Raw genomic sequence first — 144,179 nt, 5'->3', positions numbered from 1 at the left:
TTTGTGTGTAGTTATTGGTATCAATGCAGACTCATTAAATTAATCAGGCATATTTGTAGAGTTATTAAGATTTAACACTCATGGGAATTTATTACATCCCAAACACATGGCTGGATGAGAACCTACGAAAAAGAAACATTACCCCCCAAAACTTACAAATAACTAAAATCAAACAAATAAACACTGTTTCATCAAACAAAAAGTAAATTTATTTTTTTAAACAAGATCAGGCATTGCAATGGCCCCCCTCCCCATAAAATAGTCCACATAGGATTGACGCACTGCACGTGCGGTTTGGGGGGCCAAGCCTCTATGGCTAGCCTGATGTCCCGGCTCCGGAGCCACAAGATCAGCCTCATCAGGCAATACCGTCAGGTACGTTTGAGAATTTCTTTTCAAAAAATTGTGCAAAATGCAACAAGATAGTATAATATAATTCCACTTGTATTCCGCCATGTTTATTGCTGTTAAAAACAATCTGAATCGGCTGGCCATGATTCCAAAGGCATTCTCTACCACACGTCTTGCCCTGGCCAGCCGATAATTAAAAACCCTCCTCTCATGGGTGAGGGTGCGTACGGGAAATGGCCTCATGAGGTGGGGACCCAAACCAAAAGCCTCATCTGCTACAAACACGAAGGGCAGACCCTCTTCGTTCTCCTCCGCAGGTGGCAATCCTAGGTCCTCCAACCGAAGCCGTTGTGCGAACTCCGTCTCCGCAAAGACACCGCCGTCCGACATCCGGCCATTTTTCCCAACATCCACGTACAAAAACTCGTAATTTGCTGAGACCACCGCCATCAAAACAACACTGTGGAATCCCTTATAATTGAAGAAATGGGATCCACTATGGGGTGGGGGCACAATGCGGATGTGCTTGCCATCAATGGCTCCTCCACAGTTCGGAAAGTTCCAACGCTGGGAGAAGTCCGCTGCCACAGTCTGCCATTCCTGTGGCGTGGTGGGGAACTGGATAGAAAGAAAAAATAAAAAACATTAGAACAAAGATTTTAAACAGAATATAGCTAAAATTACAAGGGATCCCACCAACAATTCAACAAAAAAGGTTAGTATTAAAAAAAAAAATGTGAACAATTAAGCATATTAATCACCCCCCTCTGATGTTTAAAAAATATATTTAGGGGGAGTGGGGCTCAAGATGAGATGAGAAACAACCCCCCAAAAAATATCTAAATAAGAAAAATAATTATTAGTATGTATTTCAAAAATCTAGGGGGGGGGGTTTGGACAATGGAGGCCACAAATAAACGGGGATATAGGGACACACAAAATGCAGCACTACAATGGAGGCCACAAATAAACGGGGATATAGGGACACACAAAATGCAGCACTACAATGGAGGCCACAAATAAACGGGGATATAGGGACACACAAAATGCAGCACTACAATGGAGGCCACAAATAAACGGGGATATAGGGACACACAAAATGCAGCACTACAATGGAGGCCACAAATAAACGGGGATATAGGGACACACAAAATGCAGCACTACAATGGAGGGCACAAATAAACGGGAAGATAGGGACTATGCTAGGTGGGTTTGCCCACAACATAGAATGATGGACAGGTTGGCTAAATTAAATAAACATGTAGGGCTTTACTAATTGTGTAGAACAGCATACATAGAGACAAAGTGAGCATTCTGAGCATATTAGAAAATTATTACTTTTTTTTTTTTTTTTTTGGGAATTAGTTTGACCATTGAAAGAACACCACTTACCTTAACATAGTCCTCCTGAAGAACCTGAATGATGGCCGAACAGGTCTCAGGGATTATGAGGCCCAGAGCCTGGGGGGAGATGCCCGTCGAGAACTTCAAGTCCTGCAGACTTCTCCCTGTTGCAAGGTAGCGCAACGTAGCAACTAGCCTCTGCTCAGCAGTGATGGCTTCCCGCATAACGGTGTCCTGCCTGGTGATATATGGCGACACCAAAGCCAAAAGCTGCTGAAATACGGGGTCAGACATCCTAAGAAAATTCCTGAAATCATCAGGGTTATTTTCTCGGATCTCCCGCAGCAGAGGCATATGAGAGAACTGGTCCCTGCGTAGCAACCAGTTCTTGGTCCACAACCTCCTCCTCACCCTGTTCATGGACCGTCGCTGGGATGCAGCACACATCCTAACAACAAGCACAGCACGATCTCGGCGACGAGTTCGTACCCGCAACATGGCTAGAAAACGGTCGTCAAATCAGATCAGACTAAAAATTACGCCCTGAAGTAAAGAATGGCCTTTGAAGAACGACCTGCTAAACAGCACCGTGCACACCAAACGTAATGCCTAAACAAATACGTCCTTAGTACAAGCACTGTATCACAGATCCGACAACAAATAGACAAACTGTACGACAGAAAACGAAATTTAAAGCACAGTCACTGAAAATCACGAATCGTATCTCACCAAACTTTTACTAACACGCAGCAACACGATATCAGCAAAAGAGGCCGTCTTCCGCATGGAAACGACCCTTTATAGTGACGTAGTGCGTGATTGACGGAACTGCGCTGTGCTAGAGCGTTGTGAAAAAGCGATGGTGTGTATGCTACGTCGTTGTTCAAATTGAAGTTTGAAAAATGACGTTTTTTTAAAGCACATAAAGCGTCGCTTTTTTCCATCGCAGAAAACGATGGTGTGTACGCGGCATTAGAGATAAAGAAAGAAAAAGCAATTAGAAGTTTAGTGACAGTATAGGGTGAAAGATGAGATCAGAGTAAGAGTGACGTCTCAATGCGTGGATCGGCCGCAAAGCGTGTATAGCGGATCCAGAGATGTAAATCGAACATCCTGTTACGATATGAGTTTAAGTGGGATTTACACCATCGCCAATCTGAGAGCCTGAGATTTCAGAGTAGGTGTCCGAGTATCTGAAAACAAGCCAAGGTCGCCATGTTTCATGAAACCTCTCTGCTGTTTCCTTGGACTGGGCAAGTGTGTCCTCCATTTCGTGGGTCTCTGATATTTTATGTAACCAATCTGAGATAGAGGGCAATCGGGTTGTGTTCCATTTGCATGGAATAAGGGATTTGGCAGCGTTTAATAAATGTTTTGTGAGTGAATTTTTATATTTTTTCAGGGACCAGTTAGAGATGTGCAGAAGACAGCATGCCGCGTCAAGTGGTAACATGGTCTCAGTGATCTTGATTATCAAATCTTTTACCTTAGCCCAAAATGGCTGTATAAGAGGACAATTCCACCATGGATCCCTTCTCTGTGTTGATTCTCCAGCATTTATCACTTTTTAGAGGGTTCCAAGTGTGTAATTTAGTAGCTGTTAGGTACCAGTGCGTTAACAACTTGTATGCCGTCTCCTGCATTCTCGCACTAATTGAGCATTTGTGTGTCAGGATGCATGAATTTCGCCATTGCATGGGTGATATGGTTACCTGCAAATCGTCCTCCCACTTCTTCCTGAGCCTGTCATCTGGGGCACCCCTGGCCTTCTGCAACCAGGCGTATGCGGTCGACGTTGCTCGAGGGAGACGCTCACCTGTATGACACACCGACTCAAATTCTGTTAGAGGTCTACTAAATGTATTAAGTTTGCCTTTGCATATGAAGGAAACTGCGTAGCTGCAGATAAGTCCAGAAAGGTAATGTAGGGAGACCGCTCTCTGTTTTGAGTGTACTCCATTCCTTGATTGTCGACTGTGCATAGCAGTCTTTTGCAAGGAAGTGGCCCTTTCCTGTGGTTGTTATAAAGTGGTTGTTACCCACTCCCGGGGTAAACTCAGGGTTATCTTTTAGCGGTGTCATTGGGCCAAGAGAAGTCGTAAGAATCGCTCCCCGGGCCACCTCGCGAATCGCCTTCATAGTGGAACCTGTGATGGGGTGACGTTTCATTTCTTTTGGAATCGAGGGCCAACTCATCCAAGGTGAAAATCTTGGAGGTATGGGGTGTAACTCAAACTCCAGGTCTACCCAATCCTTGGATTCTTGATGACAGTGCCAATCTATGACTCTCGTCACTTGGGCCGCTAGATAATAATCTCTAAAATTAGGTAATCCCAGCCCACCTTGTTCCTTTAACCTGAGTAAAGTGTTGTATTTTATTCTAGGTTTCCTGTGGGCCCACAGGAATTTACGTAGGATCTTGTGAAGGGTGGCAAAGAAGCTAAATGGAAGGTGTATTGGTAAAGCACGAACGAGGTAAAGGTATCTCGGAAGGATGGTCATCTTAATTATTGCCGTGCGGCCAAACCACGTGAAAAAGCCTTTATGCCATCTCTCGAGATCATTCTCGATAGATCTGCAGAGCGGGACAAAATTTTCGATAAAGATTGAAGCTAGTTTTGCTGTTAATTTGATACCTAGGTATTGTAGGCTTTTGGTGGTCCATCGAAAGGTGGAGTTCCTCTTAACATTTGAGAGATCATGTTTTGGTAGATTAATGTTCATTGCCTCAGATTTAGCGTAATTTATTTTTAGGTTGGAAATATAGCCAAATTGTGTGAACTTACTTATCAAATTGGGAATGGTGGTGTGGGGGTTAACGAGGAAGAACAGCAAATCATCCGCGAAAGCGGCAACTTTATATTCTCTGTCCTTGACCTTGAAACCATTAATTGCGCTTTCCGCATTGATAGTCCTAATGAAGGGTTCTAACGAGAGGATGAATAAGAGTGGGGAAAGCGGGCAGCCCTGTCTTGTTCCGTTTGATATTTGAACTTTTTCTGATAATGTACCGTTAATTTTTAGCCTAGCTGTTGGATTTTGATAAAGGGAGGATATCCAGGTTAGCATCTTGGGACCTAATCCAATATGTGAGCATGTAGCCAGCATGTAATCCCACGCTACGCGATCAAAGGCCTTCTCCGCGTCTGTGGACAGGAGAAGGCCTTTGATGTCCAGCGGGACTGCTGCATGTATTAAAAGCATAGCCTTGATAATATTGTCCCTCGCCTCCCTTCCCGGCATGAAGCCCACCTGTTCGGGACCTATGAGCGATTGAAGTAATGGTGTTAACCTATTGGCTATTATTTTGGAAAATATTTTTACGTCCAAGTTCAGCAATGATATGGGTCTGTAGCTTGTGCATTCGGTAGGATCTTTGTCTGGCTTTGGGAGTACTGTGATATGGGCTGAGAGCCAGTCCAGGGTCACCTCTCTGTGGTTTGACAGGGAATTCAGTGCTTTTGCTAGGGGTTCTGATAAAATTCCCGGTAGCGATCTGTAATATATGGCTGTAAAGCCCTCTGGGCCTGGGCTTTTGCCTGTTTTTAACTGTTTGATGACATCCTGAATCTCTGATGAAGTAATCTTATCCTCTAGGGTCCCGGTTTCAGTAGTGTCCAGAATGGGCAGGCCACTCTTAGTTAGAAAGTCCTGAATGACCTGGGTCCTGTTTCCTACCATCCCAGGGGGTCTATGTTGCTGAGGTAGATTGTACAGAGCTTTGTAGTAGGAGTGGAAATGTTCCGCTATTGCCTTATTGGACACATCCAACTTGCCATTTGCTCCCTTGATCCCCAAAATGGTGTTGCTGTGAATGTGTTCTCTTAAAGCTTTAGCCAGATACTTGCCTGTTTTATTACCTGATTCGTAATATATCTTTTTCCTAAAAAATAAAAAACGTTTGGCCCTATTATCAAGGATCTGTTGTAGTGCTTTCCTGGCGTCCAGCAACTCAGATGCTGTGCCTACTGAAAGGGACTGCTTGTGCAAGGTTTCTAGTTTGTGAATCCGATCAGAAATTTTCCTAATCTCCTTCTCTCTGTCCCTTTTACGTTTCGCACCTATTTTCATGAGTTCCCCTCTGATGGTGCACTTGTGGGCTTCCCAAATTGACAGTGGATCCATGCCAGGCGTGTCATTGCGTTCAAAAAAGCGCTTTAGAGACAACTTTATTTCCTCCAGTAATGCCGGGTCCGTCATCAAAGAGGAATTAAGTCTCCAGGTCTGAGATTTCGGCTTTTTTCTAAGTAGATCTAGGGCCAGAGCAATTGGGGCATGGTCTGATACTGAGCCTATGCCTATTTTCGCTTCGGTCAGAATCGAAAGGTCTTTTTGTGTGATAAAAAGATAGTCTATGCGCGTGTATTTCTCATGGGGAAATGAATAGAATGTGAAGTTACGTCCGTCTGGATTCATAAATCTCCATGTGTCAATCAATTGTAGTGAGTGCAAAAGGGATTTTATTTGTTTAAGGGTCCTGTACTTCATACTGGATTTACCGTTGGACGTGTCTACTAGGGGATTCAAGGGAATGTTGAAGTCCCCCCCCAACACTATACAACCTGAAGCAAAGCACTGTAATTGTTGAACTAGGTGTCTGCAAAATGACAGATGGGCCTTATTAGGGAAATATACGTTTGCTACAGTTAGAGGAGTGCCCCCGTAGAGCCCCTTGATAAATAAAAACCTGCCTTCAGGATCTACCTGCTGACCTGTAATCTCAAAGGGTGCCTCCTTGTGAATTAGAATGGAAGCTCCCTTAGATTTGGCAAGATCATTAGTGGCATGGAATGCCCTGGTGAATGTTGAGTCGGTGAGTCTAGGTACTTGGTGTGTTTTAAAGTGTGTCTCCTGTAAATATACAAAATGAGGTTTACCTTTTCGAAGTTCTCTGAGCAACGCCAAACGCTTTTCTGGTGAGTTTAGTCCCCATACATTGTGGGAAATCACCACCGGGGTGCGACCAAGCGAGGAGTACGCCATGAGACAGACCCAGAAGTGGACACTTAATTGCCCAGACCTGAAATAAAATTGAGAAGACAAATATCACTGAATTGCGGCCCCATGGCTTCACGACCGAGTCCACACAGGAGACAAGGAAGAAAAAATAGAGAAACAAGTTAGTTGAAGAAGAAAAATAGAAGAGTGTATGATCTACCTCACGATAGAGCCCTATCTTCTGAGGTCAAAGAAGTATAGTAGTGCCTTGTGGCTCAATAGAACCGTGCACTTTGTGAGGATGTGGGAGACGGCTACCTGGTTGGTGAGGTTATGTACCTCTATCACACCAAATTTCAGATGGCAACAGGTTTAGCAAGTGCCAATATATTTAAAGAAAAGTCAATAAAACTGTTACTACGCCTCCTAAACGCACACAGCCTACAAAATATCTGTTTGTAATTAAACAAATGTTAAGCATCATTTGGTTAACCCGACCAATTGGTGATGTGCTGCACCTCAAACAGTAATGAAAAATTTAGTAAATTTAAGGAACAGATAATGGTGCAGATCATCACCATTTCTCCTCATGTGCGCCAAACGTGGCGTCTCACGAGGAGAAATAATGAAAAGTGAAAATTGCTATAAGAAAAAAGAAAAAAAAAACAGCAGATTGCGACTTTCCAGAGCGATGACAGCCAGAAAATAAGTATATTTGGCGTTGGAACCACCCACTTTAGGTAACTACCCCCCCCTTGCAAAGCATATTTCCCCTTCTATGCCCGTGGATCAAAAAGCAACATTTGCTGTCTTATGTGGTATAAAACATTGAAGGACCCACTCTGTCTAATTCAAAAAAAGAAAAAATTTGAACTTCTGCAATACCTCCCCGTGTAGCCATATAACACAGGAAAAATAAAAAATAACACAGGAAAAATAAAAAAGGAGAAAAATAAGGGGGGGGGATGAAAAGTGGAGAGGGGCATGTGTCCCAAAAGAGAGTAGGGGTAGAATCATTCATTCATGGGTGTCTGGATAGTGCTGCCACAGGAAAAAGTCTGGTGTCTCATCAGTCGTCCCCTCTGTCCTGAGCTTGAGCGAACCCCCGTCCTGGGGTCCCGTTTCTGGATCCTCCGCTTTTGGCATGCTTTGGTTTTTTTGAATGTCTCTTCTCAGGAGATGAGAGCGGTGAGTGGGAAGGGCTCCTTTCGCGTGGAGGTAATGCAAATTCCGCATACCAGTCAGGGAGGGCTATCTCTCCCAACCCCAGACCTTCACAAAACTCCTGCAAGTCTGCGGGGACTCTCAGTACATGCTGGTGGCCATTTGCAGAGACAATGAGCGCAAAGGGGAAGCGCCAACTGTACTTTAAATCTTTTTCTCTCAATGCATCAAGCAGTGGACGCAGGGCCCTGCGGTTCCTTAAAGTGATCTGGGAGAGATCTTGAAATAGCATAATGGACTCCCCATTGAAAATAACACGCTCGTTTCTCCTTGCTTTCCGCATGATTTCTTCTTTGAGCTGGAAATTTTGGAGGCAGCAGATAATGTCTCTAGGCGGTGCCTTGTCAGAGCCCCTCGGCCTGAGGGCTCTATGAGCGCGTACAAAGTCTATCTCTATGTCCTCTTGTCTTTCCAGGAGACTATTGAAAAGTCTTTTCAGGGCAGGGATGATGTGGTCTGGCTCCACAGATTCTGGAATGCCTCTCACCCTAATGTTGGACCTACGTCCTCTATTGTCGAGGTCTTCTAGATGTCTGTTTATTTCTATGAAGTGATTTACATGAGACACTGTGATGTCCTCCAGCCGGTGTATGGCCTTGTCACGTAGCTTGCCAGCCTGTTCTGACGCTGCCAGCTTCTCTGTGAGCACCACTAAGTTGGTCTTCAGGTCTGTGATTGCAGCAGAGAAGGTGGACTTAATGTCTGCCGTGAAGCCTGACATATCATCGTAGGTTAGGGGCTTGTTAGAGCGGGAGGTGCCCCTACCTGTGTCCTCGGCAGCAGAATCAGAGTCTCCACTGATTTCCTCCGCATGTCGTGTCGGCGCCATCTTGGGCCCAGTGGCTCCGTACTTCGCCTGTGTCTGGGAGAAGTGTTCTGTGATGCTCCGCGTCGCGGGGGTCGACTGTCCTCGTCGGGAACGAGCCTGGGGCGTAAAAAATCGTTTTTTGCCCGGCATCTGAGCCTCGGTGGTCAGGTAACGAGCAGGTAGGCTGTGGGCTGACCGGAGCTCTTCTAGTGTGCTGCCATCCAAGCCGCGCGCCAAGCCGCGCGCCAAGCCACGCCCCCCCCCAAGGGCAGAACTTATCCACTGGACCACTTCTACAATTGTTCATCTAACTTTGTTGTATATGGTCTTACCTGCCCTTGTGGGTTGATTTATGTCGGACAAACTATTTGCCCTCTTAGGCAACGTTTTGGCCAACATCGACGACTTATCGAGGGTGGTAAGGATATGCACAGCGTCCCCCGGCATTTTGGCAATCACCATAAAAAATCTACCACTGGTCTTTCAGTCTGGGTCATCGAGCAAATTCCTAATACGATGACAGAGGCTGAACGCTTCAAAAAATTATTTGCCCGTGAGACATTTTGGATTTATTGCCTTGACGTTCTCTCGCCTGGTGGCCTAAACGAAGGGATAGAAATAGTGACTGTATTATAGCATTATGAACTAGTCATTACTACTCATAATTGGATTTTATATGGTATTACTGTTTTATCTATCGATTCACTTATTTATACATTTTTGTCATTTTTTTACTGCATGTCTACATATATATGATTTTTGTTTTTTTTCTTCACCCCATGTCCATAAATATTGCTCCTAATTTATAGCTCACCTACATAGTATTAATCTAGTTGATTAACTAATTAATTAATTCATGGATTTAATATGTCATTGGTTTACCTGAGATGCATTATCATCATTAATAACCTACCTCACAATGATACTGATTTATATTGAATCACTATCCTTCAAAATATATAGTATTTTTTATCATTTTCCCACCATCTAGTTTCCCTGCATTTATTTTGCTTCATACAACTTAAATTTTAGATGAACCCTTTTACCCAGCATTTTTTCATCATATTTATTTGCTTCATTTGCATTGTGTCTTCTAAATGTTAACTTCCCCCTGAATTTTTATACATTATTTTTCATTCTATGTTATATTCATTCCACTTGCATTGTGCCTGCTTAATGTTTTTTTTCCCTAGCTTTGCTGACCCCCTTTTTTTTTCTCCAAATCTCCATAATGGCCACGCCCCCTGTCAGCCTATAAATGCTGTGATGCTCCTCTAGTCTCACTTTGAATACACGCCCGTGTTTACTTTTCAATCTACAGAGACAGAGTGCACACCAAAGCCACAGTGCGGCTTGCCATAACCACTGACTCTTGTCACTCTCCACTACACTTTTTACCTGGAACCCATGGGCCAGATCCACAAAAGAGATACGACGGAGTAACTGCTGTTACTCCATCGTATCCCTTGTCCTAACTTTGGAACTGATCCACAGAAGCAGTTTTCCAAAGTTAGGCAGAAGATCCGGCATGTGTAATTGAATTACACTGCCGAATCTTAGGATGCAGTACCGCATCCGCCGCTGGGGGCATTTCGAGTCGAAATGCCGCTTCTAGTATGCAAATTAGCACTTAAGGCGATCCACAAAGCTTTTCAGCCTCGTTTTTTCGCCGTAAGTTTTAGTTTGCAAGTGTAAAACTAGGGCTGGTGTTACAAAGTGTAAACTAGTAACACCATGTAAAAGCCCATTCAAGCGACGGCATTTGGTATGCATTCCCGAGGGAGAACTCCACGGCAATTTGTAAAAACAAAACCGGCATGGGTTCCCCCCCAGGAGCATACCAGGCCCTTAGGTCTGGTATGGGTTGTAAGGAGACCCCCCCACGCCGAAAAATCGACGTAGGGGGTCCCCCTACAATCCATACCAGACCCGTATCCAAAGCACGCTACCCGGCCGGTCAGGAAAGGGAGTGGGGACGAGCGAGCGCCCCCCCCCTCCTGAGCCGTGCCAGGCCGCATGCCCTCAACATGGGGGGGTTGGGTGCTCTGGGGCAGGGGGGCGCACTGCGGGCCCCCCCACCCCAGAGCACCCTGTCCCCATGTTGATGAGGACAGGACCTCTTCCCGACAACCCTTGCCGTTGGTTGTCGGGGTCTGCGGGCGGGGGCTTATCGGAATCTGGGAGTCCCCTCAAATAAGGGGGCCCCCAGATACCGGCCCCCCACCCTAAGTGAATGGATATGGGGTACATCGTACCCCTACCCATTCACCTGGAGGCAAAAAGTAAAAGTTAGTAAACACACAACACAAGGGTTTTTAAAATAATTTATTATTCTGCTCCGGAGGCCCCCCCTGTCTTCTTTATTAGCTCTAATACCAGGGGGGCTTCTTCTTCCACTCTCCGGGGGTCTTCTTCCACTCTCTGGGGGGGTTTCTTCTTCTGCTCTCCGGGGGGGGGGGCTTCTCCGCTCTCCGGGGGTCTTCTTCTATCTCCGCCGCTCTCCGCTGTTGACTCGGCGAACCCCGGTTCTTCTGCAGCTGTCCGGTGCCTTCTCCTTCAGCGCTGGCTGCCTGCTATCTTCGTGTGTTAGCTCAATTACTAGCAGCCATCGCGGTCTTCTGTGATGTCAGGTTCTTCTTCTCCCTTCTTCCGATGTTGACTCGTCGCCTCTTGTCACTGTAATGATGGAAGCGCGCCTTGCATCCCATTTATATAGGCATCACTGTCCCATCATGCTCCGGCAGGTACCCACGTGGTGGGTGCCTACCCACGTGCACCCACCACGTGGGTACCTACCGGAGCATGATGGGACGGTGATGCCTATATAAATGGGATGCAAGGCGCGCTTCCATCATTACAGTGAGAAGAGGCAACGAGTCAACATCGGAAGAAGGGAGAAGAAGAACCTGACGTCACAGAAGACCGCGATGGCTGCCTGCTAGTAATTGAGCTAACACACGAAGATAGCAGGCAGCCAGCGCTGAAGGAGAAGGCACCGGACAGCTGCAGAAGAACCGGGGTTCGCCGAGTCAACAGCGGAGAGTGGCGGAGATAGAAGAAGACCCCCGGAGAGCGGAGAAGCCCCCCCCGGAGAGCGGAAGAAGAAACCCCCCCCGGAGAGTGGAAGAAGACCCCCGGAGAGTGGAAGAAGAAGCCCCCCCTGGTATTAGAGCTAATAAAGAAGACAGGGGGGGCCTCCGGAGCAGAATAATAAATTATTTTAAAAACCCTTGTGTTGTGTGTTTACTAACTTTTACTTTTTGCCTCCAGGTGAATGGGTAGGGGTACGATGTACCCCATATCCATTCACTTAGGGTGGGGGGCCGGTATCTGGGGGCCCCCTTATTTGAGGGGACTCCCAGATTCCGATAAGCCCCCGCCCGCAGACCCCGACAACCAACGGCAAGGGTTGTCGGGAAGAGGTCCTGTCCTCATCAACATGGGGACAGGGTGCTCTGGGGGGGGGGGGCCCGCAGTGCGCCCCCCTGCCCCAGAGCACCCAACCCCCCCATGTTGAGGGCATGCGGCCTGGCACGGCTCAGGAGGGGGGCGCTCGCTCGTCCCCACTCCCTTTACTGACCGGCCGGGTAGCGTGCTTTGGATATGGGTCTGGTATGGATTGTAGGGGGACCCCCTACGTCGATTTTTCGGCATAGGGGGGTCTCCTTACAACCCATACCAGACCTAAGGGCCTGGTATGCTCCTGGGGGGTGAACCCATGCCGGTTTTTTCTTTGAAAATTGGCATGGAGTTCTCCCTCAGGAATGCATGCCGAGCGACGCTGTCAATTTTTTTTCTTTTTCCCGACGCAACTTTTTTAAGCCGGCGCGATCCACAAAACTCGGCGTAACGTAACTTCGCGCATGCGCAGTACGGCCGGCGCGGGAGCGCGCCTCATTTAAATGGGACTCGCCCCATTTGAATAGGAACGCCTTGCGCCGGCGGAATTTTAGTTACACGCCCTGAAATTTCTAGATAAGTGCTTTGTGGATCGGGCACTTAGGTAGAAATTTTAAGGCAGTGTAACTTAAATGGGATTTTTTAAGTTGCGCCAGGTTTTTGTGGATCTGGCCCCATATTCTTATCAGATGGATTTTTCCTGATAGACTAGGATATGCCCAAGTCTGGATCACTGAAGAAAACCATGCTGTGCTCAGCCATCCCACTCCATCCTGCACGGATCTGATGTGGTGCCAGCTTTACAGGACTTGCTGTGACTTGCAGTCCCACTTTCATCTCTTCAGCCCAGCAACCGGATTTGAATGCAACTTACCTGTTCTCCATGTGAGTGGATGTTGTTGTTTATTAAATTATTCTTACGATACATACTCAGAGGCGCCCCTCTTCTTGTTTTTTTCCTAGTATACCGGAACCGGCTTTTGGTTTTCTTGGTGACTGCCCTGACTGATACCCTGCCATATAGTTCTATGTGTGCATATATATGTGTATATACACACCTTCTTACCTTTGCCCTTGGACTATTGGGTACCACTACTTGAGGTACCTGTGTTTTGCGCCTTTTTTTACTTGTTTAATATCTTTATTAATGGTTTATTGGGTCTGAGATCAAAAGTAAAATTTCTGTCTTTGCAGATGACACCAAGCTATGCAGTGGAATAACGTCTTTACAGGATGTCGCCAATTTACAAGCCAACCTCAATGCTCTGTCTAATTGGGCGACTAAGTGGCAGATGAGGTTTAATGTTGATAAAAGTAAAGTTATGCACTTGGGGGCTAAGAATATGCATGCAGCATACATACTAGGGGGAGTACAACTGGAGGGATCCATAGTGGAGAAGGATCTGGGGGTTTTGGTAGATCATAAGCTCAATAATGGCATGCAATGCCAAGCTGCGGTTTCCAAAGCGAGCAAAGTCCTTTCTTGTATTAAGAGAGTTATGGGCTCCAGAGAGAGAGATACTTTTGCCCCTGTACAAATCATTAGTAAGACCTCATCAGGAATATGCAGTTCAGTTTTGGGCCCCAGTTCTCAAAAAGGATATTGGGGAACTGGAGAAAGTGCAGAGAAGGGCAACCAAACTGATAAGAGGCATGGAGGAGCTCAGCTATGAGGAAAGATTAGAGTAACTGAGTTTATTTACTCTTGAGAAGAGGAGATTAAGGGGGGATATAATCAATATGTACAAATATATAAGGGGTCCATATAGAGAACTTGGTGTTGAGTTATTCACTTTACGGTCAACACTTAGGCCAAGGGGGCACTCTTTACGTCTAGAGGAAAAGAGATTTCACCTCCAAATACAGAAAGGTTTCTTCACAGTAAGAGCTGTGAAAATGTGAAATGTGGAATAGACTCCCTGCAGAGGTGGTTCTGGCCAGCTCAGTAGATTGCTTTAATAAAGGCCTGGATACTTTCCTAGATGTACATAATATAACTGGGTACTAACATTTATAGGTAAAGTTTCTTATGGTTGATCTTGATGGACTTGTGTCTTTTTTCAACCTTACTAACTATGTAATTATGTCTGGGAGGCCAACAAAGAGAGGCAGACATCGCATGCCATTCCTATCCCACACCAGCAGCGTCTGTGCCCACAGGCAAAGGTTGACATGGTCTGTTCTTAGGCAGGGAGCTTTTATCTCTGTTGAGTGATGTTGCCCATGCTATCCAGCCACAGCATTCAGAGGAGGTGGTGGATTTACTTACTAAACTATCCTCATCCTCTATCACCCAAGCTAAGACTAGTGCACAGTCCACTGCAGCTGCCAAGGCAGCTTATTCTGTCTTCTTGCCGAAAGCTGACTCCTGCCATAGTCCGAACATCATGCATGGGAGAGTCAGCTGAATTATTTGAACACAGCGTCAGCCACTTGCTTATTGACAATGCACATGCATTACTTGATTCTAATGTTGGTTCTGAGGGGTTATCATGCTTGTAAGCCACATCTCTCCTCCAGGCTTACAAGCATGAGATTGTGAAAAAAATTCACCTATCTCATGCCGACAGGGCCTCCGACGGTCATAGAGATGACTGGTGACCATCTTGTCACCAGTCATTTCTATGCTTCCCAGCCAGCGCCGGCCGATTCGCTTTCCGGGCCCCGGATGGCACGGGAGAGTCCGGAGAAGCACCAGATGGTGGCGGGAGGGGGGGAAATGTCCCCTCCCGCTGCCTATAAGAACGATCAAGCGGTGGAACTGCTGCTTTGATCATTCTTATCGTGCAGAGAATCGGCGGCTAAAGACGGTGATACCTGAATGATGCCTGTAGCTGCAGGCATCATTCAGATATCACCGCACAAAGTCGAGGACGTCCATGGACGTCCTCGGTCGTCAAGTGGTTAAGCAACAGACGGCATGGATTCATGAAAGACAGAAGTTGTCAGACAAACCTGATTTATTTTTATGAAGAGGTAAGTGAAACCTTGGACAGAGGGGTGGCGGTGGACGTGGTATAGTAGAAGGTCAGCCACTTGCTTATTGACAATGCACATGCATTACTTGATTCTAATGTTGGTTCTGACCTTGAGAAAGGGTCATCTGTGTTGGTACTACAGAGTACTTGATCTCCTGTATCACCTAGAGCTCCATCCACAGCAGTCCGCCGTAGGGTCCACTACCTTGCGGTGCACTTCAGACCCCAACAGGGCGCATCTGTCACCTGGACTCAGGTGACCTGACACAGTGCATGGGCTCCCTCATTCTTCAAAGCCTGTAAGAGGACTCAAGAATTTGTTGCATTAAGGTGAAGGATCATTATTGGTTGGCAACCCTCCCTGAACATCATTACAATAGGAAAGTCTCAGAACTCATCCAGCCCTCGCAGAGGGAGCACAGGATAAAATATCTTGAGGACGCCTTAAAGAGCAGTTTATGTAACACCTTTCTAGACTATGATAGGTTACAGTCTCATGGAAAAGCTAATTTTGAGGCTTCTGTTGGTCAAAAGAGAAGCGATGGAGAAGGGACAGCCTATGTGATGCATTTAAAAAATAAGTTGTCCTTGCCGCCCAGGGCTGTCAGCTTTTACATTCCATATGCAGCGTCTGCATCATATGGTGGAAGATTATCAAGGGGATTATCTGGAGAGCTTTCCAACAGACCGTCCACTGGGTCATGAGAATAGACCACTGGCCATAACTTGCTCAGTATGCAATTGGGTTGCCTTGCATCCAGCGTTCTTTCTGAACGGGCATGCTACTGGAGGTTTTGAGGTTTTGTGACAGTGCGTATGTCCACAGACTCCATTGACCGACTGACATTTGGCAAAATAAATCAGTCCTGGATTAGCAGTAGCTATCAAGTCCCTGATACTGATGTCACTGTTAAAATGGTTTTGGGATCTGTATTCTCTGTAAGGCTCTCTAGGCTGCTTAGCTTTGTGGATGTTGATTTTATCTTGAAGTAATTTTCTGGCACAGGTTTAATGAGCACAATTAATACCCAAAGACTAATGCACCTGTTTGACAGGTGCATGTAATATATATTTTTTTTAATGCAAGGCCAATTTTTTCTTTTATTAAGAGTACCTCGATAGGGTTACGTTGTGAAGGTACCATCGACACCCAATGTTTTCCACTAGTTTCCCAATTTGTTTTGCAAAAAGGCCAATTCTTGCTTTCATCAAGAGTACCTCTAGCTATTTCCTGCTCACTCACTGGCAGTGTGTTCTTGGAGCATTGAGCGGGGACATTTTTTCTTCCTTTCACTGGTTTATAGATCAGTGACAGCTTTAGTGGAAGAATGAGTTTGCCACTAAACCCCAAACCATTCATTAATGGCCTTACTGGTAAGCCATATATTGTGAAACCTAAGTGGGGTATGGAATACAAGGGATTCCTGGTCTCTGTGGATGGCTACATGAACATGCAGCTGCCAGTACAGAAAAGTATATTGATGGGACATTGTCTTAGAAAAGTTCTACTTCTCGTATATACAATACATTATAACACCTTATTAGAAGAGGAGGAAGAAGATGATTAGATGAGAGAATAAAGCAATTTCCAAATTAATTTTTGTAAATTTATTTTGAAACTTCTCTTTTGAGGTTATTGTTGGACATTATTTTTCTTAAAAAAACACACAAAACAAACAGATTTAAATTTAAATACATTTTCATTTTATTTTTCACAGAAAAGCCAATTCTTTGAAATAGAAAAAAGAGGGCGCACCAGCCTTGTGCTTTATCCTTTGATATATTTATTTAAAGAGAAAGTATTAAAAACTACTCACAGATATGGAAAGAAAACCACAATGTAATGTCTTTGGCTTATGACAATCCGTCTACTGATAGCAGTCTCCGGATCCTAGAGAGAGGATGTGCGAACCACTTCTGGCTGACGCGTTTCAAAGGATTACCTTCCTCAGAGCTTGATGAAGAAGGTAATCCTTCGAAACGTGTGAGCCAGCAGTAGTTTGCACGTCCTCTCTCTAGGATATGGAGACTGCTATCAATAGACGGATTGTCATAAGTCAAATACTGTTACATTGTGGTTTTCTTTCCATACTTGTGAGTAGTTTTTAATACTTTCTCTTTTAATAAATATATCAAAGGATAAAGCACAAGGCTGGTGCGCCCTCTTTTTTCTATTTTCTTTTTTACCTATGTTTGCTGCCTGTCTCCAACATCCCCAACACCCAAAAAGTCTCAGCCTTGACTTTTGACCAAGTTTCTACCCAACACCTTTGTGCTTTGCTGTCCACATGTAGCAAACCTGTTTTAGTTTCTGACTCTGATCCTGCCTATGATTCAGTGTCCTTTTGCAAGATATAACACCAACATGTAAAAAAAAACAGAATCACTGAGATTGGAAAAAGGATCACCCCCTCCTAAAAATAACTTCAGTCAGGTGTAGCTAATCACCTTCTCAATGGCACTCAAAGCCATTTGACTTTAAAATGGGATCAGCTGTGGTCATTCTGATTAGCTCAGCATGAAAAGAGCTTTCCATCTCTGGTAGTGCAACTGAAGCAAACAATCACCTATGGGTGCCAAGGCACTGTGATCGGGATCTCTAGGATAAAGTTGAGTACAGGCACAAGTCAGGAGATAAATACAAAAAATTATCGGAGGCTTTATCAATGCCTCAAAGCACAGTGAAGTATATTATTAAAGTGGAGTTCCACCCAAAAATTCAACTTCCGCTTTAAGGGGAGGTGACCCTCTGACATGCCACATTTGGCATGTAATTCCAGCTCCCACTTCCTCCCCGGGCTCTGCTGTGCTGGAAGGAAGTTTACCCCCATCCCCTACCTCTCTGCAGTCATCTGGGACACGTCACAGGTCCCAGATGATTGCCAGGCCAGTCACAGTGTGCAGCACGGCTCACACATGCACAGTGCGTGCCCTGCTGTGAAGCCACAGCCAGGCGCCCACAGTGACAATGCCGGTGCCATGGAGAGGATGAGGAGAGGAGTGGGGCTTCATTCCCTCACATCGCTGGACCCTGGGACAGGTAAGGCCCCTTTCACACGTGCGTTTGCGGATGAAAAAGGGACATACATTGGTCCCTATGAGATTGCGGGTGTCAGCGGATGAATATCCGCTGACACCCAATCTTGTCCGCCTCCGCAATGATCCGATTCTGCAGACGGAAGTAAACCCTATTTTTCCTTCCGTCTGCGGATCGGATGAACACGGACATACGGTCCGTGTTCATCCGATCCCCCCATAGGAGAGAGCGGAGAAAAGACAGGGCGGTCCCTGCACAGTGTGCGGGGACCGTCCTGTCATCCGACGGCTCAGCAGGGATCAACGGAGCGATCCACGCTGAGCATACAGAGCATACGGAAGCGGATCATTACTGATCTGCCCCCTGTGAAAGGGGCCTAAGTGTCCAATTATTAAAAGTCTGCAGCTGCAGCATTTGTAGCTGCTGACTTTTAATTGTTTGTTTAGTCGGATCTCCGCTTTAAGAAGTGAATGGTATTTGGTAGACCCTCACTGGAACTGTATGAAAGAGCCAGGAGAAAACTTGTCAGAGAAGCTACCAAGAAGCAGTTGCAGGAATTTATGACAAAGTGTGGCCATTGTGTGCATGTGACAACAATATCACAAATTCTCCACAAATGTGGCTTATATGTAAGGGTTGAAAAAAAAAGGCACTCCTCAACAAAGGCCACATGCAGTCATGACTGAGCTTTGCTTTGCTAAAACGCACCTTACAGATTCTAAGCCCACATGGAAAAAGTTGTTATAGTCAATTGAGAGTAAAATTTTATAATTTGGCCTCAACACCAAATGATATGTCTGACGGAAATTCAACACATGGGTAAGTATTGAAAAACACTAATGCCGGGGCGTGGCCTGCGGCGGAGCTGAATGGCGGCTTAGAACCGGAGCTCCGCATCCAGCTGAGAACTAACGGCTCGTATCGACCCTCCGGACCTGATTTTCGGCTGCTACACCTGGCGTTCCAGCTCTGGAGACCTCCGGGAGCATGTCTAGAAAGAGGAAGGAGCAGAGGAAGCCCCAGCGGTTAACGGACTTCTTCTCCCCTAATCAGCGTGGAGGTAGGCAAGATGGCGCCGCAGCAGCGTCCACACCAGATCACACAACACGTGCAGGCAGATCTTAGTTAACCTGTGGAGCCCAGGACAAGTCCCCCCCTGGCATCATGCAGACTCCCTCTCCCTCCTCAGCGTCGGGCAGCCCAGCCAAAGCCAGACCCATATTAGACAGAGAGGGATCCATGCTGACAGCTAGCCCTATGCCTGAATCAGGAGATGACACCCGGGAGCTGCCAGACTCCATTGAGTCCTTCCCCACCGCCCACCAACCTGTAATAGACACTGTAATGAAGGATATGCTGTTATCCCTGAGAAGTTCACTGCAATCAGACATGATGCAGTTTATGCACAGATTCCATTCAGATTTGCTGGCTGTGGAGACCAGGGTGGAACATATTGAGCACAAGATGGGGGAGTACGCTGTCACTATCAACGACTTGGTTGACTCGCATGAGGAGAGGGAGGGGGACACAGAATGGATCAAAGCCAAGCTAGCAGACATTGAAGACAGAAACAGACGCAATAACATGAAGGTAAGGGGGGTCCCCGAGTCTGTTTTGCAATCCGATCTGCGCTCTTTTGCCTCCTCCCTATTCAAGGAACTTCTCCCAGACCTTTCTGACCTAGAGCTTACAGTGGACAGGATACATAGACTGCCCAAACCAGCCTTCTTGCCTGAACAGGTTCCCAGGGACATCTTTCCGAGGTTCCATTTCTTCCATGCTAAAGAGCAGCTAATGGCGGTTATGCGCAAAAAAGAGAAGATCCCCTCGCAGTATCAGAATCTGCAGTTTTTTGCAGATCTATCCCAGTATACTCTGCAAAAGAGGAGGAATTTAAACACCATCACCAAGGCCCTCAGAAACCATAAAATCATTTACAGATGGGGTTACCCTGCTAAATTATCCGTCACCAGAGAGGGCCACACGCACAATGTGGACACCCTGGAAAAAGGCATATCTCTGCTGGAGGAGTGGGGAATTCTACCGGAAGAAGCGGATGCTCCAACACCCCCCTCCAGATCCAAGGCACGGTCTGATCCCGCATGGAAAACTGTTACCAACAGGAACGCCAGATCACACAACTGAATCCGGATGGGGTACCTACCTACATGTTCTCTCCTGGTAGGAGTCTCGGAGAGCCCTTAGGCCTGGACTTACCCCCACTTAATTTGTGCAGCTCGTTGCTGCTCTCAGGTATCCCTTCTAGGGATCGTAGGGTTCATACCCAGCTTATGTTGGCTACACGCCAATTGTTTGACTGTTTTTGTTATTTTTTTGTTTTCTTGTTCATCCTTTTTCCTTTTGTGTTCCTCCTTTTTTCTACACACCACCCTCAAGTGTTGCTTCAACGTTGCAATCACCGCCTACGGATGAAAAGACTCCCCCCACATGGAGACAGTGAGGATCCGGGACTCTTCTACTTACCTGCCATTGTACGGAACACCTTTACCTTATCAACTAAACGTGAGTGTTCTCTTGACCTCTTCTTGGTTCAAATAATTTCTCACTTGCCTTACTCGGAATGGCCACTGAAGGGAGACCTTCTCCTAACAATGAATCCCCGCAATAATTCACCACCAACCGTCCTATTGCTATTACAATGGGGGTAAAATTTCTATCGATCAACTCCAATGGTCTAAATCACCCTGTTAAGAGGAAGTCCATGTGGAAAGAGGCCACTTCCAACCGGGCAGACATTTTATGTGTGCAAGAAACACACTTTTCCTCACTGTCTCCCCCTCAGTGTTCACATGGTCGCTTTCCACACGTCTTTAAAGCCAATTCGCCTAACAAAACAAGAGGGGTCCTCACTGCCATAAGAGACACGGTTGCTTTTACACTACATGAGGTTATCCTTGATCCGGGGGGCCGTTACATTGTTTTGATATATGACATTAATACCACCACGTTCACCATTGTGAATGTCTACTCCCCAAATAAGCACCAAGTTTGTTTCTTCAATAGAGTAATGGCCAAGGTAGTGAAACACCGAAAGGGGAAGTTGGTCATATGTGGAGATTTCAATGCAACCCCAGACCCGAGTATTGACTCTTCCTCAGGAGCCAAACGCTCGAGCCCGTCTTTGACAACCTCAATACACAACCATGACTTATTTGACGCTTGGAGGTGCCTTCACGCTGGAGAACGGGATTTCACGTTTTTTTCATCGCCCCATGGGGCTTACTCCAGAATTGATCTCTTTTTAGTCGACCAGCTCACCCTCTCTAAAGTGTCAGACACTGCCATTAATTCGATAACGTGGTCGGACCACGCATCCATTACCCTCACCCTAGATGACGCCATGGCTGACAGTGCACCGTCTCTGTGGAGGGTCAACTCATTCTTGCTGCAGCAGGTTGAGGCTAGGAACCACATCGAAAGACACTTGAATGATTTTTTTAGTACCAATGATGGTTCTGTTCAGGATAATTTTGTATTATGGAACGCCCATAAGGCGTATATCAGAGGCATTCTCATTCAATTGGGGGCGAGGGCTAAAAGGCAGCGGCAGCAGAAATTAACAGACCTAACTAATGAAATATTCATGCTTGAAACATCTAACAAACAAAATCCTTCCCCGGTACTCTCCCAAAAAACTAAACTTACTGAGACATGACCTCAGGCTCCTGCTACTGGAATCATTCGAAAAATCGTCACGTAGACTGAAAATGACGTACTATGCAAACGGTAACAAGGCAGGCAAATTATTGTCCCACAAAGTAAAGGGGGTGAGACACAAATCCAAAATACCCTATATTATCCATCCCGTTAGCAAGTGTAAGCTCCACCATCCTCAGGATGTAGCAGAGGCTTTCAGCCACTACTATAGCTCCCTGTACAACTTAAAAAATGATGAAGATACCTTCCAACCTGAACCAGAAGCCATTGGCAAATTCTTGCAGGGCTTGAATATCCCATCTATATCTCCTGATCAACTACGATCACTAAATCTGCCCTTTAGCATAGAGGAAATCTGTAAGGTTATCGAGTCCCTCCCTAAAAACAAAGCCCCTGGCCCTGACGTGTTCACGGGAGATTACTACCAAACCTTCAATCAGATTTTGACCCCTTATTTGGAAGGTGTGTTTAATGCTGCTGCTGCCTCGGCCGCCTTCCCTACTGAAATGTTGTCCGCTGTTATTGTGACCTTGCCGAAGCCGGGGAAGGAACCTACGTCACCTTCAAATTTTAGGCCAATATCCCTACTTAACATAGATGTAAAAATGTATGCCAAGATCATTGCCACACGCTTATTAGATATTCTCCCTCTGATTATACATCCCGACCAGACAGGATTTACCAAGGGGCGGCAGACTTCGGACGCCACCCGCAGGTTGATAAATGTCATCCACTTGGCCAATCTGCACAAAAGGCCTTCTCTGTTTTTGGCCTTGGACGCAGAGAAGGCCTTTGATCGCATCCACTGGACCTATATGGCTCAAGTGCTGGAGAGATTCGGCTTTGTAGGCCCTATCCTGACCACGATCCTGGCCTTATATTCCAACCCCTCCGCCCGGGTGCTCGCGTCCGGAGTTTTGTCCAGTCCGTTTTTAATTTCCAATGGCACTAGGCAAGGGTGCCCACTATCCCCACTAATTTTTAACCTACTAATGGAACCCCTAGCTATATACTTTTGCTCACATCCTGACATTAAAGGTTTTCCTGCCCAAAACTCTACCCACACCATTATCTTGTTCGCAGATGATATCATCTTGATTCTCACAGACGTGGAATCCTCCCTGGCTTCGGCACATGCAGCTTTGGAAATGTTTAATAAACTGTCTTACTATAAAGTAAATGAAAGCAAGTCCTACCTTATGGGGGTGGGTATAGCCCCTCCACTGCGGAAAAGGCTTGCCGCTCGGTTCCCCTACACCTGGAAAGATAGCGGCCTGAAATATTTAGGTATATCGCTAACGGCAACTAATGGTGAATTGTTTGCAGCCAATTACTCCCCGCTTCTCTGCTCTATGAGTAAATCCTTACAAGATATATCCAAAATTGAACTGCTGTGGTCCGGCCGTTTAGCGGCATTTAAAATGATAGTCCTACCACAATTACTGTATCTCTTCAGGACGCTACCGATCCCTGTCCCCGCCTCCTTCTTTTCCAAACTACAATCCCAACTGAACAATTTTTTGTGGCAAGGTAGGAAAGCGAGATGTTCCTTTAAAAAACTAATAGCGAGTAGAAGAGTCGGGGGTATCGGCCATGTCCTCCTGAAGGTTCTATCGCAAGCTAGGCTATGGTTCGTGCAAACTCACACCCCTAGATGGTTAGAATTGGAATTATCGCAGGTCCAGGGTCATTGTTTATCTGACATCTTACTATCCAGTCGAATCCTTATGCCGGCCCTAACTCAACTCTCTCCCACGATAGTAGCCACTCTTCGCGCTTGGGAGAGGTTTGTCTCTCACACCTTTTTAGGCCAGGAAGTTAAACTTTTACCCCTCCCCATCTCCAGTTTACCATTGATCATATCAGGCCTATCCGTTGCGCACTGGTCAGTCAAAGGCATCAAAACGGTAGGAGACTTGTTGTCAGGCCCCACACTTAAGTCATTTCAGGCTCTACAGGGCGAATTTGGGTTAGCAGACACTGACTCGTATAGGTATCTCCAAATATCTCACTTCCTCAAAAAGTCACCTCAAACATCTACCGCACTTCCCTGGCGAGCTATGCTATATTTTACCAACCCCACGACTAACATTAAGGGGATATCACTATTTTATAATCTCTTAAACAATAAAAACATCTTTATCAAAACCTCGAATATGGATACGTGGGAGCGGGATATAGGTGCAACGTTCTCCGATGACCAATGGCAATCAGCTCTGCGGAGCACATTCTCTGCGACTAAGAGCGTGAATTTGTGGGAACTATCTCACAAAATTCTGGTAAGATGGTACTTAACGCCGTATCGCCTGTCTAAATTTGACCCCAAAATCTCCTCCTTGTGCTGGAGGAACTGCGGAGAGGTAGGGACGTTGCACCATACCCTGTGGTCCTGCCCTTCACTTAATCGACTGTGGGTGAGAGTATTTAGTCTAATATCCCAGTTTTCGGGGGCCCGGATTATCCCCTCGGCGGGGGCGGCGCTTCTGTCCCTGGGCCTAGAGAGCGTCCCGTTCTCCTCAAGAACCATAATCACCCATCTACTACTTAGTACTAGGTTGAGTATTGCACGACACTGGAGGGACGCGGACCCACCTCCGATGAGCGAAGTTGTGGAAACAACTAATACTCATGCCTCCTATGAACTTATGTTTGCCGCATCTCAGGGTAGAATGGCCAATATGGAGCGTAAGTGGTTTTGGTGGAATAGGTGGTATAACTCGGTTCATAAAAATTGAACAGACCCATGCTGAACACTTCTGTCTCTAAGATTTAAGGAGGAACAACACTTTACACTTTAATGTTTTAGTTATTTACTGTTCTATTTTATTTTATTAGTTTTCTTTAGTTTGCTCACTATTCCCGGCCATATCGTTTTTATATGCTGAGGTGCTCATGATATGCTGATTTTATTGCCATAAGGTGCAGGCCTCGGACGTCCGGGCCCATGGTCTGTGTCGACCTTGTGGGCTTTGGCGTCAGAGGGTGCACTAAAGATGGACATATGGTCGGGCCGCGGTCAGCTCTCCCGGCGCACAGAGTGCTCCCAGAGGGGTGCGTGGGGGAGAGGGCGGTGGGCCGGTCGGAGTTTTTGATTGCAGGGCCATGTTAAGACTGATCGAGCACTGTGATTATGTGATAATCAATGTTTCATAATCAATGTCTCATTGTTTCACTGTTCAATGCTTCAATATTCATCGTCTCATTCTTTCTTGTGTTTTGAATGTATACGGTGAAGCAATACGGACTTTCATATGCATATGGTCTATTTTGTTTTGTTTTGTTTTATCTTTATCCTTTTGTATGCATAAAACTTCAATAAAAAACGATTGAAATGAAAAACACTAATGCCGCGTACAGACGGTCGTTTTTTGTGATGAAAAAAAAACTTAGTTTTTGAAAACGTCATTTAAAATGACCGTCTTCTGAAAAACGACAAAAAAAAAAATCGAACATGCTTGAATTTTTTGTGTCGTTTTTCAAAACGTTGTTTTTGTTTCAATTAAAATGATAGTGTGTGGGCAAAACGACGTTTAAAACGACGTTTTTAAACCCGCGCATGCTCAGAAGCAAGTTATGAAGCGAGCTTCAATGGAAAAGAGTGCTGAACGTAACCGCGCTTTGCTAGAGCATTTTGAAAAAATTATGGTGTGTAGGCAACGTCGTTTTTGAAAATTAAGTTTCAAAAACGTTGTTTTATTTCATGATTTAAAACGTAATTTTTTTTCATCACAAAAAACGACCGTCTGTAAGGGTTTTTATTCTAGAAATTTTATAAAAACAAATATACATATAAAATTGTCTGTATCAACATTGCTAAATGGCCCACATATAGGTTATCGTAGCGTTTCCAACAGTACACATTTAAATTGAAAAAAACTCAATGAGTACAGTAAAATGATAAAGACACTAACAGAAATCCATAAAGATAATTTAATACAAAAAATATTACATATTAATGTTTGCTAATATGCGGTCTAATGACTAAAGAGAGTGCCCACATCCAGACCCTAGGAAGCAGAAAAGCAAAACCCCTCAGTTGAGACAATTCATATATAAAATGATGTATATATATAAATTGGTAATATGTCACCCATATATTAGCTTATCAGACATGTCAAAGGAGTAAAGAGTACTCACAAGAATGGCCGTGTTTAGCCAATGACAATGTGTTAAAACATACTGCCAGTCAGGGATGTGTGATCTGTGAGTAGGAGTAAAAAGGTTTGTTCCTATAAAGTGGCTAAATGTGGTGATGCAGCAAACCACATGTCCGTGTATAAACACAGCATATGTGAGACTAGCATAGTTGGTATAACATATGAAATTGGAGAAAACTGCTCACCATAATAATGCAGTCACAATGGTAAGGTATAAACAATTTTTGCTGGTAAGCAATGGGAAAATCCAGGAGGAGCTCAGCTAGCACAACGGGATTTGTGTATATACTGGTAGAGTAGACCAGTATATCTACGGTCTGCAGAAAAAAAATAATACTAAAGAGAAATCTTCTGCGCTAGCTAAGTGAATAATAAAGAATCAAAAATAGAAAATATGTGTAATAAATGAGATTGCTGCTCGAATCTATGAGTGTACAAATCACTGACAATAGGAATAAAAGAAAAGGTGATGAGCGCAATCCCTAACACACTAACGTGCAGATAGCTATAAATATGTGTAAATGTAAAACACACTTATAAAGCCACTAACAATGTACCAAAAAAAGTGCAACTAAAGTGCAAAAAACGACAATGGCTAATCAATAATAGACTGGGTAGATATTAATGCCAATATGTGCTGAAATCAAATAATGCCAATATGTGCTGAAATCAAATGACACTGTGCAAAATCCCAAACAGTGTGTAGTGAACAGTGCATAGAGTCCAATGGTATATGCTGCCAAATGAGTGCTTCAAATGGAGAAATAACTGTGGATCTTCTTATACAGTGGGCTCACAGAACGCTTACCTCCAACATGTCAATACTGGGCATATGACGCTGTAGGCAATCCTTGCTGAGCTGAGGAAAAACTTGAATCTTTGTTGTCTCAATACTCCTATTAGTGATGCTGGACTTCAAGAAGATGGTGGCTCGCAATAGGATGTAATGGTTTATCCAGAGGGAAAGAGCAAAAGGAAAGCTCCCATAGTGAAGTAAAATATAAAACAGGCGACTTTATTGTTAAAAATATTATGCTTACAGAAATGCAGCATCCAAACGCGGATATGTGGTGAATCTCCGGACAGACGGGCTGGCTCCACGTCACTTCCGGTCACGTGCTCCTTACGCGTTGCATTACATCACGTGACTTCATCAGAGGTCTGCAGATATGACTGTAACTCAAACTATACACATTGATTTATAACTAATTGTATCATGATTTATTCAAATATGACTGTACATGAACTTGTGCTATAATTCACTATCATTCTTCACAACCTCTTTCCTCCACTTTATCATTCACCAAGTCTGATGTTCAAGATACCTCCATTATTGCTTGCAATGAGCTCTCCTATTTGCCCCTTCTTCCAAAGCAAAAGGACATGTGCAACTAGATCAAGGCACATACACTGCAGTGAGAATAAGAGACAGAGAGAGAGAGGTGCACCAAGAGGAGGTTGTCGGGAGCAGTGTCCAATGGTGGTGGGTAGGAGTGGTGACCAAGTGTGGAGGACAGACTTTAAAATGACATGAATCTTCCGGTTCCGGCGCCACATGAGGCAGAGGTAGCTATTTACCGCTCCCGCTGCACTCCCTGTGAATCCAGGTAACTAAGTTAGAGCATCGGGGAGACCCCATCTGTCCTCACCACACTGAGGGATTACATGGACCGCTTTGTGGAGCGATCGTACACTCGAGCGGTGTCCTCCACAGCACCCCCTGTGAGAGACGCAGCAACAGGAGAAGCCAAAATGGCAGCCCCACAATGCCCTGCGGAGACACTACAGTCTCCCACACTGCCCGGAGTAAAGGCAATAGACCCTACATCTCCGGCAGGCATAGCACAAGCAGTAGTCACCCTGATGGGCCCCACGCTGACTGCCACTGTGGACGCTGCTGTGCACAGGGGATTAAAGCAGCCACACCTGGAAGTGCAGGCTCAGGCACATATCAGCACTGGAGGATAATGCCACTGCTAACTCTGCTGTCCTAGCTCACTCGCTACTGAAAATAGAGACATATGGGATAAGCTTGACGATTTTGAAAATCGTTTGAGGAGAAACAATTTGTGCATAATTGGCCTGCCAGAAACAGTTACCAAGACCCAGCTTACATATATATGCACTAAAATCATTCCTGAGCAACTGAGATATGCATACCCTGCACTATTTAACAAACTCACTGCTTTGTCAATACACAGAAAGTCGTGCTGTGGTGGAAGTGAAATAAAATGAATATTTTATTCTATTCAATTTTGTGTTACATATGCATGTGTGAAAATATACTGCAATATTGTTAATGTCATTACATGAAGAAACAGATAATGTTTTAAAGTTATAAGTACATCTTAAACTTGAGGACAAAGGACTAAAGTCGAGAGCAGATGCCATTTCCCCCTCATGTTACAGATGTGTTCAACCACCCCCCTTCTCCTCATTTCAATGAAGGAATTTTGTGTCTCGTGACCAGAGAACTGTTTCCAAATATGCTCCTTGTCCTCCGGCCCCTCCCTTCTACTGCATTCCTAAACAGCTCCTCCCATAGCCCCCACCATCGAAGGAGCAAGATGGCGAATGAGTCTGAATGAAAGACACGAGGGGATTTTTATGCCACATGACAAGAAGGATGTGTGTGCATGCCCAAAAATGGACTTGTAAGAAGAAACCACCTTTTATGGGAACTGACCTATGAGGGCTCCATGCCAAGTACAGACGTCACAGGGGGGTGTGTAAATGGGACTGTGCTGTATAGAATTAACCAATCTGTGTGTTCACATGTATAATGTTGTGTTGTTAATGAAAAGAACTGCTCAGGCACCAGCTAGCTCTCTCTTGCTGGTTGAACATTAAAAGGTGAGTTTGCAGTGTGTCTCTCAGCTCCCTGCATGTCTCACTATTATGAATTTGCGTCAAGCGGCAGAAATGGGGTTAAGCCCTGAGATTGTATCAGGAAATTAATCATTGTCAGTGCCAAACCCTGCCATGTCATTGTCAAATATCTCAACTATGCTGACAAGAATGCCATCATGCAGAAATTTCGCCGTACACCCTCCCTGTCAGTAGATGGCGCTAAACTGCTGCTCTTTGCAGATTAATGGAAGTGATGAAAAAATGCAAGGACTTCTCCGCAATCTGCTCAATGTTATATAACAACCAAGTGAGATTCTCCCTGGCTTAGCCAGCTATCCTACGTATTCAAACGCACGCAGGAGAACACCTCACTTTTACCTCACCAGAAGAAGCGGAATAGAAATCAAGCATCAACTCTGCAGAAGGTTCCTCCTCGACAGTGACTACTCCTCCCTCAGCACCCCACAAACAACAGTGCAGCCCAACTAAGTGGCCATACAAACGCAGTCGATTTACCCATCAGAATGATTGCTCCGGAAAACGCTGGAGTGCTTCAGAGACTTCATATCTGCAGCTCACTATGGGAGATGGGGAATATTACCTCCTTTTCTCTTTCTCGAGTCTAGCAAGGAGGGGAGTAAAGGAGCCAACCGAGATGCAATGAAAGTCCTTTATCGATTCTGCACTTCAGAGGTATGACTACTCCATCTACTACTAACTCGCACCTCATTACACATCAAACAGAAAAATACCATCTCAAACTATTCCAAATACCATATTTGGAATGGTTTGAGACAGTATTTTTCTTTATTTGATGACAATGACCTAACGGAGAATATCCTTGAATGATACAGATGTGTACACAAACTCACAATTTTGGAAACATGGCGGAAAACACAATTCAAGATTATACACAGAGCATACTACTCTTTTCGCATTAACAGGTAGAACCTACTCAAGAACAATGCTCCTGGTGCTCCCTACCGCAACCCATATTGCTTCAAGGTCTCTGGGAATGCCCATCTTTCACTGCGTATTGGGACTCTGTGCTGACCTTTACCTACAAGATCACTAAAATCCAGATACCAAAACACCATCTAATATGCCTGTTCGGCTGTGAACCACCCTTGTCCACATCATCAGCAAAGGGGCCACTCAACATTTTCCAATGGACTCATATATGTCTCCTGATTGCTCGCAGGACTATCATGTCACATACGATCAAATCTACGCCCCCCAACCTTCTAGCGGTTAAAAAAACCCTCTTATCACTCCTTTATCTGGAGAGACTAGACACCATTACATTGAACTTTCATTTAACACCTGTAACAGCACTGGAGAAACGGGAGTGAATCACAACCTCGGATACAAGGACCTCAATGCGCTTCTGTATGCGACAACTCAGTATTAGCCCCAGGCGTCACTCCTAGCAACAGGAGTTTGGGGGGTCTCTACATCATCTTCCTGTCACATATAGAAGGGCATTGATTTACTAAGGATGGAAGCATTACAACATGCGACCAGACCTTAGCGATTAAAATATATATTTAGCTTCAAGGTCTATATTCCAATACACCTCTTCATGCTTGTGACTATCAGTAGGGAACCCCAGGCGTCACTCCTAGCAACAGAAGTTTGGAGGTTCTCTACGTCATATCACCTGCAGCATGCAGGGATGTATTAGGTTACTAATGGAGATGCCACGTAATAGCATCAACCCTTAGCCAAGAAAAGTTTTAAGGAGAACAAGTTCAAACTATTAGGCCGAGGCCTATAAGACATTTATACTTATGCCAAGCTCATATTATGTGAGTGTTGTAGTAACAACTGGGTATTTGTATATCGCACGTACTATAGTAAACGTAGTAGCACCTGCGTATACGTAATAATGTAGTTTAGGTAATTATAGTAGCATACTTGAAGTAATTCCTATTGAGACATTAGTATTTCTTGAGAGAGCCAGTATAGCTCATTAGTAGTTGCATGAGAGAGGCTGTATAGCTAAAGTATGTATTATGCATAGATGAGGTATTTATAGCTGCATATATTAGATATACATAGCATTGGTATATTGTAGGTTGCTGAGCCTTTAAGTTAGTAATGAGCAAGCAAGATTTAGCATAGTAGTATCTCCCTTATAACATGTTGATAAGCAGACGGCATATGTAGTAACATTATGGTAGTAGTTGAAACACTAATAGTAGATCTTCTATAGGACTATAAATGTAGCAAAGGTTACTTATCCGTTTGTAGCTTCTAAAGATAGGAGACAAGTTCTCATGAAAGAGGATGGTTGCCAAATGCCCTGTAGCTGGTTTGCAGAGAGCTGTATTGCAGAGAAGACATCAGCAGCAAAGTAGTGGTTTCCAGGAACGGTGTTGCAGCATAGGGAGCTGAAGAAGCGGCTGGTGTAACAGGGCCTCAATGCTGACAAGCTGTAGATCACACTACCACTGCGCCACGACTGACATACAGCTGGTATACGGCTGGCAATAATAGAACAACACCTGTATCTCCTATGCATGCCTTTATAGGCAGGAGATCAGGTGTAATACATTGCAGTGAAATTCAATTAGAGCGTCGTATAAGACGCACTTCCACGTTCCAAGCTGGAACGCATCTTGGCGCCGGGCGATGACGTCATCGCACGAGATGGAACGCACTACGGCGCTGAATCGCCCACAGAGAGATGAGAGCAGTGGTGCAACGGCACCTGTTACAACACTACGCTTCTTCGCAAGATGGCTCAAGTATATAGAGCTTTCGTTCACTCAAAAGGAGTTACAGGAACTCATGCACCCATTTTGCTACACAAACTGGTATCTAAAACAAAATCTTGCAAATTCTCTAGGTAACCTCAAGCTATCCAACTTATCTGACCCCTCTGCTTTCCTACCGCCCTTATGATCAACCACAAACCCATGAAGCTCTTTGACGACCAAGATTATTTCCTATTTGCAACAAACAATCTCACCCACCCCCACTGTTATAACTAAGCCAATCCCTGAGATCACTAATTCAGTAACTCAAACGTTGCTTACACTCCTGAGGGTACTAAAGATTCAGTTGTCGTTTCCTTCTGAAACATTTTGTTGTATTATTGTTATTCAGGTAAATGTGTTCTCCTTGTCATCCTCCCCTTTCCCCATACCCCCCCCCCCTTGCTCAATCTCCAATTGTTTACTTTTAATATGATTGTACGAGTTTCAGAATCATTTGTTATATGCCAATGTATTGTGCAAAACTAAATAAACATGAAAAAAAATTACATGAATTTCCCAATGATGTCAGCACAAACAAGAGGCAGAGACATTCAATGCATTAATTTTGTGAAAATAGTGCAGCGCTGCGTATCTATAAATCTTATATAAACAAATAATTAAACATTCCTTTATGAAAAAAGAAATTAAATACATTATAAAAAACAGTTCATGTGTAGGTTTCCAAAGCTGTCACCGCTGTGAAAAGTCCTATTTAAATGGATCCAATATTCAGTGCACACCACCACCTGCTAAAATGCCTGCTCACCTCAAGGATGAGTATAAAACTCATGGACAGATCACTCCATGTGTCCACCACGATCAGTCCACTTTACCAATGGTAGCAATTCCTACAGTCTCCAGACTGCTCCTCTGTGTGGGTAATCAACGTATAAATTGTCTCCAAACACCACCTTCCTCCATTCGCTTTTTAATAATCAATTCTACTTATCCAGGGGTTAAGGACATGAAACAAAAAACACAAGTACCATAGTGTTCTCTGCTTTTGAATTTAAAAAGTTTACACTTTACAAATTTAAAAAGTTACACTTACAAGAAATAACAATAAAAACAGCATGTATCAAATCACCAGCTCATCTACCGCAAATCTAGAAGGCATCCATGATAGGCGGAACACTGAACAGAGGCTCTGCTGTGAAAATGAGTGTTCCGCCAATCACGGGACAGCCTGACGAGGAGGCGCGGCTTTTGAATAATGGACGCCCGCAGCCTTACAGACAGGTACCGGCGTATAAGATGACCCCAGAGTTTTTAGTCAATTTTTTACATGCAAAAGGTCATATTATACGCCGGAAAATACGATATCTATCCAGCAGGTGGTGTTATCTCTCTCAGTGTATGTAGTTGTATCCTCCTTGTTCCATAATAAAGATATTCTCCATAAAAGTAAAGGCATTTGCTGTATCCAAGAAGCTTCCAGTGCATAATTTCAAAACTCTGACAACAGGTTATGGGCCAAGTGCACCTATTGAACCCAGCATGCATACAGGCACTAAGCAGGCACTGGAGCAAATACTTATGCAAATCAGTAAGTACTGTACACAAACTGCTGAAAGATTGCAAATGGTTCAGATGTGAAGTTTGCAATCGCAAGCTGAACAATGCCAATTACCAGCTGCGTAAGTTTAAACTAGAAATGATTCTAAGCAAGGATGACTTGTGGCAAGTGCTGAATACAGACATACCCACAAACGGAGAGACAGAGGACTGGGACAGAAAGAATAGGCAGGCAAAAGTGACTATAAGCTTATTAGTAGACATGTGCATTCGTTTTCGTCCAAATGCATTTTCGTCCGAATTTCAGGTATTTTCGTTATCGTTTTAACAAACGATAACGAAAGCACAGAAAACGAAAACCGAAAGATCCAACATAAACAAATGCTTTATTTTCATTTTTGTTTCGGTCGATTGTGCCTAATCTTAACTCTATTAGTCCAATATTATTCTACATAAAGAGAAAAGATTTGACATAGAGAGAAAAAGATTCGACATTATAGAGACATGAAGAAGAGTCGACATAGAGAGAAATTATTCGACATAGAGAGACATGAAGATTCGACATAGAGAGACATGAAGATTCGACATAGAGAGACATGAAGAGTCGAAATATATATATATATTTTTTTAAAGATTCTGTTGAATCTTTTTTTTTCTTAAAACATTCGAGAGACATCATAAGCCTTCAATGACAGATTCGACCTTAATTTGGGTTTTCGGACGAATACATTTTTTTTTACAAACAACTAAATAAATAAAAAACGAATTTCGGGAGTAACTAAATAAATTAGGGCCAGATTCACCAAAGAGATACGACGGCGTTTCTCCTGATACGCCGTCGTATCTCTGTTTCTATCTATGCGACTGATTCATAGAATCAGTTACGCATAGATATCCATAAGATCCGACAGGTGTAATTGTTTTACACTGTCGGATCTTAGGATGCAATACCGTGGCCGCCGCTGGGTGGAGTTTGCGTAGTAAACCAGTGTCGGGTATGCAAATTAGGAGTTACGGCGATTCCCGATGGATTTTCGCGTTCGCTACGTCGCCGCTAGTCTAGTTTCCCGTTGCAAAGTTTGTTGTTTTTTTTGGTGCCCTAACTTTAGTCAGAAATCGTATTGCTGTCTAAAGTATGGCCGTCATTCCCGCATCGAAATTTAAAATTTAACGTTGTTTGCGCAACACGTCCGGGAATACGGAAGTCGCCGTTCGAAAAAATGACGTCACGGCGCGCAAAGTACGGCGGGAGTTAGGAAACAGAGCATGCGCAGTAGATCCGGCGGGAGCGCGCCTAATTTAAATGGCACACACCCATTTGAATTGGCCCGCCTTGCGCCGGAGGCCGCCGGCGTAGTTTTCATCGCAAGTGCTTTGTGAATCAGGCACTTGCAATGAAAACTTGCGGCGGGGTAACGTATCTACGATACGTTACGCCGCCGCAGTTCTATGTGAATCTGGCCCTTAATTTTTTGGACAAAAATGAAATTACAAAACAAAAAATTTCAGTGTGCACATGCCTACTTATTAGTGGAAGATGGCCAGCTTATCCACATAAGAACAGAAAAAACGGCCAAAGGTATGTGGACTTCATTACAAAAACTGCATGAGCATTCAAGTCCAAACAGCAAGCTGTTTCTACTAATAAAGCTTTATAATATGACACTAGAAGAAGGCCAGCAAATGTGTGACCATGTGAAAGCTATGCTAGAGATTATAGAGCAGCTGTGTGCCATCGGAGAGGACATCAAAGATACCCATATTGTTGCCCTGCTCCTCGACAGCCTTCCAGAGACATATACTGCTCTTATTAATGCTTTAGAAACCAGCCCCGAGCAGGACCTTACACTAGAATATGTCAAATGGAAATTAATTGATGAATATGACAGAAGAAAAGAAAATATGCACCATGATGACAAAGCTCTTAAGATATAAAAAGGCACAAAGCACAACAAGGCAAGCAGAGTATCCTTGTACAGAAAGTGCGGTATGTTCCAGAACCAGAAGGCAGCCTTCTCAGCGAACTCAGTTAAGTTCCAGGGTGATGAATGCACAATTCACAATAATAAGCAATTCCTCGCAAAAGGAAAACTGGATGATCACCTATACAGGCTCATCACCTCAGACCAGCACGCCAATATAGTCTCTAATGACTTACACAGCAAATGTATTCACTTATGGCACAGGTGGGTAGGGCACAGAAGTCCAGAAACTATACAGGACATTATAAAGAGAAACCTATCAGAAGATTTAACAATAATGCCTTGCAAAGTGCTCATAAAATGCAAGTGCCGTATTGAAGCAAAAGCCACACATGCTCCCCTTCCACAGGCATCTCAAAGAAAAACCATCCACCCCCTACAGCTCATACACAGTGAGGTATGCAGTCCAATGAAAACTCCCACGTTAGGCGAGAACAGATATCTACTACTTTCTGTGATGATTATTCCAGGTACATAACTGCTCATCTGATGAAACACAAGAATGAAACATTGGAGAAACTTCAGGAGTTTGTTGCTATGTCTAGAAACAAATTCCAACAGAAACCAGGAATAATACGCAGTGATAAAGGGGCAGAAAACATAAGCAAAGAAGTGGCCTCATACCTGAACAGACAAAGAATAGTACAACAGACAACCACACCATACAAGCAGTTTGCTGTGTCCAAGAAGCTTCCAGCACATAATTTCAATACTCTGACAACATGCCAATGGTCAGATCACACTGCATTTTGCACATGACACTTGACTAGATGCCAAGGAGATATTTTTGTGCACAAAGCTACTGCTGGCTGCACTGGGAATGGTCCAGTACCTATCAATTGCTTTGTTGAGGTACAATATTACTGTAGTGGGACATAGGGAAGAAATAAAAAAATAAAGGTGAACTAAGCCTTTAATAATCTATAATCATAGAGAATGAGGACAGAAGACAAAAATTATGTTCACTTTTTCCCCCCTGACTTAATGAATGAGGAGGAGTTTTATTTGACTTGATACGATATTCTTTGAAAAATTATATTTCACAATCACTAAGCTAAGTGAAAATTTCCCTTTGAAAAGTGAAAAGCCTATTTGCCTTTAGTGAACTAAACCCATGGTGTATATGCTCTTATGTATAATCATTTATTTACTTATGTACCAGCTGTTTAATTACACATGCCCAAAAACCTTAAGTCCAATGCAGAATTAAGTACAGTTAATAGACTAAGACTGATTTACAGTCCTCAAAGGTATAAGTATTGGGAGGAGAGAGCAGGACCTACACATGTCGAGCTTTGACATAAATTGGAGGTGACTGAATTACCATTCATACAAATTAAAAACAAATAAAAGAGGAAAGCAAGCCTTGTCTTGGGATTTCAAACTCGATTATAGGCTGATTCAGTTAGCAGTCACTAGAAGAATGTTTGTTTGCACTGGGCAGTGTATGCTTTACAAGTCCCTCACTATCATCCTTATGGAACTGGCTCCATTCAGTCAATAAGCTATTTAATTTAATGGGAATCTTTATTGACAGTTTGCAGAATGCTATTATGAGGTGGTTCGGTTGTAGAGAACAGATAAAACCTGACACTTCACTTCAAAGCATTAGATGAAACCACATTGGATTAATCTCTTTCTAGCCACAGATATTCTATAATTGCAACTGCACAGTAAACAGCCCTCCTTTGATATACAGTATGTTCCCTCATTTTAATAATAAAATGTATTTTGTAAGGAAAAGGTGTTACAGTCAAATTTCTTCAAATTATCTTAAAGCTAAATCTAAGCAGTTATGCATGATTCAGGTAAATATTTATAATTATTATTATTTAGTACTTTTGCTAGCAATAGGATTGAAAATACACTGAACAACAAGTGAGCCTCAATTTGTATACAAACATTAGAATGGTAATATATATAATTGTTGCAACAAGGAACATAGACACTCATGTTGTTACGTGGCGATTGTAATATTCCATTTACAAGACTTTGTAAGATTGTTCCACGTTACAATTGCTAGGTGTTACAAATGAGTTCTATGAGGATGCAAACCTAATAAATGTGTTGTTTATAACATTCTGAGTTCCTGCTTTTACTCTGTTCAGGTTTTACAGTCTTGGCAACATATTAACATTTATGCCATTTAATAAAAGGTTATTCTATCATCATCATCATCATCATCATCATCATCATCATCATAACCATCATAGACATTATCATCATCACTATCATCTGTTCTACCTTTGCAATACTACTTTACTTATTCTCACTGCAGAAATTCAATCCTTAGCATAGGTGATTTTAACTATCTATACATCTACTGTGATCAGGGGCGGACTGATGATTCGGGCACTCGGGCACTGCCCGAGGGCCCAATGCCACTAGGGGGACCCATCGGGGTTGCCAGCCTCAGTAAAACCAGGAACAGTATGTAAAAATCTGTGTTTTTTTGCATCTGTCCCTGAAATGTCCCTTATCGACATCTTTTTGTTGTAAAAATCTCAAAATTATAGCAGCCCTGCCTCTCTGGTACCTTTTCGGTGTGTGTATGTGTATTCTGTGTGTGTGTATACTGTGTGGCCCCATAATCTATTGCCTGGGGGCCCCATAATCTCATATTGCCCGGGGGCCCCATAATCTCCTATTGCCCGGGGGCCCCATAATCTCCTTTTGTCCGGGGGCCCCATGAATTGTCAGTCTGCCCCTGACTGTAATAAAACATTTGTTTCTAGTAAGGAACATATAACATACACAACTTGAAATCAACCATAGGGGAAACTTTGCTATATTTGGATTGCTAGAGGATTTCCCTTTCTGCAGCATAGCTCTTCCAAAAACTACATTTTTAACACCAGTCAAGCAGTTTTTATTTGTGTGCGTTACGCCAAAACCAGTTAGTTGTTCGAACCTTGACCAGTGATGGTCAAAAAACTTCCAGTAGCACTGAATGGCTAACCCAGCAGCTAAATTGCATACAGGCCAAGTTCTGGCCAGTGGTCTATTGTCATGACCCAGTAACCCAGTGAATTGTGTACTGGAAAGTTCTCAATGTCTGTTTTTGCCCCTAGATAATCTTCCACCATATGATGCAGATGCTGCCGATGGGATGTTGAAGCTGACATCCCTGGGTGCCGAGAACTATTTTTTAAATGCATTACTTAGGCGGCATCCTTCTCCACTGCTCCTCCTTTAAACCAACAGAAGCTGCAAAAATACCTTTTCCATGAGACTGTGACCTACTAGACTCTGGAAAGGTGTTACATAAACTCCTCTTTCAGGTGTCCTCAAGATATTTCATCCTGTGCTCCCTCTGTGAGGGCTGGATGAGTTCTGTGACTTTCGTCTTGTAACGGTAGTCAAAGAGGGTTGCCAACCAATAATGATCCTTCTCCTTGATGCCAAAAATTCTCAAGTCCTTTCACAGGCTTTGAAGAATCAGGGAAACCATGCACCACAAGTTTGCGGACGTATGAGAAGCAGAGTCTTTGGGGTCACTGAGGATTACACTATCTGGAACTACCTTCTCCCAGCCACGTACTAATCCCAAGGTTTATGGGGACTGAAAACCATCTCCTAAATATTGACCTATGTCTTCCTTTGCTTTAATGCCTCCAAAACTGCCAGAATCCGACTCCTCCTGCTCTTCCTCCCTCTCCGTTTCTGTGTTCTGTGGTGTCAAAAGAATGGTGTTTGCATAAAGCGGGCCCTGAGAGGAAAGGAAGTCCTCCTCTTCCTCCCTCTGCTCTGCCTTGAGTGCCCTGCCCTTAAGCTAAGCAGAGTATGATCCAGCAGGAACACAAGAGGGATAGTGTCACTGATGCATGCATTGTCATGGCTCATCATCCTTGTTGCCTCCTTAAATGGTGACAGAACAGTGCATGCGTCCTTTATAAGCAGCCATTGGCTTAGGGACCACACTCTCACACCTGGATGTTTAAGTAATCTTATCTCAGCATGGTTCCACCCAAGCCTCTAACAGGAAAGCTTGTGTACCCTTGAGCTGAGTGCTGTGGATGGAGCTTTTGGTGGTTCAGGAAAGCAGCTCCACCTGAGCACCGAGACAATTCAAACATGGAGCTAGAGCATAAGATTCCCCTGATGCATGGAATCTAAGAGCCAGCAGGTTTTTACTAGAGCCTCTGATAGTGAGGATGGATTTCGCTGTAGCTGACTCCAGGTCGCAGCCCATAGGGTGTCTCCAGCTCACGTCACGGCTGGTGGATGAAGAGGAAGCAGCAGTGCAGGGCAACAATGAATAGTCAGAAGGACAAGCCAAGGGTCAGAGTAACAAGCAGACAGGGATGGTCAGGAAAACAAGCCAAATCAGTACATGAAATCAAACGTAGAGCACATGGCAAGAAACACACAGGGGAGCCTAAACACACTCGGACAAGGCTGGCTTGCAGTGCACGGTGTTAAATGGGGTTTCCTGTTAGAGGCTTTGGTGGAACCATGCTGAGATAAGATTACTTAAAGTGGGGGTTCCGCGGTCCAGACGTTTTTTTTTTATTTGGTTCATTAAACTCTTTTAATGTTCAAAAGATAGTACTCACATATTTAAGGTCGCTACTGACCCGCATTCTCCGCCTACATCAAATGTGTATTTATAAAATGTTATGCTGGCCATTTCCATTTTGCTTGTGGGCAGTGTGAAGCCCACAAGCAAATGCTTCCGGGAAGCGGACGCATGAGCCGCGTTGACGGCGAGCAGCGCCGTCAACACTTCTCCGTTGCCATCACAAAGGCTGGCGTAATGAAAAGTTCACGCCCCGTTGTGACGACAGGCACCTCTTATTAGCTTCTGAATCGTCTCCTGGGCAGCGTCACGCTGTGCTTCCAGGAGACATTGCAAACTAGTCCCAGCAAACACTGGGGTGCTGGGAGATAAATAGACACGCCCACTCCTGCGGGAGCTTAACCAGGAAGTGCCTCCTTCAGACACCAGAACCACGAAATGGCATTAATTTAAAAATTTATGGATAGCCAACTTTCAGTGTAGACACTAAGCCGGTCTGATTAATGAAGACTTTAAAATTAGGGTGAACCTCCGCTTTAAACATGCAGGTGTGAGAGCGTGGTCCCTAATAGGGATGAGCTTCGTGTTCGAGTCAAACTCATGTTCCACTCGAACATTGTATGTTCGCTTGTTCGTCGAATTGCGAAAGTTATGGGCCGTTTGCGCCAAATTCGAGTGGTGCGTCACAGCCCATAATTCACTGCGGCATCGCAGTGCATTGCTGGCTGATGATTGGCCAAGCATGCACTTTGACCCGCATCTTTTGGCCAATCACAGCGCGCAAAAAACGGAGAGCCATAATTGGCCAAAGCCAAGGTGGCTTTGGCCAATTATGCCTCAGGGGATTTAGTACACGCCGCACAATATATAAGTCCGCCTGGAAGTCAGCCTTGTGTAGTGTGTTGCGGCAGTGGTTAAAGATAGAGACAGAGAGAGAGAGAGAGAGAGAGAGACAGTGTCATTTCAATTGAGTTAGAGCAGGCAGGCAGGTGAGTCAGTTACAGTGTGTAGAGGATATATATGCATCCCAGGTGTTGTATATATATTTATACACTGTATTGAGTTTAGCTAGATCCGTTCCTGTATGCTCTTCCTAATATACTGACAGGCAGGCAGGTGATTGTGCTAGCTGCAGTATTTTCACTTAGTGTACTGTGTCCTTCGCACAGTGTGCACCTAAAGCTACGTGAATACAATTGCTGGTGTTCTCATATTAATACCACAGGCAGTGATCAGCAAGTATTTTCACTTGGTGTACTGTGTCCTCTGCACAGTGTGCACCTAAATCTACGTGAATACAATTTCTGGTGTTCTCATATTAATACCACAGGCAGTGATCTGCGAGCATTTTCACTTGGTGTAGTGTCTCCTCTGCACAGTGTGCACCTAAAGCTACGTGAATACAATTGCTAGTGTTCTCATAATAATACCACAGGCAGTGATCAGCAAGTATTTTCACTTGGTGTACTGCGTCCTCTGCACAGTGTGCACCTAAAGCTACGTGAATAAAATTGCTGGTGTTCTCATATTAATATCACAGTCAGGGATCTGCAAGCATTTTCAATTGGTGGTGTTCTCATATTAATACCACAGGCAGGGATCTGCAAGTATTGTCAGTATTTGTGCAGATACATCTAACTGCAGGCCATTAGTATGTCTGGAACGACAACAAGGAGAGGCAGAGAGTCACGAGCCGATAAAAGAGGGCAAGCAGGCACTGCGTCTAGAGGCTACAGTGCTGATCATGGACACGGTGCATCCTCATCAGCACGTGGCCCTGGGACAAGCTTGTCATTTTTTTCAGCAGCTGGCCATGTTGAGCCGCAACATTCCGAAGACTTGGTAGAGTGGATGACCAAGCCGTCCTCATCCTCCTTATCCTCTCTCACCCAGGTTCAGGGTACTTTGTCTGGCAAAGCAGCTGCCAATGTCGCCTCTTTCCTCTGCTTAATGGCATCAGTCACTCCTTCCCTAGCCCCACCATGTCCTCCTGAGGAGTCCCCCGAACTGTTTGACCACAGTGTTGGGTACATGCTGCAGGAGGATGTGCAGCGTTTTGAAGGCTCCGATGATGGTATAAAGCTAGAGGAAGGCAGTAATGTGAGCCCAGAGAGAGGGGGTGCCCAAGAAGAACAGCAATCTGGCAGTCATGTTCCCCCAGCTGCAGCATACTGCCAGGTTTGTTACAGTGATGAGGAGGGGGGGATGATGAGGTCACTGACTCCACGTGGGGGCCTGATAGAGAGGAGGAGGAGGCACATCTCCAATGAGGTAGGATGCCCTCCAGGGGCCAGCTTAAGGGCAGCACACCGACTGCATCACATCGCAGAGCTCCGCATGTGCAGGGCGCTGCTGTCTCTCCACATTATTCCAAAAGTTCTTTGGTGTGGACCTTTTTTGGGATGAGTGCATCAGATCGCACTGCTGTTATTTGCAACATATGTCTCAAGCATATCTCGCGTGGCCAAAACATCACCCGCTTGGGCACCACATGCTTGACCAGACATATGTCGACCTGCCATGCAGTTGCAGTGGCAAAGACCCACACCAAAGAACAAAGCGGACCTCTCCTTGCTCCTCATCAGCTGGGATCTCCAACCCCACTATACCTTCATTCCTCACAGCCAAGTGCTTGCGGGCAATCTACTATCGGTACAACGACGTCAGATTGTACCAGGCAAATTTCCCTGCCGCAGCTGCTGCAGCGCCAAAAGAAGTTTGCTCCCAGCCATCCACATGCCTAGCGGTTGAATGCTAGCTTAGCTAAATTGCTAGCACTTCAACTGCTGCCTTTTCAGTTGGTAGACTCTGCCCCCTTCCGTGAGTTTGTGGAATGTGTGGTACCTCAGTGGCAGGTTCACAAACGTCACTTTTTCTCACGGAAGGTGATTCCGGCTCTCTACCGGCACGTGGAAGGAAGGGATTTTTCATTTTTATTGTTGCATTTTAAGCACTGCTCCTGTAAAAAAAAAAATTTTAAAAAACATTTTTACAATGATACATATCCCCCAGGACAGTACCCAGACCCACATACTGTCAAGTACTTGCATACAGTGGGGCAAAAAAGTATTTAGTCAGCCACCAATTGTGCAAGTTCTCCCACTTAAAAAGATGTGAGAGGCCTGTAATTGTCATCATAGGTATACCTCAACTATGAGAGACAAAATGTGGAAACAAATCCAGACAATCACATTGTCTGATTTGGAAAGAATTTATTTGCAAATTTTGGTGGAAAATAAATATTTGGTCAATGTCAAAAGTTCATCTCAATACTTTGTTATATATCCTTTGTTGGCAATGACAGAGGTCAAAAGTTTTCTGTAAGTCTTCACAAATACTTTTTTGCCCCATTGTATAAGCCTTCAAAATGGGGACTTTTGATTTTTCAAGTTCGGCTCCCATAGACTTTAATAGGGTTTTCCGTTCGGGTCAGAACTTTTTCTCTGTTCAGGAGTTTTGGTGCGAACCGAACAGGGGGTGTTTGGCCCATGTCTAATCATATGAAATTTTTGTGTTTTTTTATGCTTTATTTATCTTTATATTGGATAATTTTAGAGTACTATAGGTTATAATATAACATTATATAATATAACATAACATTACGAAATGTATAATGTGCACTAGCTTTTTGGAAGCTTTAAAACTTTTTTTTTTTTATTGCTAGTTGTTTTGAAGGTACCAGCTTTTCTGTCATATTTATATTTGCATGTATACATAGATATTACATTTAGATGGACTTCTGTCACTCAGATAACATAACCCATGCTATTCAAAGCTAAAAATAAACAGTTTGGGCTTTACATAGATTTTGATTCTACCACACACAAACTGACAAACCCATTTACTACACAATTAATTCACAAAGTGATTCCTTGTTTAATGCAGTGATCAGTGTAGCTCTGCGTTATAGCTTTGTAGGTCCTGTATACCCTCACTGGCATTTCTGGTGCTGTAATGACACAAAGAAACATAAGTCAGAGCCACAGTGAACAACCAGCTCTCCAGGGGAGCACCTGATATAACAGAATGCTGTCTCTAAAAAGCAACCTTTTGAGTCTCACTGATAGAATTTGTATTTTAAAATGTCATCCTTGCTCATGTGCTGTAACAAAAAAAATATTGTTGTTAGAAATTGTACAGCTTTGTACTGTGCACTTTTCAAAGGATCACAAAGAGACAAACTGAAAAAAAAATTGAGTCTTCAAACTAAATGATGCTACTTCTCTACTACCCTGAAAATATCAAGCAAACGATAACAGAAAAAACGTAAAAAACACAAACCACAGCAGGGAGTAGATAACACATGACTGCACATTGTTTTGAAAAGTTATATTTTTACACTGAGTAAGAAGTGCATGTTATGTAAAGTTTAAATTTACTTTATTTAGCATCTAATAATAATAATTCATTGTATGGGACCTATGTTACTGGCGTAAATGGAAAAAACAAATTCGTTCTATGTTGAATGGTTTGCTGCAATCAAAAGGGTGCAAGTCACTCTATGGTGGCTTGCCCAAAATGTAATTGATATAATGTAAGGATTGCGCTACCCTGGTGGGTGACCTATATCCACCTAATCATGTGCAATAAACTAAATTAATTAGAACCTATAAATATCACCTTATGCTATTTCACCACAAGTTTGCTAATAAATGACAATCCACCAAAAGTATGTGTGTAAATAGATATCAGTCCTTCATAAACCAAGTGTATATATACAAATATTGTTCTACAAAGACTATGTATATGTGAAAAAACACATACATATACCATGCACGTGTTAGTGTATCAAAAATAGTGCTCTTTTAAATCTTCGAAAAGGTGCACTTACCCCATTACGGGTTCACAAAAAATATTGTGTCACAGAACCACAATTTTTTTGTTGAAAATGATGATGCAGCAAACTTTGCGAAACGCGTAGAGGCTGCTGACACCCACGGGACAACACGCCGATCGTGAGAAAGGCTCAGGGGGGAGCGCAATAGAGGAACGCTTATTCTCTCATATGTTTGCATACACGGCTGGAGAAGCTTGGTGCTGGCACACAGGCACACTAAAATGTGAGTGCAATATATGCTTTGTATTTTAAACCAATAAATAATTGTATCTACTACACTATGATGGGCATCCTTTTCCTATGAGCTTTTATAGAGAAAGAGAGGCCATAATAATATACTCAAGACACTTGACAGCTGTGGTGACACAAAATAGGAGTGGTTATTATGGGAATGAACCAAAGGCATTTATTGAATAGGATCTGGTTAGTGGCCATTTTTAACGGTGATGGGACGATCACGGAAGTGGTGAAATCACATTGCATTTGAACACTCCATAGGAGGACTATTGTCTAGGAGCACTTGGTTATCACATTGGGACTTTCCTAATAAAGTGTGGATTCATATAGGAATCCTCCCTTACATATAAAACCTTATTTGTTATCATTTTCAACAAATAAATTGTGGTTCTGTGACACAATATTTTTTGTGAACCCGTAATAGGGTAGTGCACGTTTTTGAAGATTTAAAAGAGCACTATTTTTGATACACTAACACATGCATGGTGTATTTATGTGTTTTTTCATATATACATTGGCCCGGATTGACATACATTGGCGCATATTTATGCCAGCATAGCGTAAATTGTCACTATGGGGTTTATTTACTATAACACTTAGTCAGGAAATGGGCTCACTTCCATGGATTCTGCCTACTTTTAGTCAGAGAAAGGATTTACTAAAGCACTCAAAAAATTGTCACAATTCCAAATTTATTAATGGTCACAAAACTTAGCTACCATCTAAATGGCATTCCCCTCCTAGAACCAGATGCAAAGCAGAGACAAATCTTGTTTAACCTCCCTGGCGGTATGATTATTTCAGATTTTAGGTGCTAAAAAGCGGTACCATTATTTTGCATTGAAATTCAGCGTTTTATATTGTAGGCCTGCAATTCTTAGGAATAACTCACTTAAATCTGTCCAAACAAGAGTTTAGTAGACATGCCGGGTATGATAAAGTTTGAAACACAAAATCATAAATTATAATATAATAAATAACTATAAATAATTATAACAAATAATAATATAATAATAAAAATTATTCAGTAATGTAATCAAATCAAAAACACTGACATTTCCTCAGTTGCAGAATTGTCGCTATCGTTACTTTTAGTGTTTGATGATGAATTTCCCCACAAATCGCTCTCGCTCAATTCTGCAAGTGATTCTAATTTATTATCGCTGTTTTCTAGCTGGTCTAAAACCACTTTTGACATAAAGGGACATTTTTTGGTTGCTATGGACAATATCCAGTTTCCAGTCAGAAAAAACAGTATTTATACTATAACAGTGTACTGTATCTATACTGTGTTTTTACTTTGTTTGAATTTCGTGCGGATCTCCACCCACATGCGTCGCAGGGAACGGAGCTTGGCGACACCCGGGCACTGTGTGAATTGAGCGAGGAGACAGCTCGCACACACAGTTGGGAGACATCGCAGGATCCAGGGGACAAGGTAAGTAACTATGCCTGGATACTGCGATGTGATCCAAAGTCTGGCTCGGGGGTTACCACTAATAGTACTGAAATTTCACCCCGAGCCAGACTCGGGAATACCGCTCAGGAGGTTATAGTGGTTGTAAACCCTTTTTGTTAAATTTTATCTATAGGTAAGCCTAGAAATGTACTTTTCACCCAGTTAGTAGCCACACTTTTGTAAGGGTCCAGTAACAGTATGTGAACAAATAAATTGCCTGCATAGTATAATATTGCTTTAAAAAAGTTTAAGGAAAACAACAAAACCCCGCTGAAATCACAAGCAGGCACTTAGAGCACAGAGACTATATTCACTGAGCTTCCAATCGTGCCACGCAGCCGCTGTAATCACAAGCAGGCACTTAAAGCTGTTCTGTCCCTAGATATAGGTCCAGCTGTTTGTATATTATTGGTTGACATTGCATTCCTTTACCTGTCTTATAATTCATATACTTCACATTGTGTGGCAACAGCACCATCTACTGACCAGTTCATTAATTGCATTCAGTTTGTTTCTCTGTGTATTATGGGAAGCCCCGGTGTATTCTGGGAACTTCCTGCTTCTTCTTCTTAATCTTGTCTTATAACAGTATGCAGTCACCCTCTTGTCTGAGGAGCCTAAACATTATCCCTTGGTTCCTGCCTCAACATATGCTATTGAGCCTGTTTTCAAGCATAGTCGGTAAGAGCACATCGTGTGACATTTATCTTAGCTTATATGTGTAACTTGTTTTTCATAGCTAGTTGCTATCATTTGTATTACCTCATGTGCCACATGCATAGCAGATATATTCTGTGTCTTAGGCCATGTACCATAGATATGTTCTAAATGCTACTGTTTTATTCTGTAGTTTCACCGCTTTCCTGTCATTCTACTATCAATAAAAGAGGAAGTTAAAGCAGTACAATTTCTTCTCTTCTTGAATACGGGATCGGTTTAGCTACATGTCAGATTACACACCGTGCTAACGTGTATGAGGACAGTATAAAAGCACAGATAATATATCATAGCGGGATGGTGTACTAAAGCAGCATATGGTAACATTAAAACTACACTTTAATTTATTAATATCATAACTCATAGATGCAATATATAAAAGTGTAAAAATGGTATATATATTTATGTATATATATATATATATATATATATATATATATATATATATATAATGGTTTGGGGATGAGATTAAAACAAATACTAATCCCATAGCTACAGGCAACAAGCTATGGATCACACCAAATTATCTGCTGCCCCTATAACTATGAAAAGTGAGTAAATTGCATATAGACGAGTATAATAACTAATGATCATAAATTGGAAAACAACATTATATGCTAGACCAATATTAAGGATCCGACCGATTTGTGACGCTTGTCAATGAAACAGACATCATAAATTCATACTGGTAATGATGTCCAGATTAACTAGAAATGCGAGTTGTAGCTCTTAATCAAATGCAGCACTATAAAACCTGACCAGGACATCCTAATGTTCAAAGTAATAGACTGGAAGTGCGCAGGCTGAAAAAATTATATTAAAAATATTCCAAATATTAAAAATCTAAAAATATATTAGAAGTAGGTAGACTGGGAATGTATAAAGATAGTTAGACTGGGAATCATAAAATAAGTAGACTGAGAATATTAAAAGTGAGTGGACAAAAAAAGTAAAAAAATAGGTATTTTAATATTCCTTATTTACCTAAGTATCACTGATGAAGCAGTTAATGTCCAGTTCTATATTCAGGCCTTTAGGTGCCAGAACATCCATTACAAAAATCCACGAGTATACATCAATCCTGAAATTTTACTTTGCACAGTAACACCAACATAGATATTCTAAGAACTTTTACATTTTCTTTGTAATTGTATTTAGCTGTGTTTTTTTTTTTTGCCTAATACAATCTTTATCTTTTCTAATTTCTTTAAATAATACCAGTGGCGCGTTTTAATATTTTTTTTATTTTTTTTGCAGCATATATTTTCTGCAGTATATATATATACTTATTTATGTACTGCTATGTGCATTGAGCATGCCTTTTGACTTTAATGCCGCGTACACACGATCATTTTTCGGCATGTAAAAAACTATGGGCCAGATCCACAAAGCAGATGCGCCGACTTAACTCGAGATACGCGGCGTAATTAAAATTTACACGGCGCGTATCTTTGCGCCTGATCCTCAAAATGAGATACGCCGGGGGGCATGTCCGAACGGGAAGCGGAGAGGACGTGTGGAAGCTGAGCTCCGTTCTCATAGAGCGAATCCACAGCCATCCTCGCCTTACATCGCGCTAACTTTTAGCTTCTGAACTGCACATACCTTGGGAGGCTTCCTGCGGTGGGCCCGGTGTGTTCTCGGGGCACGATTGCCAAGGATTCCGGGTCGTGGCCGGAGGACTCCGCTCCACGCTGCCGCCATCTTGAGGCCTACGCCACCTTCGGAGCCCGCGGTGCCTGCAACCTGTCCATCGGAGGGGAGCACTGCCTACACCACCAGCCGAGGCACCCCCGGAGGTCACAACCAGCCCGCTCTGCGGGGATTTACCCCTGAAGTCCTGGCTGTGGAGCGTGGCGTTCAGCGGCGACATCCTGCGGCCTACACCACCTCCGGAGCCCGCGGAGCCTGCATCCTGCCCATCGGGGAAAGAGCTGCCCCCACCATCAACCGAGGCACCCCCGGGGGCTACAGCCTGCCCGCTCTGTTGGAGAGAGACCCCGAGGTTCCAGCCGAGGATTGCGGAGCCAGCGGCGCCATCTTGCGGCCTACTACCCGGACTCTTCTCCCAATGGGTCACAGTGAGTACTAGGCTCTGGCCTACTCATAAGCTATTGACTTTCCGGCTGTCTCTAAGCTCGCAAGCAGGTGTGGGGATACAACCGCGACCTGGGGAGGTAACACCGGGCACTCACAGACCCTGAGCTCAATCAGCCGGCCTCCACCTCTCAGGAAAGTCTGCGGCTTCGGCCTACTCCTGAAGGTCGGCTGCCATTTGCTACCCTGCGCACTCTCAGCATTCTCAGAAAACCGGTCTACTCTTACTCCCTGATTAGTGCCTTGTTGGAATCGTTCTTGACTACTGGGCTCAGCCCCTGAAATATTTGCATCCAGACAAGTTTTAATGTAGTCCACCAGTCTAGAGAGCGCAGGGGGAGCGCTATTACCATGCAACCAATAGCTCTGTGACGCCGCTAACCCATTTCAGATGCAAAATCCGCTGACAATTACAGCACTACCGCTTCGGGGTGACCCTCTCGAAGCGTGACTAGCCGCAGACCAGGATGGATGCTTGATGAAGAAGCTCCATACCGGCGGGACGATTAGCAACACAAAGCAACAGACCAGGTGAATCGCACGATCAGTGACCAGTTCCCACACCCTTGAGTGACACCCAGACCATGACAAGGAAGAGGAAGGAAGACAGAAAGCCGCACAAACTGACAGAATTCTTCCCGCTCAGTCAGCATGGAGATAGGCGGAATGGTGCCGGTGTGTCTTCCACGCCGGCGCGCCCGGTTCGCTCTCCTCACCTCTCCTCTGCCTCACACAGCAGGCACAGTGGATCCCAGAACAGCCCGCAATCATGTCCGGACACACCACAAACAGCCAGTCCAGCAAAGGCTAGGTTCAGAATGGAGGAGCCGCAGTACAACCCAGTGCCAGGACCTGATGTTGATTCGGGGGATGACACAAGGGAACTACCTGCTCAGATCGAAAAATTCCCCACCACAAACCAGCCTGTCATGGATACCATGCTGAAGGACATGCTGCTCTCCCTCAGGAGCACCATCCAGGCAGACATGATGTCCTGCATGAATAAGTTTCACAAAAACATACAAGCAGTGGAATCAAGGGTGGAACATGTTGAAACCAAGATGGGCGAATACGCCACTACAATCAACGACCTAGTAGACGCCCAAGAACAGGGAGAAGATGAGTTGGAGGGCGTCAAAACTAAGTTAGCTGATTTGGAGGACAGGAGTAGGAGAAATAACTTAAAAATAAGGGGAGTCCCTGAATCAGTGCAGCAAGGCGAGCTCAAAGCTTACGCCACCACTATGTTCTCAGAGCTTCTTCCAGATCTCACAGCGATCGACATTACGATCGACAGGATCCATCGTCTCCCGAAACCATCTTATCTTCCTGAGAATATACCCAGAGATGTTATCCTGAGAATGCACTTCTTTCACGTTAAGGAGCAATTAATGACAGTCATGCGGTCCAAAGAACACATTCCGTCCGAATATCAACAATTGCAATTCTACGCCGATCTTTCTCAATACACCCTGAAAAACTGAGGAATTTGGCTACTATAACCAAGGCACTGAGAAATCATCTGATGCTGGAATCTCAGCCTTGTTTTTCTATTTTCTTTTTCAACTCATTTTGTTTTGTTCTCATGTCTTGTTTTTTTCCGTCCGCCGAAGCGCACCCGGAGGGCCGGCTGGCCACTCATCCAGATTCATCTGGGATCTCAATTATTGAACACTTACCTCACTACCTACCACCTGAATTCTTCTGTGAATCTCCACGGAGTGCCACCGACACCGACGAAACCCAAAGCCGTAAGACCATCTCCACAACCGTGAGTACTTTGAATACCTTCACTATGTACTTATACAAATACCGGGACTGTTCCATTCACACATTGAGGGACTTTGCTCAACTTTCATCCCCTCTCTCCCCAATGTGGAGTTTCCATATCAATGACACTACTCAGATGTTATGGGAGTGACGTTTCTCTCCATTAATGCTAAGGGACTGAACCACCCAGTAAAGCGTAGGGAAATGTGGGCCGAGGCCCTGCAGCATGGAGGGGACATTCTGTGCGCCCAGGAAACGCATTTCTGCATCTCGGCACAACCCCACTGCTCCCACAAAAATTTTCCACATGTTTTCACGGCGAGCGCCGACGTAAAGAAGCGGGGAGTCCTCACGGCTATACGAGACTCGGTATCCTTTCAACTACATGAGAAAATCAGTGATAGCAATGGACGGTTCCTGATCATAATTTGTGACATTAACTCAGTTACATATATGTTGGTCAACGTATACTCCCCTAACCGTCACCAATTACGCTTCATTAACAGGCTTATGAAAAGAGTTGAGCGCATCAGGAAAGGCGCCTTGCTCGTCTGTGGGGACTTCAACCTGGTCCCTGACCGATCTATGGACTCTACTTACACTCCCTCCAGGTTGGGCCCCTCGCTTCAGCAAACAATAAGACAACACAGCCTATTTGATGTTTGGAGGTGCCACCATGCTGATGAAAAGGACTTCACCTTTTTTTCGTCCCCGCATAGATCTTATTCGAGGATTGACTTATTTCTAGTTGACTTTGGCCTGTTAAATAGAACTACCAAAACGGCCATCAATGCTATCACATGGTCGGACCACGCATCCGTCTCTCTTTCAATATCTGACGCTTTCTCAGTGGGTGCATGTCCAGTATGGAGGGCTAACCCCTCACTCCTACAATTACCTGACTCGAAAGCCTCCTTGGAGGATCATCTGATAGATGATTTTTTGTCTAAACTGTCACTCCCCCGTCTGACATCTGATCAACTCCAGATGCTAAATTCCCCATTTTCCACACAAGAAGTCTATAGAGCGATAGATTCTCTACCGTCTAACAAATCCCCAGGTCCAGATGGGTTCGTAGGGGAATATTACAAAACATTTAAACTGATATTGTCTCCCTACCTGTTTGATGTGTTCAATGTGCGGTTGCCTCGGCCTCTTTCCCCTCAGAAATGTTAAAAGCATTGATTATCACTTTACCCAAGCCAGGGAAGGAACCAACGGAACCACAACATTTTCGGCCCATTTCGCTTCTCAATATAGACCTAAAGTTGTATGCTAAACTCATTGCACTTCATTTGAATACAGTTCTCCCGAACCTCGTACATCCTGACCAGTCTGGCTTCACGTTGGGATGCCAGACTTCAGATGCCACTAGGTGCTTAATCAACATAATCCACTGCTTAAATAGAACAAGAACGCCTTCTCTGCTCCTCGCTTTGGATGCAGAGAAGGCGTTCGATAGGGTTCACTGGGGCTACTTGGCTAAGGTGCTGAGTGTTTTTGGCTTTACAGGATCAATTTTATCGGCCATTATGGCGTTGTATACCTGTCCGGCGGCACAGGTGTTCACGTCTGGAGTTTTATCTTCACCATTCCAAATCACAAATGGCACACGCCAGGGCTGCCCGCTTTCACCACTGATCTTCAACTTAGTGATGGAACCCCTGGCGTGTTACATTCGCGAACACCCACAGATCTCTGGTTTTAAAACCCCTAGAGCCGCACATAAGATTAGCCTTTTTGCTGACAACGTAATATTGATACTGTCGGATGTGGAGAGATCCCTGGCTTCGGTACATCAGGTATTGCAAATGTTCGGTCACATGTCTTACTACAAGGTAAATGAACACAAATCCTACATTTTGGGCTTAAACATAAGCGATGGTCTACAGAAAAAGCTAGCCAACTCCTTTCCATATGCTTGGGACAAGGTGGGGATAAAATATTTAGGCATCACCCTTACACCAACAACTGCCACCTTGGTCAGAGCCAACTACACGCCCTTTCTGGACAGGCTTAGGGGCAAATTGCAGGAGCTGGCGAAAACGGAATTATCCTGGTCGGGGAGATTAGCGGCCTTTAAGATGGTAGTACTGCCGCAGATGATATACATGTTTAGAACGCTCCCTATTCCAGTGCCGAAATCCTTTTTTAATGCCGCACAATCACTTCTCAGCAAATATTTATGGCAAGGTCGGAAGGCCCGTTGTGCATTTTCCAAGCTAGTCAAGTCTAGACGAGCGGGAGGAGTAGGTATGGTGGTGCTAAGGGATTACTACATAGCAACCCTTCTGGTCCAAATTAAAGCATGGTTTCCAAACTCAGGGCACAGGAGATGGTCGGAATTGGAGAGTTATCAGATACCAGGTCATGATCTATATACCTTCCTCTTAATATCTCGTAGCGTCAATTTGCAACGGGATGAGTTCTCCCCGACGATTTTGGCGTCGCTTCAGGGGTGGGAGGTATTTACCTCTCTTAGTTTTCACCAACAAGTGTGCTCGAAGGTACCTGTCCCGATCCAATGTCTGACCAGCGCAATTCCTAATGTGAATATGGACGAATGGGTGGCCAAAGGGATAAGAGACGTAACGGACATAATGGTAGGCCCGGCCCTGAAATCATTTCGTGCTCTTCAATTAGAATTTGGCCTATCGGCTAAAGATGTCTACTATTATTTGCAGATTAGTCACCTTTTGTGAACTCATCCGATAAAGACCATCTCCTTGCCATGGCAGGTCACCTTGTTCTACACTAGCCCTACAGTCAAGACTAGGGGTATTTCCATGTTCTACAAGTTGCTTAATGATAAAGAGGTCTTTACCAAAACTTCAGCAGTACTTGAGTGGGAGAGGGAGTGGGGTACAGCATACTCTACAGAACAGTGGCAAAAGGCTTTTAACATAACATATACAGCTACAAAATGCGTGAACCTGTGGGAACTTAACCAGAAAATTTTACTAAAATGGTACCTAACCCCCTCTAGAATAACAAAATTCGCTCCACAGGCCCCGAACTGTTGCTGGAGGCTGTGTGGGAATTTGGGATCTCTGTTCCATATTTTCTGGGTTTGTCCTTTGGTGGCAAAATACTGGAAGGATGTTTTTCAGGTTATACTCGATGTCCTGGGTCTACCACTACCAATGGAGCCAGGTATGGCACTGCTTTTGTTGGGTATTGAAGCTCTCCCCCCTGACAAAAGAATAATAGCCACACACATTCTCCTAAGTGCGAGACTAGTACTCGCCCGCCACTGGAAACAAGTAAACCCCCCTCCTTTGCTAGAAGTGATCACAACCACACACACTCATGCCACGTACGAACTACTATTCGCCTCCTCGCAAAATTCCCTACATAAAATACGCCCCCTATGGCAACTATGGTTTGATTGGTACGAGCGGTTCAAGTTTCCCTGAATTCAAATTTCGCAGAATATAGAATTTTGATTCCTTAACTCTTCGATGAATTGGCTGCTGCCTCCATTGGTGCGGTGGAGGCAGGACGGAGGGTTGCGCTTGTTTGATTGTTTATTTTACTTTTGTACTTTGGTATCTTATATTTTCTTTTCTTTGTTATGTTATTTTCTATGATTTCTCGGCTCATTAGGCCTTCTAAAAGTATCTGAACACTTCATTTGAGATTACATTGCTAAGTACTGAATGTATTTGTTGCTGTTGCACCAGCTATGGGCTTCGAGCCTTGTTATCTGTTACTTGAAAATTTTTCAATAAAAACGTATTGAAAGAAAAAAAAAAAAAAACGAGATACGCCTTAAAATCAGGTTTTTCCGTCCTACCTAAAAAAATTACACCGGCGCTTTTCCGTGCGCAAATTATGCTAGACACGCCGCTGTTTTGATAGGCAAAGATGCAAATGAGGGAGATAGGGCGATCCACAAAATTAAGTGTGTGCGCCGTAGATTACGCCCTGTGCGCTTCTGTTAGTTTCAATGTGTAAATTTACACTTTATAAAAGGTGCCCTAATTTTACACATGCCGTGTAAAGGTCAGCTAAAGCAACACCATTAAGGAAGAGCTGAGCACACACACTTGCTGGACTACAATCTGTATGCCAACATGCCAGGGGCATCCATGCGCATAGCTAGACTAGTGACTTCAGTGACCGAGGGTACCCCCCTCTTTTGAGGGAACAGCAGTCAGGAGACGCCTCGCAGAATTCATCTTTGCACAGTAAACACACACATTAATTATGTCACATGAGAATGCATGAATGCACACCACTGTCGTCCCTAGCACAGACATATCACATGCACATCTAATTGGACTAGATCCAAGTACCCCCCCCCCATTGGTACTTGGGAGCAGTAACGCCACGCCACGGCTCCAATTCTGTTACTGTGCATTCATACACCATTCAGGGACCTGGGATCACTTCTCCCTGGTCCTAAAATAAAAATAAAAATAAAAAATAAAAATAAAAAATAAATCATAAGAATAAAAAATCAAAAGTACCCCTGCAAATTAATTGCAGCGGCGATTGCTCCATCTGGGCTGCCCACGGGCACGGACACGGGCACGGCCAAGGCCAACTGGAGGATCTTCATGGGGGGGTGTTAGCAGGGGAGGGAGTATCTTCGTGGGGGGGAAGTTAGCAGGGGAGGGAGTATCTTCATGGGGTGGTGTGAGCACGGGAAGGAGGAGCCTCCCCTGGTGTCTGTCCTCCTGCTGGCCTGCCCTCCAAGGCCACTGCTATCCTTGTGAGACAGAGCGTGACGGCAGCCGTATTGGCCTGGCCTGCCCGGGTATTGTCCTGGACAGCCCGGGTATTGTCCTGCACAGCCTGGGTCAGGGCAGTCACCTCCTGGGCCACGCCTGTTGTGGTGGTCTGCAGCTCACACAAACATGTGATGACCGCCGATGAGTTTGTGGCCACATCACTGAGTGACTCCTTCATTACACCCAGGCTGTGCTCCATCTGGGTCAGAGTCTCTTTTATCTGACCCAGATGGCGGGTCTGCCGGGCATTGTCCTTCTGAAAACTGGCCGGCAGACGCTCGGCCACCCCCCTGGTCTCCTGGGTCGCCATCCTGCCTGCCCCTGAGGCTTGTGGCCTGGGAGGAGGGGGGAGAGTGACCCTTGTGAGTTGCGGCCTGTTGGGGGAGGAGTGGGAGGGGCTACCCCTGATGGTGGCCTAACCGCTGCCAGCCTCTGGGGTAGGCTCTGGGGTAGCCTCAGGGGTAGCCTCAAGGGTAGCCTCAAAGGTAATCATATCCGAGGCCAAAAGGACTTCTCTGCCAATTTGAAGATCTTCTTCCTCCACCCCCTCATCCTCCTCCCCCTCATCCTCCTCCCCCTCATCCTCCTCATGAGGGGAGGTTTGTCCACTCCCCTCCCCTGGGGAATCCTGCCCTTCTTGGGACTCATCAGCAGCCTCTTGTCTTTGGGGTGGTGCAGCAGCCTGGCCTGATGGCCCAGCAACCTCCTGGTCATCTGTGGAGGACACAAAACAATCACAGGTTTGAGGATCCACACACTTGGCACATCTTCCCTTCCCCCACCCACACATGCTAATCACCAGATAGAAAAAACAAAAACTTACCTGGCCTCACAGGAACACCTGTCTGATATCCACGCAGGCCCACCACCTGCTCTGGCTGGAAACACCGGGCCACTGCCCATTCCTCCTCACTCAGACGGATGGGGCAGGGTCCCCCTCCTCCAGTGCCCTTGGTATGTGCATTGATCTTTGCCACCTTATTACGGACCACGCTCTTTAGATCGTTGATCTTTTTTTGGATGCCAGCGGGGGTCCTCGTCTCCTCCCCCCTGCCGCATTGATCTGATCCGTAACCTTCTTTAGAATCGCCTTCCTTTGGGCCGGGGAGGTGTTCCGGCTATCAGGGCCATGTAAATATCGGCCATATAGGACGATGGCCCGAGCAAGAATTTGCTTCTCAACCTGATTAAAATTTAGCTTCCTGCGCTTGGGTGCCATCACAGACACCACTCAGCAACAAGAAGAAACTCACAGGACAAACAAACAAAAATACACACACAACAAACAAACAAAAAAACTCACAGAAGAAACACACAAAAAGCAAAACACACAAGCAGACAGCTACTACAAATTCAAAAACAAACACGCAAAAAACAAACACAAAATACAATCAGCAAAAAAAAACACAAAATACAATCAGAAAAAAAAAAAAAAAACACTCAGAAAAAAATAAACAGAAAATACACTTAGCAGAAATAAACACCAACTACAATCTAATACTCCTCCAAAACTTCTCTATCACACACAACTCACCAACAAACACCGACAAACGTTCAGAGCAGAAGCAACTTGCTCTAGGAAGGGTAACACAGGGAAATACTTTTGCAAGGGAAGTGTGTTTGTCTGGGGCTATTTATACACAGGGCGATCCTCAAACTAAGTACGCTTGGCCTTTTTCCTATCTTACTGATTGCGCCAAGCCAAGTTCTGCACATGCCCAGTGAGAAGCAGATTCGTGCGCGCATGCGCAGTACGGCCGACCCTTCATTTGCATGGGGTCACGGCTCATTACAATGAAGCACGCCCACTTCCTTCCCACTTGCAATAACCCCGCCTTACGCCTCGGGATTTAAGTTACGCTTGCGCAATTTTGTGCGCAAATGCGCTGTGGATACGACACTTACGACACCAAATTAGGGCGCCGTAACTTAAATGACATAAGTTTTGAGTAACTTAATTTGCGGCGCTGGCTGTGGATCTGGCCCTATGTTTTTAAAAAATGTCATTTCAAATGATCGTGTGTGGGCTTCACATCATTTTTTGGGTTCTGAAAAATGAAAAAAAAAAATTCGAACATGCTGCATTTGTGTGTAGGCTTAAACGACGTGAAAAACCTGCGCACGCTCAGAAGCAAGTTATGAGACGGGGGCGCTCGTTCTGGTAAAACTACCGTTCGTAATGGAGTAAGCACATTCATCACGCTGTAACAGACAGAAAAGCGCAAATCGTCTTTTACTAACACAAAATCAGCTAAAGCAGCCCCAAGGGTGGCATCATCCGCATGGAACTTCCCCTTTATAGTGCCGTCGTACATGTTGTACGGCACCGCGCTTTGCTAGAGCATTTTTTTTAACGATCGTGTGTGGGCAACGTCGTTTTAATGATGAAGTTTGAAAAAACAGAGTTTTTTCTAGAGGCTGAAAAACGTAATTTTTTACATGCCGAAAAGTGATCGTGTGTACGCGACATTAGACTTTTGAAATATGTTACCTAAATGGAAAAAAAACTGCACTTGGGGCCAGATTCACAAAGCACGTATGCCGACGTATCTAGAGATGCGCAGTGTAATTCAAAAATGTGCCGCGCGGATCTTTGCGCCGTATCCTCAAAATGAAATACGCCTGAAAACCAGATTTTTCCGTCCGACGTAAAACGATTACACCGGCGCATCTTGAAGCGCAAAATACGCTAGACACACCATTGATTTTCTATGCTAATATGCAAATGAAGGAGATACGGCGATCCACAAAAGTATGCTTGTGCGGCGTAGGCTACGCCCTGTGCGCATCTGCTAGTTTCAGGGCGGAAAGTTACACCTTATAAAAGCTGCCCTAACTTTACACCAGCCGTGTAAATGTCAGCTAAAGCAACACCGTTAGGGAAGAGCTAAGCACACACACTTGCAGGACAACAATCTGTATGCCAACATGTCAGGGGCATCCATGCTCATAGCTATACTAGTGACTTTAGTAACCGAGGGTACCCCCTCTTCTGAGGGAACAGCAGCCAGGAGACGCCTCGCAGAATGCATCTTTGCACAGTAAACACACACATTAATCATTGCACAATGAGAATGCATGCATGCACACCACTGTGGTCCCTAGCACAGACACATCACATCCACATCGAATTGGATTAGACCGAAGTACCCCCCATGGTACTAGGGAGCAGCAACGCCCCGCCAAGGCTCCAATTATGTCACTGTGCATTCATACACCATTCACATGGACCTGGGATCACTTCTCCCTGGTCCTGGGGATCCCTACTCCACCAAAACTGAGGGTGACACCCTTTTTTCATCAGGAATGTCACCCCCACATTAATACATCATTCACACACATAAAACAAATCATAATCACAGTAGAATAAAAAAAAATCAAAAGTACATCCAATATTAACGGCGTCGGCGTGAGCTACGCCTGGGCCGGCCACGGCCAACCAGGGGAAACTCATGGGGGGGGGGAGCAGGGGAAGGAGGAGCCTCCCCTGGTGACTGTCCTCCTGCTGGCCTGCCCTCCAAGGCCACGGCTATCCTGTTCAGGCCCACAGTGAGGGCAGCCGTATTGGCCTGGACAGCCTGGGTATTTGTGTGGACAGCCTGGGTCAGGGCACTCACCTCCAGGGACACGCCTGCTGTGGCGGACTGCAGGTCACAAATGCAAGTTATGACCGCCAACAAGTTTGAGCTCAATTCACTGACCAAGTCCTTAATTGAACCCAGGCTGTCCTCCATCTGGGCCAAAGTCCGGGTGACCTGACCCAGATGGTGGGTCTGCCGGGCCTGGTCCCTCCGCAGATTGGCCGGCAGAAACTCGGCCACCCCCTGGTCTTCTGGGTGGCCTTCCTGCCTGCAGCTGAGGCTTGTGGCCTGGGAGGAGGGGAGAGAGAGACCCTTGGGGGGAGCCCTGTTGGGGGAGGAGTGGGAGGGGCTACCCCTGATGGAGGCCTGACTGCTGCCAGCCACAGGGGCAGCCACAGGGGGAGCCACAGGGGGCGCCACAGGGGGGAGCCACATCCAAAGTCAAAAGGATTTCCCTGGCAAGGTCCATCCGATCATCCCCAACCTCCCCCCCTCATCCTCCTCCCCCTCATCCTCCTCCCCCTCAACGTCCTCATGATGTGAGGTGTGGCCACTCCCCTCCCCTGAGGACTCCTGCCCTTCTTGGGGCTCTTCTGCAGCCTGTTGTCTGGGGGATGGTGCAGACTGGCCTGATGGCCCAGCAACCTCCTGGCCATCTGTGGATGACACAAAACATACACAGGTTGGAGGATCCACACACTTGGCACATGTTCCCTTCCCCCCCACACATGCTACTCACCAGAGAGAAAAAAAAAACGTACCTGTCCTCATGGCCTCCTCGGAGTCAAAGCCAGGCAGGCCCACCACTTGTTGGCTGTGGAAGCACCGGGCCACTGCCCACTCCTCCTCAGTCAGCCTGACGGGGCAAGGTGGTCCTCCGCCAGTGCCCGTGGCATGCGCTGCAATCTTGGCCACCTTCTCACGGACCAGGCTCCTGAGATCATTGATCTTCTTCTTTGCGATCCCACTGGGGGTCCTCGTCTCCCCCCCCGCATTGATCTCATCAGTAATCTGCTGAAGGATCACCTTCTTCCTGGCCGGGGGGGTGTCCCGGCTTTCAGGGCCATGTAAAAAACGCCCATATCGGGTGATGGCCCTAGCGAGGATTTGCTTCTCACGCACCGAGAAGTTCAGCTTTCTCCTCTTGGGTGCCATAACACCACACAACAATCAGCACCAAACACACACAAAAATCAGACAGAACGAACAAACACAGAAATACACAGAACAAACAGAGACAAAAAGACACAGAACAAACAAACAAAAAAATACACAGAACAAACAAACACAAAAATCACACAGCAAAAAAAAAACTGACAGCTAAGACAAACCACACAGAAAAAACAGACACAAAAAACACTCAGAACAAAAAAACACCTAATACAAACTCCTCTAACACTATCCAATAACTCTTACCTACTACACTCCTACACAAACCAACACACAGCCACAGACAACAGAGCAAAAGCACCTCGCTTCAGAAAAGGGAACACAGGGATGTACTTTTGCAAAGGATGGGCGTTTGTCTGGGGCTATTTATACACAGGGCGTATCTCACTAAGTCTGCTTGGCCTATTTCCTATCTCACTGATTGCGCCGGGCGGAGTTCTGAGCATGCCCAGTGAGGTGCAGATTCGTGCGCGCATGCGCAGTACGGCCGGCCCTTCATTTGCATGGGGTCCCGGCTCATTTCAATGGAGCACGCCCACTTCCCTCCCACTTTCAATTACCCCGCCTTACGCCTCGGAATTTACGTTACCCTGGCGCAAATTTGGGCGCAAATACTCGGTGGATACGGCACTTACGCCACAAAATTCAGCCGCCGTAACTTAAATGACATGCGTTACGCCGATCTAAATATGCACCGCTCTACGTTAATCTGGCCCTTGGTGCTCAGCATCTAACACAAATCTATATCAAAACTACCATAGTTGTCTTCACGAACCACACATAATACCAGTGCTGAAGCATAATTGAAAGGAATACAAATGTTGTGCTGTGTTACTAAATTCAATTTGTGTTGGTTATATGTATTCCAATACAAAGGATCATAATATTTTCCCCAAAAAATTGATATGTGTCCCAACATAATAAACACATACAAGTGAAAAAAAATCACAGGGTGACACCAATAATCCACAGTGACACACCAATAAATAAATAATATCAATTCATACATTAATAAACATGAATCCTGATGCAAGTCCACCACCTGTATGTACATGTCCAAATAAAATAAGTAGTTATGAGTAGGAGGGGTCCCACCATCATTGCAAATTTTGCCATATGTTTTCACTCATGAATAACAATAAGTAGCCTTGTGAATTCCACACCAACACTAATTGCAGCCTCTTACCAAGTGCAAAGATCCAAATATATAGGTGGTCCTATAGCAGCATGTTGTCAGTAGGGATGAGCCCGTAAGTTTGACTAGAACATCGGGACCCCCAAAAATCCATACCAGACCCTTATCCAAGCACGCAACCTGGCAGGCCGCAGGAAAGGGCGGACGAGAGAGCGCCCCCCCCCTCCTGAACCGTACCAGGCCACAAGTCCTCAACATGGGGAGGATGTTTTTTTCAATGTTTTTTTCAATTACTTTTATCTGTATTGCGGGACCCGCCAATTCATTATAGCCGCGAGTAGTTTTAAATTACTTTTTCCCTTAAAAATGTATTTTGTGGCTCTATGGTGGCAAGGAGTATAGATGGAGGACCTTGATGTCTGCCCTCTAGTGGTGGAGGGTGCAGAGAACACTTGTACTCCATACCTCTGAGATCCTAAGGGGACATTATCTAGATGGCCACCCTCTAGTGGTTGGAGGGTGGAAAGGCAATATTAAAAACACATTAGTTTTCCAGATAGGTGCTTTTAGCCAAACTCCACAGGAGTTTACATGGGGCTGCGTACATAAGGAAAATACAGTTGAAGCACTGTATCAATAGTAATGTGCATGTCTATGCTTATGCACAGACACACACATCTCACAAGGTGGTTGGCATAGGGGGGACTGCAGACCATCAGGAAATCTACATAATAACAAGATGCAACATACAAATAAATAATGACAAAAAATCCCTCAATGATGTTACATTAGTGCCCAACATGGTGTTTGCTGTTTTGTATCTATAGCTACTATAATTAGAATTAGTTTACATAATATGGTGTTAATTAACTTGCTAAATCTATCTACTCATACTAATATATTAGTGTTTAATAGGGTTTGTGATGCATAAACATATGCATCAGAAACAAAAGGGGGAAGAAGCCCTAGTGGTGGGGAACAAGAAGTGCATGAAGGATGTACTGTGATAGTGGGTAAACTTGAATCAGGTCGACCTCTTTCATTGTTGTCCCACTGGTGTACAGATCCTCATGTTACAGTGTGCAGTTCGATCTCTTTATTTAACCCATTCGGGACCATACTGCCCAGGGTGAAGATCCAGTAGGCCTCTCTTTTACAGAGGATCTGGTATTTCTTTCCACTGTCTAGACCGTTTTGAATGGCTTCTATGCCAAACACTTTTAGGCCCTCCACTTCACTACCATGGGCTTCTTTAAAGTGTTTTGGTATAGAGCCTTTGTCTTTTTTAGTTAGAATACTACTCCTGTGCTCGTTCATCCTAGTTCTCAATTGGCGTGATGTACGTCCCACATATAGTAGGCCACATGGGCATATAATGCCGTATATCACAAAGGCAATTCCGCAATTGATGAACTGTTTAATCGTGTGGCGTCTTCCATCCACCCCGATGACATCTTTTTTCCTGTGTTGCATATGTGAGCAATTGCCACATGTGTTTACACCACATTTGTAGCTTCCTTTTTGATCAAAGATTGTGGTCCATGGACTTTCCAATCCTTTGTTTTTGTTGATGTTTTTCTTCACCCTGCTTGGGGCAACCATACTTCTTAGATCCTTCGGTCTTCTGAATACCAGATTGGGATGGGAAGGGATACAAGTCTTTAGAAATGGATCAGCTGCCAGAATTTTCCAGTTTCTTTTGAAGATTTTCTGAATGGTTGGGGCTCTGTTATTGTATCTAGTGCAAAAACGTACCGTCTGGGTTTCATTCTCCGTGTATTTTACGGTTTTTTCACCTGTTGTCCCATCTTTCTCATAGAGCTGGAAATATTTTTGAAATGCTTCCTCAATATGTGATTCACCGTACCCTTTTTCCCTGAATTTTTCTCTTAGAGTGATGCTTTGTGCTTCGTAATCTTCCTTCTGAGTGCAAGTTCGTTTAAGACGACAGAACTGTCCAAATGGTACATTTTTGATCCATCTTGGATGGTGCTGACTTGAGGCGTGACACGCCTCAAGTCAGCACCATCCAAGATGGATCAAAAATGTACCATTTGGACAGTTCTGTCGTCTTAAACGAACTTGCACTCAGAAGGAAGATTACGAAGCACAAAGCATCACTCTAAGAGAAAAATTCAGGGAAAAAGGGTACGGTGAATCACATATTGAGGAAGCATTTCAAAAATATTTCCAGCTCTATGAGAAAGATGGGACAACAGGTGAAAAAACCGTAAAATACACGGAGAATGAAACCCAGACGGTACGTTTTTGCACTAGATACAATAACAGAGCCCCAACCATTCAGAAAATCTTCAAAAGAAACTGGAAAATTCTGGCAGCTGATCCATTTCTAAAGACTTGTATCCCTTCCCATCCCAATCTGGTATTCAGAAGACCGAAGGATCTAAGAAGTATGGTTGCCCCAAGCAGGGTGAAGAAAAACATCAACAAAAACAAAGGATTGGAAAGTCCATGGACCACAATCTTTGATCAAAAAGGAAGCTACAAATGTGGTGTAAACACATGTGGCAATTGCTCACATATGCAACACAGGAAAAAAGATGTCATCGGGGTGGATGGAAGACGCCACACGATTAAACAGTTCATCGATTGCGGAATTGCCTTTGTGATATACGGCATTATATGCCCATGTGGCTTCTATATGTGGGACGTACATCACGCCAATTGAGAACTAGGATGAACGAGCACAGGAGTAGTATTCTAACTAAAAAAGACAAAGGCTCTATACCAAAACACTTTAAAGAAGCCCATGGTAGTGAAGTGGAGGGCCTAAAAGTGTTTGGCATAGAAGCCATTCAAAACGGTCTAGACAGTGGAAAGAAATACCAGATCCTCTGTAAAAGAGAGGCCTACTGGATCTTCACCCTGGGCAGTATGGTCCCGAATGGGTTAAATGAAGAGATCGAACTGCACACTGTAACATGAGGATCTGTACACCAGTGGGACAACAATGAAAGAGGTCGACCTGATTCAAGTTTACCCACTATCACAGTACATCCTTCATGCACTTCTTGTTCCCCACCACTAGGGCTTCTTCCCCCTTTTGTTTCTGATGCATATGTTTATGCATCACAAACCCTATTAAACACTAATATATTAGTATGAGTAGATAGATTTAGCAAGTTAATTAACACCATATTATGTAAACTAATTCTAATTATAGTAGCTATAGATACAAAACAGCAAACACCATGTTGGGCACTAATGTAACATCATTGAGGGATTTTTTGTCATTATTTATTTGTATGTTGCATCTTGTTATTATGTAGATTTCCTGATGGTCTGCAGTCCCCCCTATGCCAACCACCTTGTGAGATGTGTGTGTCTGTGCATAAGCATAGACATGCACATTACTATTGATACAGTGCTTCAACTGTATTTTCCTTATGTACGCAGCCCCATGTAAACTCCTGTGGAGTTTGGCTAAAAGCACCTATCTGGAAAACTAATGTGTTTTTAATATTGCCTTTCCACCCTCCAACCACTAGAGGGTGGCCATCTAGATAATGTCCCCTTAGGATCTCAGAGGTATGGAGTACAAGTGTTCTCTGCACCCTCCACCACTAGAGGGCAGACATCAAGGTCCTCCATCTATACTCCTTGCCACCATAGAGCCGCAGTGACGTCACAGCCCCTATGTTGCAGAGCCTGGAGCAGGTTGTCTCCCGTCTGCACATAGGGAGATGACTCACCGATAGGTTGCGCAGCGCGCACTACGTCGCGAATGCGGGGCGCGCGCGGCGCGCGTATTACAGCGCGCGCGCCGCGAACAGTACGGCGCGCGCACGCGCACCAATCGCTGGAACGCACTGCTGCCCTAATTGGCTGGCGTGCGTTCCAACGGACTTGCATGGAGCTTCAACACCTATCCAGTGGGGATCAGCGCAAAGGGGCAGTCAGGTAAGCCCCCATTGTCTCTCCATATGGGGACATCACATAGGAGCACTCCTTCACATACCCGTCCTATAATCAATCTACTAACTATAAAAATAAAAATAATTAAGTAAATAAACAGTTTAGCCAAAGATGGGAGGCAGTGCACATTTGAAATGACAGTTCCAAAAAATACAACACACACTGCACTACTGTTTTGTGATCACCCTCATTTAAGGGACTGGTGCTCTGAGGATGTAGAGGTGTGGCCCTTGATAAAACGCCCCCCCCCCCTATCTGGGAGGAGTATAACCTGACAGGGACCTATCATCATAGGTCTACCTGCCCACTTGTGGGCGTGTGGCTACGGGCACTTGTTGGTGTGTATGTATATTTAGTCCCACAATCACCACGGCGAGGGAGCACTGCAGACCACGTCAGCTCTGAGGAAAGGGGTACGCCCCCGAAACGCGTCAGCTTTTATTTCTACTGATTGGTTCAAACGATTATTCGTGTTCCACTGACGATGCTGGATATCTGCTGTATTCATTTTTAAAGCCTGTTTTTAACTCCAAATTTGTGAGTATAACCATTGATTTTACTATTGGAATAAATACATTTTTTATCAGTATCACACGAGGTCGGTGCGCCTTCCGCTCTTTTTCTTCTCTTTTATAGTTTCATGAATACCCACGATTCTGAGGAGGGCTGCAAGACTCTAGATGATAACTTTTAATTGAACTGCACCACTGCATAGTATTCCCTTCAAAATATCAGAGCGCAGGAGACTTGTTCTTGTATATTTATACACACTACATGTAACATCAAAATGTACAGGATGCACAGAGACCAATGCGAAAATTTAATTACACAACACAGTAATCAAAAAAACTCACTAAATTAAATCTCTCTCTCTCTCTTTGCTGGCGGCGCTGTGATTGGCCAAAGCATGTGGGTCATACAGTAGTGCATGCTTGGCCAATCATCAGACATCTATGCACTGTGATGTCGCAGTGCATTATGGGGCGTTCCGCGCCGCTCGAACGCCCCATAATGTTTGCTATTCAGTGAACGGCGAATATGCATTGGATTTGAACTTTTCCCAGATCCACGAGTAGGTCTGGTTAGTGGTGGCTGCTCTTGTTTTCAACAGTGTTTTCACCACAGCTGCCAAATACCTTGCCTCTTATAGCCTTCTGGTTCTGTGTGTATCACCTGACCCTGTTGTAGCAGGTTCGGTATGTTCGGAAGGGGTATCAGTGGTTCCACCGCCAAGGACCGCAGCAAAGGAAACCGCGGTCTGCGTGACCACATTGAGATTATTGCTATTACCACCCCTGAGTGTGTTCTTATTCTGTTGAGTAGTCTGATGATTAGTGTAATTGGAGGGAATACATATGCTAGTCTGCAAACCCATCTGGTGTTGAGAGCATCTGTTGCTTCTGCTTCCTGGAACCTTGCTCTGGCCTGCACTTTGCATTTAATGTGGTTGCCATTAGATCCAGGTCTGAGTTCCCCCAGTGTCTGCATAGCCAATGGAAGACTGATTGGTTCAGGGACCACTCTTTGGGGTCTAAGGTTCTCCTGCTCAAAGGTGTCTGCGACAAAGTTCTGCAGGGCTGGGATGTAGATCGCAGAAAAGGTGGGCTAGATTTTGTTGTGCCCACTCCATTTTCGGTGTTACTTCAGCCTATAGCGACCGACTCCGCGTCCCGCCTTGCCTTTTCACATAAGTAGCTGCCACCCTATTGTCCATCTGGATGACCACGTTTGTCCCTTGAATCTGTGTATAATGCTTTCAGTTCACAGAGGGCTGCCCTCAATTCTATCACAGTGGAAACCTCTCTCTGCCTGTGTCTCCATCTGCCTTGGGCTAGGAGCCCATTGTAGTGTGCGCCCTATCCTGATGCTGAGTAGGGATGAGCCTGATGTTTGAGTCGAACTTGGACACCTGGTGTTCGCCTGTTGGCCGAATAGTGAACAATTTGGGGTGTTCGAGGTAAATTTGAAAGCCGCGGAACACCCTTCAAAAGTCTATGAAAGAAATCAAAATAGTTAATTTTAAAGGTTAATATGCAAGCTATTGTCATAAAAAGTGTTGGGGACCCGGGTCCTGCCCATATTCCTTTACATTTCGTACCTGGGGGGTGTCTATAGTATGCATATAAAGTAGCGCATGTTTCCCGTGTTTAGTCCCTGCACAAAATGACATATCTAAAGAAAAAAAGTAATTTAAAACTACTTGCAGCTATAATAAATTGTCAGGTCCCGGCAATACAGATAAAAGTAATTGAAAATAAAAACCTGTTGCTTCAGAGGGGGGCGGGGTCACATGTGATGCCACGGGGAAACCGCCGGAAACCCCCATTGCATCAGAGGGGGCGGGGTCACCTGAGTACGGGATGGATGCCCCCCCCTTGGTTATTTAAGAGCCGTCACTGCATCTTTTGTGTAATTTGGAGGGCTATTACGCGCTCCGGCGTATAGTACGCACCCCTAATGCACCCCTAATGTAGCCCTGAAATTCCTGGATTTTTTTTTTTATATACTTACAGTTTTGGTGTCTTGCAAGGGCGTCCATCGGCGGCCTTGTCCGGTCCGGCGTCCTTCTGCGGCCATCGTGGTGTCCGTGGTGTCCTCCGCGCTGTCTCCGAATCGAATCCCCGCTTCCCGCGCTGTGTTTGAACCACTCCGCCGACATATACCAAGCGCAGTATACTCGGACAGGCTCGGCTCCTCTCACGTACAGGACGCACAGGACGTGTCCGCGAGCGGAGCCGAGCTTGCCCGAGTATACCCAAGGCTACTGCGCTCGGTATATGTCGGCGCAGTGGTTCAAACACAGCGTGGGAAGCGAGTATCGGCGTATTTCGCACACCCACGATTCTGCCCTGATTTTCAGGGCAAAAAAGTGCACAGTATTTTTATATTATTAAATTGTGTTTTTTTATAAATTGATCACTTTTTTTGCTGTCACAAGGAATGTAAACATCTTGCGAGCATCATCCCGGTATAACCCCCAAAAGCCGAGGCCGCATTTATGCGTACACTCGACAGGAAGGGGTTAAAAAAGTGCCAAAATGCACAATAAAAAAAAATAAAAACACGACCAGATGTGCGTTAAAAAATACTGCAAGATGCAAATAAATAATCCCAAAATTAGCAATTTAAAAGGGCGATACACACATTTAAAATATGTGCCAAAATGTATGTAAAAAAAGTGTGAGTTGAAAAAAAGCGCTTATCATGTAATAACACGCTCTTTTTAACTTTGGTTTCACTTTTAATACTTAGCTGCTCTGTAATCACACAGGACAGGTGTCTCCCTCCCTCTTCTACTCCGATCTCAGAGGAAAAACTTCTCCTCTCTTCTCCTTCTGAGAACAAATGTTCTCTGATTCATAAACAGGGTGCCAGAGGAGAAGATTTTTCTGTGAGAACTGAAATGAGATAAATGATCAATGTTTGATAAACGTACACCTCAGATCTTTGGTCTGTATTGTGTGAATGGATGCGCATAGGCAAGGATTAACACAGGTGTAGCTGGTTTAGGCATTCATGGAGAAACAGATTGAATGACACTGATGGGCATGCTCACAATTCAACCTGTTATAGAAAGGACTGCAGTAATGGAGTTTGCCTTTGCCTCAAAATAGGGCAGAATATTTGCTGTCAGTCTTTCCCTTTTTTGTGGGGGTGATCTTGTACATAATGACCAACACCCCAATAAGGCTGAAATTGTTGTGCATTTGTTTCTGAAAAGTGGGTTTTGTGGACATGGCTTCAATGTTGTGTGCATTTTCCTGTCTATCATAAGTTTTAGCATCTGCTGCCCCTTTTCTTTTTGTTACAAATAAATGTCACTTGTTCTATTCTTACAACTCCTAACTTTGCTTAATCATGTAGACAGAATTGCAGATTCCTGCTTACTATCATTTAGAAATGTTTGTGGGAGAATCTTGCGCCTAACTAATTGTTGGGGATGGGTGGAGTGGGGAGAATGTTGAACCTTAAAATGTGTTGTCTGGTTAATATTAACCTTTTGTTCCCTGCTGTCTACTCTAAAAGTTTTAAGTTGTGAACCCTTTCAGATACTGAGCTCCTATGAGCAGGGCCCTTCTAGGCCTATTGTAGCACCATAAATACAGTCATTGCATATGTAAATAAATGTACCTAATTGTGTTGCTGCTGTTCAAATGTAGAATATTGAACTATTCATGTGCAGCACTCTGGCTATTTTCAGAGCCGGTGCTATTGTAAATTTAGAGGGAGTTCAGAGAGGTAGTTGGCTCTGAACCTGTTTATTTGGTTAAATTTAGGGCCTCTGCTCTAGCTTTGGCTATACTGTTTGTGCATACTGTCATTGACTGGGGAGTGAGTCCCACCCCAGGCTGACAGGTGGCAGCAGTAGGGTCAAGTGCAGTTGGATATCTCTTACTGGCAGCCAATCTGGAGGGTGATCGCCTCGCTGTGCATGCTAGGAAGGGGTATTTAAACGGCAGATGCAATTGAAGGAGGGGTCGCTGTGTTCCTGCCCTTGAGCTGGGCAGTCGTCCCACCACCCCAGTGTGTGGCCCTACTGGCCGGGTTGTGTGCGTGTGTGTGTCACAGTGTTGCCGGCTCCGGGACCATTTTGGTCCGGAGCACATTTATCTATCTGGTGGATCCAGTGAGTCGACTGGGTCCCTAACTTGCCAGATGGTTCTGGGCTGTCCGTCCAATTTGAGGAGGCCGACTGATGAGGAACCAGTCCGGGAGATACCGAGCGCGAGGCTGGTGTTTCAGGAGAGGCCTGTCTATTCATCGGAGGACACTGTGGTTCTGAGAGGCTGGACGTGGGTCGCCTGTCAGTTGCTGATTTAACTAAAAGCTATGTGAAGGATAACCGGGTGCTTAATCCAGTCGAGAATGATTTTGGACTGCAATTGTATCCAATTTTTAGGAGGGTCTGTGGCAGAGACTTTATCCTATTCATCCGAGTGACACTCTGGCTGCCAGGCTGGTGAGAGAGGCCTGTCCAGATGCACTATACCCACTCTGGCTAGAGTGGTGAAGTAAAGTTGTCACAGGAAGCAGGACTGTTTCCATAACCAGTTACACCTGAATTTGCCGTTTCCAATTTTGCTATCCCTTCACCTTCCTACTGTTTATCGCTTTTACCCGGCTGGGTAATAAAAGCACAGAAAATACATCTGTCATGTGGACATTAACTTTACTGCAGCTCTTATCCAGTACCCTAGACGGCGGAGATATAGAGGTAACGTGCCACCCAAATCAAACCAGCAGCTCCTTCAGGGGGGTAGTGCTACACATGTATTTGTTGGATCAATACAACTTTTCCCCCTCAAGTGGAATATATTAAACAGTTCGAAGTATTGCTGGTACAAAGATTATAATTTTATCACCAATCAAAATGTTAACATAAAAAAAATGGACTCTCCCACCCAGAGTAGTGCAGTGTTACTATGGTGATATTAAACTATTCAGATAAAAGTGATGCATTAATGTTTCATATTTTTCATTTTGATTATGCTTTCCCCAGTCAGTGTCCCTAATACCCGCCACACCAGTCATATGCTGACGCATAAGAACATGATGCATTTACAGATGCATTTTTTTCCCCCCACCGTATTGGGGTATGGTGCATTTTTGATGTGTTTTGTCAATAGTTCCAGTGCATTTTACCGTGTTCCAGTTCAGTAAAAATGCAGCATGTTCTACTCCTTTTTTCTTACTGGAACTAACTATGCTATTGGAAACCATATAACCTGCTTTCTATGTGTATTTGATGCAGAAAAAAACAACACTGGACTGTATGTGATGTGGACAGGCCCTTAAGGCACACTACAGCATCTGCAGGCAACTGAAAATGAGTAAACTAAATGCACAAACAAGACAGCCTGGGAAAATTAGGTGGGAAAGGGGACATTTCTGTTATAGTGAGGCCCCTTTCACATTGAGGAGTTTTTCAGGCGCTGCTATGCCGCCTGAAAAACTCCTGCACTGCAGACTCAATGTGAAAGCCCGAGGGCTTTTTACACTGAGGCGATGCGCTGGCGGGAGACAAAAAAATCTCCTGTCAGCAGCATCTTTGGAGCGCTGAGAGCAGCGGCGTGTATACCGCTCCTTCACCGCTCCTTCCCATTGAAAACAATGGGAACCGCGGCAATACCGCCCGCAATGCGCCTCTATAGAGGCGCATTGCGGGCGATATTAACTCTTTATCGGCCGCTAGCGGGGGTTAATACCGCACCGCTAGAGGCTGATACCCGCGGCAATTCCGGCGGTATAGCGCCGCTATTTTTAGCGGCGTTATACCACCACCGCGGCTCCCGCCCCAGTCTGAAAGGGGCCTAAGAGAAATGTGGTTAAAGTTTGTTTTAATATCACATTGAGAGATATATTATAGCCCACCTACAGATTTTTGCACCATGTGCATGTTTGGAAAACATGCAAGACTCTGATGTCATGGTTGGGATTTTAACCCTACTGTAGTGCTGCTAGGCAGAAGTGTGAACCACTCAGCAACTGTACTGTCCATAGTATTAACTAGATTATATAGAAGTACCATATTCCTAAAATTAGGATATATATCGATACTCCAATACAATTCAAATTGAGACATGGAAAATTGTTTGTCATATAATAGAGATATAGCTATAAATTGTATAGATACAGTATATTTAACATTAGAAAAAAATATGCATTATTCTGTAACATTCATTTCACTACAAATATTGGGTAAATCCTACAGTCCTATGCTCTCTAAGGACCATGTTTAGTATTTTCTATTATGGAAAATTGACTATCCTGACGTGACATTTACTAATAGGCATTCACCTAATTGATGGTGCTTCTCCATTCTCTATAATAAAGACCTAAACCTCTATCCAATTGTTGGCCAACCGATCATCTGATTTTTGTCCTGGATGTGCCTGGATCTTGTCTTGCATACTAACGGTACACAATTGTCAGCCCACAAACACGAACCCCTCACAGAAAATATTAAACAAATCTGCATGGGGTCCCCCAAAAAGCATGCCAAACCCTTATCCCAGAATATTCTTACTACATACTCCTTATTTATTTACTATAATTAGGGTGGCCAGATATCAAGGGTCTTCCAGGATCTGATAAGTTATTTTCATAGACCTCCACATCGATTGGGTCATTGGTGTTGTAAATAGACCCTTGTCCCCTCCACAGGCTAAGTGCATGTGGCCTGGCATGGTTCAGTTCGATGGGTGTGCATGCTCACTACCCTTCCCTTTCCTGGCCAGCCAGGCTGCATGCTCAGATAAGGGTCTGGTTTACATGTTTAGGGGGAGCTTATGCAGTATTTTTGTGTAAGGTCCACTTGAAAATCAAGGATAAGGGTCCAGTATGGAATTTTTTTATTTTTTATTTTGTTTGTATGTTTCTTTATTTCAGGGCAAGTGGCCTAACATGGTGCAGGAAAGGGGAATCACACACTCTCCGCCCTCCTCTTTCCCGGCCAACCAGGGAGCATGACTGCATAAGGCTCTAGTGTGGATTTTGAAGAATACAAAAAAAAATTGAAAATTGAAAATCAGACCATTGTCCTGAATGAGAGTCTGGTATTGGATTTTAAGGGGGCCCCAAAATAAGCAAACAAAAGTTATATGTCCCTCCAAATCCAAGAAATCGAGGACCATTGATCCGGACTCTAAAAACATAAAACCCCCCAACTCCAATATAGTTACATAGTTAGTAAGGTTGAATAAAGACACCAGTCCAACCTGTCTGTATGTGTGTATATGTTTATGTCATTACCAATTCCCATATCCCTGTTGACACTACCAACCATGGAAGGGAGTTCAACATCCTTACTTCTATAACAGTAAGGAATTGCTTACGTAGTTTAACCACTAGAGTACCGGGCCATCGTCAAATGACGGCTCCACGGTGACTCTGAATATTCAACAGGACGTCATTTGACATCCTGTATTCTTGCGGCCACTGGGGGGCGCGCGAGCGCGCCGACGGCGGCGCGCGCGCGCCCGACGCGTCCCCGAGATGCCGATGCGTGTGCCTGGCGGTCGCGATGTCCGCCAGGCACTCGGAATCGGCGGCTACAGGGACAAGACGTGGAGCTCTGTGTGTAATGATGGGGTGTAAACACAGAGCTCCACGTCCTGTCAGGGGAGAGAGGAGACCGATCTGTGTCCCTTGTACATAGGGACATAGATCGGTCACCTCCCCCAGTCACCCCCCTTCCCCCACAGTTAGAACACAATTTAGGTATACATATTAACCCCTCCCTCACCCCCTAGTGTTAACCCCTTGAATGCCAGTCACATTTATACAGTAATTAGTGCATATTTATCGCATTAATCGCTGTATAAATGTGAATGGCGCCAAAAACGTGTCAAAAGTGTCCGATGTGTTCGCCGCAATGTCACGGTGACAGTAAAAAAATCGCAAATCGCCGCCAATACTAGTAAAAAAATTAATAAAATAAAAATGCCATAAATCTATCAGCTATTTTGTAAACGCTATAACTTTTGCGCAAACCAATCAATATATGATCATTGCGATTTTTTTTTCCAAAAATATGTAGAAGAATACATATCGGCCTAAACTGAGGAAAAAAAACGTTTTTTTTAAAAAAAATTGTGATATTTATTAAATAAAAAAGTAAAAAATAGTGTTTTTTTTAAAATTGTCACTCTTCTTTTGTTTATAGCGCAAAAAATAAAAACCGCAGAGGTGATCAAATACCACCAAAAGAAAGCTCTATTTGTGGGAACAAAATGATAAAAAAATTGTTTGGGTACAGTGTAGCACGACCGCGCAATTGTCATTCAAAGTGCGACAGTGCTGAAAGCTGAAAATTGGCTTGGGCAGGAAGGGGCGTAAGTGCCCGGTATGGAAGTGGTTAAAGGGGTTGTACAGGTTTGTTTTTTTATTTTCTAAATACTGTAGGTTCCTTTAAGCTAGTGCATTGTTTGTTCACTTACCTTTTCCTTCGATTTCCCTTCAAATGTTTTATTTTTGTTTGTCTGAATTGCTCACTTTCTGTTCCTCCTCGGTAAGCTGTTCTGGCTGAATAATCACCGCTCGGATGATGGTGGCAAGTTTACTGAGGGGAAACAGGAAGTGAGGAATTCAGACAAAGGAAAAAAAACATAGCTATGAGTAAACACTAAAGTTAGTGTGAAATGCGTCAGTGGTCCAAGGTTCCATTGCTGTGACTTGTAGTGCCTGTTTCCAGCTTTTTACATTAAAGTAATGTTGGATTGGAGTGTGGCTGTCCTGATCATCTTTTGTTCCTAATAAGAACATGGACTAGAGAAGGATTAATTAATTTAGAAGATAAAACTAATCTAAAATATTACATAGAGATGCTTACATTACCCCAAAACCTCATAGGAATGTGTAACTAAATAATTTAAAGCATACAGTAATAGAGCTTTGTTGTCAATTTCTCTTCACAGTGTACAGTAGTGTTTCTCAGCTTCAGTCCTCATGTCCCCATAATGAGTCACTCACGTTGTAGACTTTTTATGAGCTGTTCTATAGTTTCCAAGTCTGAAGTACTTTTAAAATCACCAGTTACAAAAGATAGATATCCTGAAAGATAAACTGTTAAACCAGAGCATTCAACAATCGTATTCAGAGGCCCAGATTCTCAAAGGCGTTACGACGGCGCAACACCATTAGCGCCGGCGTAACTCCTCATCTGGCCCCGGGTATCTATGCGACTGATTCTTAGAATCAGTTGCGCATAGGTACCCATTAGATCTGACAAGCGTAAGGCTGTTACGCTGTCAGATCTTAAAAGTAATTTTTTTTCCGGCTTTTCCCCGTCGTCTATGCAAATGAGGTAAGTACGGCGATTCCCGAACATACGCGAGGTCGACGCAGCGAATTAACGTCGTTTGCGTAGCGTACCCGACGCGTAAGGTTGCCCCTGCTATTAGCAGGGGCAACCAATGTTAACTTTGGCCGTCGTTCCCGCGTCTAATTGAATCAAAATTCCGTCGTTTGCGTAAGACGTCCGTGAATGGCGCTGGACGCCATTTACGTATACATCTAGGCAAATGACGTCGGGGCAACGTCATTTAGCGCAATGCACGTCGGGTAATTTACCCGACGGAGCATGCGCAGTACGCTCGGCGCGGGAGCGCGCCTAATTTAAATGGTGCCCGCCCCATTTGAATTGGGCGGGCTTGCGCCGAGCAATCTAACGATACACCGCCGCAAGTTTACAGGTAAGTGTTCTGAGAATCAGGATTTAAACCTGTAGACCTGCGGCGGTGAAACGTAGAGCTCATACATTACACTGCCCAGGAGCAGCGCTAGTGTATGAGAATCTGGGCCAGAGTATTTAACATGCTTTATAAACAAAAACTGACTTCTAACACGTATTGAAATATTAAAGTAAACAAAATGAGCACGAGCTTGAGTACATTAGTTTCACTGCAGATATGCTAATATAAATTAACTTTGAATGAAGAACTAGTTAGAGAACAAAGGACGACACTGTAAAAAAAAAATGGTAAAGGCTGAACAATTTAAAGTACCAAAGCTTGTTTTCTATACTCCATTCCTTCACCTGCCACATAAAATTCTCTACTATGACACTGATGTGTTTGTGAACTTCACAATCAATGCCTCAGTCATTCATCTGTGTTCTCAACTGTGTTTAGGAACATGTGTCTTGTAATTAGGCTACTGAGGCTTTGTTAATTTGCACCGGGCTCCCTCCAGCATATCCCATCAACATCAGAGTCACTTTGACAGGAGCTGAAAGTGGAGAGAGGAAATTAAAGTGTTAAGAGGCAGATTGTTAACCCATAAACTGCCAAAAATTCTAATTTTAATGACATGTATGAAAGGCACATTAAGTGGTTTAATGCTAAATGTATTTATAATTGTCATATCTTATTACGAGCTTAGACTGCACTACAACTAGGAATATAATCCACAGAGCAACTCTTGAGCTAAATACAGTGAGAAAAAAAGTGTTACCCACAATTTATATTTTTGAGATTTAATCTTTCATATGATACGATTTGGAATTAAGAGTTGCATGAATGAAAGTTTTAACACAACAGAAATGTATGTGTAAATAGTAAAAGTGTCTACATCTAAAAACCATATATATATATATATATATATATATGTGTGTGTGTGTATATAGTTACAGAACAGTAAAAAATGATTAACCAAGCTTTAACATAGCACTATATAAAGACAGTAAAACCTCGTACACACAATCAGATTGTTGGCCAACAAAGTGTCAGACTGTTGTCTGAAGGGCGTGTGCCAGAAACTTGTCTTGCATACTAACGATACACAATTGTTGGCCAACAAACACGAACGTAGTGATGTACTACGCAGAATTTCAGCTCTTAAACACCACCCTTTAGGCCCCTTTTGCTAATTTCGTGTTTGAGCATTGATTCCAAGCATGCGTGTTTGTACTTTAAACTTTTGTTTGATAGACCTGTGTACAGATGATACGAAAATCTGACAACAGACCAATGTCCGCCGAAAATTTACTAGCCTGCCATCCAACATTTGTTGGCCCAAAGTTGGACAACAATTGCCTGAAGGAACATACTAATGATCGGATTTTAGGCCAACAGTCTGTCATCAGACAATCCCCTGCCAACAATCGGATTGTGTGTACAAGGTTTAAGAAAGAAAATACATACGACAAACATTTATATAAGTGCCAGGGATATATTCCATAATTACCACTGAGCTGTGAATGAGGGTGTCAGGTGTTCTAAAAAGTTTTCCTTACTTCTCCCTTCTAATCCTAGTGAAATAGGCTTCTCTTGCACTGGCTTGAATGGGGCAATCCTGATTGGTGGGCCTATCTATTCAAATCTGACTCATCTCTTCAGAAATGGACCATTCCCGATTCCTTGTAGTTACCATAGCTTAGTCCCCTTTAAGGCAAATCCCTTTTTGGGGTGAAAATGAAGTATGCACAAGTTCATGACCTTTATGGAGGGAAAATGATTTATATGTCAAAGGAGATGGCCACCCACACTGCATATCTAAACAAGGAGAGAGAGAGAGAGAGCATTTAGTTTGAGCAGGCAGGCGATTCAGTTAGCGGCAGTGTATTGTAGTATATATATATATATATATATATATATATATATATATATATATATAATATAATATACACTGTATACAGTTTAGCTTGACCTCACTAAAAGAAAAGTAAGCCCTAGGGCTGACGCTGCGCTATACAATAAAAAGTGATATGTGCAATGATAGAATTACTATAAAAAGCAGCTAACACCAAAATTCAGTACAAAACTTGGATAAAGGTAAATTTCAAAAGAGTGCAGCGCTAATTGTGAAATTAAATAAATACATATAAAACAGATAAATAATGAACCATGAATCAAAATGTCAAACGCAATGATCAATATTGAACAGGTAGGAATAATGATAAACACTCAAAAAAGAAAAAAAGAAAACATGAGTGTGGTGAATGAAAAAACTAAGGCAGAGTCCCTTTCATAATATTATGATTTCAAAGAAAATAGTGAAAATCCTATACCTGACTGTAGGCCATTCATGGAGTGCGTGTTCAAAGACACTTTCAGGCAGGTGACTCAGTGAGCTGCAGTGCACAGAATATATATACAGTCTCCTACATATATATCCACTGCATTATAGTCCAGCCAAGCCTATACCTGACTGTAGGTCATTCCTGGAGTGCGTGTTCAAAGACAGTTTCAGGCATGCAGGCAGTTGATTCAGTGATCTGCAGTGCATAAAATATATATACAGTCTCCTACATATATATCCACTGCATTCTAGTCCAGCCAAGCCTATACCTGACTGCAGGCCATTCCTGGTGTACTGTTTCTAGTAAACTTCAGGCGTTGTTTTGCTAATCTAATTGTACAGTGTGTCTGGAAGGCCACTAAGGAGAGGCAAACGCTCACAGGCTACTAAAAGAGGACAAGCAGGTTCTGTGTCTACAGCCAACAGTGCTGGTCATGGGCACGGTGCATCCTCACGCTTGCCCTTTTTTTCAGCAGCTGGCCGTGTTGAGCCACAAAATGCAGAAGAGTTGATAGAGTGGATGACCAAGCCGTCCTCATCCTCCTCATCTTATGTCACCCAGGCTCAGAGTACTTTGTCTGCCAATGCAGCTGCCAAAGAGTCCTCTTGCATCAGTTCAATGTCATCATTAGTCACTCCTTCCCTGGCCCCACCATCATGCCCTGAGAATTCCCCCGAACCACAGTGTAGGGTACATGCTGCAGGAGGATGCGCAGCATTTTGAAGGCACTGATGATGGTACTCAGGTTGAGGATGAAGGCAGTAACATGAGCCCAGAAAGACATCAAACTGGCAGTCATGTTCCCCCAGCTGCAGCATACTGCCAGGTTTGCTCCAGTGACAAGGAGGGAGGGGATGATGAGGTCACTGACTCTACGTGGGTGCCTGATAGGAGAAAGGGGGGGGCACATCTCCAAAGAGGCAGGATGCCCTCCAGGGGCCAGCTTAAGGGCAGCTAACCGACTGCATTACACTGCAGAGCTCCGCAATTGCAGGGCACTGCTGACTCCACGCGTTTTTCCAAAAGTTCTTTGGTGTGGGCCTTTTTTGAGACGTGTGCAGCAGATCTCACTGTTGCTGTTTGCAACATATGTTTGAAGCGTATCAAGCGTGGCCAGAACAGCAGCCGCTTGGGCACCACATGCTTGACCAGACATATGTCGAGCTCCCATGCAGTCATTTGGCAACAGTTCTTAAAAGACCCACACCAAAGAACAAGGTGGACCTCTTCCTGTTCTTCATCAGCTGGGATCTCCAACCCCACTATACCTTCAGTCCTCTCAGAGACCTGCACTGAGAGGAATGAACATGTAAAATTAGGTGTCCCAAGCACTTCTGCTAGTGGTACACCTAAATCTGATTGTAGCAGGCAAATTTCCCTATCCCAGTTGCTAAATCGTCTGAAGAAATTTGGTCCCAGCCACCCTCATGTTCAGCGGCTGAATGCTAGTTTGGCTAAATTGATAGCACTCCAATTGCTACCTTTTCAGCTGGTAGATTCTGCCCCCTTTAGAGAATTTGTGGAATGTGTTTTACCTCACTGGCAGGTTCCCAAACACCATTTTTTTTCCTCGGAAGGCTATTCTGACCCTCTACCGACATGTGGAAGGCAATGTCTTGGCCTCGTTGGACAGGGCGGTCAGTGGTAAGGTGCATATAACCGAAGACCCATGGTCCAGCAGGCATAGACAGGGACGTTACCTTTCTTTCATGGTGCACTGGGTAACCCTGTTGGCAGCTGGGAAAGATGCAGGACAGGGTATAGTATTGTTGGAGCTTGTTCTGCCACCACTCCTCCAATATGCTGGTAGTGGTGCTTCTGCCACACCTCTCTCCTCCACCCCCTCCTCTTCTTCCTCTATGGCCTCTTCCTGTGCTGATTTGTCCTCAGAACCAGCGGTGCTCCGTAAGCGTTCTAGGGGCTATGCAAGCACTCAGGCAAAAAGATGCCATGCGGTGCTTGAGTTGGTCTGCTTAGGGCACAGGAGCCACACTGGGGAAGAGATTCTGTCAGCTCTGCAGGGGCAGGCTCAGAGGTGGTTGACGCCATACCAGCTTCAGGCAAGAATGGTGGTTTGCGACAATGGCACCAACCTCCTCTCCGCCCTCCAACAGGGACACTTGACCCATGGAACTTATGCAGCCTTCAGAGGGAGCAGAGGATGAAACATCTTCGGGAGGCCTTGCAGAAAGGTTTGTGCAATGCGTTTCCAGAGCCTGGGAGGTTACAATTTCCTGGTCCTCCTGGACAACGTATTGCTGAGGTTTCGTTCAGTCACAAAAGGAGTGGTGGAGAAGGTGGCCGTCTGACTGATGCGTTCAGACAATTTTTTATTCTGCAGCAACCATCGCCTGCGTCTGATTTACATGGTTCAGGAATACCTAGGGGCAAGATCAGACTTGGAGACCTTTCCAACCGAAAATCCACTGGCTTACTGGGTCTTGAGGATGGATCACTGGCCAGAGCTTGCACAGTATGCAATTGAGCTACTGGCCTGTTCTGCATCCAGCGTTGCATCCAGAACGCACATTCAGTGCTGCTGGAGGCTCACCTTCATAAAAATGAATCAGTCTTGGATCACCAGCTGCCAAGCATCTGATGCTGATGTAACCGATTAATTTTTTTATGAATGTGATATTTCTTGAAGACTGCCAATGCTGATGCTGAGTGACTATCCTATTCCTCCTCAATGTTCATGTTGATATCTTCTAAGAACATATTTGGTTCTGGGCACCAGTGCCTAAATCCCAATTTTACAGGGGCATGTAATTACAATTTTTGCTGTAATATTATGCAGCAAGGCTCGTTCCTGCGCTCAGCAAGAGTATCTGTGAGGCTTTACAGTGTTGTCACCACTACCACCGCCTAAGGCCCAATTTTCTGCAGAGTATATAGGGCAGGCCGTATAGTATATACAAGCGGTCCCCTACTTTCAAACATCCGACTTACAAATGACTCCTATTTACAAACGGAGGGAGGCAACAGTTAGTGAGAGGAAATCTACCCCTAGGAAAGGGAAATTCTCTCCTGTAAGAGTTAATATGGGAAAAAGTTGTCTCCTCTCCACTGATGCTTTATCACCAATCCTTGTTTCCCGAAAACCCCCACATTTTCAAAATCCAATTGACATTGGGACAGAAAGTGAGGTGAAATGGCTTAAAACCAGATCTACCAAAGATCTTGCGGCATATAAAATTGTTAGTAAAAGCTATGCTAAAAGTATTCGTTCAGCAAAACGAACGTTCCTCCAGACACAGATCAGGAAAGCAAACAACAAGCAATCTGAATTGTTCAAAGTTATTTTATTTGCTACTATTGTAAAATTTTGAATAATCCAATAAAAATATATTGAAATAAAAAATAAAAGTTATGAAGGAACTTTGTGCCTCTAAAAGATTCCAGCCACACATTGGGCCATCCCAAGAGCTATGTAACAACATCTCATTGGGATTCTCGAGCAAAGTATCAAGACTCCTCACGCAATGCGCCAACAACTCTTTAGGCCTCCCCAATCAAGCCCCTCTTAACACGAATCACTGCCCAAAAAAACTTTTTCGTTTAGAATTGGTAAAGACCCACGACCTGGAAGCCTTGATTAGACATGTGCACAGCAAAAATTTTCGTTTATTTCTGTTTCGTTTCTGTTCGTTTATCGTGATTCGTAACGAGTCGTAATTTCGTAAGACGTTAGTTATCGTATTCGTACTCTTTAGTATTTTCGTAACACTCTTTTTTCCGTTTCCGTTTTTTTTTGTTAGTTTATTTTTCGTTGAATCGAGATTCGTATTTTCGTTATGTTTTGTATTCTGCTTCGTTCGTATTTTTTGAATTATTCGTTTGTTTATTCGTTTTTACGTTGGTATATTTTTCGTTTTTTTAGATTCGTATTTACATTATATTTACCATCGTGCCGCATTCGTATTTTCGTAGGAAATAGATCTTCGTTGTTTTATCATCATTCGTATTTTCGTGTCTTGTTTCATTCGATTGTAAAAACGTGCTTTAGTAGATCTTAGTGCATTCGTAATTCAGTTAAAATACATTTTACGTTGATTCAACACACTACTCATTGTAATTTTGTAAATCTAACTTGGCTGCGATAGACTACTTGACGGTCTTACTGATACTGACTGATTATTACTTTCGTAAGATTGTTTTAGTAAATTTGTAATCGGGCCTTAATTCGTTATTTTACGCAATGTGTCAGAATTGCTCCGCTAACGCTGCTAATGTGTGTTGTAAATCATTCGTACTTTCGTAAGTACATCGCAGCAAATCTTAACCATTCGAAAATCTCATACTTTACTTTCGTTTTCGATGCGCGGCTTATAGCCTCCGCCCCTGGACTCCATTTTGAGACGGTGTATGAGTGCGTGGTTTGGCGAGGGAGGAACAGAGAGCAGGGCAGAGGTGGGCTTGTCGAATTTCGACTTGTTTTTGTGTGGTGGTTTCACTGGTTTGCTATCTTTTGGGCAATTAAAATCATGTATAGGAGTGAGAATGGACATGTGAGTGTTGAGACTGAGAGTGAGAATGTTGGTGTTAGTCAGTGTGTTGATGTGAGACTTGTTGGTGTGACTGAGAGTGAAGTGGAGGAGAGGTGTGGAGCAGATGAGATGAGTGTGGTGGAGGAGAGGCATGGAGGGGAGAAGAGGCATGGAGGGAAGAGGAGGCGTGGAGGGGAAGAGAGGAGTGGAGTGGAGGACAGGTGTGGAGGAGAGGAGAGGAGTAGAGTCGAGGAGAGGCATGGAGGGGAGAGTAGGCATGGAGGGAAGAGGAGGCATGGAGAGAAGAGGAGGCATGGAGAGAAGAGGAGGCATGGAGGGGAAGAGAGGAGTGGCGTGGAGGAGAGTAGTGGAGTGGAGGAGAGGAGCGTAGTGGAGGAAAGGCGTGGAGGAGAGAGGAGGCGTGAAAGGGAGGAGAGGAGGGTAGTGGAGGAAAGGCGTGGAGGAGAGAAGAGGCGTGAAAGGGAGGAGAGGAGGGTAGTGGAGGAAAGGCATGGAGGGGAGAGGAGGCGGGGAGGGGAGGATTGGTGTGGAGTGAAGCCGAGGCATGGAAGGGAATGTGGAGGTGTAGTGGAGCGGGAGCATGGCAAAGAAAGGAGACATGTGGCCCCTCCTATGTCAGATAGTGCGGACTCAGATGTGCAGCAGAACAAGCGAACCAAGAGACAGAAATCAAGGGGACCCATATATACCAAAGAGGAGAATGCTGCATTGGTTGCTGCAGTATCAAAAGAAAAAGTGACACTCTTCTGCCAATCCGTGCCAGCATCTGAGAAGTCAGCAGCCTGGGAACGAGTCCGGGACTCCGTGAATGCGGTCTCCAAGTTTCACAGGCCCACCAATGGCGTCAGACACAGGTAATTAATATTAAAATATTCTTTCACTCTTGTGTAAAAAATACACAGTTTTGTAGTCAATAACAAAAAAGTAACAGTTCAACGTAACCAAAAAATTTATTTGTCACAGCCACATGCTGAACAGTATACATATAACCATCACAATGTGAAAAGAAATGTGGTTTTCAAAAAACATTAATCTAAGTATTTGTTTTTTTATTAATGTAATTGTAATGTTTATGTACATTTGCAGGTTCTATGATTGTCGGGCAACAGTTACAAAGAAGATGCAGAGGCTTCGACTAGGACAAAACCGAGGAAAGCCTATCAAGTTGCGAGAGTGGGAGGCGGAGCTAAGAGATGTCCTTCTGGCAGAGGATGTCCCTGGATTCAGCAGCAGGGGTCAAAATCATAGAGCTGGGGGGGCGTGGCTTGCGGCGGAGCTGAATGGCGGCTTAGTCCCGGAGCTCCGTAGCCTGCAGAGAACCAGCGGCTCATAGCAACCCTCCGGACCCGTTATCCGACCACCACACCCGGCGTTCCAGCTCTGGAGACCCCTGGGATCATGTCCAGAAAGCGGAAGGAACAAAGGAAGCCCCAGCGGCTGACGGATTTCTTCTCCCCTCACCAGCGTGGAGGTAGGCAAGATGGCGCCGAGGCAGCGTCCACCCCAGCACACCCAGTGCATACTAACAGCCCTGGAATGTCATACGGCCCCCAGGACAGAGGCTCCCCTGACACTCGGCAAACTCCCTCTCCCTCCTCAGCATCAGGCAGCCCGGCCAAAGCTAGGTTCAGGCTGGATAGGGAGGGATCCACGCAGGCAGTTAGCCCTGTACATGAGTCAGGGGATGACACACGTGAGCTGCCAGACTCCATTGAATCTTTCCCCACAACTCATCAACCGGTAATAGACACTGTATTAAAAGACATGCTGCTATCCTTAAGGAGCTCATTACAATCAGACATGATGCAGTGTATGCATAGATTTCACACTGATATACAGGCAGTGGAGGCCAGAGTGGAGCACATTGAACACAAAATGGGGGAGTACGCTGTCACTATCAATGACCTAGTCGACTCACATGAGGAGAGGGAAGGAGACACAGAATGGATTAAAGCGAAACTCGCAGATATTGAGGACAGAAACAGACGCAACAACATGAAAGTACGGGGGGTCCCTGAGTCTGTTTTGCAATCGGACCTGCGCTCCTTCGCCTCCGCCCTGTTCAAAGACCTTCTCCCAGATCTTTCTGAACTTGAGCTCACCGTGGACAGAATACATAGACTGCCCAAACCAGCCTTCCTGCCTGACCAGATTCCCAGGGATGTTATCCTGCGTTTCCACTTTTTCCATGCCAAAGAGCAATTAATGGCGGTTATGCGCAAAAGAGAGCAAATTCCCTCACAGTACCAGAATCTGCAGTTTTTCGCAGATTTATCCCAGTATACTCTGCAAAAAAGGAGAAATTTGAATACCGTTACTAAGGCGCTTAGAAACCATAAGATCGTTTACAGATGGGGTTACCCTGCTAAATTATCTGTCACCAAAGATGGCCACACCCACACTGTGGATTCGATGGATAAAGGCATCTCTCTGCTGGAAAAGTGGGGGATTCTCCCGGAAGATGCAGATGTTCCAAAAACCTCCTCCAGATCCAGGCCAAGGTCTGACCCTGTGTGGAAAACAGTCACCGCTAGGAACGCCAAAACACACAACTAAATCCGGATGGAGCACTTGCCTACTTGTTCTCTCCTAGCAGGAGTGTGTGGAGAGCCTTTAGGCCCAGACTCATCCCCAATTTAACCTGTGCAGCGCCCCGCTGCTTTCAGGTATTCTTTCTAGGGATCAAAGGGCTCATGCCCTGTTCATGTTGGTTACATGCCAAGTGTTTGACTGTTTTTTTTTTCTATTATGTTTTCGTGTTTATCTTTTTTTTCTTGTGTTCCTCCTTTTTTTCTACACCTCACCACCAAGTGTTGCTTCAGTACCACAATCACCGTATACGGATGAGAAGACGCCCTTCGCAAAGTGTAGGAGAAGAAACTGACATCTTCAGCTTACCCAACTTCGTACAGATCACCTTTATTTTTTCAACTAATTGTAAGTACTTTGCTAACCTCTTTTTAGTACAAGTAATTCTTTACATGCCATACTCAGAATGGCCACTGGAGGGAGCCCTCCTCTCAAAAATGAATTCCTGTAGTAATTCAACACCGAATGTCCTATTACTGCTGCAATGGGGGTAAAATTTCTCTCTATCAACTCCAATGGACTAAACCATCCCGTTAAAAGGAAGTCTATGTGGAAGGAGGCTACTTCCAATCGAGCTGACATTTTATGTGTCCAAGAAACACACTTTTCCTCACTGTCACCTCCCCCTTGTTCTCATGGAAGCTTTCCTCATATCTTCAAAGCTAATTCGCCTAACAAAACAAAGGGGGTCCTCACGGCCATCAGAGACACGGTTGCCTTTACTCTACACGAGAGTGTCCTTGATCCTAGTGGCCGTTACATCATCTTAGTGTGTGACATTAACACCACCACGTTCACTATCGTCAATGCCTACTCCCCGAACAAACATCAAATACGCTTCTTCCGTAAACTAATGGTCAAAGTCGCAGCTCACCAGAAGGGTAAGCTTGTCATGTGCGGGGATTTCAATGCAACCCCAGATCCGGGTATTGACTCCTCCTCAGGTGCCAAACGCTCGAGCCCATCATTGTCAGCCTCAATCCATAGTCATGACCTGTTTGACGCATGGAGGTGTCTCCACGCTGGAGAACGAGATTTTACTTTTTTCTCCCCGCCCCATGGGGCATACTCCAGAATTGACCTCTTTTTAGTTGACCAAATTACTCTTTCTAAAGTGTCGGCCACTGCCATCAACTCAATAACATGGTCGGATCACGCATCCATTACTCTCACCCTGGAGGATGGTATGGCTGACAATGCTCCGTCTCTATGGAGGGTCAACTCATTTCTATTGCAACAGGAAGAGACTAGAAGTCACATTGAAAGACACTTGAAGGATTTCTTTAGCAACAATGAGGGTTCTGTTCAGGATCAATTTGTCTTATGGAACGCCCATAAGGCGTATATTAGAGGCATTCTCATTCAACTAGGGGCGAGGGCTAAGAGGCGGCGGCAGCAGAGACTGACGGATCTGACCAAAGAAATATTCCTGCTTGAAACAACTAACAAACAAAAACCATCTCCGGTAGTCTCCAAAAAATTAAACATACTGAGACATGATCTCAGGCATTTGTTATTAGAATCATTTGAAAAATCATCACGTAGATTGAAAATGACGTACTATGCAACAGGAAACAAGGCAGGTAAATTATTAGCCCACAAGGTGAAAGGGATGAGACACAAATCCAAGATACCTTATATTATTCATCCTATCAGTAATTGTAAACTCTACCACCCCCAAGATATAGCGGAGGCTTTTAGCCTCTACTATGGCTCCCTGTACAACTTAAAAAACGATGTAGATACCTATCAACCTGACCCTGAGGAAATTGGTAAATTTTTACAGAGTTTAAATATTCCCTCTATATCTTCGGATCAACTACGAACACTGAGTATGCCCTTTAGCAGAGAGGAAATTTGTAAAGTTATAGAATCCCTCCCTAACAATAAGGCCCCTGGCCCGGACGGGTTTACAGGAGATTACTATAAAACCTTTAACCCAATTCTGACTCCATATTTGGAGAGAGTGTTCAATGCTGCCTCCGCCTCAGCCGCCTTCCCTCCTGAAATGCTATCCGCTATTATTGTGACTCTGCCGAAGCCGGGGAAGGATCCTACGTCACCTCCAAATTTTAGGCCGATATCCCTGCTTAATATAGATCTGAAAATTTACGCCAAAATTATTGCCACACGCTTATTAGACATCCTTCCCCTGCTTATACATCCCGACCAGACAGGATTCACTAAGGGCCGTCAAACCTCTGACGCCACTCGCAGACTGATTAACATCATTCATCTGGCCAATCTGCACAAAAGGCCTTCTCTGCTCTTAGCCTTGGACGCAGAGAAGGCCTTTGATCGCATCCACTGGACCTATATGGCTCAGGTTTTGACGAGGTTCGGCTTCGTAGGCCCTATTCTATCCGCGATCCTGGCCCTGTATTCCAACCCTTCCGCTCAGGTACTCACATCAGGAGTCCTATCTGGTCCGTTTTTAATTTCTAATGGTACTAGACAGGGATGCCCACTATCCCCCCTAATTTTTAACTTGCTAATGGAACCCCTTGCTATATACCTTCGTTCCCACCCAGACATCAAAGGTTTCCCTGCCCTAAAATCCACTCACACTATCAGTTTGTTTGCAGATGATATAATTTTAATCCTTACAGATGTGGAGACCTCCCTGGCTTCGGCACATAAGGCTCTAGAAATGTTTAATAAGTTGTCTTACTACAAGGTCAATGAAAGTAAGTCCTACCTAATGGGGGTGGGTATTGATCCTCCGTTGCGGAGGAGGCTTGCTGCCAAGTTCCCTTACACCTGGAAAGATAGTGGTTTGAAATATCTAGGTATATCTCTAACGGCTACAAATAACGAACTGTTCGCAGCTAACTACGCCCCGCTAATCTGCTCTATGAACAAATCTTTACAGGATATATCTAAAATTGAACTGCTCTGGACTGGCCGCTTAGCAGCATTTAAAATGATAGTCCTACCACAGCCATTATATCTCTTCAGGACATTGCCGATCCCTGTCCCCGCTTCCTTCTTTTCCAAACTCCAATCACAACTAAATAAATTCCTGTGGCAGGGCAAGAAAGCGAGATGTTCCTTTAAAAAGCTAGTTGCGGGCAGGAAAGTTGGAGGCATCGGCCATGTTCTTTTGAAAGACTACCACTCGGCATCAATACTCTCGCAGGCTAGGCTGTGGTTCGTACAGACCCTCACCCCCAGATGGCTAGAGTTAGAGGCAGCACAGTCCCCGGGCCACTGTTTATCCGACGTCCTACTCTCTAGTCGTATCCGTACAAAGGCCCTTACTCAACTCTCTCCCACAATGGTTGCTACTATTAGCACATGGGAGAAGTTTGCCTCCCATACCTTTATTGGCCAAGAAGTTAAATATATGCCCCTTCCCATCTCCAGTTTACCCTTAATTATTCCAGGCTTCTCTGTTACGCACTGGGTAACTAAAGGCATTAGAGTGGTAGAAGACTTGATGTCAGGCCCTGTACTTAAAACATTCCAGGACCTGAGGGTTGAGTTTGGATTAGAGGACACTGATTTATATAGATATTTCCAAATAGCTCATTTCCTCAAAAAATCACCTCAAACGTCAACCACCATACCCTGGCGAGCTATGCTATATCTCTCCAACCCCACAACTAACATCAAGGGGATCTCATTATTTTACAATCTATTAAACAATAAAAACGTTTTCATCAAAACCTCGAATATGGAGGCGTGGGAGCGGGAGGTGGGTGCAGCGTTCTCTGATGATCAGTGGCAAACAGCTCTGCGTAGCGCGTTTTCGGCATCTAGGAACGTAAACCTGTGGGAAGTATCTCACAAAATTCTAACGAGGTGGTACCTAACGCCGTATCGCATATCTAAATTTGACCCCAGAACCTCCCCCTTGTGTTGGAGGAACTGCGGAGAAGTGGGGACGCTGCACCATATCCTGTGGTCCTGCCCTTCCCTAAAACACCTGTGGGTTGGTGTATTCAATTTAATATCCCAGCTTGCAGGAGTTCGGATTATTCCCTCGGCGGGGGCGGCTCTTCTGTCCTTAGGATTAGATAATGTCCCGTTCTCCTCAAGAACTACAGTCACTCATTTACTTCTCAGCACTCGACTGAGTATTGCACGACACTGGAGGGACACGGGCCCGCCTTCAATGAGTGAAATTGTGGAAACAACTAACACCCATGCCTCTTATGAACTAATGTTTGCTGCATCTCAAGGTAAAATAGCTAATATGGAAAGGAAATGGTCTGGGTGGAGTAGGTGGTATAACTCGATTTATAGAAATTGATGTGTAATCGATTCATTCTTATTCATGATGATTGCTTTTGTTTGCTTGAAAGAAGGAGGAACAACACTTTTCACGTTAAAATTTTAGTTTTAGTTTATTTCCTGTTCTATCTTTATTTTGTCAATTTTCCTCAGTTTGTTTGACCTCCTCGACCATACTATCTGTTGTACTGTATATCTGAGACGCTCATGCTGTATGGGTTCTAATTCTGTAGAATATGGGCCTCCGGAGCCTAGGTTCATGGTCCACATTGGTCTCGCCGGCTCCGGACGCCACTGGTTATATGGCCGAGTAGACATGTAGGTGGGTCGCCGTCGACTCCCCCGGCGCACAGAGTGCTCCCAAAGGGGTGTGTGGGGGAGGGGGCGGTGTACCGACCAGCGGACTTATTAAGTGGCCTTGTTAAAATTCAGCTGAGCACTACATTGTTCCATGTATTTTGACTGTATAACGTAAAAATGTGCAGATCAGAATTTGCTTATGGTCTACTTTATTTTATTTGTATTATCCTTTTGTTTGTATAAAACTTCAATAAAAACCTATTGAAATGAAAATCATAGAGCTGGTGGTGAGGAAAATTAAATATATCATTATAATTTATATATATTGCAGTTATAATATATTTGTAAAGCTATCTTATTGTTTATGATGACTACACATGTATGACTTTTATTTTTATTTTTTTACATTCATGTTTTCCAGATCAAGAAACATCATCCTTGGAAGGATCAGCTCCAACTCCAAGTACATCCTATCAACAACATTCTGGTGGTGAGTACCCAACACAAAGGATATCTAATGAACTGCTATTTACTACTTGGACCAAGTCACTGTGCCATGCAGACCGTCACAGTTGAGACAATTAGGTGCCGTTTCTGTCTCCCTGGCTACTCAGCTTTCACTATCACAGTCGAGAGCAGAAGGCTCGTTATGCACAGTGAGCCGAAAAAATAGCAATGCAAAATAGTGGGCAGCAATAGAGCAGCTGAAGAGAACTTTTTAAAATTAACCAGCAGGTGATTGGTTGGTTGCTATGCGGCCCTAACAAACAACATTATGCTGGATAACTTCAGCAACTTCTGCTCCACCCACTATAGTATTTATTGTGTCTACGGTTCTGTGTGCCCAAGCAAGGTAGCAAGGTCAGAGCTGTGGATGCTGAATTGTGACGGGGGCAGAGCTGCGTGGGGCTGTTAGGTGAAGGTGGGTCAAGTTGCAGGGTGGGACAGAGAACACAGCTGTTCACATGTGCTGTGAAGGTGGGTGAAATTTACCACTGTGAAGGGGGTTCAGATCAGAACATAATTGTGAAGGGGAAACTGTCATGTGAAGGTTCTGATCAGGTTCTGAAGGTTCTGAAGGTTACATCAGCTTCTGAGGAAGCTGATGTAAGAAATGTGATTTTTAAATCAAAAGGTGGGTATAGTAGTAGTATGTATGCACCCTTCCAAATTCAAACTTGCCTGCTTTCATTTTGTGACTAGATTTTGAGGGATGCCGAGAAAGGGGTGAGAGCTCCGCCAACAGCATAGTTTGAAAGGGAGTCCTTCTCTCATCGATCACAGGGGGGGAAGAGAGAGGAGAACACATCGATAACAGCTTTGATTTGACATTGCCGTGTTCCCCGCCGCTTGCTGCCACATACATCCCCTCCTCCGGGACTTTTATCCTGTCCAATCCCAGGACGGGCGATCTGTAAATTAAAGTTTCCTGGCCATGGGGCAGGGCTGTTTAGTAGCGGGAAAACATCAATTGAAATGAAAGCGTTTATCGCTCTTTACCTGCAGCACATGTAGGCTGCATGGTGGGCACAGGGTGCATTGGTGGGCACAGGCTACATAGGTGGGCACAGGCAGGCTTCATTGGTGGTTTTGGATAAAGTTGGTGTTAATATTTTTTTTTAATATTTTATTCTGCATAAAACAATTTTGTGTCATTTAATGAGATAATTTATGAGGGCGTGTTTAGGGGTTGAATTAGGGGTGGGGCAAGCTAAGGGTTGGGTGTGGCAACTAACTGTTGGCTAGTAACCCTTGAGGCCTGGCTAGTAGCTAATTTAGCCCTGGTACTATGTATATGGGGGTTGTAGTAAATGATATGTAGATACTTGATAGCATATTTTACATATATTTTGTTAATCTTAAAAATTGCCAGAAATGTAACATCTGTTTTAACACATCAGCAACTTCTGATTATATTTTACAAGTCCTCAGTCCATTTTTGGTTGAATATTTGATTTCATAGTAGAAAATATTGTAGTTATACGACATATCTCAGGCAAAAATTGTAAATACAGCTGTTGACTTTTTCATGAACATTACCTTGACTCTTCACTCTTTCTTCCGTCTTTAACAGAAAGCTGCATTCAAGACCCTCCAGCATCGGCTTCTGGCAGGACCATTGCTCCTCCTCAGGGTAAGTGCATGATCTGGGAAGAAACAGGACACAGCACTAACTCCATTATCATCATGTACCCTATTTACACATAGGCATTTTCATGTAATACACCTAAAAGTTCAATTTAAAAATTCGTACAAAAATGACACCTCATACCTTTAGAACGTGACTGTGAAAGGGACACTGTGATTTGAAGGGGGATTGATATATCAAGGAGGACTGCGCAAACTGTGGAAATAAATGAGAGTGGCTGTGATGTCAGAGATTCATTCCTATCACAAAGATTTTTTGCTGAACTCCACCGTGTTGAAATTTTTTTTCTGCCTTTGGTTCTTTTAATGATTTTGAATTTAGTAGCCCTTATTGAAAGGTGTTCAACAGCTCTTTTGCGCTTTTTTTTTAAACTACCGTTAAGCCTATAATATCTATACATAATATCTCTATAACCTGTATGGTTTAGAAGATATTCGCCCTGCAAACCTAGCACGGCACACTAAATTACTTACAAGGTTATTAGCTCATAATGAGCTAGTATGCTGTGCATACTAGCTCATTATGCCTTTGCTTTACAGGTATTTTTTTATCTTTTAGTGGGTATAAAAGCGCTACAAAGGTTTTTGCAGTAGGATATCAAAAATACTACGATAATAAATTTAGAAGACATATGCCCTTTTTACCTGCAACCTACTGGGACCCTTTAAGAACTTTATCTTCAACATTATCTTCACTCTTTCTTCCGTCTTTAACAGAAAGCTTTTCAGGAGTTAAATGTGCGTGTCATATGCTGATAAATATGTTATCTAATAAAGAAAAAAGATTTTCTGTTTAAGGCATTTTCTGTTTCTGCAATTTTTATATTGTATTTATTTACTTCTATAAAGGTTATTTTATTAAATAACCTTTTAAATTTTTTTAACTTTAGGATATAAATGCAATGTGTAGATTTACCTAAATAAGTTTAAATTGATTTTTTGTTTTCTCTCAATCATTAATACAACTTATCCCCCCTCCCCAACTCAATCTTTCATTTGCTCCATTATTCAATATTACTACTACATAAAAGTCTAATCTGAATAAATTCATTACTATGAACGCTTTCATCATTCATCAAACTTTGCCTATCTTATCTATTTCAGATCAGCAATACCACCCTGAGAGGAGAGTACAGTGCAGCCCGCACTCTCCTGTTCTTCTTTTGGAGAGGCTGGAGATTCAGCCAGAGATTACCCCTATCATTCCCCAGACTCCTGATTTCTCCCCCGGCCCAGAGGAGGAGCACAGAGGACAAGGTTCATTCATTCAGCCACCCCATGCCCTGATGCCACCTACTGCTGTACCGCCTTTCCCAACTGTGCAGGAGATCATTCTGAGGGAGCTTATAGAATTAAGGTGTGACAACCGAAAACTACAACGAAAGGTCAAAAGGCTTACCCGGCTTACCCATCAGTTGAGCAGGCAGCAAACTGAGAGTTTTGAAATAATTTTGGCCCGGGCAAGCCAACAACACAATTAGGCATTGGACAGAGTATATTTTGTTTACTTGAAGATATTTCCAGACACATTGCTCCAATGCCTGGGAGCTACGATGAACATATAACCAACAAAGACGTTTTGAAAAATGAAGGCTAGACCTTCCTCTGCCCATCTCATCGCAAATTATTATGCAGAATCGATCTTTTTACTGTTCCTTGATTTTGGTAGAAACGTTTTCTTATGCTGCCAAGTTACACCTACCCAGCATGTGTGTTTGTAATTTCTATGAAAATATTTTTTTTTTGTGAATATAAAACTATTTTTGGTCTAATATTATTATTATTATTATTATTTATTTATATACATCATCACATTATCTGCTAAATTATTATGTATTCATTTCCCACACACAATAGTATTTTATTCCGAACTTCAAACTCTAAGGGCCAGATTCACAGAGTAGATACGACGGCGTATCTGCTGATTCGCCGTTGTATCTGTTGTTCTATCTATGCTATAGATAGCCATAAGATCCGACAGCTGTAATTGTTTTACACTGTCGGATCTTAAGATGCAATACCGCGGCCGCCGCTGGGGGGGAGTTTGCGTCGTAAACCAGCGCCGGGTATGCAAATTAGGAGTTACGGCGATCGACGGCGGTTTTTCGCGTTACATAGTTACATAGTTACATAGTTAGTCAGGTTGAAAAAAGACACAAGTCCATCCAGTTCAACCACAAAAAATAAAAAAACAAAAATAAAAAACACAGTAAAATCCTATACACCCAACTCCATTCCCACAGTTGATCCAGCGTTCGCTACGTCGCCGCTAGTCTAGTTTCACGTCGCAAAGTTAGTCTTTTTTTTTTGGTGCCCTAACTTTAGTCAGCAAGCGTATTGCTGTCTAAAAGTATGGCCGTCGTTCCCGAGTTGAAATTTTAAAAATAACGTCGTTTGCGTAAGCCGTCCAGTAATACGGAATTACGCTACGCGCGTCGCCGTTCGAAAAAATGACGTCACGGCGCGCAATGCACGACGGGAGTTCGGAAACGGAGCATGCGTGGTAGGTCCGGCGCGGGAGCGCGCCTAATTTAAATGGCACACGCCCATTTAAATTGTCCCGCCTTGCGCCGGAGGCCGCCGGCGTAGGTTTGCATCGCAAGTGCAAGTACTTGCGATGAAAAATTGCGGCGGTGTAACGTATCTATGATACGTTACGCCGCCGCTCTTCTATGTGAATCTGGCCCACACAGTCTACCTTAAACTATTCATTTATATTTTAATGTTTCCCCACTGTTAGTGGACACTGGACAGTAAAACAACACAGGAAGCAGGGGGGGGGGATACTAACAGCAGTGGGAGTGTGGATACTGGAATAAGATAGCCAGGGTGAAAAATTATAGACCGAGGGGCTAGGGAGGTAGCGGAGGACAATATAAGTAGACATTAGGGAAAAACATGTATCCCACTATCACATCTTGTAAAGACACGTGGAGGCATTTTGCAATTTTGTATCTTCAAATGGTATGCAGCAGAGCTGAGTTAGGCAGAGAATGTACCCGATCGGCAGGGATGGACTGGGACAAAAATTTGGCCCTGGACTTCATCCAGACTGGCCCACTTTGACAGGACAACTCCCGCACCCCCCCCCGGCCACCCAAGCCCCCTCTCCCCCTTCACTAGCCCCTAGCCGTTCTACTTTATTAGAGTAGAACGGCTGGTACTGGTACTCTTATAGGCAGTACCACTGGGGAAGCTAGACATTATTTCACCCGGGGCAAAGAATCAGTTTGGTGCCCCCCCCCTTATGGGACAAGATTAGGCAGAAGTGAGAAACTCCCAGGCCATAGCTGTTAAATCAGCTGTCCGTCCCCTCCCCCATGCTCCTCTGTCGTCCCCCCTTGCTCCTCTGGTCCTCCCTCTGCTTCTTTGTTCCCCCCCAGGTGAGCGCTGTGGGTAGGGAGAGACAGAGGAGCTGAGGGGGGCGGCGGTCTGCTGTCACTGAAGCCGGCCCACTGAGCCATCGGTCCACCGGGAAACTCCCTGTAGTCCCAATGGCCAGTCCATCCCTGCCGATCGGTAAACTAATGAGAAAATATCTGCTTTCGCTGCAATGGAATTTTAATCACTATTCCAAAAGATAATACAGTTCCCAGTCTCCCTGTTCTTACCTTGCATGGAGCTGAGCAGCATTCAGATCCCTGGTGGTCAGAATGGAATCAAAATACCAGGGCCAAGATAAAGCATGAGTTTAGATTTGTAGCTCTGGGAAGTGTGGAGGTGATACACTGACAATGGCATAGAAGAAATTATTTCGATGTCAAAAAACCTAAAATAAGTAACACAACTGTATTCCATATATACATCAAAATAACATTTTTGCACATTATGCATTCCATGACACACACCAATATACTTACTCACACCCACTTAAAATATACATATACACAGTGACACACACTGACCCATAAAGACGACACACACTTTAACTGACAGACACACTGGCCAATAAATGAAGTGCCTTGTAAACAAAGCCAGACTGACCCAGACACTTAATCACAGAAAAACACAGACATACTCACATTGACCCTTAAACACACAGACTAACCCCATACTCACTCACACACAATGACAAATAAATGTGATTTATTTAAAAAAAAAAGTCATACAAGTATATCATTATAACATCCTAAGTGGGGTTTACTCTTAGTCTTAATACTTACTATGAAGTGCTGAAAAAACCTCATGTGTTTTTCTATTTGCTTCCTCCTCATCCACATCCAGGTCCAATGTTAGGCATGCATGTGAGACATGACGTCAGTAAATTGCAACTGCAAAAAAAGAGAGAGGGATATAAATTAGAAGAAATAATTAATGGAATGATGGAAGGTGAGTAGGGGAAAATTGATAAGCCACTCACGTGTTTAAGGGTGCCACAGGCAACATACTTAACCAGGATTAAATCCATAGTGTGGTGAGATGTCTTCCAAACGTGAACTGTAATATTTCTTCTTTGAGGGCAGGTGGCAGCAGTCTGCACTGCAGCAAGAGCACAGTAGGAGGAGAGCCCCAGTGTTTGTGGGAGTATTGCGAGCCGTGGAATTGTGGAGTAGGTTTCTTTATGGAATGGTAGCTTTTTTTTTTTGTGGCTTAATTTCAGAGCCAAGGAGTCAAAACATTACTCCAAAAACGAATGAAAAATAAACAAACTAACCCCAGCTTGGGTTGATAACATTCTTGCAAACGGTGGTAGTAGATATTGGATTTGTGAATGTAAACAAAAACTATTATTATTTATTAATTATTATTATTATTATTATTATTATTATTATTATTATTATTATTATTACCCTTATGCATAGATCTACTTCAATTCAAACGTTTGCAAGTTGTAAGATGTGATGGGAAATAATAAAATCAACAAAAACAAACATAGTGCATGTCAGGATTCAAAATAGATATATCAACAGAAATGAATAAATATATAGTACTTTTAGCTACCTGGAAGACTATATTAATGCTTACCTGTATGTAGGTGCTTGAAATACCTCCATTCATGGTTTAGGGGATAATTTAGAACGATCGTGCATTTTCTTAAGGTGGTCATGCCAGGACTGGCAGACCTGCGTGCATAGCATAGAAGCTGATTATGTAATACTCACCTGCGATCAAAGCCCCCGCTGCAGTGGCCGACACATCATCGGGCAGCAGCATGTAGGCCCGGAGTTACTTCCGGGTTTTGCGCTGTGATTGCCCAGAGACGCTAAACCTGCACGTTTAACAGCGGGATTACATGTCGCCAGCCGTTGTGTCGGCCACCGCAGCAAGGTTTTCGCCGATCAGTGGTATTACATAATGAGCTAGTATGCTATGCATACTAGCTCATTATGATATAGTATGCAGGTATTTGCCTTTGTCTTGCACGTATTTTATTTTTGTATTTTATTTAAAGTGGGCTTGCAACCACATTATTAAATATTTGTATTTCAAAAGCTAAAATCTCAAAGTTAGAGATTGAGAGCCTAACAAGCTAGGATCACCCTTACAGTATAAACTCTTTTTTCATGTTTACAACCTCTGAATTATTTGGGGGGGGGGCCTGGGGTCAGGAAATTATAAAAAAAAATAGTAAATAAAATGTTGAGGTAATCAATGTTGCCCACCCAACAAAAAATAAATCTTTGAATTATATAGACTGTGGCTGATCACAGCTTCTCATGCTTGCTGTATCTACATTGTGATTGATACTTTATCGTATATTGTATTCATGTAACATTACTTTTGGTACATACAGTATATCATGACATGCACTATATTTGGTTTTGTTGTATTTATTTTTTGGCATCGCCATCTATACTTGGAACAGGTAAATTATTAACAATATCTTTATCGATTTGATAAACATAAGAACTTAAGAAGTAGTATAATTAGAATTATTCTGTTGTAAAGCTTAGTTCTGGGTAGCCCAGCTTTGGAAGATTGACTTTCAGAAATGCCATCTGCTCCATCAGCTGTGGGGCCAGCTGGGACCTCTGTGGGCACAGAATATTTCCTGTGATAGAAAATACACGCTCACTTTGCACAGAGGTCGGGGGGCAAGAAAGTAGCTCTTGTGCCACCACAGAAAGAGCAGGCCAAATACCCCTTTTCTCATCCCAATACTCTAATGGATCTGTAGTGGAGGCCAAATGGGGTTCAGACAAGTATAATTTAACATGATCTGACACAATGCTTCTTTTCATGGTGGGCATTTTTGTGGGTCCAACTAAAGTATGTAATGCCAAACTCCAAACGTCAGGTCTTCTAGTGGAATGCTCAGCAGTGGTTGTACTAATAACAGTAGGTGATGGTGGCACAATGTCACTATCAGGCTCCTCCTGATCTTCTTCCTCTTCACCCTCTGCCGGCCTAAACAATTTTCGGTGACTGTCAAACACCCTCTGAATTAATAGATCCCTATAGGTGGTAAGGGAACTCTGAATTATTGCCATTTTTCCTTTAATGCGTGGATCGCACATAGAGGCAAGCATTAGCTCAGGGCATGCCTCTATGAGCTCGTTCATCCTTCTATTCAATTGTCCCCTCAGTCTCTTTATAATTGCAGCTACATCTTGAACTATGCCGCCAGGCAAGGGCTCGCTTTTGTTTAGAAAGCCATCCATCTTAGTGATAAGATAGATGTAGAGAGGGATTACTTGAGCCAGACTTGCATTCTCTAGGCTCAATTTTTCTGTTACATCTCGGAAGTGGCTAAGCACAGCCACCACCTGACTAATTATTTTCCACTCCTCCCTGCTTATTGGCCTTGCTACACCAATAACATGTTCATTTGACATGGCGTGTATTGGCTTTTGCTGTTCCATGATACGTTCGAGCATCTCCAAAGTGGAGTTCCAACGGGTGGCTACATCTACCTTCAAGCGGTGCTGTGGAACGCAAGCCTTACTCTGCTCAAGTCTGAGTATGTGACTGTCTTTCACACTACGATGAAAATGGGCTGCTATTTTTCTACAACTGTCTAAGATAGCAGACAATTTTGAGGTTTCACTTTCATCGTCCAAAGCAGACTTCACAACGAGATGCAGGGCGTGTGCAGAGCAACGAATGCCAACAAATCTGCCATCTCGCACTGCCTTGAGCATGTTTGCTGCAGCATCAGTGACTATAAAGCCCATCTTTGCCCGTGTGCCTGACTCCTCCCCAAGCCACTGCGCCACCATTTTCTGAAGTGCACGTAAAATATTTACAGCAGTGTGCTGGTCGTCCATGACTTCAGCATGCAACAAGAATGTGCGTTGCCCATGCTCAGGAGGTTCTGCTGCCTTAGCACCTGTGCTTCTCATTCCTGCTTTTGGTTTGTTTGGTTGTGACTCCTTGGGCTGCCACCAGTGAGCCGTCAATGACAAAAAGGCATGTTGCCCACTGGGAGCGCTCCACAAGTCTGTAGTAAAATGGACAGACTGGCCAGCTGCTCTGCCCAGCTCCTCTTTCAGTAATCCAACACAGGAATTATATAAAGAGGGTACAATTTTCCTACTAAAGGTAGTACGGCAGGGGAGAACATAGTGAGGTGCAACCACCTTCATGAGGTTTTTAAATGTATGTCCTTCAACTATATTAAAGGGTGCTCCCCCAACTGCTATAAGTTCCCCTATCAGACGGGTGATTTTAAGGGACTGTTGACGAGACATACCCCTTGATTGGAAACTGGGAAATTGTTGCAGCGTGGGCTGCTGTAAAGGAATGGGGCGACATGTGTCAACTACACAAGAAGTCCCTTCATCTTCCTGCCCCTTGTTGAGCCTTTTGGGGTTAATGGCAGCAGTAGTGTTGCTGCTTCCTCTCTTTTTACTAGGTGGAGCTGCAACTCCACTTTCTTCTCTCAGCAGCACCGGTGTATGGTGTGCACGGAAATGGTAATTCATCCCGGCATTGGTTAAATGGGCTATGTCTCTCCCACGGCTCACTTCCCTGCCACATAATTTGCATTTCACCATGCGCCCGTCACCAACAGTAACAAAATGTTCCCATATTTTTGATCTGCGGTTCCCAGTGGCCGGTGAGGATTGTTTTACAATTGCCTCTGGCTGATGGGTATGTGCAGCTTCCGTGTCTTTGGAGGAATTTGGTGGACTAACAATGGTGGCAGTTGCACTACTTGGATATGAAAGACATTTAGGCAAAACAACTAAGCCTGAAGAGGTTTGTAATGGTGCAGGCAATTTTTTTTTTGAAGGTGAGGAGTCGGGAAATAACAGAGGGGACTCAGGGGCAGAGGAGTAAGGACTCATAGATATAATATCCTCATGAATTTGGTTTACAAGTTGTGCATTATCCTCTATATTAAAATCTAAATCAATTCCTTCAAGGTCAAGGCCTTCAAGGGTCAGACTCTCAGGTAATTCTACTTTAGCAGCATCCTGTTCTGCCAGGTGCCTACTTGGATTAGGATTAGATACTGAACTATGAGAATGAAAAAAGATGCTGCTATTATCTGTTTCCAATATATTGTGTGCTGTTTTTACATCTGGAGGCTGAGCAATTTGCTCCTCCTCAAGCTGTAAAATTTCAAGTTTTGGCTGCCTAAAATTATGGACACTAGCAACAACCTTTGCAGGAACTGCCCGTGACCGGCATGTCTTGTAAAAAACATCTGGGGTTACAGTTGGCCTATATTCAGAAGTTGTTGTTGCTGTGTCACACTCAACTTTTTCCTCTGTTGCTTTCCTCATGGTGAGAATGTGAGAATAAGTGGGAAAAGTACAAAAATTTTTTATATTAGAAATATTATTATTGTGTTTTTTTTCAGAAAAAAATACAAATGATAATGTATTCTGAAAAATAAAGGTATTGAGGACGGAGTATGATTGTTGATTTATCAGGCCTTACACAATTGGTCAGGATTAAAATGCAACAAAGCTCTACTAATCAACTTCTACCACCACCATTTATATCTTAGTAGAGTACTGGCTGCTGCCTGGGCTGGCCTAGTACTAGACTATAATGGCACTGGTGGCTATGCTAAAGTAAAAAAAATATATAGGCAAGATAATAAAACACAGTCCTACACTGTCTCACAAAAGGGGAAACAATAACTGCAGAAAATATGAGAAAAAATGAATAGTAATCAGTGAGCACTGCATAATAAGTATAAATGTATAATTTCTAAGTGTCACCAATGAGTGAGTCACTGAGTCACAAATCCAACACCACACACACCCTGTCTAGAATGCAGTCTGACGTAGGAGAAAACTAAAATATGTCAGAGATATTTACAATTACAAATCTAGGAATGAGAATCTAGAGTATGCTTAAGAAGTTCTCTATAACAACTACAAATTAGCTCTAAGATCCACAAAACCGGTGCAACCTACCCAAAGACACCCTATCTGGACTCTGGATGGAATGAAATGCAGTCTAGCCTAGAAAAAGACACAAGGTCAAGGAGCCACTAGATAATGAGAAAGAAGCTCATTGGGGGAAGGAACAAACCTCTTCAGGGGAAGGGACAGGGCTGAGTGGCTATTGGTCAATGTCCAGAAGTATTTTAGGAGAAACGAAACTGAAATTACCTTATTTATTAAAATTAGTTGTTTTCATTTACGTTTTACGAAGATTCGTAAGTTATTTTTCGTTAGATTCGATTTTCGTATTTTATTCTTTGTTCGGCATTTTAGTTGTTTTCATTTCGTTATTCGACTATTAGTAATAGTAAGTTTGCATTTTCGTTTATTTTTTCGTAATTATGATTTTATGGGGGGTGTTCGGTGTTTTCGTTAATTCTGTGTTTTCGTTCATTTTTTCTTTCGTTGTTTCTGCTTTTTTACATTTAACAGTTTCGTATATTCGTTGTTTTCCATATTCGTTAACTAGGGAAATATCGTTATTCGTTATAATTTTAGCTAAGCCGTTCGTTCATTCGTTGGTTACCGAATCAACGAAAATAACGAAAAATAACGGAAAACGTATTCGTAACTTAAAAAACTGCACATGTCTAGCCTTGATTTTGAAATTAAAAACGACTTACTACCCCGGAGAAGTCTGCCCTGCTTGGCTCATTCAGGAGAATTTACACACCATTATTGATGGTTTACGCTACCTAGTCAACCGCTCACTCCAACATGGGATTGTTCCAACAACTCTAAAACATGGCTTTCTGACTCCACTTCTAAAAAAAGCCAGCTTGGACTCGACCGACACTAACAACTTCCGACTGTCACGGAAGCATGAATCAGACGTACAACAATAGATAAATGAAATAGGAAGGCTTTATTGAAAACCAAACAGCAAGGTAAAAGTCCAAACGGATGATCAAACAGTGCAGAGTCTTCCACCAGAGCCAGGGAACAGGAGCCCGAAGGATAGTCCGAACGAAGCCAGGGATCAGGAGCCAGAAAGGTAGTCCGAACGAAGCCAGGAATCAGGAGCCAGAAGGGTAGTCCGTGGAAGCCGGGTCGGTAACCAAAAGCAGCAGCACAATCTCAGGAGCATGTGAATACAAGAGGACCAAGCAAGGAACTGAAGCAACAGACCTCCTATATATATGCAAGGCATCCAGCTCCTCCCAGTGGGAAGGAGGAGCCGCAGGGTGTGGTAAGTTATAAGAAGCCCAGAAACCAACATGGCCGCCAGCACATGTCAGATGAAAGAAGCCAGCAAGAGGTAAGACCATGACAGTACCTCCCCCTCAAGGGCCCCTCCTCCGCGGCGCAAAAAATGGTTTCTGGGGGAAGCGCGCGTGGAAGTCTCGGAGCAAGGCAGGAGCATGGACATCTGCGGAGGGAACCCAGGAACGCTCCTCTGGACCATAACCACGCCAGTGGACCAAAAACTGCACCCGACCACGGACCAAGCGTGAGTCCAGGATATCGCTCACCTCATACTCCTCATGATCGCCCACCTGGACCGGACGAGGCCGAGGAACCGAGGAGGTGAAGCGATTGCACACCAGTGGTTTCAACAGGGAAACGTGAAACACATTGGAGACCCGCATGCCAGGTGGAAGCGCAAGGGCATAGGCAACCGGGTTTACCCTGCGAAGCACTCGGAAGGGACCAACAAAGCGAGGAGCCAGCTTGGGAATGGGCACTCGAAGGTTGAGGTTGCGAGTGGACAACCATACACGGTCTCCGACCTGGTAGGAAGGAGCAGGCGCCCGTCTGCGATCAGCCTGGAGTTTCTGGCGCTGCGCAGAGACCTCAAGGGACCTCTGGATCTGTATCCAAGAAGCACGTAGAGCGGATCCTCCACAGCCGGAATATCTTGGGGAGAGAATGACTCCGGTAACACGGCAGGTTGGAACCCATAATTGGCCATGAAGGGAGACGTCCCAGAGGAAGAGTTCACCGCCGTGTTCCTGGCAAACTCAGCCCAAGGCAGAAGGTCAACCCAATTGTATTGATGATCGGAGACATAGCAACGAAGGAATTTCTCCAGGGCCTGATTGGATCGTTCTGCGGCCCCATTGGACTGAGGGTGGTAGGCCTAGGAGAAGGAGAGATGAATCCCCAACTGGGAGCAAAAGGCACGCCAGAACCTGGACACAAACTGACTCCCCCGATCCGACACTATCTCCTTGGGCAAACCGTGCAACCGGAAGACCTCCCTGGCGAAAACCGTGGCCAACTCTTGTGCAGAGGGTAATTTCTTGAGAGGAACACAGTGGCACATTTTGGAAAACCGATCCACAATCATGAGAATGACCGTATGGTCTTGGGATGCAGGAAGGTCCACAATGAAGTCCATCCCAAGGTGTGACCATGGGCGCTCCCCGGTAGCGATGGGTTGCAGAAGGCCCAACGGAAGGTGCCGAGGGGATTTACTCTGGGCACAAACAGAGCATGCCGCTACATATGCGGCGATGTCAGAACGTAGAGAAGGCCACCAGAACAAACGTGAAACAGCCCAGGACAGCTGATTCTTTCCAGGATGCCCCGCGGTCTTGGAGTTATGGTAGGTTCGCAACAACCGAGTGCGCAACTCCTCAGGCACAAAACATCTGCCGTTGGGTCTCCCAGAGGGAGCACCAGATTGGGCCGCCAAAATCTGCTCTCCAAGGGGAGAGGTCAGGCTGGTGCGAATGGCGGCCAGGATCTGATTAGGAGGTATGACCGAAGTCGGTATCGATTCCTCCCTGGACAGCTCGGAGTATTGACGTGATAAGGCATCTGCCCTGACGTTCTTGGAACCGGGTAGGTAAGAGACCACGTAATTAAAACGTGACAGGAACAGAGCCCATCTGGCCTGACGTGGTGTCAATCTCTTGGCCTCAGAAAGGTAAGTCAGATTCTTGTGGTCCGTCAGGATGAGAACCGGAACCACCGAACCCTCGAGCAAATGCCTCCACTCCTTGAGAGCCTGTACGATGGCCAACAACTCTCTGTCACCAATCTGGTAGTTACATTCCGCGGGAGACAGTTTCCGGGAGTAAAACCCACAGGGAAGCAGAGGACCCTCTGGTGTTCGACGCTGAGACAGAAGGGTGCCTACTCCCGTCTCAGACGCGTCCACCTCGAGAACAAAGGGCAACCCAGGGTTGGGATGAGACAGTATTGGAGCCGACACAAAGGCAGATTTTAGAGCCTCAAAAGCCCGGATGGCCTCGGGCGGCCAGACCTGGGAATTACTGCCCTTCCTGGTCAGATCCGTGAGAGGCTTGGCCAGCGTGAAGAAGTCCCTGATGAACTTCCGATAATAATTGGCGAAGCCCAAAAAGCGCTGCAGGGAACGAAGACCACTGGGCTGGGGCCACTGTAAGACAGCCGAAACCTTCTCAGGGTCCATGGAGAACCCCTCAGCGGAAATGATGTAACCTAAGAAGGTTACCTGGGACCGGTGAAATTCGCATTTCTCAAGCTTACCGAACAGCTTGTTCTCTCGTAACCGTTGCAACACTCGCTTGACATCCAGAATGTGGGCCTCCATGGATTCAGAATATACCAAGATGTCATCCAAATAGACCACCACACACTGCTGCAACAGGTCACGGAAAACATCGTTGATGAATTTCTGAAAGACTGCGGGCGCATTGCACAACCCAAAGGGCATAACCAAGGATTCATAATGACCGGTCCTGGTGTTGAACGCGGTCTTCCACTCATCACCAGCCTTGATCCTTACCAGGTTGTTGTGCCGCCCTCAGGTCGAGTTTAGTAAACACCGTGGCCCCTTTCAGGCGATCAAACAACTCGGAAATCAAGGGTATCGGGTATGCATTCTTGATCGTGATGCGATTAAGGCCTCTATAGTCGATGCAAGGCCTCAACTCTCCGCCCTTCTTTTTCACAAAGAAAAATCCAGCCCCTGCCGGGGACGAGGATTTGCGAATGTGACCACGGGAAGCGCCTCCTTCACGTACTCCTCCATGGCCTCATTCTCCGCAACCGACAGTGGATAGACCCTGCCACGAGGAGGAACGGCACCAGGTTGTAACTCTATGGCACAATCGTATGGGCGGTGCGGAGGCAGGGCAACAGCGCGCACCTTATCGAATACATCCCGGTACCCCTCGTATTCAGGAGGCAACACAGAGTCCGAGGAAGTACACAACAACTTGACAGGCCCATGGATGCAACTAGCCCCACACTGTGGTGACCACGAGAGGATCTCGGCCGATCTCCAATCGAAAGTCGGATTATGCTTCTGGAGCCAGGGGTACCCCAAGACCACCGAGTAGTGTGGAGACGAAATGACCTGAAGGCAGGCCGACTCCCTGTGAACGGCCCCAATGGCTATCCCCACTGGAAGGGTCTCATGAGTCACTTGTGACGGCTGGAGGGGTCTGCCGTCTATCGCCTCGAGAACCAGCGGGGAAACTCGAGCCTGCAGAGGAATGGAGTTGGCGGCAGCGAACTTACTATCAATGAAAAGTCCACCAACGCCTGGGTCGTCACCGAGCCCCCGACCCAGGAGAGAACAACGGTGATCAGTGGTTTATCAGCACGGGAAACCAGGGACGAAGAGACTCCACCCAAGATCTGCCCCCGACAGGATCTCAGGTGCGAGCGTTTCCCGGACGGTTCGGACATGCCAACCGAAAATGCCCACCGAGACCACAGTACATGCATCGGCCCTCGCGTCTCCGGAGTGCCCTCTCCCCCTCGGACAGGCGAGCAAACCCCAGCTGCATGGGTTCACCCCCAGACATGTCAACTCCAGGAGGCGTGGGAGGAGAGGGAGGCACGGGTGGGACAGCAAACGTAGGCGCCAATCTGTTAGGAGACCTCCGCAGGCTCTCCTTAAAGGAAGGTCTCTCCCTGAGTCTGGTGTCAATCAATATCAGGAAAGAAATAAGAGCCTCGAGCTCCACTGGTAGGTCCTTAGCTGCAACCTCATCCTTCAAGGCATCCGAGAGACCATGGGAGAAAGCAGCGACCAGAGCCTCATTATTCCAGCCCACCTCTGCTGCCAGGGTATGAAACTCAATGGCGTATTCGGCTACCGATCGTGAACCCTGTCTGACGGACATAAGGAGCTTCGCAGCAGAGGCAGAGCGAGCCGGTACATCGAATACCTTCCGAAGAGAAGCAACAAAACCGGAAAACTCGGCAACCACCGGATTGTTGTTCTCCCATAAAGGGCTGGCCCAGGCCAAGGCCTTGTCCGAGAGCAGCGAGATCAAGAAGCCCACCTTAGATCTCTCAGTAGGAAAGGCATGTGGCAGCAACTCGAAATAAATGCCCACTTGGTTAAGGAAACCTCGGCACTGAGTTGGCTTTCCCCCGAAGCGCTGCGGAAGGGGGGCAGAACCGGTCATACCCCGAGACACCGCAGGCGCAACAGGTGTCGTGGTAGACTCTGGCGCATCAACCGGAGCGGCAGTAGGAGCGGGCCCAGGAGCGACAACCGGCCTATCGGCAATGGGAGCGAGATGAGCCGTGCGTGCAAGCAGGGTTTGCAACGCCTGAGCGAACTGACCCAGCAGGTGATCCTGCTGATCAAGTCTGGCAACCAGCATGGGTAGCGAAGGTGGCCCTGTACCGTCAGAATTCATGGCTTGGTCCTAATGTCACGGAAGCATGAATCAGACGTACAACAATAGATAAATGAAATAGGAAGGCTTTATTGAAAACCAAACAGCAAGGTAAAAGTCCAAACGGATGATCAAACAGTGCAGAGTCTTCCACCGGAGCCAGGGATCAGGAGCCAGAAGGATAGTCCGAACGAAGCCAGGGATCAGGAGCCAGAAAGGTAGTCCGAACGAAGCCAGGAATCAGGAGCCAGAAGGGTAGTCCGTGGAAGCCGGGTCGGTAACCAAAAGCAGCAGCACAATCTCAGGAGCATGTGAATACAAGAGGACCAAGCAAGGAACTGAAGCAACAGACCTCCTATATATATGCAAGGCATCCAGCTCCTCCCAGTGGGAAGGAGGAGCCGCAGGGTGTGGTAAGTTATAAGAAGCCCAGAAACCAACATGGCCGCCAGCACATGTCAGATGAAAGAAGCCAGCAAGAGGTAAGACCATGACACCGACCCATTTCAGCGTCTCACTTTTTAGCTAGAGTTATCGAAAGAGTGGCTCTTCTCCAGCTCCAAACTCATTGTGAGTATGGCCTGCTCTTCCACGATCTACAGTCGGGCTTCCGCCCTGGGAGGGGAACCGAGCTGGTAGCTTTGTCCACTCGAGAGAAGCTCCTTAACGTGGTGGATGCGGGCGGGTCGGCAGCCCTGGTGCTGCTCGACCTGTCTGCAGCCTTTGACACCGTGGATCACTCCATCCTGCTATCCAGACTCGAGTCCTCTTTCGGGCTGGGAGATACTGCCCTTGCTTGGTTCCGTGATTTTTTAACAGCTCGCACCCACGAAGTTAAGATGGGCTCTTTTCTTTCCCCGATTACCACAGTGGAGAATGGGGTCCCTCAGGGATCAGCCCTGTCCCCCATTCTCTTCAACATTTATCTTAGGCCTTTACCCGACATTATTGCTAAACATGGTCTCTGGTTCCATTTGTACGCGGACGACGTCCAGTTGGTAGCCGATGATCTAATTTACCCTGACATGCCCTTAAGATTGGCCAATTGTCTGCGCGACATTTACCACTGGATGACCATCAACAAACTGTGCCTCAATGGTAACAAAACAGAGGTCATGATAGTTGGAAATAGTTGGAGATAGTTGGCAAGACCGACTTTCTTCAAAATTGGCCCACTGAGTTGGGCTTGACACCAAATCCGAAAGATAAGGTGACGGTCCTGGGGGTTATCCTTGACGACAAACTAAGTATGATTCCCCAGGTTAGACAATCGTTTTCGAGAGCCTCCCATTTTCTACGACTTATCCGCAAGGCAAAACATCTCCTGACCCAAGACCAGAGGAAAGACGTCCTACTAGGCATTCCAATGAAATGGTCTAAGAAACTGCAGCTGGTGCAGAATCAAGCAGCCAGGCTTGTCTACAATCTCCAAAAGCAAGACCATATCAGCCCTGTGCTCAAAGAACTTCACTGGCTCCCTGTTACAAAACGTGCCGATTTTAAAATCCTCTGTCTGATCTACAGGGGCTACCACCAGCTGGGCCCACAGTTCCTATCAGATCTGACTCCACACTATATACCTAGACGCTGTCTTCGCTCAGCCGACAAAGCTCTACTCATTGGCAATACTGACAGGCTAATTTCTATAGGAGGAAAACGGATTGGCTCCGCGGGGGCGACTCTCTGGAACCAAATCCCGCTTAACATTCGCATCTCCCGAAGCCTATATACGTTCAGGAAGAAGCTGAAGACCTGGCTATTCTGCCAAGCATTTCAATCCTAGGCCAATTTTTCTTCGCTGATTTATTGTCTTTTTCTCCCTTTTCTTTTATTTATACTCCCCTCGCCAGAACATCCGGGTTATTTTGTCACAAAGCGCTTTGGCACCTCCGACCGGTGGTATATGCGCACTTCCCAAACAAATAGTAATAAATAAATAAATAAATCTTCTGAACAGAGGCACAGACAGCAAAACAAATGTTACAGGGGTGATGATAACCTTTCCTTGATATCCAAAAAGTTTAAAAATAGATGTTTTGGTTGGAGCTACACTTACAAAATGCAACTGATCTAAATTACAAACAGATTCAACTTAAAAACAAACTTACAGTCCCTGTCTTTCTCCGGACCACCTGTATACTGCTGTTCAGAGTATATAGGGCCTGGGGGGCCCACCCCTTTTTTTGGTGCGGGGTTCCCCTTATTATACATACAAGACCCAAAAGGCCTGGTAATTGGCTGGGGGGGAGGGGGGTACCCATGCCATTTTTCTCAATAATTTTCATCTATATTGCCGGGACCCGACATTACATTAAAGCCGCAAGCAGTTTTAAATTACTTTTTTTCCTTTAGAAATGTCATTTTGTGCAAGGACTGTTCTAAACACGGGAAACACATGCCACTTCACAGGCATACTATAGACACGCCCAAGGTATGATATTTAAAGGAATATTTCACTTTTATTTTTTCACTTTTAAGCATCATTAAAATTACTGCTCCCGAAAAAACAGCAGTTTTTAAAACTTTTTTTTGGATTGATAAATGTCCCCTGGGGCAGGACCCAGTCTCCAAACCCTTTTTAGGACAATAACTTGCATATTAGCCTTTAAAATTCGCACTTTTGATTTCTCACGTTCGAGTCCCATAGACTTAAACAGTGTTCGAAAGTTCGTACAAACGTTCGGTTCCTTTGCATATTCTGGATGCGAACCGAACCGGGGGGTGTTCGGCTCATCCCTACTCAGGACATTAGCTTCCTACAGGACATTTTTGGGTAGGTGCTAATACATAGTTAAAATAATACAGAAGAACAAATAGGATAATAGTATTGCAATGTATATATTGCATTTTAGAGTAGAGTAGAGCAGAGTATTTTCAGTCTTGAAAGAACATATATAACCATGCTACATAAATGCTTGCCTGGTAAACCCCAAGACCAATAGGAGATGACAACAACACATAACGACAAACTTCAGAACCAAGATAAATCCTTTCCACCGATTGGATGAGAGCACTAAGGCACATGTATAGCCTTACCATGGAAGGGAGGAGGGAACCTCACTTCTAATACAATCAGAGATATCAATGATTCTATGAATAAAAAACATGTAAGGCACTATGAGACCCACTTTTTATTCAGTTTAAAGCGTTGAGATGGTGAATATGTATTTCATAATTATCTAATGGTGAATCAGTCCCATTGGAGAAAAGAGGTGCTGTATCTCAGATATTTTATCACTTATGATGATATCTGAAATCTAGGAGAGGGAGGACAAAGAAACACTAAGAAGGGGGAAAAATAAGGAGGCACATATATCCATAAGCCCAAATAGACTTCATATTGGGGAACATTATATATTATGCTTACCAAGACTGACATTTGTATGTTTAATCCAGAGAGTGCGTCAAATATGTATCACTTCTACGAGCCTATAGGCAGCAGCTTGGAACATACATAGAGCCTAGAAAGACAGGCCATGAAAAAAGAGCCACCTACTTAGAAATTTTTGGTAAAGCATTAAGCTAGGATAGTATAGCTGAGAGCAATTTACTCAAAAGTAAAGTTAAAGGATGGGGATTGTGGTCTGTGTTCTCATTGTAGAGATATTCTCTTGATTTGAGCTTCGAGTTCGAGTCGAACTCATGTTCGACTCGAACATTGCCTGTTCGGCAAACAAAGAACAATTTGGGGTGTTCGCGGGAAATTCGAAAACCTGCTAATTTTAAAGGCTAATATGCAAGTTATTGTCCTAAAAAGTGTTTGGGGACATGTATCAATGCAAAAAAAAGTTTTAAAAACACAGTTTTTTCAGGAGCAGTGAATTTAATAATGATAAAAGTAAAACAATAAAAGTGAAATATTACTTTAAATTTCGTACCTGGGGGGGTGTAAAGTTAGCATGTGAAATAGTGCATGTTTCCCGTACATAGAACTGTCCCTGCACAAAGTGTCATTTCTGAAAGGAAAAAAAGTATTTTAAAACCAGACTTGCGGCTGTAATGAATTGTCAGCTCTGGCAATCCAGAGAGAATTCATTCATAAAAAAAAAAAAAAAAGCGTGGGGGTCCCCCCAAATTCCATTACCAGGCCCTTCAGGTCTGGAATAGATATTAAGGGGAACCCCGCCGTCAATTTAAAAAAAAATGACGTGGGGTTCCCCCCAAATATCCACCCCAGACCCTTCAGGTCTGGTGTGGATTTTAAGGGGAACTCCACCCCAAATTTAAAAAAAAAAATGGCGTGGAGTTCCCCCAAAAATTCACACCAGACTCCTTATCCGAGCACGTTAACCTGGCCGGCCGCAGAAAAGAGGGGGGGACAGAGTGCGTCCCCCCCTCTCCTGAACCGTACCAGGCCACATGCCCTCAAGGGAAGGGAGTCACCGCTCCAGGTGGGTCTTGTGAGCAATTAAGGAACTTCTCAGGAACCAAGGTGCTGGCAATGCATGAGGCAAATGTAGAGGATTGGGAGAAGATGGACAGCCGCACTCAAAAAGAACTTCAAAAAGTTGTCTTTATTTGATAAAAATATACATGCAAAACAAAACACAGCCACAGGAAGGGACAGCCGACATGTTTCGCACTATGTCAGTGCTTAGTCATGGCTGATATGTGATTAAAATCCTTCAAAATTTATATGATACCTGAACAAAAACATGTGACCACTATTAGCCAATACTGAGTGGGGGTAAATTGGTGGAGAACACACCCAATTTTAATTAGGTAACAGGGGTCACGTGTGTGCAGGGAAATCCAAAAACAGACCTATACATGTACATAAAACTAATTGTTTTCATAATGCATACACTTTCATGAAAAAGATACAAATATGAAAATTAAAATATATAAATATATACAAATGCATTACCTCCAGTTAATACCATTTAGTATAGATGAAATTCCTACAAACTAACAAGATACATGGGTCCACATAAAAAGACTAGACTGTGTAAGAATGCATATGTGCATTACTAGTGATTATGTGTAGAATATAAGTAGAAAAAACAAAAAAAGAAATATATAATAAAGAATGCATTATGTGTACCTAAGTGAATATGTATGGAGTGAAAAGTGAATATAAGGTCCTTACAGTGATGGTAGCTAATGAAGTAAATATAGACACATATAAGTTAGAATGTAGTGTCTTGTTATAGTATACCAAAAGGACCAAAATAAAAAGAAGGGAAATATAATATTCACAAAAAGTGCATATACCCATGTATGTCAGTGAGTACCAAAAAAGTAGGTAAAAAATACATAAGTAATATATATATGTAAAATCTGGTTAAATAACCAAAAAACAAAAAGTGCAAGATGATATAATATTTTTTTCATGGCTAGAAAAAGGGGGAAGTATACATGCTATTCTCTAATATGTGAGACGAAAAAAGTGTGTATATATAAATACACATGACCATCTCATGTTGGAATTAGTTATGTATACCATACAACGTACATCATAAAAATTTAAATGAAACATTTATATGAATGTGTATAAGAATATGCTCGAATGGAAACAGAGCACTCCAGAATTGAATCAATGAACACATGTGGATCTTTATACTGTATATAAGGAAATACATAGGAGATTGATTGCTTTCTGATGGTGTTCAATGATCGACTAAAACATTTTTTCCAGATAGTCGATCAAGCCAGTATCCCTTTGATATAAATCTAGTAAGATAAAGTAAATATAGACAGATCATAAACTATATACACATGTTGTAATAATAGCATGTAAGTTATATAAAGGTGATTAATGTGCTTGACATGTGTATAGTTCACATAAAATGCTCCGGATCCAAACCTGAATATGCATAAATATATATGTACCACCGTTAGTAGACCCCATGTGACACAATGTCAAAAAAGGATCTACCCATATATAGTTTTATGTGCTTCAAAAAGAGACGCATATGGTATAACATAATATAATATATAAGGTATACTAAAGACCTGACCAGCCCTATCTGATCCCTATGGATATAATAGATTGGTATGCCTAATGTCCAAAAATAGAAATAAAAAAGGAAAGTGAAGATTTAAAAACATACATTTATGAAGTCTATTAAGATATGTATGTAAAATAGATAATAGTGATGTTCCTTAGCAGAGAAATGAAAAAACGTCATTTGTGTTTATAGATATGTGCACAGAGACTGCTAATTATATGAACGGCTGCACGGTGGTAAGTACGGTAAAAATAGTAACAAAAGACTAACGTGTGGCAATGCACCGGAAAGTCGTTCACGTTGAAACATATATTAAATATATATAGACTCCAAATAGCAGAACTCCCATAGGGTACAATATATGCTGTGTGCCTAAATGATTTTGTTTGCTGCAATAGCAACATGGACTTAATACATTGGCTAATACATTGGCTGATATATATGTCCGTCGGAGAACCCAAAATGTGGAATGGATAAAACAAAAAAAATATTATTTGTCAAGGTGTGTAGGAGTGTATTGATTGAATAAGATATGAACTCGAAGAGACAGGGAGAAAATATATTGCCATTGTTCTAAATAGATGTATGTGTGAAAATACTGACAAACAATGAGCAACATAGAATTGTCTATGTCCAGAGGAGTACAATTGTGGGGACATGAACATGACATAAATCATCGCCCAGAAAAAAAGGGGGGAAAAGAAAGGAAAACATGCTGATCATAATAGTGGGATACATGGGCGTCCGCTGAAATTTTTTCAGAGGGGGGCGCTTCCGCAGCGGTGATACACATTTAACCCTTTCTTCAAACGCTAGCAGGGGTTAAAAGCGCCCCACTAGTGGCCGAATAGCGCAGCTAAAACGATGGTAAAGCGGCGCTTTACCGATAACGCGGCCAGTCTGCAGTGTGAAATAGCTATTGAGATAATTCAGCTTCACTCCATGCCCATATAAATATAGCCTAGAGAATGTACAGACCCCCCCTTCAGCACAGACCCCACCTTCCGCACAGACCCCTCCATTCAGCACAGACCCCCCATTCTGCACAGACCCCCTCCTTCAGCACAGCCCCCCATTCCACACAGACCCCTCCATTCAGCACAGACCCACCCTTCAGCACAGATGGACCCCCATTCAGCACAAACCCCCCTTTCAGCACAGATGGACCTCCCCTCCCCCATCCCATTCAGTACCTCAGATCAGCCATCAGCATGGCTGGGTCACAGCAGGTTCCCTCCCCCTGTGTACACATAAACACTGGAGGGGGAGGCAGCTTCACTCTGCTCGCTGTGTCTGTGTGACATCCGGCCCGGGACCGTTTAGACAGCCCACGGCTGCGAGACTCTTCAACACCTTCTCGATTTTCCAGGGGGGGTCAATTGCCCCCACTTGCCCTATGGAGCGGACACCCATGGTGGGATACATCCCACTCAAAGTTAAGTCCTCTGGGTATTCTTTTGTTTTTCAAAAGAATACCCCCACTGGGGAAGCCCAGGAAGGGGGAAGACTGGGCTTATCCAGTGATGTAGAAGAGGGTGCGTCAGAGGGTGCGGGGTCACGTGACGGGTGGCCCCACCTCCCCTATATAAGAAATGTCACAGCTTCAGTCGCGTCATTCGCTGGGCTGTGTCCAGCGGTGAGAGGAGGTCGGCGATGCTGCGCTCTGGATGGATGAATCTTCTCATCGCTGGACCGGAGATCACCCACACCCGTCGCTGGATACAGACAACGTTGGAGCAGGAAGCCGGGAACGAGTGGATTATCACCGCAGGATTTTTTTTTATTTATTAATAAAGGACTTTTTTTTATTAATAAAGGACTTTTTTCTACGGTGTGTGTTTTTTCAAACTATTTACACTTCCTTCGTGAAATGGTAGGGGTACAATGTATCCCATTACCAATTCACATAGGGGGGGCCAGGATCTGGGGGTCCCCTTTCTTAAACGGGTCTTACAGATTCTGATAAGCCCCCCGCCCGCAGACCTCCACAACCACCGGCAAGGGTTGTGGGGATGAGGCCCTTGTCCTCATCAACATGGGGACATCCTCCCCATGTTGAGGGCATGTGGCCTGGTACGGTTCAGGAGAGGGGGGGCGCACTCTGTCCCCCCCTCTTTTCTGCGGCCGGCCAGGTTAACGTGCTCGGATAAGGGGTCTGGTGTGAATTTTTGGGGGAACTCCACGCCATTTTTTTTTATTTGGGGTGGAGTTCCCCTTAAAATCCACACCAGACCTGAAGGGTCTGGAATGGATATTTGGGAGGAACCCCACGTAATTTTTTTTTAAAATTGACGGTGGGGTTCCCCTTAATATCCATTCCAGACCTGAAAGGCCTGGTAATGGAATTTGGGGGGACCCCCACGCTATTTTTTTATTTTTTATGAATGAATTCGCTCTGAATTGCCAGAGCCGACAATTCATTATAGCCGCAAGTCCGGTTTTAAAATACTTTTTTTTCTTTCAGAAATGACACTTTGTGCAGGGACAGTTCTATGTACTGGAAACATGCGCTATTTCACATGCTAACTTTACACCCCCCTAGGTACGAAATTTAAAGTAATATTTAATTTTTATTGTTTCACTTTTAGCATTATTAAATTCACTGCTCCCGAAAAAAACGGCCGTTTTTTTAAACTTTTTTTTGCATTGATACATGTCCACTGGGATAGGACCCAGGTCCCCAAACACTTTTTAGGACAATAAATTGCATATTAGTCTTTAAAATTAGCACTTTAGATTTCTCTCATAGACTTTGACAGGGTGTTCCGCGGCTTTTCGAATTTGCCGCGAACACCCCTAATTGTTCGTCGTTCGCCGAACAGGCGAACAGGCAATGTTCGAGTCGAGCATGAGTTTGACTCGAACTCGAAGCTCATCCCTAGTGGCTATGCTTTTACTTTTTACAACTTCACTGATAGATGTCTCTGCTGTTAGTGTTGTATAAACGTTATGTATAATCAGCTACAATACATACAGTATGTATTTCTGTGTTCTGGCAGTGGTATGAGAACCATCCCTTTTTTAGAACAAAATAGTCGAGTGAATGTTGCTCAGTCATTCAAAGGAAGTTTTGTATTTTACGAATGAACACAAGGCTTCTTCTAATTTGCTGAAGAGGAGATCACAATGTCATTTGCAGCGCTCCCAGTGGGTGCATTTATTAGTGAAGGAAATACTTAATTTTGACCATCTTGATCTAAATGAACTATTTGAAATGAAATCACATGTGGAGTTTAGCTTAAAAAAAATCATTCTGGATTAGTCTTTAAATAATGACATAAAACATAATATTATATCCTTAAAAATATATATATATTATTTACAGTGAGAATGTCAAGTACTGTATGGAAATATTCACTGCCCTCCAGGTGCACATAGCATGTAGGATACACATAATGGTATCTCAGAACCAGATTAAAACTAAGCTGGGCCCTAGGCAGTGTAACAGGTCTAGATCCACTGCTTAGCCTTTCAATCCTATAATAAGACATTCAAAATCTCAAATTAAAAACGTACATGCCTGAGTGGGAAAAGTCCCCTTTGAACTCTAAATCCAGTTTTAGAATTGGTTAACCTCATGTGTATTTTCTGTTTATGTGTGATGGTTACTACGGTTTTGAAACTATTTTGCAATATATGGTATATGCAAATCTGGCTCTTATTTATCTAATATTACCCAGGATGCTAAACAATATTAAAAAGTATATATACAAACGTTATTCCGGTGATGATCCCTTTATTATTCCAAAAAGTAACTTAACAGAGAGCTTTTAAACAATGTAGTAAGGGTCAGATTAGTATGAAGAAGGAAAGAAGTTTCAAATACCATTACCAACTTTCCACAAGATCATTGGCAACGGTCTTGCTTACCTTACCATGAATTTGGACTATCTGGTATCTGTGAAAATAGTTACATTGCCAGTGGACACAAACAGAAAGTCTTCAGAAAAAAGAGAGGTTCTTACCAATATGTCAGGTCACTGAGATAATTATTATTAACCTCCTCCTGCCCAGCCTATTGCAAAATGATGGCCAGGTGGGAGCCTTGTTATTCTGGGAGGGCGTCATATGATGTCCATGGGACACAGCTGATGACAGATCAATGTTTCGGCCGGCTGCTGGGACCATGTGATAGCTGTGGCTGATCACAGCCGATCACACAATGAAAAGCTTTGATCCATGCATTTCATTGTGTACTATTGTGATGAGCTCTGTGAATGGTCACAGTGATCACATGGTATAGACAGTGCCTATCACAGCATATCTGTACCATGTGATTAGCTGTTAATTACAGCTTTTAACAATAGTAAATACTGAATGATTAGTTTTCATTCAGAAACAAATGTTTGGTTATAACAAGGGATGAGCTTCGTGTTCGAGTCAAACTCACGTTCGACTCGAACATCGTTTGTTCGATCGTTCGTCGAATTACGAAGGTTATGGGCCGTTCGCGCCAAATTCGAGTGGTGTATCACGGCCCATAATTCACTGCGGCATCGCAGTGCATTGCTGGCTGATGATTGGCCAAGCATGCACTATGACCCGCATGCTTGGCCAATCACAGCTTGCAAAAAACGGAGAGCGATAATTGGTCAAAGCCAGGATGGCTTTGGCCAATTATGGCTCAGGGGGTTTAGTACACGCCCCACACTATATAAAACCACCTGGAAGTTGGCCTTGTGTAGTGTGTTGCAGTGGTTACAGAGTGAGACAGAGAGAGAGAGAGAGAGTGTAATTTTTTTGAGATAGAGCAGGCAGGCTAGTCAGTTAGAGTTACAGTGTGTAGAGGATATATATGCATCTCAGGTGTTGTATATGTATTTATACACTGTATTGAGTTTAGCTAGATCCGCTCTTCCTAGTATACTGATAGGCAGGCAGGTGATTGTGCTAGCTGCAGTATTTTCACTTGGTGTAATGTCTGTGTCCTCTGCACGGTGTGCACCTAAAGCTACGTCCATAGATTTGCTGGTGTTCTCATTAATTCCTACGGGCAGGGATCTGCTCATATTAATACCACAGGCAGGGGATCTGCACATATTTTCACGTGGTGTACTGTGTCCTCTGCACAGTGTGCACCTAAAGCTACGTGAAAACAATTGCTATTTTTCTCATATTAATACCACAGGCAGTGGCTGTTCAGCAAGTATTTATACTGCGCCCATTCCTGCGCCCACCAAGAGTAACTGAGGGCTTACAGTGTTGTGGCACCACCACCACCACCATCACCACCACCACCAACAAAGGCCCAATTTGTCTGCCCCTGTTCAACAGGGGCATGTAATTACAATTATTGATCTAATATTTAACAGCAGGGCCCATTCCTACGCCCACCAAGAGTAACTGTGAGGACTTACAGTGTTGTGGCACCAGCACCAAAGGCCCAATTTTTCTACCACTGTTGAACAATGGCATGCAATTACAATTCTTGATATAATAGTTCACAGCAGGGCATTTCAACGCCCACCAAGACTAACTGTTAGGGCTTACAGTGTTGTGGCAACACCAACACCTAGGGCCCAAATTTCTGCAGAGTATATATGGCAGGCCCCTACTTTCAAACATCTAACTTACAAACGACTCCTACTTGCAAACAGGAAGAGAGAGGAAATCTACCCCTAGGAAGGGAAATTCTCTTCTATAAGAGGTGTCTCCTGTCCACTGATGCTTTATCACCAATCCTTGTTTCACTAAAAAAACAAATAAAAAAAAAAACATTTGTCATTGGGACAGAAAGTGAGGTGCAATCTTCTGAACAGATGCGCACAGACAGCAAAACAAATGTTACAAGGGTGATAACCCTTCTCTATGTTTTCCAAAAAGTTTAAAAATAGATTTTTTGGCTGGAGCTACACTTTAAAAAAATACCAGTTCAAAATTACAAACAGATTCTACTTAACAACAAACCTACAGTCCCTGTCTTGTTTGCACCACCTGTATACTGCTGTTCAAAGTATATAGGGCCACTGCTCCCTAATAAAGTCAGTTTTTAAAACTTTTTTTCCCATTGGTACATGTTCCCTGGGGCAAGACCCGGGTCCCCAACCCCGTTTTACATATTAGCCTTTAAAATTAGCACTTTTGATTTTGAACGTTCGAGTCCCATAGACTTCAATGGGGTTCTAAAGTTTGTGCGAGCGATCGCTCCGTTCGGAGGTTCTGGTGCAAACCGAATGGGGGGGTTGTTCGGCTCATCCCTAGTTATAACTGTGAAATTCACAGTTACTGTGTATTGCTCTGGTCACTGTATGTAAAAACATACTGACACCAGTCAGTATACTTGCACTGCCACCAGTTATATGATGATGCTGTACTGCAGTATGTGACAGTATGTATAAAAAACAACTCACCATGATTCTTACTAAATACTTTGAACTGCCTATTTTCCAAAAGAGGGTCATTTGGGGGATATTTGTACTGCTCTGTAATTTTTGGGCCTCAAGAAATTAGATTGATCGAGTCTAGATTGATACAGACCCCCTCGCTCAGTGTAGACCCCCTATCAGTACAGACACCCACACCTAAGTGCAGACACCCCCACCCAAGTGCAGACCCCATCAGTAGAGACACCCCCACCTCAGTGCAGACCTCCCATCAGTACAGACACCCCCAGAGAAGTGCAGACCCTCCCAGTGCAGACCACCCCCCCAGTACAGACCACCCCCTCAGTGCAGACATACCCCAGTGCAGGACCCCCAGCAGTACAGACACCCCCCCAGCAGTGCAGACACCCAGCAGTACAGACGCCCCCCTCAATGCAGACCCCCCTCAGTAGTACAGACCCCCAGCAGTATAGACACTCCCCCTTACATACCTCAGAACAATGCTGACAGATACACAGTGGTGTGTGTCCCACATCTGTGGATGTAAACAGAGAGGAGGGGGAGGCAGCTTCGGTGCGAGGCACAGCTAAACAGGGAAGCGGGCGGTGTTAGTGGTGCCACTACCCACGGGTGTTACCCCTCTGGTGGGTGTCACCCAGGTGTGGCTCGCACCACCTGCACCCACCTAGCAACGCCACTGGCTCTATTTGTGTGAAAAAAAAAGTTTTGTATGGGTACAGTGTTGCATGACTACACAATTGTCATTGAAAATTGGTCTGGGCATTAAGGGGGTAAAAGTGTCCAGTATTGAAGTGGTTAAATAAGTGTGAGAGACAGATATTTCAGATACTTGACATTTCTGTATCAGAGACTATTATTCAGTTAAAAATTCAGCTAATGCATATGATCTTTTTTTTTTTTTTTTACAAATAGGAAGATTAAAATAAAGGTGTAGCAGTGCCATTGGTAATGGTCTTAGTAAAAATGCAAAAAACCCTTTCTTAATCACTCCTCTCTTTCCTCCTTTTCTTATTTTACTACCATCACTTTGGCATCCCTCACACTCTAACCAGTTTTCACCTGCTTTCACACACTTGCTTCCACACACATCAACACATCACAACCTACCTTAATGATTTTACCAACCAATTTTATTTTTTTAATTTTAGATTCTTTCCTACCTATGCATACAAATTACTGTCTAATATTACTCATTCCTATATATGTTAACCCTTTGCCCGCTTGATATCCCCCTGTTTATCAGTGATAGATCAGGGATTCAGTGCATGCCCAGTGCCCCAAATTGACTCAAATGACAATATCTAACACTTGATTTGACAATTTATCAATACATATTTACACTTTTTAATAGGTGCTTTCTATGGCTGTCGAAATATATGAAGAAAAAGGGTTCATATGTCCCTGGACTGGAAGGGTGGCCACATCCCTGGTAGTTCTAGCAAAAAGAAAACAAATAACCCCCAGATGGGACTTTAAAGGCCAGACTCCAGTGCAAGATATATACATTTTATTAAATGGGTTAAACCAAGATGGGTTGACATTAGTTCACAGAAATAATCTGGATGTTGGATTACATGAGTCTTCTGAAACAATCAATGAAAAAACATAAAATAAAAATAAAGAGTGACACCTGGGACACAAGTCCCGTGTATGGAACCAAGAAAAACAAAATAAACACAGTGACAAAAACATACAAAATAGATTAAAAAACACTCTGTAGAGAGCGATGGAGATTCGCCCGACGCGTTTCTGGTCTGTTGATAGAACAAGAGACCTTCATCAGGGGTCACAGGAGTGTATGGTTATAAGCTCTTTTCTCTCTAAAATTAGAACACACAGCATTATATTATGTCATAACATCAGCTGTATGAAAATCCATTTTTTACATTGTTATTAGAATGCCTCTATTGTGATATATCTGATCAAAATACCGTTTGTAACAAACAAAGGATTGAGAAATTGCCCCTAAAGTTTTGGGTTCTAGGTATCCCCAGAATATAGTTTTTGGGTCCTAGGGGTGGAGGAAGAGGGAGGGATGGCTCCGACTGGCCTCAAACACAAGATGTCCTGTAGGGATTTAAAGAAGGGAAATGAGAGAGAAAAAAGGAAGAAAAATAGGAAGAAAGAAAAAAATCAAAATAGAACAGAGGAGGAGAAACAGAAAAGAAAGAAAGAAAAAAAGAAAAAAAGGGAAGAGAAGAGAAAACAACTTTTAAAGCAGGAGGTGGTGTATTGCAACTGGTCTCATACATAAGTGCCTTTTCATTTTGCTAGTATTCATAGTATATGTAGTAAAGGTCATATTTACCCAGATATGGGGCTTTTTAAGGGCAAAGTGCAGCAGGTCAGTGAATCCACTGAGTCCAATGCGGACGGTCCTTGTGACAATGCTCGGGGGAGTCCCGAGCTAAACATGTACAGGGGAACCTGGTGCCAATTGCCTGGTGAACAGACATGCATGAATTAAGGGCAGAGCACACATTATACAAGACAATTGCATACTCAGCAGAGTCCAGCTAATTGCAACAGGCTTAGGAGTGTAAGGTATGGATAGCACTAACCGTGGTTTTAGATGTGTTGTCCTAGTAGCGTTCGTCCCTTTAGCTCACAGGGTGCTTAGAGGACTGGTCACAAACTGGCTTTATTTATTTTAGCAGGCAGAACGTGGGCGGGCCGTGCATGTGTGCGGCGCCTCCCAGTGACGTTAATCTAATTCACCGTCCAACTCCTGTGTGTATAGAGGAGGGGCGGAAAAGTATAGTGGGCGTGATAGTACTCCCCTAGGAGGTGGGGATGGATGCCCTCTTGTACGTGTTGACACATCCCCATGGTGATGACGCTAGCGCCGAGGGTCACGTGACCCTGCATCTTGCGTCACACTATATGCAGCGGGGAAGCCAGGGCTGGAAAAGGACGGCGGTGCGTCACATGGACGAACTGTCCAATGGGGTTGCGATGAGCCAAGTACTGTCAGCAAAGAAGGTCAGAGCGTATCCCCTCACTGGGAATGGAATATTCAGTATGGATTGCCAGTTTTTTTGTAAAGTTTGGAATGGGTCAGGGTGGTGCATATGAAAAAAAGAAAAAAGAAGAAAAAGAAGAAAAGAAAACAAGAGGAGATCGAGGTGCAGAATAGAAAGAGGGAGCCACAACACCCAAATCAGGGCCAAAAATTAGAAGTTAGAAATAGCGGCTTATTGATCATCCATTGTGGAATTTAGGGTATGCAAATGTTAAAAAATAAATAAATAAGAAAAAGTTAAAAAAGTTACATTTTGCAAATATACCATAAATAAACCATCTGGACAATGGGCATAAAAATAAATCAATACAAAAAATATATATAAATTAATAAAGCAAAAATGTTTTTGTTCAAAGTTATACTGATGTAAACCATTAGCACAACACCTATTTGATAAAAGGCAGTAATCAGGCAGTTGGTACAGCCTGATTGAATGATCTATCCAAGATTAGGATAGTAAGAGGAGGGGAGGAAAGGAAGAAAGACACTTGACGTTTTGTGTTCTATGGATTCGGGGTACTCTTGCAAAGTAGGGGAATTATCATCAGGGTTTTTTTTGGGGGGTATATATTATCCCTCCCCTCCCAAACACCAGATTTGTATCCTTCAAGGAAAGGTCTATAACTAATGTTATTGTTCAAACCCGGAGGGGAGGTGGCATTCAAGGCCATTATCCAGCGGGTTTCCCGCTGCAGCAGTAATTTGTCCCAATCCCCCCCTCTCGGATTCGGGTGTATTCGATCGAGTGCTAGAAAGGTGATTTTGGGGAGAAGCCCCTGATGTACATCTCTTGTGTGTCTTCCCAGAGGGAGATCAGGATTAGCGGTTTTCATGCTGTGCACATGCCTGCCTATTCTTTTTTTCCATTCCAACTTCGTTTTTCCCACATAAAAACATCCACATGAACATGTCATGAGGTATACAATTCCAGCGGTACTGCAATTTGCAAAGTGTTTTGGTTTGTACATTTGACCGTTTGGAAGGTGTACATTCTTGCAGATGTTCATGTGGTGGCATTGCGGGCATCCGCCACATGTGAAGGTGCCCCACCGCTTGCAAGGATCCCCCCTAAAGGCTCCTGTATATTCACTCGTAACCAATATGTCTTTTAAAGACCTAGTTCTTCTGTACGTGATAAGGGGGCGGTCAGAGACGAATTGGCCCATGGTGGGGTCAATTTGAAGGATATGCCAGTTTTTTTCAATAATTTTTTTAATTAATATATGCTGTTTGTTGTATGTCGTAATTATCCTTGTAGGCATCCGTGAGTTATTTTGGTCATGTGATACCTCTTTTTTACGAAAGAGGATGTTCGCTCTGGATTGACTTTGGGCTCTTTTAAAAGCCTTCTTGAGGCACGTGAGAGAAAAGCCTCGTTTTAAGAGCCTCTCTTTTAGTTTGCCTGCCTCCCTTAGGAATGCTATTTCCTCCGAACAATTCCTCCTTAATCGGAGATATTGCGAATATGGTATTGACCCGATTAATGGTGCTGGGTGGAAACTATCTGCTTGTAGTATGGTATTTCCAGCTGTTTCTTTTCGGTAAAGGGAACTCGATAAACGTCCGTCCTCTGTTTTTGAAATGGTGACATCAAAAAATGTGATTGTGTTTTCACTACACATTTTTGTAAATTTTAAATTGAAGTCATTCGCACCCATATCTTTCATACAGAGCTCGAGATCATCCTTTGTTCCATCCCAGACCATGAAAATATCGTCGATGAACCTATGCCAAATTAGAATGTTGGCTACATGCGGTCTGTCTCGCTCAGCGGTTAGAAAGAGGTTCTCCCACTCCCCCAGATACAGGTTGGCGTACGATGGGGCACAGCAAGTCCCCATCGCTACCCCCTGTATCTGGAGGAAGTGGGAGCCAATCGAAGGTAAAGGCATTATGGTGAAGGATAAAGTCCAGAGCTTGGACAATGAACCTATGTAATGGTTTATCATCACGATGTGACTGACTGATAAAATGTTCTATCACCTGTAACCCTTTCTGGTGAGGTATAGAGCTATAAAGAGCCTCAACGTCCACAGTTACTAGGAGCGCATCATTAGGAACCACCAGATTCTCAAGATTCTGCAACAAATGTGTGGTATCTCTGATGTAAGAAGGTAGATTCGTCACCAGAGGCCAGGACGTGGAAGTATTACTGAACGTCTAAGCCAGTTCCTCGACGAACAGCTCCGGCCTCTGGTGACGAATCTACCTTCTTACATCAGAGATACCACACATTTGTTGCAGAATCTTGAGAATCTGGTGGTTCCTAATGATGCGCTCCTAGTAACTGTGGACGTTGAGGCTCTTTATAGCTCTATACCTCACCAGAAAGGGTTACAGGTGATAGAACATTTTATCAGTCAGTCACATCGTGATGATAAACCATTACATAGGTTCATTGTCCAAGCTCTGGACTTTATCCTTCACCATAATGCCTTTACCTTCGATGGCTCCCACTTCCTCCAGATACAGGGGGTAGCGATGGGGACTTGCTGTGCCCCATCTTACGCCAACCTGTATCTGGGGGAGTGGGAGAACCTCTTTCTAACCGCTGAGGGAGACAGACCGCATGTAGCCAACATTCTAATTTGGCATAGGTTCATCGACGATATTTTCAGGGTCTGGGATGGAACAAAGGATGATCTCGAGCTCTGTATGAAAGATATGGGTGCGAATGACTTCAATTTAAAATTTACAAAAATGTGTAGTGAAAACACAATCACATTTTTAGATGTCACCATTTCAAAAACAGAGGACGGACGTTTATCGAGTTCCCTTTACCGAAAAGAAACAGCTGGAAATACCATACTACAAGCAGATAGTTTCCACCCAGCACCATTACTCCGGTCAATACCATATTCGAAATCTCTCCGATTAAGGAGGAATTGTTCGGAGGAAATAGCATTCCTAAGGGAGGCAGGCAAACTAAAAGAGAGGCTCTTAAAACGAGGCTTTTCTCTCACGTGCCTCAAGAAAGCTTTTAAAAGAGCCCAAAGTCAATCCAGAGCGAACATTCTCTTTCGTAAAAAAAGAGGTATCACATGACCAAAAGAATTCACAGACGCCTACAAGGATAATTACGACATACAACAAACAGCATATATTAATTAAAAAAATTATTGAAAAAAACTGGCATATCCTTCAAATTGACCCTACCATGGGCCAATTCGTCTCTGACCGCCCCCTTATCGCGTACAGAAGAACTAGGTCTTTAAAAGACATATTGGTTACGATTGAATATACATGAGCCTTTAGGGGGGATCCTTGCAAGCGGTGGGGCACCTTCACATGTGGCGGATGCCCGCAATGCCAACACATGAACATCTGCAAGAATGTACACCTTCCAAACGGTCAAATGTACAAACAAAAACACTTTGCAAATTGCAGTACCGCTGGAATTGTATACCTCATGACATGTTCATGTGGATGTTTTTATGTGGGAAAAACGAAGTTGGAATGGAAAAAAAGAATAGGCAGGCATGTGCACAGCATGAAAACCGCTAATCCTGATCTCCCTCTGGGAAGACACACAAGAGATGTACATCAGGGGCTTCTCCCCAAAATCACCTTTCTAGCACTCGATCGAATACACCCGAATCCGAGAGGGGGGGATTGGGACAAATTACTGCTGCAGGGGGAAACCCGCTGGATAATGGCCTTGAATGCCACCTCCCCTCCGGGTTTGAACAATAACATTAGTTATAGACCTTTCCTTGAAGGATACAAATCTGGTGTTTGGGAGGGGGAGGGATAATATATACCCCCCCCCCAAAAAAAACCTGATGATAATTCCCCTACTTTGCAAGAGTACCCCGAATCCATAGAACACAAAACGTCAAGTGTCTTTCTTCCTTTCCTCCCCTCCTCTTACTATCCTAATCTTGGATAGATCATTCAATCAGGCTGTACCAACTGCCTGATTACTGCCTTTTATCAAATAGGTGTTGTGCTAATGGTTTACATCAGTATAACTTTGAACAAAAACATTTTTGCTTTATTGATTTATATATATTTTTTGTATTGATTTATTTTTATGCCCATTGTCCAGATGGTTTATTTATGGTATATTTGCAAAATGTAACTTTTTAACTTTTTCTTATTTATTTATTTTTTAACATTTGCATACCCTAAATTCCACAATGGATGATCAATAAGCCGCTATTTCTAACTTCTAATTTTTGGCCCTGATTTGGGTGTTGTGGCTCCCTCTTTCTATTCTGCACCTCGATCTCCTCTTGTTTTCTTTTCTTCTTTTTCTTCTTTTTTCTTTTTTTGCATATGCACCACCTTGATCCATTCCAAACTTTACAAAAAAACTGGCAATCCATACTGAATATTCCATTCCCAGTGAGGGGATACGCTCTGACCTTCTTTGCTGACAGTACTTGGCTCATCGCAACCCCATTGGACAGTTCGTCCATGTGACGCACCGCCGTCCTTCTCCAGCCCTGGCTTCCCTGCTGCATATAGTGTGACGCAAGACGCAGGGTCACGTGACCCTTGGCGCTAGCGTCATCACCAAGGGGATGTGTCAACACGTACAAGAGGGCATCCATCTCCACCTAGGGGCATACTATCACGCCCACTATACTTTTCCGCCCCTCCTCTATACACACAGGAGTTGGACGGTGAATTCGATTAATGTCACTGGGAGGCGCCGCACACATGCAAGGCCCGCCCACGTTCTGCCTGCTAAAATAAATAAAGCCAGTTTGTGACCAGTCCTCTAAGCACCCTGTGAGCTAAAGGGACGAACGCTACTAGGACAACACATCTAAAACCACGGTTAGTGCTATCCATACCTTACACTCCTAAGCCTGTTGCAATTAGCTGGACTCTGCTGAGTATGCAATTGTCTTGTATAATGTGTGCTCTGCCCTTAATTCATGCATGTCTGTTCACCAGGCAATTGGCACCAGGTTCCCCTGTACATGTTTAGCCCGGGACTCCCCCGAGCATTGTCACGAGGACCGTCCGCATTGGACTCAGTGGATTCACTGACCTGCTGCACTTTGCCCTTAAAAAGCCCCATATCTGGGTAAATATGACCTTTACTACATATACTATGAATACTAGCAAAATGAAAAGGCACTTATGTATGAGACCAGTTGCAATACACCACCTCCTGCTTTAAAAGTTGTTTTCTCTTCTCTTCCCTTTTTTTTCTTTTTTTCTTTTCTTTCTTTCTTTTCTGATTCTCCTCCTCTGTTCTATTTAGATTTTTTTCTTTCTTCCTCTTTTTCTTCCTTTTTTCTCTCTCGTTTCCCTTCTTTAAATCCCTACAGGACATCTTGTGTTTGAGGCCAGTCGGAGCCATCCCTCCCTCTTCCTCCACCCCTAGGACCCAAAAACTATATTCTGGGGATACCTAGTACCCAAAACTTTAGGGTCAATTTCTCAATCCTTTGTTTGTTACAAACGGTATGTTGATCAGATATATCACAATAGAGGCATTCTAATAACAATGTAAAAAATGGATTTTCATACAGCTGATGTTATGACATAATATAATGTTGTGTGTTCTAATTTTAGAGAGAAAAGAGCTTATAACCATACACTCCTGTGGCCCCTGATGAAGGTCTCTTGTTCTATCAACAGACCAGAAATGCGTCGGGCGAATCTCCATCGCTCTCTACAGAGTGTTTTTTAATCTATTTTGTATGTTTTTGTCACTGGGTTTATTTTGTTTTTTCTTGGTTCCATACACGGGACTTGTGTCCCAGGTGTCACTCTTTTTATTTTTATTTTATGTTTTTTCATTGATTGTTTCAGAAGACTCATGTAATCCAACATCCAGATTATTTCTGTGAACTAATGTCAACCCATCTTGGTTTAACCCATTTAATAAAATGTATATATCTTGCACTGGAGTCTGGCTTTTAAAGTCCCATCTGGGGGTTATTCGTTTTCTTTTTGCTTTCTATGGCTGTCGCTCTGCTGGGTCTCCCTCCCTCCCCCCGCCCGGCCCCCATTGGAACCCCCCTTGTGCTTGTGGGCCCCTGCAGGCCGTCTGGTTTGGCGCCTTGGCGGTACCTTTTGGGGGTCTGCCCTCCTTGTGAAAACGCCCATCCAGGGGTCCTTCTGTGGATTTAAGTCAACTCTGGTCTAGACACAATTAAGTTTACACGCTGTGAGTGGGTAACTATATACCAATACTTTTATGTTCCACAATACTCAGTGGTAATTGTCAAGACTGTTTTACTTTTATATATTCATTTTCTGTTACAGTAGCACCTCAACTTCCTCCGAAGAAGACCCCAATATGGGTTGAAACGCGCCAGGATTTACGTGACTTGCATGTTAACCATTAATGTTAATTGATGTCATGTATTTTGGTGCATTCTCCTTGTGTAAACGTTTTTTAGTGTATACTATACCAGAGCTTATTTTTACAATTAAAAAAACGTTTTTACTTTTTACATCTGTGCATTTCATTCAATCTTTTACCCATTTGCTGCCTAAAAACCCTATCGGGGAGCCTTTCCATTTACTACCCACGGGTGTTACCCCTCTGGTGGGTGTCACCCGGGTGTGGCTCGCACCACCTGCACCCACCTAGCAACGCCACTGGCTCTATTTGTGTGAAAAAAAAAGTTTTGTATGGGTACAGTGTTGCATGACTACACAATTGTCATTGAAAATTGGTCTGGGCATTAAGGGGGTAAAAGTGTCCAGTATTGAAGTGGTTAAATAAGTGTGAGAGACAGATATTTCAGATACTTGACATTTCTGTATCAGAGACTATTATTCAGTTAAAAATTCAGCTAATGCATATGATCTTTTTTTTTTTTTTTTTTACAAATAGGAAGATTAAAATAAAGGTGTAGCAGTGCCATTGGTAATGGTCTTAGTAAAAATACAAAAACCCCTTTCTTATCATCAATGCAGACAGCGATCATACTAATGGTTTCATACAGTAGAATGTTGTAAAGAGCAATCTACAAAGTGCAGTAACCCATAGCTAAGAAGCAGGATTCATTTGTCCTTGTTCAGACTGCTCTAAACTAATTGAATTAAATCTATTTGGTATTGCTTGAAGCACCTTCAATTCACATTGATGTTTGCATTACTATGACAGCTGGTATTCTTTTTACTTCTCTTGTACCTTATCTCTCAGCAGAAAAGGATTAGAAAACTGCATGGCTGTATATAGCTTTGCAATCATTAAGAAACCATGTCTCAGAATCTTTGGGTAACATGTCTCAGAATTGTCAGGTAGAAATGACCAGCTGAAATTACAAACCAGCCACAGTAATGTCTCCCAGCAGCAGTGGTAGTAACACTAATACGACATCCACCACACAATTAGAAACATAGAAAAGCGATGGCAGAATAAAAATAAAGTGGTCGATTAGATCTGCGCCTTTGCTGCCCATCTCTAGACTCCAATCTTATCAATATTTTTTGTAAATAAGATTTCCAGATCTGGAAACAGTATTCTAAATGATGTCCCACTAAAGATATAGGGGCAGATCCACAGAGCGAGTACGCCGGTGTATCTACTGATACGCCGGCGTACTTTCAAATTACCCGTGTCGTATCGTTGTTTTGAATCCTCAAAACAAGATACAACGGCATCTGGGTTAGATCCGACAGGTGTACGTCTTTGTACGCCTTCGGATTTAAGATGCAATTCTTCGGCGTCCGCTGGGTGGCGTTCACGTCGTTTTCCGCGTCGGGTATGCAAATTAGCTATTTCCGACGATCCACGAACGTATGAGCGGCCTTCGCATTTTTTTACGGCGTCTCTAGTCGGCTTTTTCTGGCGTATAGTTAAAGCTGGTATTTCGTTGCGTATAGTTAGACCTGCCATATTAAGTATGGCCGTCGTTCCCGCTTTTATTTTGAATTTTTTTTTTTTTGCGTAAGTCGTCCGTGAATCGGGATGGACGTAATTCACGTCTATGTTAAAAAAATGACGTCCTTGTGACGTCATTTAGCGCAATGCTCGGCGGAAAATTTAGGGACGGCGCATGCGCAGTTCATTCGGCGCAGGGACGGGCTTCATTTAAATGAAACACGCCCCCTAATCGCCGATTTGAATTACGCGCTGTTACGCCGCCAGAGATAGACTACGCCGCCATAACTTACGGCGCAAAATCTTTATGGATTCGAACTAAAGCCGGGTAAGTTACGGCGGCGTAGCGTATCTCTGATACGCTGCGCAGGTGCAGATCTCTGTGGATCTGCCCCATACTGTGTGTGTGTGTGTGTGTATATATATATATATATATATATATATATATATATAACGCTACCCCCGAAGGAGCCGCTGGTAATTGATTGGGCCTGTACTCTGCTTTGACACCCGCCAATAATTTGGTATCACTCCCCTTGACACAGCTGTGGTGCAGTTCTGGTGTAAAGCTCAATAATAAAAGGATAGGTAAATAGACACAGATCATATACACTTTACCTGTGTTGTCACCAGGGCATACACTGTTAAACCTGCTTGGAGAATTAACACGCCTCACAACAGATTATGTTAAAGCAAAAGGTAACTTTACTAGAACAGGCTTTAACATTAACATGGAATCACAATTGGTATACAACAATGAGACAAGAAGCTATAAGTGGCAATTGCCCGAGAGCCTCCTGTATTGCTTCAGCAGGAGTGTCTCCAAGTGGGACTAATGCTCAGGCAACAACCTCAGCACTGAGCACCTTCCCACTTCCAGCACACCATGTAGACACTATGAAACCCACTATGCAGCACACAGTATTTGGCAAGAATGATATATCTCAGTATAATTAACTCAATATCCCCCCCCTTACAGTCTCTAGTAAGTGGTAACAGCACTGCAAGGCCTTGCGATAAGAATACAGTATAGTCTCTGGTCTTCTTTCTTCTGCTAGCTATAGTGAAACAAAGATTGTAATCCAAAGGGCTTTCTGATCAATAAGCAATGTAGAACAACATGGAACTGTAGTTTAAGTTGTGAAAAGTATCTGCGCACTCCTTCCCAAAAGCGTACCTTCAGCAGCAGTCACCAAACAATCAATTCAGGCTTGAGGCCTATGCACATGTGGCTCTATTGAACTGAACTGTTCCGTGGGACTACCGGTCCCAGCAATACTATGCACTCAGTCTAGGTGTGTGAAAAGCAGTACAAAGTTCTGGGCATCAGCCCTCTCACCACACGATGTCCAGGCAGATGGATGCCTCCGCTCCACAGGATCTCAGTCTTTTTGCTGCGACCACACTGTCACGCTGTTCTGCTTCACAGATGACCAGGAGTTCTCAGTTACCTCCTCCAATAGTTGCTGGTTTGATCAGAAAAATGTAGGCCAGAGCTCTGTGGAACACACACACACAAATCTCTGCCGCAGGCCATGCGTCCCAGGGACAAGAGACATAAGATGGCCGCTACAGGGCTTTTTGTATCTCCTTCCCAGCATGCACTTCAGCCCCAAGTGTTCATGGGTAGGTGATTTGCATAATACCTCACCATGTTCTTGAAACAAAATGAATGAAGTCAATTTCACATTTTAACCACTAGATGGTGCCAAATACCAATTTATAGAATTTATAGCATTAGTCATGAAACAATACTGCACAACATTAACACAAGATTAAAAGGCAAACATGCCCCTGCTACATATATATATATATATATATATATATATATATATATATATATATATATATATATATATATATATATATATATATATATATATATATATATATATATATATATATTGTGGTAGTGTGGTACACCAAAAGTGTAGTGACACAGAATTCTCAACTGGATGGGTTGAGGGGCTCCAGGGAGCTTATAATGTACAGAGGAAACTGGTGTTTCAGTTTCCTCATTATTTAATAAAGTCCACTTTGGGACCTGGAGCCCGGGGATTTCGTAGAGATCCGGGTGGGATGAAATCCCCAGTCCTGGGTCCAGGTTTTGAGATTTATCAGCACACTGACTGGTCAGGTGTGTGCTGGCCTATTTGTAGACACCCGACCATGGTTCTGGGCTCCACCCTCCCGAGGAGTCCAGGCTTGCAAGGGAGAACCCAGAGTGTGTAGGTGTGCACTGGAGTAGCTAGAGAAGCTGGAGAGTGCAGGTTGCACTTTGAAACCCAGAGACCTGAGTCTGAGGTTGCTGACAGGAGTCAGGAGGGCTTCATGTGGGAGCCTGAGCAGTGGTGATGCTGCTGAAGAGAGCCAGGTGGCTTTGTATTTTCATTTTCATGTGTGAGCCAGGAGGCTGAACATAATATCATTTTAATATTGACGGTGAAAACCCCTGCGAGGAAAACCACTTTGTTTTCATCTCTGGAACTTTGTTTAATTTTCTTTAATAAAAGTGGGTCAACAAGCCCTCAAAAGAAAACATTTGCTTGGGACTGTTCTCGCTAGCGGGTGCTACACTTGAGCTAATAACCCCCAATATTACAATATATATATATATAAAAAGGTAAGACTTTCCTTAAGGCTTCCAATCTCTTTTTGGGAGATCATGGGGGTCATTTACTATAGCGCTGTGGTGCGAATTAGCGCATTTTTGCCTTAAACTGTATTCACTATAGCGCTGGTAAAAAAAAATATTCCCAAAACTGAATTTACTATAGTTCCCTGAAAACAAATAGTGCCCAAACCCTTACTCTGCTAAAACCTGGAGTAGTGCACATGCAGATAATGTTTAGAGCATGATATAGTTTCCTAAATGGTACTAAAATATGCGGTATATTGTTTAACCACTTCCGGACCGCCCACTGTATATATACGTCGGCACTTTAAAGATGGATATCACTGTTATGGCAGCAGCTATCCCTTCAGTGAGCGATCCGGTTTTCAAGAATGGTGGTCTCTGCAGTGGATTTGCAGCAAGATCACCGTTATCGGCGGTGGGAGAAGGCCCCCCTCCCGCAGCTCTCCCGTGCCTTCTGCCGCTTACCGGAGCTGTCGGTAGTGGCAGAGGCGATCGGGTCCTCTCTTGTGCTGGGTATGGAGATGAGTGAGGGGAAGATGGCCCCCACCCGTCTCCATACCATAGCAGGGTGGAAGCGACGTCAAAACAATACTTCCGTCCATAGCTCTTAAAGAGCCATTTTTTTCAAATTCAATTTTTTTTTTGCTTTGCATTGCATTTCAGTCCAAATATGATATTTGAGGTCTTTTTGATCCCAGATCTCATATTTAAGAGGACCTGTCATGCTTTTTTCTATTACAAGGGATGTTTACATTCCTTGTAATAGGAAAAAAGTGACCCATTTAAAAAAAAAAAAGTGTCAAAATAAATAAAAGAAAGTCAAATAAATAAGAAAAAAAAATTGAAGCGCCCCGTCCCGACGAGCTCGCGTGCAGAAGCGAACACAAACGTGAGCAGCACCCGCATATGAAAACGGTGTTCAGACCACACATGTGAGTTATCGCCGCGATCGTTAGAGCAAGAGCAATAATTCTAGCCTTAGACCTCCTCTCTGTAACTCAAGACATGCAACCTGTAGAATTTTTTAAGCGTCACCTATGGAGATTTTTATGGGTAAAAGTTTGTCACCATTCCACGAGCGGGTGCAATTTTGAAGCATGACATGTTGGATATCAATTTACTCAGGGTAACATTGTCTTTCACAATATAAAAAAAAAATTGGGGTGGGGGCGTGGCTTGGCGCTTGATGGCGACGGACGCACACTGAGCTCCGTGAGGAAACCCGGCTCACAGCCTGAAACCCTGCCTTAACCGAGCCAGCGATGGGCAAAAAGCTTTTCCAGACCCCACAGACCCGCTCCAAATGCAGCACAGTAGCGGTGTCGGCCCGAAACATCACGGATCTCTTTAAAAACAGCGCGGTCTCCAGCGGCAGCATGGCGGGGAACAAGATGGCGCGGCCGCAACGAAAGGATGAAGAATCCAGCGAGGACTCGCTCTCTGTGGCTGATAATCCAGGTAGGGGATACAATCACCAGAACCATCCCCTGACCTATGCGGACATGTCAGGATTTGCAGCTGACATAAAATCCACTTTCTCAGCGGCCATCACAGACCTCAAATCGAACCTGCTTGTCCTTACTGAGAAGCTCACAGTGGTGGAAGCAGGTGGGAAACACAGAGAGAAGAGGCTGCACAGACTAGAGAGTGTGGTGATCTCCCATTCCTCCCACCTCATAGATATAAATCGGCATTTAGAGGACTTGGACAACAGGGGCAGAAGGGCCAACATAAGGGTTAGGGGGATCCCTAAGTCGGTGGAGAATGCACAGATAATCCCAGCCCTACAGAGGGTCTTTAACAGCCTCCTGAAATGGCAAGAGGACACGGCTATTGATTTTGTGCGCGCCCACAGAGCCTTTAGGCCTAAATGCCCTGATACTGCACCTCCACGTGATATAATATGTTGCTTGCAAAATTACCCGCTTAAGGAAGAGATCATGAACAAAGCTAGGAGGAATGACAGCATTGTGTTTAATGGGGAGACCATCATGCTGTTTCATGATTTATCACAAATTACCCTAAAAAATCGCAGAGCCCTGCGGCCCTTGCTGGATGCACTGAGAGAGAAGGAGTTAACTTATTCCTGGCGCTTCCCGTTTGCCCTGACCGTTACACGCGCTGGCAGACAACACGTCCTACGCACTCCAGCGGATCTCCCTGATTTTTTTGAGGCTCTGAACATGGAACCTGTCGCAGTACCAGAGTGGTACCAGGAATTCACCCTTCCCAGGGCCGAAGGGGGTCCGCTTAGATCCCCACTTTCGACGCTGGAGAAAAGGCTATCAAAGAGAATCAAAGCATAATCGGGGCCACGGCTCACAAGGAGACACGCCCAACCCCAGACAGGGACCATCCAGGGCCCAAGAGGATAACTAGGTCTTCTACCTGGCCTGATAGCTACTTTAACCCCTTCCTTATTTTTCAGGTTCATGCCCTTCTAATTTGAGTTCTACATCCCTCATCTGTGCAGGCTCTAGGGGGACATTATCTTAATGCAGCATGGGACTGTTCTGACGGATTTTGGCGGTATCTACCGCCATCTACCGACCTTAAATGGATCTGTCTCTCCCTTCAGGAGCTGAAGCTGAAGCTGAACAAGACTTGGAGACTGTCCCCAGATGTATAAGCTAGGTTGGAGAGAAGAGCGCAGTTTGCAAGTCTGCATTAGGTCATGATTTCACTATCCCACCCGGCCGGGTGTGTTTCTCTCCGTGTTGCCTTTATAGCCTAATGTATCTGCTGTGATGTCCCCTGTCACTACAGGGTGTAATCTGCCTGTGACAAGACTGCCTACTTACGATGGGATGTTCTATTTAAGGTTGCACTTTTTTTCTATGTTGTGCTGCAGGATGCTTCTTTACTCCATTGCATGGAGACGAGGTCTACGATGTCTAATAAGCCTGTTTAATAATACTCTTAGCAGGGTTTATTTTTCCCAACTCCAGCTTCCATGCTGGTTGCACGTGAAAGCGGGACATACTGTATTTCTAATGTGCCGGGTTTCCTCTCTTCTCGCCTGAGCTGTGAAAGAGAGGTTTATTTTTTCCTTTTTATTATTAGTCTATTTTTTATTGGTGTTAACTGATTTTTCAAGCTGTTGCTTTTCAGTGGTGTCACGGTGACCTGCGATAGATCATAGGCGGTGATCAAGTGACACCTGCCTCCATTTTCGCCTCGCAGTCACACCGCGCCCTCACAGAGTGGGTGCCGGAGCAGGGTTTTTGCTTACGGCCCATTATTTGGAATCTCGGGGTGTGTGCTGCACCCCGAGGTGTTTACTGTACTCTCTCCTTGTTCCTCTATTTCTTTTTTCCTCTTTCTGCTTTTTCCCTATCTGTCTTCTATACTTTCTCCCCATCCTACCTTTCACTTCATCCCGTGTGTTCTCTATTTCTTGGAAGATAGTATATTCTTACTCCAGTGTCTGACCAGTCTAACGTCTCACTTCTAGATTCTGAACGCTGAGGTACTAGTGGGCATCCCAGATGGCGTACTCTTCGTTGGGCCAGGGCCCCACAGTCATCTCGCATAACGTGCAAGGGCTGAACATCCCAGAGAAGCGGACCACATTACTCAGAGAATTAAAGAAAGGTAAGCCACATTTCGCCTTTCTGCAAGAGACACACTTTCAGACCAACAAGGTACCAAAACTGAATAGCCCATATTTCACTGCAGCACTACACGCTACCAATGACTTGAATAGATCAAAGGGCGTATCCATCCTGATAAGCAAAAACGCCCCCTTTCAACTGACTGACAGGGTGACTGACCCGGAGGGTAGGTACATATTTGTTAAAGGCACTTATGCTGGCTAACCTATTACACTAGCAAACGTCTACTTCCCCAACTCAGCACATGTGAGTTTCTGCCAACACATGGTTCAGGCCCTGATGGGCTTTGTGTCTGGCTGCCTGGTACTAGGAGGGGACTTCAACATCCCGCTGAATCCACTGTTGGACACCTCGACGGGTCGGACCTGCATTTCTTACAAAATCCTTAAAAAGATCAAGGCCCTTCTGCAGTCCTTACATCTTGTCGACACGTGGAGATTTCTCCATCCGTCGGATAAGGACTTCACTTTCCACTCTATACCACATAACCTATACTCCCGTATTGACCATTTTTATATATCCCAAAGGGATTTATCCAGGGTTACAGGGGCCAGTATAGGAATCCAGGCTATTTCGGACCACGCGCCCACTTCATTCACTATTGTTGAGACTACACCCTCGGCCCATTCAGCCTTGTGGAGATTAAAAGCTTCGCTCCTAACGGACCCCGAACTGTTGCCTCAAATCACAAGCAATATTGTGAACTTTTTTAAACAGAATGAATCCCAGGAGGTGGACCCTATAATGGTTTGGGGGGCTCACAAGTGTACGATTAGAGGTGATCTAATACGAATGGGAGCTCGGCGCAAGAGACTCCAAGAGGCTGAAGTTAACAAACTGATAAACGTAATTAATTACTGGAGACCAAACACAAACAATCCCTGTCTGAGCAAACGGCTACTAAACTTTTGGAAGCCAGAACGCAGCTACAAACTACCCTTGCCATTAAGACAAAACGTTTCCTATTTTTTAGGAAAAAGATATACTATGAGGCGGAAGATAAGTCTGGTAAACTCTTGACGAGGGCACTGCGTGACCCTCACTCTTCCACTCACATTTCAGGGATTAGCAACGAAACAGACACATTAGATGCTAAAACCGAGGACATTGCAGCTCATTTTCATGTTTACTCTTCTAAGCTGTACAACCTTCCAATGCAACACAGACCCCCTGGGGTGGGTGAGGACAGGGGCCAGGCAATACAGGAGTACCTGAGACAGAGCGGCTTACCTAAATTGACAGCAGACGCCATATCTCAATTAGAAGAACAGATTTCCCTTTCAGAGATTCAATTGGCCATTAAAGCTTTGAAACCTGGGAAAAGCCCAGGTCCTGACGGCTTTACCTCAATTTACTATAAGACTTTTGGCAATATATTGGCAGGCCCCATGCAAAAAGCCTTTAACTCATTGACTGACCCTAGGCCCCTACCACGGGACTTTCATTCAGCACACATCACAGTCATCCCAAAGCCAGACAAGGACCCCACAGCCTGCTCCAGCTATAGGCCTATCTCCCTCCTAAACATTGACTTGAAACTACTGGCAAAGATCTTGGCAAATAGACTCAGACCGCTCCTGCCTGTTGTAATTGGCCCTGAGCAGGTGGGCTTTATGCCGGGGAGGGAGGTGAAAGATAATATAGCCACGGAGAAGGCTTTCGACAGGGTGTCTTGGGACTTTATGTTTGCGACCTGTGCACACATAGGCCTTAGCTCACACATGATGGCGTGGATTACCTCGTTATACCACCATCCCTCTGCTAGAGTTAAGATTAACGGGTCGCTGTCGGACGTGATAGACATACGGAATGGGACGCGCCAGGGATGCCCGCTGTCCCTGCTGTTATTCATTTTCTCCCTGGAGCCATTCATCTGAACGGTCAATAGGGAAAGCTCAATACAGGGGATCCCTGTACGAGACAGAGTGTACAAGACGGCAGCCTATGCGGATGACCTCCTATTCTTTGTGATGAGTCCGCATATTACTATCCCGAACCTCTTGAAAGCATTTGCCTATTATGGTTATCTCTCTAACCTCAAAATGAACCTGACAAAATCGGAAGCTATGAATGTTACGCTATCCGCCCCCACTCTTACTAAGACACAGACGAACTGCCCTTTTAGGTGGGAGGGTAAAGCCCTAAAATATTTAGGCATTTGGTTGACCCCAACCCTAACATCGCTATATGACGCAAATTTTACTCCATTGCTACATAAGATAGAAGGGGATCTGAAACTATGGAACACTGGTTGTTTCTTGTGGTTTGGGAGGACAGCCATCCTTAAGATGGTGATACTCCCCAGGCTCCTGTACCCCCTGAGGGCCCTGCCGATAATACTGCCTAACAGGTTTTTCAAAAAGTTACAGACCTCCCTCCTGACTTTTCTCTGGTCACATAGGAGGGCCAGAATCAAATTCACTCTTCTGACTAGGCCGAAAGAGGATGGAGGGATGGGCCTGCCGGACTTTAGGAGATACTATGTTGCGGCACACGTCACAAAAGTTATAGACTGGCACTGCCATAGAGAGGTCAAGGACTGGGTAGCTTTGGAGGACGATCTGAGTCCTTGCCCCCTCCTCTTCTCTCCCTGGAATCGGGGACTGCGAAAGTCACGCCTACTGCATCACCTTAATAAAATCCTTGTGCTACAAAGGCTAGTGATATCCACTCCAAATGTGTGAGAAATGACAAAGAAAAAATAAATTAAGTGCCAATTATTATAAATAAATTAAATAAATAAAAATAAAAATAACAATGAGAAAAAGTGCTTCATGCTGTTGTGAACGTCAAGTTCTATGCTTCACACAGTGATCCACTCCAATCTGTGCTCCTTTTTGGACTGCACTCACCAGATTTGTGCCCCCTCTTGGGTTTTGCAGCATTCACAGTGTATGCTACTGTGCAGCACTCTGGCAAAGACACGTCCTGCTGTGGTCCTGGTGGTACTCTCAGGGTTTATCCCATATACAGGAAAAAAGAAGAAGAGAGAAGAAAGAAGAAGAAGGAAGAGGTCCCAAGATAGTGTAGTACTGTTTAAAAATTCAGCTTTTATTGGTAAAAGACAAATGGGTACTCACAATTTTGTTGAAATGACAGAGCATTACTTTAACATGCAGAAAACGGAAGTGTTGTGGCGTTCTGTCGGATCGCTCGACCGGTTTCGTCGACCTGACTTCATCTGGAGCATCCTGAACGCCACAATCACTTCCTCCTTTATAGCAAAACACTGCGTCCTGTGTTACGGCGGCCATATTTGGTAGGTTCCCAGGATAGGAGCCTGTGTGCTCTAGTGACCTATGTCTTGTACTACGGTGGCCATGTTTGGTTTGATCTGGGGACATTAGACCATCCCCTAGTGGATACACACGGCGGCCATTTTTGGTTAGATACTGGGGACCGAAGCCTGGGTGTTATAATAAATGTAAACATACAGTGAAATGATATAAACAGACTGCGATATAAATCCACTTATTACTATGCTGTTTTTATCCACACAGGTTGGAGTGTATTGATGTTTGCAAATTAAACTATTACAATTTATGATACTTTAAAAACACAGATTTGACATGTAAAATATGATAAGAATATATGTTTTAAAAATGTTTCAAATTTTAATAGTTGCATTTGCAAACATCAATACACTGCGACCTGTGTGGATAAAAAACAGCATAGTAATAAGTGGATTTATATCGCAGTCTGTTTATATCATTTCACTGTATGTTTACATCTATTATAACACCAGGCCATCACCAGCGTCTGTTTTACCTAGGGGCAAGATTAGACTTGGACACCTTTCCCACCAAAAATCCTCTGGGTTACTGGGTCTTGAGGATGGATCACTGGCCAGAGCTTGCACAGTATGCAATTGAGCTACTGGCCTGTCCTGCATCCAGCATTCTTTCAGAACGCACATTCAGTGCTGTTGGAGGCTTTGTAACTGATCACAGGGTGCGCCTGTCCACCGACTCGGTCGATCGACTGACCTTTATAAAAATGAATCTTGGATCACCACCAGCTACCAAGCACCTGATGCTGATGTAACCAACTATTTTTTTTTTAAATGTCAGATCCCTTTAAGACTGCCTATGCTGATGCTGAGTGACTATCCTGTTATGCTGAGTGACTATCCTCTTCCTCTAGGATAATTAAGATAGTTTCGTGGTGAATCCTCCAATGGATGTGAGTGAAAATGTGTTCCACTCTGGGTCAGTCCTGGAATACCATCCGGCATCAACAAAAAATGTGGAGGGTATTTGTAGTGGTAAATAATAGTACGTAGCTAATGATTAGTGAACAACTGTGCCAAACCACTGCACAATGTTGCATCAATACACTCAAAAATGAATAATTAGTAGCATAGTGAACATAAATGATAGTGAAAAACAAATCCAGTACGATTACAATAACCCAAGGCAGTAATCCATTAAAGTGCAGCGTGCAATGATTAAAATACAAAAAATACAAAGTGATCCGAAGTAATTAAGATGACATGCACCGATGAGCATGAAATTGAAATCTATATGTGAAAAAAATGTCCAGTGAAAAAACAATAGTGAAATAATAACAATGTCTCAAATAATCCACCAATAGGGGTTAAAGTAGATCAAGGTGATATTAGCAAAGTGTCCCAGTGCATATAATAATAAAATAAAAATCATATATAAATGTTCAGTGAAAAAAATGTGCTCCAAAACACAGATCCTTATATCCAGAGCATTCAGTGATCAATGCTGGATGTGCATGCGTGCTTATACTTCCACCATCAGGCTTCCCAGAAATGTCCGACAGACTAGGTGTTCCAGCCCCTTACCTCAGAGCGGCTTGTAATCAAGCCTAAATGGATATCTCACAGGCAGTCTGCTGCTCATCCACTCCCTCAATCCCACGACTCGGTCACAGATGATTGCAGTCTCTCAGAGGAAATATAAAGCAAGGGGAGCCTCCATAGTGTAGCATCATTAAAACATTTTATTTAAGAAACAAGTAGACACTCACATTTCAAGCAGTAAAAAGTCGGCGTGTACGATCTTTGTGTCCCCCGCTCTGCGGCCGCGAGCGGGTGACGTCACCAGCAGCTCCTCCACGTCCTCACGCGTATCGCAACTGTTTCACGTTGCTTACTCATAGGATGGAGAGCGGCTGGCATAGAGATGACTTATATAGCGCCGGGCGGCACCCTAATACATAACAAACTTCTGTAATTTGATAATCCAGTTCCTGATGTGAAGTACAAGGACTTAACAAAGTATTTATATAACTGCAAAGATTTAAAAATTAATACAATGAATGCTAATATAACCGCGCTCAGACTGCTACCTCTGATGGTCAATATAAAGTATTGCGGGATAGAGTCAACCAAGGCAGAAGGTATAGACACCTGCTGATTGAGCTGGAAATTAACAATTCACATCTGTAGCCTCTAATAGAAGCAGAAGGAGAGGATGTTGGACCAATAAGTTCAAACAACTCAATATACATCCTATCTAATCGAATCCAAGCCAGTCAAAACAATAATCACACATAGTGTTACTAAAATTAATGCTTGTGGACCAACAATCTAGCACAGTAATAGGATAGATAATATACTGATATAGACATATTCTAAATAAAACCAAGAATTAAAGGCATAAAAAAGGGGGTCAAAATCTGTATTGCTAAAATATATGTCAACTACTTCATTAAAATCATTAAAATGATAAAATAATCTATAAAAAATGGAGATGGAGATAAAATTCTAATAATTGGATATAAAGCAATTTAGATCGAATTCCACATTATGTCCATGAGGCGTTAAAGTGCACAGTTCGTGTATCCAGCGAGATTCTGTCTGGCTAATTTTTTGCACTTTATTGTCCCCTCTCCAGTGTGGTTTATATTTCTCAATGCCCCATACCATTAATGAGGAGGGGTCTTTATTATGGTAGCGTTCATAATGGCGGGACAAACTGTGTTTAGGGTACCCATTTTTTATGTTTTGTGTATGTTCACGTAATCTTTTCCATAAATTTCTTTTAGTTCTGCCAACATACTGTATTTTACATGGACATTCAAGGAGGTACACTACCCCTTCCGTATCACAGGAAATAAAGTCTTTAATTTTGTATTCTTTACCTGTGACACTGGATTTAAAGCCTTCCTTTTTCTTTTTACTCTCTTTCGTATGTTTGCATGTATAGCATCTCTTGCAGGGGTAGTATCCTTTTTCATTAAAAAATGAGAAGCTCTTTTTCTCCGGAGGATCCAGTACGTTCTTGGCTATCATGTCTCTTAGAGTGGGGGCCCTCCTATATGTGAACATTGGTTTTTCTGGTAAAATTGATGACAAATGTCGATCAGCTTTCACGATATGCCAATATTTTTTACAAATTGCTTCAAGCTGCTTGTGCTGGACACTATAGTCCATTATCAGTGGTACTTTTCCAGCAAAGGCGTTATTCTTTACAGAGTCCTGGATAAGCGTATCTCTGTCTAGGGCGGCGACATCTTTAATTTTTTTCTCAATATAGTCCTCTTTGTAGCCTTTTTCAACAAATCTTTTGCCGACAAAGTCAGCTTGTTCCAGAAATACCTCAGTCTTTGTGCAATTTCTCCTAAGTCAGTACTCTAGTGTCCCGACGCATGTTCGTCACATCACGTGACTTCCCCTGATGAAGTCACGTGATGTGACGAACACGCGTCGGGACACTAGAGTACTGACTGGGAGCAACATCTAACGGACGGCAGACGAGCGCGGTGCTCGTAGGAGATGCGACCGTTTTTACATTGCTCAATGTGAGTTTTTTACTATTCGTTTATTAAAAGTTTGCTGTGCTGTGCAGTTTTACGCGATGTGCCCCCCCTCCTCCTTCTCCTCTTCCCTCTTTGCCTCTTTTACCCTGATATGAGCGGCCGCTCTCACGGATACCTGAGGAACAGAGTGCTGACAGTGAGAAGATAAGGAGACGAGCTCGGCGCTCGTGGAGACAGGCACCCTTTCCTTACACACAGTGTAAGTTGCGTAAGTGTACACTTACCTACTGTATTCCTGAGAAACCCTTCCTTCTTTCTTTGAGTGGCAGGAGGCCAAAGCTACAAAATATATATCTCTTTCCCTACATGTATGGCCAAACATTGAGATCTGTTAAGAAGACATTCATCTAACAGGAGGCTGAAGTACTGGTAATTTACCTTGATTTTGAGTGACAACTGGGAGGTAAGCCGCCTCATTCACCTAATGGTGCGGGTTGCACGGTCTATGGATTGAATTGGGTTGCACACTTTCACCCATTGGACTTTGGTATCACACCTGTGTTTCAATTGTTCACTGAAGTCACTTCTGCACTTTGAACTGTGAGTCCCCCCTTTCTGGTTGCACTGATCTGGGTCTGCATTCACTGAAATTTTTTGTTTCATTATTTGTGTAGCACACACCAGCCATTATATATATTTTATATACTTATCAGTTTTTTAGTGTGTTCACTGTTATTTAGTCCAGTCAGGACTGGACTTATTCACCACTGTTGTAGGTCACTTCCCTTTGCATCTGACATCGTTTGATTTCTCCGATTTAAACACCACCTTCCCACCCCCCCCCCTTTTTTCGCCAAATTTTTTTCTTGTTTTTATCCATTCACTAGTTTAATCACAGCGCAGACACTCATACTTATTGCAGGAAGTGAGAGTTAACATGGGGGAAAAGGTGTCTCCTCTCCACTGATGCTTTATCAGCAATCCTTGGTTCACTAAAAACCCCACATTTTCAAAAAAACTTTGTCACTGGGACAGAAAGTGAGGTTAAATCTTCTGAACAGGTGCACAGACAGCAAAACAAATGTTACAGGGGTGATAACCCTTCCCTATGTTTTCCAAAAAGCTTTAACATAGATTTTTGGCTGGAGCTACACTTAAAATGTACCAGTTCAAAATTAGAAACAGATTCTACTTAACAACAAACCTACAGTCACTGTCTGTTCAGAGTATATAGGGCCTGGGGGTCCCACGACTTTCCTTTTTTTAATTTGGGTGCAGGGTTCCCCTTAATATCCATACAAGACCCAAAGGGGCTGGTAATGGCCTGGGGGGGGGGGGGGGGCATACCATTTTCTCAATGATTTCCATCCATATTGCCAGGACCAGACATTACATTAAAGACGCAAGCAGTTTTAAATTACTTTTCTTCCTGTAGAAATGTCATTTTGTGCAGGGACAGTTCTAAACACGGGAAACACGTGCCACTTCACAGGCATACTATAGACACCCAGCAGGTATGATATTTAAAGGAATATTTCACTTTTTTTTCACTTTAAGCATCATTAAAATCACTGCTCCTGAAAAAACGTTTTTAAAACTTTTTTTTTGCATTGATACATGTCCCCTGGGGCAGGACCCGGGTCCCCAGAAC

The sequence above is a fragment of the Rana temporaria genome, chromosome 2 (genome assembly GCF_905171775.1).
Source record: "Rana temporaria chromosome 2, aRanTem1.1, whole genome shotgun sequence".
Taxonomy (NCBI): domain Eukaryota; kingdom Metazoa; phylum Chordata; class Amphibia; order Anura; family Ranidae; genus Rana; species Rana temporaria.
Note: the sequence above shows the minus strand (reverse complement) of the source record.